General features: G+C 40.8%; 1 protein-coding gene across 2 annotated transcripts; it reads left to right on the top strand.

Annotated features, from left to right (window-relative positions):
* Positions 1-23,660: 23,660 nt before the first annotated feature.
* LOC126329181 (voltage-dependent anion-selective channel-like) lies at positions 23,661-83,868 on the top strand. Of its 2 annotated transcripts, none has more exons than XM_049996131.1 (7): positions 23,661-24,010; positions 73,558-73,759; positions 80,335-80,455; positions 80,529-80,647; positions 80,737-80,845; positions 81,374-81,582; positions 83,395-83,868. In XM_049996131.1, exons 1-7 carry the CDS (start codon positions 23,855-23,857, stop codon positions 83,484-83,486), a joined length of 1,008 nt encoding a protein of 335 aa, XP_049852088.1. In that variant the 5' UTR covers positions 23,661-23,854; the 3' UTR covers positions 83,487-83,868. The 2 variants fall into 2 exon arrangements, with proteins under 2 accessions (XP_049852088.1, XP_049852090.1); XM_049996133.1 differs by lacking the exon at positions 23,661-24,010 and adding an exon at positions 73,058-73,164.
* Positions 83,869-106,366: the final 22,498 nt, after the last annotated feature.

The raw sequence follows: 106,366 nt of genomic DNA, 5'->3' as shown, positions 1-106,366 counted from the left end.
TATTCTCCCATGGAGACGATCGTAGAGATGCTGGATGTAGTCCTGTGGAACGGCTTGCCATGCCATTTCCACCTGGCGCCTCAGTTGGACCAGCGTTCGTGCTGGACGTGCAGAACGCGTGAGACGACGCTTCATCCAGTCCCAAACATGCTCAATGGGGGACAGATCTGGACATCTTGCTGGCCAGGGTAGTTGACTTACACCTTCTAGAGCACGTTGGGTGGCACGGGATACATGCGGACGTGCATTGTCCTGTTGGAACAGCAAGTTCCCTTGCCGGTCTAGGAATGGTAGAACGATGGGTTCGATGACGGTTTGGATGTACCGTGCACTATTCAGTGTCCCCTCGACGATCACCAGAGGTGTACGGCCAGTGTAGGAGATCGCTCCCCACACCATTATGCCGGGTGTTGGCCCTGTGTGCCTCGGTCGTATGCAGTCCTGATTGTGGCGCTCACCTGCACGGCGCCAAACACGCATACCACCATCATTGGCACGAAGGCAGAAGCGACTCTCATCGCTGAAGACGACACGTCTCCATTCGTCCCTCCATTCACGCCTGTCGCGACACCACTGGAGGCGGGCTACACGATGTTGGGGCGCGAGCGGAAGACGGCCTAACGGTGTGCGGGACCGTAGCCCAGCTTCATGGAGACGGTTGCGAATGGTCCTCGCCGATACCCCAGGAGCAACAGTGTCGCTAATTTGCTGGAAGTGGCGGTGCGGTCCCCTACGGCACTGCGTAGGATCCTACGGTCTTGGCGTGCATCCGTGCGTCGCTCCGGTCCGGTCCCAGGTCGACGGGCACGTGCACCTTCCGCCGACCACTGGCGACGACATCGATGTACTGTGGAGACCTCACGCCCCACGTGTTGAGCAATTCGGCGGTACGTCCACCCGGCCTCCCGAATGCCCACTATACGCCCTCGCTCAAAGTCCGTCAACTGCACATACGGTTCACGTCCACGCTGTCGCGGCATGCTACCAGTGTTAAAGACTGCGATGGAGCTCCGTATGCCACGGCAAACTGGCTGACACTGACGGCGGCGGTGCACAAATGCTGCGCAGCTGGCGCCATTCGACGGCCAACTCCGCGGTTCCTGGTGTGTCCGCTGTGCCGTGAGTGTGATCATTGCTTGTACAGCCCTCTCGCAGTGTCCGGAGCAAGTATGGTGGGTCTGACACACCGGTGTCAATGTGTTCTTTTTTCCATTTCCAGGGGTATAGTTTGTTGCGTTTGGTCTGGGCGGACGCACAAGACATTCGTTCAAATTGATTGTTGAATGCTTGACTCAGTTTTAAGTTTATCCACTACACCAACCGTACAGCACGGATTCGAACTCGGGCTCTCGTGCTTACTACGCAGGGGCGATAACCAATGCGCCATGTGGGACACAGTCTTACTATCTCGGTACGCCTCACAGCCGACCTACACTCCCACCCAGCGTCACCTATCCGCAGCCCCTGTCCATTTCCTTCACGCTCGCTACCCTGAGATTCCAGAGGGAGGTAGGACGTAGTAGTGCATCCGCACTGAAGAAGGTGGATCCATTACCCATCTGGGCGAATCAGTTATGTGAATGCGTGGTGTCTGTTCTTTCGGACATGACCACGGCTGATTTCATGCAACAGCATCATCCAATTGAGCTTGTACTTCGTCTTCTACAGACAGGAGGGGACTGTGGGACTGTAGCACACTCCCCTCCCTCGCCCCACCGCTCCCCAGAATTACTCACGTCCATAAAGTCTTTGAAGCATAACTTTAGACTTAATAGTCCCGAAAGCCGTCTCGGAAATTTTCTCGCTAGTGTAGTTGGTATTTTGATAGATTAAGAAAACACCTTTGTTTAGACAATTTGGAGACGACCCGATAATACAAAATTTCTGTTAGCTCAGTCCCCATCGAAATCAAAATCCTGGATTCGACTCTGCTTAAGGTCATTAATAGTGTAGGTAATTCCGCCCTAAAATGCTAACCTTTTGACAGGATCTAAGATGACCTTGATTGTGTACTAATAAAAAGGTTGACTGGGCTTCGCTTAGTTTCCTGCGTGAGCTAAGTGTTCAAAAAAGTTAATCGAGCAGGAATCGAACCGATGTGTTCATGCAAAATAAAGACGGTCGCCTGTCTAAATTAGACAAAAATAATTTCAAACAAATGAAAAGCAAAAGTTGACACAATTACTGCATTAAGCTTTCCTTTACTAAGAATTTTGCTTAGTAATGCGACACAACAATACTAGCATGCACTCGCAAGGTGGTCATTCATGACTTAATATGCTTTCTGGTTAAGTATAATGGGCGCTAAACTACTTTCCACTAATGTACACTGATAACTGCAGTATGCCACATAACAGGGGAAAAATACTTATCAGTCTGACATGGGGTGACTCTAAAACTACTTTACTGATAAAGAATAATTTCAAGGCAATTACTGAGGTATGAACTAACTTGAGTACCAGTTATTTTTATTGACTATATATGAACTTCCGCATTGCAAGCATCATGATTTGTATGTGGAGACCCTGAAACTCTTATAGTTTAATTTAGTTGCTGCATCTCATTATTTTAATAACACCAATATCTGAAGAACAATTAACTGACCTTCACAGAAACTTTCTCTGTAGAATTACTAACACTGTAACACAGAGTGGAGTCCTCGAATTTTTCTGTCTCCTAGTTGGCTTTCTCACTAACAATCTTAAAAGTAAATAACAGCATCAGCGATACACGTAAATAAAAATACGTAAAAGCACTAGTTACAAACCTGTTGTACACACAGAAAATGTGTAGACCTTCAAACTGTACTGATCAGTACTCTACTTTACATTCACTGTTTATAATCAACATTTTTAAATTTTGTGAAATTATTTTAGTAATACTTTAAAACTATCTCTTTATATGTAGATTCAAGTAAATCGTCTTTTAGTGTTAACGGAAATAATGATCTTTATGTACCAGATGAAACATTTCAGCGAAAACCTACTTTCAAACTCAGATTACTTGCTCCATGCAATTTGACAGCTCTCTCAGTTGTTTTAAATATTAATTTCATGACTTTCACTTAGGTTTGGAGCTCGGACTTTTCCTACAATCAGAGTAGGAGACTCACAAGGTTAGTTGTAGTGGTCTTCAGTCCTGAGACTGGTTTGATGCAGCTCTCCATGCTAATCTATCCTGCGCAATCTCCTTCATCCTCCAGTACCTGCTGCAGCCTACATCCTTCTGAATCTGTTTAGTGTATTCATCTCTTGTCTCCCTCTATGATTTTTACCCTCCACGCTGCCCTCCAATGCTAAATTTGTGATCCCTTGATGCCTCAGGACATGTCCTACCAACCGTTCCCTTCTTCTAGTCAAGTTGTGCCACAAACTTCTCTTCTCCCCAATCCTATTCAATACCTCCTCATTAGTTACGTGATCTACCCACCTAATCTTCAACATTCTTCTGTAGCACCACATTTCGAAAGCTTCTATTCCCTTCTTGTAAAAACTATTTATTGTGCATGTTTCACTTTCATACATGGCTACACTCCATATTTCACTTTCATACATGGCTACACTCCATACAAATACTTTCAGAAACGACTTCCTGACACTTAAATCTATACTCGATGTTAACAAGTTTCTCTTCTTCAGAAACACTTTCCTTGCCATTGCCAGTCTACATTTTATATCCTCTCTACTTCGACCATCATCAGTTATTTTGCTCCCCAAATAGCAAAACTCCTTTACTACTTTAAGTGTCTCATTTCTTAATCTAATTCCCTCAGCATCACCCTACTTAATTCGACTACATTCCATTATCCTTGTTTTGCTTTTGTTGATGTTCATCTTATATCCTACTTTCAAGACACTGTCCATTCCATTCAACTGCTCTTACAAGTCCTTTGCTGTGTCTGACAGAACTACAATGTCATCGGCGAACCTCAAAGTATTTATTTCTTGTCCCTGGATTTTAATACCGAAACCAGAAATTTCTTTTGTTTCCTTTACTGCTTGCTCAATATACAGATTGAATAACATAGAGCAGAGGCTACAACCCTGTCTCACTCCCTTCCCAATCACTGCTTCCTTTTCATGCCCCTCGACTCTTATAACTGCCATCTGGTTTCTGTACAAATTGTAAATAGCCTTTCGCTCCCTGTATATTACTCCTGCCACCTTCATAATTTGAAAGAGAGTATTCCAGTCAACATTGTCAAAAGCTTTGTCTAAGTCTACAAATGCTAGAAACGTAGGTTTGACTTTTCTTAATCTAGCTTCTAAAATAAGTCGTAGGGTCAGTATTGCCTCACGTGTCCCCATATTTCTACGGAATCCAAACTGATCTTGCCCAAGGTCGGCTTCTACCAGTTTTCCATTCGTCTGTGAAGAAATCGCATTAGTATTTTGCAGCCGTAACTTATTCAACTGATAGTTCGGTAATTTTCACATCTGTCAACGCCTGCTTTCTTTGAGATTGGAATTATTATATTCTTCTTGAAGTCTGAAGGTATTTCGCCTGTCTCATACATCTTCCTCACCAGGTGGTAGAGCTTTGTCAGGACTGGCTCTCCCAAGGCTGTCAGTAGTTCTAATGGGATGTTGTCTACTCCCGGGGCCTTGTTTTGACTCAGGTCTGTCAGTGCTCTGTCAAACTCTTCACGCAGTATCGTACCTCCCATTTCATCTGCATCTACATACTCTTCCATTTCCATAATATTGTCCTCAAGTACATCTCCCTTGTATAGACCCTCTATATACTCTTTCCACATTTCTTCTTTCCCTTATTTGCATAGAACTGGGTTTCCATCTGAGCTCTTGAAATTCGTACAAGTGGCTCTCTTTTCTCCAAAGGTCTCTCTAATTTTCCTGTAGGCTGTATCTATCTTACCCTAGTGAGATGAGCCTCCACATCCTTACATTTGTCCTCTAGCCATGCCTGCTTAGCCATTTTGCACTTCCTGTCGATCTCATTTTTGATACGTTTGTATTCCTTTTTGCCTGCTTCATTTACTGCGTACTTTACAAGGTTAGTGACTCAGGACAAATCAAGGTTTGAGACTAGCAGTTGAGATTTAGCACTTACAATGTTAAAACTTCTTGAAATACTGGCCCCTGCAATAGAATACATAACTAAACATTACATTGTCTGAAGGCGGATGCAAAGACGATCGACTCTGGCGATAGAAAAATGCTGGATGATGCAACCATGCTCTTGACGTAAACTGCTTAGTATATTTCTTCTTGGCGTCTGAATTGCAAATTTCTGAGCAACAACAAATCAGGATACCGTAACTGATAATAGTTCACATGCACGGCATTTGTAATCTACTTTTTCAGAAATTCTGGCCTCATTGCAAATTCGGGATGTGTACTCTTCGAAGCGTATCCACAGACTGCTTGCCACAGAAAGACTTGGCGTGCTAAGTCACGCTTATCCATCTTTACATTCGCGCCTAAACCATTTCGTTACGAAGGGATTTATCTCCATCTTTTCTATTATATACAATACTATGGTCCCTAAGCATGAAATAGTTACTTTTATTACAGTTTAGTACATCGGGCGCCGGCCTCGGTGGGCGAGCGGTTCTAGGCGCTACAGTCCGGAACCGCGCGACTGCTGCGGTCGCAGGTTCGAATCCTTCTTCGGGCATGGATGTGTGTGATGTCCTTAGGTTAGACAGGTTTTTAGTAGTTCTAAGTTCTAGGGGACTGATGACCTCAGATGTTAAGTCCCATAGTGCTCAGAGACATTTGAACCACTTTTGTCACAGATTTTTAAAACTTTAGCCTGTTTAAACAGATAATCGCTATGAAATAAAAACCTCCGGGACAAAGGGTTTGTTACCCTCGTTCTTAAGGTGTGTAACTCTTCCACAGACCTCGACAACTGCTGCGATTCGTAAATTGGCCACACCGAGTGTATTCTGTCGCTTACGTTTTGGTACACAGTAGTTCCCGTCAGTCTTTGAAACATTCAGCTGAATTCGGAATAAGAGTCTTCGCGAGTCATTCCATACGTGTAATTGTTTCTAATTATTCCTGACGCCAAGTAACTAGAACTTCATTTTTTTGGGTATGTGGAGAAGAGACAACCATAACGCTATGGTTTTAAGTAAAACTACGGTCAAACGGCAAAAATGGCTGTCAGTAGGTCGATGTAGCAGTTCTGATTCCAGGAGCCTGTCACCTCAAATAAAGGACACACTGAATCATTCCAAGAGTAGTAAGTCAGAGCCCTTTCCAGCTTGCGCATTCCTCTTTCATAGAGTCCTCCCATACGTCTTGCTGAGGTATACAATATACATAATGCAGCAAATAATTCACATACACGCAACCCACGACTCACCATGCCAGATAACACGTTTCCGCTCTTCCACAGTCCACAGCTGTGTCTCTCCACTACCTGAAATCGGGCAGCTTTGTAGAGAGGAGACTTCCGTGCAGCTTGACACTCAGTTAACGCCTCCACCAATTACTGCCCTGTAGCGAATCGATCTTGAACCACGGGTCGCTGCGTATAACAGCACTCCAAATAGTAATAACTGTCTTTTGGCCACTACTCTGAGGGGAGTTCTTCGGAGACTGCGGTTACTGCCCATGACCACACAGTAACAGGCCTGTGAAATCCGCTACTTACTAAAAATAGGTGGTAGGTCTGGCAGGTGATCAAAAGTATCCAGATATCCCTATGTAAGGCGGAATTAACCACTAGGGCCCACAAGAGGCCGACACGTCAATGCAAGAACAGATGAGGAATAGTGTGCTGTCAGTAGAGAAGCAGTAACAGCAAAATGGCTCATTAAGGCTGCTCAGTGGCTTTGAATGTGAACTGGACATGGGCTGTCATCCCACAAACAAATCCAGCAGAGAAATATCAACTCTTCCTAAGCTATCCATGTCGACTGTTGGTGAAGTGATTATGAAGTGTAAACGTGAAGGAATAACTACACTACACCGGTAACAGGCAGACATTATGTACACTACTGGCCATTAAAATTGTTACACCACAAAGCTGACGTGCTATAGGCGCGAAATTTAACCGACAGGAAGAAGATGCTGTGATATGCAAATGATTAGTTTTTCAGAGCATTCACACAAGGTTGGCGCCGGTGGCGTCACCCACAACGTCCCGACATGAGGAAAGTTTCCAGCCGATTTCTCATACACAAACAGCAGCTGACCGGCGTTGTCTGGTGAAACGTTGTTGTGATGCCTCGTGTAAGGAGGACAAATGCGTACCATTACGTTTCCGACTTTGATAAAGGTCGGATTGCAGCCTATCGCGAGTGCGGTTTATCCTATCGCGACATTGCTGCTCGCGTTGGTCGAGATCCAATGACTGTTAGCAGAATATGGAATCTGTGGGTTCAGGAGGGTAATACGGAACGCCGTGCTGGATCCCAGCGACCTCGTATCACTAGCAGTCGATATGACAGGCATCTTATCCGTTTAGCTGTAACGGTTCGTGCAGCCACGTCTCGATCCCTGAGTCAACAAATGGGAACGTTTGCAAGACAACAACCATCTGCACGAACAGTTCGATGACGTTTGCAGCAGCATGGACTATCAGCTCGGAGACCACGGCTGCGGTTACCCTTGACGCTGCATCACAGACAGGAGCGCCCGCGATGGTGTACTCAACGACGAACCTGGGTGCACGAATGGCAAAACGTCATTTTTTCGGATGAATCCAGGTTCTGTTTACAGCATCATGATGGTCGCATCCGTGTTTGGCGACATCGCGGTGAACGCACATTGGAAGCGTGTATTCGTCATCGCCATACTGCCGTATCACCCGGCGTGATGATATGGGCTGGCATTGGTTACACGTTTCGGTCACCTATTGTTCGCATTGACGGCACTTTGAACAGTGGACGTTACATTTCAGATGTGTTACGACCCGTGGCTCTATCCTTCATTCGATCCCTGCTAAACCCTACATTCCAGGAGGATAATGCATGTTGCAGGTCCTGTACAGGCCTTTCTGGTACAGAAAAATGTTCGACTGCTGCCCTGGCCAGCACATTCTCCAGATCTCTCACCAATTGAAAACGACTGGTCAATGGTGGCCAAGCAACTCGCTCGTCACAATACGCCAGTCACTACTCTTGATGAACTGTGGTATCGTGTTGAATCTGCATGGGTAGCTGTGCCTGTACATACCATCCAAGCTCTGTTTGACTCAATGCTCAGGCGTACCAAGGCCGTTATTACGGCTAGAGGTGGTTGTTCTGGGTACGGATTTCTCAGCATCTATGCACCAAAATTGCATGAAAATGTTATCACATGTCAGTTCTAGTATAATATATTTGTCCAATGAATACCCGTTTACCATCTGCATTTCTTCTTGGTGTAGCAATTTTAATGGCCAGTAGTGTATTAACAGACAAGGACTGTCGTACACTGTGGAACATGGCTGTAAAAATGGCATGTAATCAGTTGGAGGAATGTCTCTTGAGTTTCTAAATACAATCTGCAGTCCAGTTAGTACAGTAACTGCATATATGGACATAAAAAAGAGGAGGTACAATTGTCGCGCAGCTCCTCAAAAGACACACATTTGTGCGGTGAATCACGCTCTACCCTGAGGCAATCACATCGAATGATTCGGGCTTGGCGAGTGCCTGGAGAGCGTAACCTGTCATCAGGTATAGAGCCAACAGTGAAGTAGGCAGCAGGTGGTGTTACGGTAAGGGAGCGTTTATCGTCGCAAGAGTGTCGTCTCCTTATTGCGCTTAAGAGATGGCTAAAAGCGGACGAAACTCAACACATTTTACAGTGGTGGACTACCTACAGTAGGAGAATAGTTCAGAGACAAACAGTCTTGGTATCAGGATGAGAGTGTTCCTCGTCATAAAGGTCTGTGAGTCAATAATCTGTAGACAGTAACATTCCTGAAATAGACTGCCCTGACCAGCTTCCCGACCTGAACCTAATGCGACACCTTTGGGATGAGCTCGAACGTCGACTTGTCTCGAGGCCCCAGCGTCTGTTTTCGGACACCTAATTGAAAGTGCCCCAATAAAATTCAAGCCGTCATAATGACCACTAATAAGTGTCCGGATACTTTTGATCAGATATTATAGACTTAGCTCAACCACCTCCATGGACTTGGCGGTGCACGACCCAAGTACAGTAGTTACCTGCCAGCTCCACCTTGCGCGGTAGAGAGACCTGGCGCAGAGCAAAGACGCGGGACACACATTAGCGTGGACGACGTTTTACTTTCCCTTCCGGCCGTCCGAATTTAGGTTTTCCGTGAATTTCCTGAATTGCTTACGGCAAACACCGGGATGGTACCTTCGAATAAAACACAATCCGAGCTTGTGCACCGTCTACAATGAGCTCGTCGTCGACAGAGCGTTAAGAACTGAACTCCTTTATCTTGTTCCGTGTCGTCTCTATTAGATACGATTAATTTCAAAACTATGGGTCATTACATTCTTATCTGTCAAGTTAGTAATGCGTGCAAATTATTCTCCGATGTGTTACGTGAAGATATCGCAAGGAAAGAATGAAAAAGTAAATGTAAAATCCCCCCACCCCCAAAGAAGAATGGATTTTGCGGCTCTGCAGTTGACTGCGTCCATCAACAGTTCACATAACCGTATCGAAGGTGCAACCACATCGGAAGGGTATTTGTGGAGAGGCCAGACTAACACGTTTTCTCAGGACCAATAGACTCCTCAGTAGCTACAAAGAAAAAAATCTCGGTGTGTCACTTATCCGGCCTTGTACCACTAGCCGACATGGTCGTCCTGTTGGCACTCCGGACAGCTGTCACCAAGAATAAATTACAGCCGTTATACTTCCCGAGGACTTACAGGTCTGCTTTCCACCTGGATAAAATATTCCAAATGTAAAATAGTCCCCCATTCGGATCTCCGGGAGGGGACCACTCACTGATAAAATACACGGTGCGCAAGGTTAACTACAAAGACAGAGAGCAATTGCAACAGTTGAAAGACATAATAGGGTCGCGGTAGGTGATAAGGGAGTGCGACAGGGCTACAACCAATCGCTCGTGTTATTCAATTTGTACATAGCGCAGGTAGCGAAAGAAATCAAGGGGACACTGAAAAAAGGGATTAAAGGTTTGGGAGGAAAACCAAGAACTTCAAAGACTGACGATGAAGTAATAATTCTGCCAGGACTTACAAAATCATCGAAACGGAATGGATAGTATCTTGGAAATAGGTTATCAGATGAATTTCAACAAAGTTGATACAAGGTTAATGGAATGTAGTAGAATTAAATCAGCCGGTGCTGAGGGAATGAGATTAAGAAATGGGACACTAAAAGTGGTAGATGAGTTTTACTCTTTAGACAGCAAAGTAACTGATGGTGACAAACGTGCAAGAATAGCGTGGCTATAAAACAAAGATCTGCTAGGATCGAATAAAAACTTAAGTGCAGAAATTTTTTCTGAAAGAATTTGTTTGGTGTGTAGTCTTATAAGGAAGTGCAATATGGACGATAAACAGTATACACAAGGTTTCTGAATGTGGTGTTATAGAAGAACGGTGGAGATTATGTGGGTAGTTAATAAAGTGATGCTGCATAGAAATGGGAACAAAAGTTCTGTTTGCATCAATTTTACTAAACAAAGAATTGGAGTGATTGGACACTTACTTCAGTATCGAGGAACAGTTAACTCGGTAATATAAGGAAGTTTGAGAGTTGTGAGAGTTGAATATGGCGTAGGAAGGCGAAAGCTAAAAACTGACGAAGGTTGCAGGAGTTACGCATAGATGAAAAGACCTGTATATGTTATAGTAGCGTCAAGATTAGTCTTTGAAGCCAAAACTACAACAGCAGACAAAACATCATCTTTCATTGTGAAACACCGTATACTAAGAATTCTTTTTCTGATGGTAAGAAGGCTTTTATACTCAGAAAAGTGAGAGAATTTTGTACGAGTTGGTTGCCTTGCACAAAACAAACCGAACTGAACAGGGGGCCAGCAGGTACGCTTGGTGACGAAGGAGTCCGATATAGCTGTTGATCCGTGCTGCGCCGCCTGTTGGCTGTGCCAGACGAGGCACCTGTGGGCTTGTTGCAGCTCCTCTGGCAGCTTCCCACTGACACCTCGTGAGGTTTTCGTTCTCCTTCTGTCCTTTGAAGATGCCGCCTGCCGCTGTGTAGGCCAGTTGGCGTTACGTAGTAACGGTAGGAAACCATTCTTGCTGTGTTCTTTAACAGTGTCAGCGAGCTCGTTTACTATCCCCGCCCTAGTGGGCTCGCAGGTCGGTATTTATCACTACGTACATAAAATCAGTAGCACAGTACTTAGCTCCAGTAGATCTGTTTATTATTATTTATGAATCCAAGTAACAATAAAGGATAGATGGGACAGTAATTAATATACACCAAATTGCCTTAGCATGTGGAGAAATGAAATCTACTGCGCTACATTATACGGAAATTATTCATAAGATCCTCCAGTACCTATCAAAGAGTGGAAAGACATTTTTGTAGCATTTTAGAATAACATCAGGGATCATCCAACACACTTGCTTTTCTCTTCGAATGACTTCCGACTAGTATCCGGAAAGATTTATACTCTGAAAGAAGGATACACGTTTTCTTTTTTTTAGTTTCAAGCGCTTATACTTTTGGAAAACCTTCAAGATGGTAACTGGACACTACCATGCACCGAGTTTCTTTTGAATATATAAAGAGACCGTTTGGTAGTATTCACTGAAGAACAACTAAACTAGACACGATCTGTCAGTTTGGGAAGATAACTCTGATGACACCTCGACAGATGAAATAATTACTTGTGATACAAGACCGTGGTGTCATCACATCGATAACTAACGGAAAGAAATGAAACGGGAAATCAAGAGGTATTTGACCGCGACGAGATGCTCAGGCTCAGACGCTTTTTCTTTCACATCCGAAGTCACGTAGACTAGAGACCCTGTATAGGGAGAGAGTGGCCAACCGGAAGATACGGCGGCCATTTTTCTGCCAAACTGCGGGCGGGGCTTTTGAATAGCCAGTAGTGGAGTAGTGGAGTATACACTCACCGAATCAAAAGCACAAGACAATATGGCGAAATCATTCGTCAAGGCTCCTGTTTGATTTACGTCAGCCCTGTTGACTGCGACTGCCCAGTGCTTTCGTCTTTCTTCATTGCGTGGAAATGCTAACATGCGGAATTCACCTTCGCCTCTATTGGAACAACCAAATGCAGCACAACCTGGCATCGTTTACGAACGTCTGCAGAACGAATTACAGATGTCAAAAACAATACTGTACAATTACTAACGTGTTTACTTCAAACATGTAGGCCTAGCGACTTCATCACAAAACGTTTCATTATTTCAACTCGTATTTAAGATCGCAAACGCTAATTACGTACTAAAAACTATATACAACTAATTCGAACATGCATGCACAGCGCATAACAAGTCTCTCAATAATTCAAATACTTTTTAATCGTTTCCAAAAGTCCTCTGAACTTCAATTCAACTCAAAAGCACGTCGAACGTAAGATTCAAATGGTTCAAATGGCTCTCAGCACTATGGGACTTAACATCTATGGTCATCAGTCCCCTAGAACTTAGAACTACTTAAACCTAACTAACCTAAGGACATCACACAACACCCAGTCATCACGAGGCAGAGAAAATCCCTGACCCCGCCGTGAATCGAACCCGGGAACCCGGGCGGGGGAAGCGAGAACGCTACCGAACGACCACGAGCTCCGGACGCGAACGTAGGAAGCGCGAGAGACGTTTGGCGCCATTTCTCTGCCAAAGCTAATCAACCAATCACGGGCAACTTCATCTATGGCCACACTCTCTCTCTAACGTAGACGTTGCGCTTTTCATTTGTCGCTGTGTCAAGGTGTGATGAGAGAAGTCCATCCAAGTTAACCATCTCATCACTGTCTATTATTGTTGTCAACATCTGAGTGACTTGTTGAATCGGCTGCGTCGGACTATAACGTTAAACATATTCGCCATAGAGAATAATCACCCTCCAATTTGTGCTCAGTCTGTGGCACCGCTTTTCTATGGAGAAGCCACCGTTCCGTAAGGCTATTTTTTGCTAAAAGCACGTTACAGACCACAACGACTAGCTCGGCTGCAGGGAAATCTTGGTTGAACACACTAAGTACGTGAAAATGTCGCCCGGCCTAATGGGTCGTTATAGCACTTGTTCACAGCCTGTTTTTGTTCGCGGCGCGCTATCCTATGCAGCAAGTTTCCCGTGTCACACTAATGTACGAGCTGGCAACAGTGAGAAGGGGCTAACATAAGAGTGGCGCGCGCATAGATCATCTTCACCAGCCAGTTGCTTGTAGAATCGCAGTCCTAACGTAGTATGTGTTTCCGCATCTATTGAGGTTAATGTTCAGTTACACACGCATATGCACTGTCCGGTTAATGTGTTAATTTTTCAGAATGGGTAAGTTTTTGATTAAAACGAAAAAAGTTGAAGATGACTCAGTGATAGTAACAACAAAAGCGCGAACGAACCGATTCCAAATGTAAGTTTCGTGAAAGCAGTATAGTCTACTGGACCATTTCGTTGGTACCAATAGAAATATTTAAACTTTGGATTTACGTACAGTGGATCTGAAAACTGTCCGTTAGCAGAATTTATTGTATGGGAAGGAAAATTAAACAATGACTCCATGGCCCCTAGTAAACTGAAAACATTTGAATAGCAGATATGGTAACGTGTCTGTGAAAAATAAGAACTATTTTGGAAGACTGATTTTATCAGCAATAAAGCAAAGCGAAGCTATGGTACGGAGGGTAACTAAACCTGAAATAGAGCAAGTGCTCAATTACAAAGTTGCTAAACAGAAGCGAAAAAAATGCAATCCCATACTATTACAGAAGACGTAATTTTTCCTGCGCATAAGGAAGTAATGAAACTGATGTTAGGTGATGGCGCTGACAAGGAAGTACCTTACGTTCATTGTCAAACGATACGATTTCCCGACGAACTGATGACATGTCTTAAGGCATCCAACACAATGTCATTGAAAAGCTAAGCAACCATCAAGTATTTTCACTACAGCTCGACGAGTAAATTGATCAAAGTAAGAGAAGTCAATTACTGAGTTACATAAGATTTGTTGACGAGGATTCGATTGGCCGGCCAGGGTAGCCAAGCGGTTCTAGGCGCTACAGTCTGGAACCGCGCGACCGCTACGGTCGCACGTTCGAATCCCGCCTCGGGCAAGGATGCTTGTGATATCCTTAAGTTAGTTAGGTTTAAGCAGTTCTAAGTTCTAGGGAACTGATGACCTTAGAAGTTAAGTCCCATAGTGCTCAGAGCCATTTGAACCATTTTTAGGATTCGATTGTTGAACACTTCCTTTCGTATTCTGAACTGCCCCCCTCGTCAGCTGTACAGATATGTACACTTTTATATCCAGCACCTTGGAACAAAACCGTCTTTCCTGGAAATGTCTTTCTCTTTGTACAGAAGGCGTGCCAACAATCGCTGGAAGATTCACAGGAACAATGAGACGATTTACCGAGCATAGGCTCAACACATTGCTTAATACATCTTGAGGCTTTCGTGGTGAAGACAACTTCAACAGAACGAAAGTGTTTTAGACTCAGTCATTAAAATGGTAAATTTCGTTAAGTCTAAGGCTCTTAAGACAAAATTCCTTCAACAATTGTGTCATGAAGCTGGACCTCGACATGACACTTTTGTTCCACATACTGAGATCCACTGGTTGTCAAAACGTAAAGTCCTGGTAAGATTTTCTGAATTGAAGAAAGAGCTATTACATATGTTTAGCGTAGAAAAGTCTGACTTTGCAGCTAAGTTAAATGACGAGGAGTGGTTTACAAAGGTAACTTAATTTGCTGAGATTTTCCGCTATTTAAATCACCAGAACTACAGCATGCAAAGAAAGGAAAAAATGTGTTGGCGTCAAGTGATAAATTCACCAGGTTCTTGAAAAAAACTTGACTATGGAAACCCAGTCGGGATAGAAAAATCTTAATATACTTCCTCCTACTTTCGAGGTTGATCCAGACGATGACATTACCTACGAACTCATCTTAAATCACCTCATGGTCTTGAGAGTAACATTGCGCAATATTTTCCCGCTATCCCTGTCGACAAATATGACTGTGAGCACATTCCTTATACTACGTCTCCAGAATCCACAGTCGACCTTGCTCTGGAGAAAGAGGAGCAGCTCATAAATTTCAGATAGACCGAACACTTCAACTGAAATATGGTGAACTACCACTTAACATGTTTTGGAAGTTAGCGAAGAAAGAGTACCCAATAATAGCAGTGAAAGCGGTTAATACCCTGTGGCATTTTTCAACTATCTATTTGTGCGACATGGAGTTTCCTCTCGGTATACAATACTTTTTTTTTTACAAATAACTTATTAAATAGTGTAATGCCACACTCTTCACTCATATCTCACTATCAGTCACTGCACACACTATACACATATTGTTTCATAACACTTCACTCACTACACACACAAACACAACCACACACTGGTGATCTCTGGGCCATTTTATTTAATACAACTTCCCACTTGTTGTCCTGAAAAACTGAGTCAGCATCCCTTTATAATAAGTGAGATGTTGAGCTGAGAAAGAGGAAGAGGTGTTAGTATTGTGCTATACATAGCTCGGAGGGTACGTTTTTCTAGAAAAGAAAAAAAGAAGGAAAAAATATAATGTGAAGGCTTTATATGGAATGTTGGATGTTTTATAATCATTATTATTATTTATTTCTATGACATTTTTTTACCAAACCCCTACTCTGTTCTATCTAAGTAATCCTTCAATGTAAAAATGTATTGCATAACAGTTGCTTTTTAGCTGCCTTTTTAAATAAGTGTATTTTTCTTTAATCTGTTTTAGTAATTTATTGCACGGTTTTATTCCTTGGTAGAAAATGCTTTTCTGAGTTTTATGCTTATTTTTTCGTGGTATATATATGTTGAGTCTAGCTCTTGTTCCATGGTCATGGACACAGTTGTTTGTGCAGTAATTACCAATGTTATTTTTCATGTGTACAACTGACTAGTAAATGTATCCACTCGGAACAGTTAAAATCCCCATTGTTTTGAACAGATATTTAGAATGAGCTCCACTACTATTTTTGGTTATTATTCTTATAGTCTTTACTGGAGTTTGAAAAATGTGTTCCTATTTTGTGCATTTGTTCCCCAAAAAAGAATGTCATAGCGAAGAACTGAGTGTACATATGAAAAGTAGGTAAATAAAAGACACTGCATGTTACACAGTGACGATACGATTCTAAGAGCATAACATGCTGATGACATTCTGTTTGCAAGTACCTTTGTGTGTTCACACCACTTCAACTGAGAACCAATATTCATTCCTAGAAATTCTTCATTTGTTACACAGTCTATAAAGGTACCATCTACATTTAATTTAACATAGTCATTTTCCCTCTTCAAACTGAAATTCATGGCATTAGTTTTCTTTATGTTCAATGTCACTTTATTGCTTACTGACCAATCGTAATCTTCCTTGAGAGTTTCATTTGCTTTCTTTGCAAGGAGTTCTCTTGTTTTCTCTGTGACTATAATATTGCTGTCATCAGCGAAGAGAATTTTTTCACCATGAGTAACACTACTGGGAAAGTCATTGATGTATATCAGGAATAGTATTGGTCCTAACATGCTACCTTGCAGAACCTCTGTATTAATGTATTTTGATTCTGATAAGTGTTTTACTACATGTTTCGATCTCTTTTAAGTATGTGTTATCTCTACTCTTTGTGCCCTATCTGCTAGCTATGATCAAAACCAGTCATTAGCTACCCCTTTTATTCTTAATGCTTTTAATTTGTTTAATAGAATCTTGTAGTCGACTGTACCAAAGGCCTTAGAAAGATCCAAAAATGTGCCTGTGACACACTCATCTTTGTCAAGAGCATTAATTACAACTTTTGTGAATTCTACTGTGACTGACTCCGTATTTTTGCCACTTTGGAAACCAAACTGGGATTCGCTTAAAACATTGTATTTATTCAGTAATTCATTAATGTGTCTTTCATAATTGCTTCTATTATTTTTGAGAATTGCAACAGCAGAAAAATAGGCTTGTAATTTTCTATGACTTCTGCAGTACCTTTCTTAAACAAAGGTACAACTCTCGCGTATTTTAACTGCTCTGAAAATGTCCCTGATGTGAAGGATTCATTTATTACATTTGTTAAGGGGCTTTGTATAATCTCTATGCATTGTTTCAGTACACACATTGGTACTTCATATAAGCCTACTGACGTTTTACTTTTTGAACAGTTTTATTGACTTCATTCTCTGTGGTTGGAAGTAACATCATTGTATTTTGTGCTACATTATTTTGGAGAATTTTTGCTGTAACTTCTCAGCAATACTTGAAAAATGCTCGTTTACATAGTTTGCTAAGTGTTGTGGCTCACTTATTACCTTGACCCCCCCCCCCCCCTAAGAAGCACCTTATTCTGTGTTTGTTTGCCTCTCGCCGTTTCCTTGCCAGAATACTTTGCATTAATTCTCTGCATTATATATTATTTTGTCATTAAATGACTTTTCTGCAGCAATCAGCAGCTTCCTATGGATCTTTTTGTATCTATGATAGAAATTAAAGAATTCTGGATCATTGCGACTCTTTATTTACGTAACTGAGGTATTTAAGTGCTTGGGAGGACTGCTTAATACCTGCTGTTATCCATCTGTTTTTGTGAGGTGTTGATACAGACATGCATACTTTTGGAAATGCCTTTTCAAAGTTCAATTTAAATAATGTGGAGAGTTTAGAGAATTTCATATTCATATTTATTTCCTTACACACTTCATCCCCGCTTTGTTTTGCTGGTTCTTTTGAAAAATCTTTTATTTTGATTTCTGATAGATGTCGTTTGTAGGCTTGTAGTTTAAAGAATGATTCCATGCCTGATTTTACTGTTGTTATTTGATAGTGAAGGTCTGATAGTTCGAGTTCTTATACAGCTACAACTCCTTTTTTCCTGTCCATATTTGTGGCCACATGGTCAACTACTGATGCAGTCATTGTAGTAACCCTTGTTGTTCTACTTACCAATTGGGACATGCCAAAACTTTGAAGGGTATTTATGAGGGCGCTGCTGGATTCATTTATGATATTAGTGTTGATGTTAATGTCCCCACTTAGAATTATGTTGACCTTTGTACTTGAGACTTTATCTAGAACTTCTATTAATGAATTGAAAAAAGTGTCCACACTACCACTGGGAGCTCTATACACACACAAAATGATTAATTTCTTGGTGATATCAGGCCCTGTTAATTCAATAGCTGATATTTCAAAGTGTTTGTCCTACAGAGGTAAACTATTTGATGTGTTTTATTCTCCAGTGTGAATTTGTCATCCATCTCTTAGTGATATCTATGGTTTTTATCCAACATTAAGCAAAATTCTTCAGAAACCAACATTGTGTGAGAGAGAAGCCATGGAGGTAGTTGAAGACACTAAAGAAAAATTGGAAATTCTGAGGTCTGATGCTACAAACGAGTTTCAGGATTATTTTTGAGAGAGCTACTGAAATCTGTCAACAGCTGGACATCTCAAGCTTGGTTTCCCAGGTGGTTAAGATCCAAAATAACAGACCAAACTACTTGATATGTAATCCTGTAAAGTACTACCAAGTGGTGTTCTTTAGATTGTTTTATAACCGATTTATGGTTCACAGATCATAATAATGTGATGACTGGATTTTCTTTGCTGTTGTCGATTTCGACCAGTAAAGTACTCTTAAATAGTGAAGAAGTAGAAGAGTTTAAGGTCTTAATTGAATTCTACGACGAAGATATGGACTATGGAATTGAAAACGATCTTACTAAATTGTGTTTATGGAGACGGGAATTTATGAAAGAAGATTCCAGACCTTCATCTAGCATTGAACCACTGCAGTTATGCAGAGAAAACATACAGCCAAATGTCCGCATGCTTCTGAAAATATTGGCTCCATTTCTTGTAACTACAGCTACAGCACAGAGGTCATTCTGCACTACAAACAGAATCAAGACATCTCTGTGAAATTCAGCCGGACAGGGAAGTTCTGCAGTTTGTTACTTCAGATAGCCATACAACAATTATTCGTTTCCGAATTATTAGTATTTACAAGTTCTAAAATAAATAATGTATGCTGCTGTATCAGTTCAGTTAAGTTAATTGTGTTTTTGTCCTTTCATAGGAGACTAAAGTCGATTAGACCTCTTATCCACTCATCGTTCAGCATCTATTATACCACTGCTGATGATTCCGCAGTGTTGGGAAGTTGACGCCGAAGAGTGTCTGTAGGCGGATACATGATTTAGACAAAATTTCTAGTTCGTCTGATGAATGGCAGCTAGCTATAAACGTGGAAAATGTAAGTGAAGCCGGCCGGGTTGGCCGAGCGGTTCTAGGGGCTACAGTCTGGAACCGCGCGACCGCTACGGTCGCAAGTTCGAATCCTGCCTCGGGCATGAATGTGTGTGATGTCCTTAGGTTAGTTAGGTTTAAGTAGTTCTAAGTTCTTGGGGACTGATGACCTCAGCAGTTAAGTCCCATAGCGCTCAGAGCCCTTTTTGTAAGTTAATGGAAATGAGAAGGAAAAACAAACCCGTAATGTTCGAATACAGCATTAGTTGTGTGCTGGTTGACAGAGTCACGTCGATTAAATATGTTGATGAAACACTGAACGCGAAATGAAATGGAACGAGCATGAAAAAACTGTAGTAGCGAAGGCGAATGGTGGTCTCTGGTTTATTGGGAGAACTTTAGAAAAGTGTGGTTCATCTCTAAAGGAGACCCTACGTAGGACACTGGAACGACCCATTATTGAGTACTGCTCGAGTGTTTGGTATCCTCACCAGGTCAGATTAAAGGGAAACCGTGAAAATAATTCAGAGGCGGCGTGCTATGTTCGTTACCGGTAGTTTCGATTGACACGCAAAAATTACCGAAATGCTTTGGGAACTGGAATGCGAATCCCTGGAGGGAAGGCGACGTTCTTTTCGAGGAACACTATCGAGAAACTTCAGAGAACCGACATTTGAAGCTGACTTCAGAAGGCTTCTACTCCCGCCAACGTACATTTCGCATAAGGACGACGAAGATAAGAGAAATTAGCGCTCGTATGGAGACATATAGATAGTCGTTTTTTCCTAGCTGTATCTGTGAGTGGAACAGGAAAGAAAGTGATTAGTAGTGGTGCAAGGTACCCACCATCATGCACCGTATGATGGCTTGAGGAGTATGTGTGTGGATGTAGAAGAGACATTCTCGGCAATAGAAAGAAGAAACATATTTGTCGCTATGGAGAAGATGCTTATTATTTTCTGGTACCTTTGTTTCACTTTTATCATGATTTATTTCTTAATTTAACTGTAGAACAATATACTTGAAATCATCAGTATTTCGTTCAATGTTTCTTTTTCTTAGTTCTAAACCGCTTTTAGGATCAACACTTCTTTAGAATCGCTAATTCTCAGACTGCCTAAGGCTTTGCCCTTTATTGAATGCATGCCATGTCTTGCAAGGTGCTTTCATTCTTGATCAACTATGCGGACAAAGAATGCATCTGAAACGGACTGTCGCATAACATACAGTTTATAGACACTAAATACTCACGATTTATAGAAGGATTTATCTCAGCATCAGTACGAGTTGCCATTATTGTACTACAGTGCGTTGATCTCCATTCATTTACCTTAGAATTTTCATTAGGTGCAACCTTTGTTCCAATCCTAAACGTTGAAACAGTTTATGACAGTTCAATACTGGTATTTTGGGGTACTGATCTGAATGAACATCAGTTACTTTAACAGCACTGAACTCCCCTCCCACAAGAAAAAAATATCTATGATCTTTCTGGAAATCAATAAGTTCAAGACAAAGTGACAATTCGTAAGCATTAGCTTTTTCTATAACTTCATTTACAAGTTATCTGTGCTCCGCCACTGTATCCTTGTTTCTGACAGTAACTTTTTCTTTGTCCTGACTAAATTTTTATGGTTTCTCTACAGTATCAGAGGAAATTTTAATAAATGTCTTCTACACCATTACGTGACTTACGGGCCTAAAGATCTTTACAACTAGTCTGTTCAAAAAATGGTTCAAATGGCTCTGAGCACTATGGAATTTAACTTCTGAGGTCTTCAGTCCCCTAGAACTTAAAACTACTTAAACCTAGCTAACCTAAGGACGTCACACACATCCATGCCCGAGGCAGGATTCGAACCTGCGATCGTAGCGGTCGCGCGGTTCCAGACTGTAGCGCCTAGAACCGCTCGGTCATGCCGGCAGGCCTATTCTGTTCCCTTGGATAATAAAGAAAAATCTGACAGCATTCTTCCCACTCTAATGTATACCAATATTATGTAGACATTCTGTAAATAATTCTACATGTTTTTCTTACACCACATTTTCCCTCTGTTTTTGTAATATTTATCATGTGCACACATACTGAAGAAATGATAGGTTGCATAGCGTTCATTGAAAAACAAAAGCTGTAATCAACGAACTAACTACTGGTTTACTTATGCGGCCTGGTGATCTGTGAAAACGTTTCAACAGTGCGTAAGCATCTGTGATAACCTAGAATGTCATGTGGAGTTACGGAAGAAAAAGTCAGTTTTAATTGTTACAAGTGAAAAGCTTTCGCTTCCCTGAGCAAACACCACTAAAAAGTTATCAGTCTTAATGAAATATTGACAGCGATGTACAGCCTCACATTAAAATGAGCAAACATTATGAAGCAATACACCACTGACAATAAATAACTTGGCGACGCTAAAATGCTAATATACAGATCAAGCTGCAGCTTCTCTGAGCTGAAGCCAAGTTACTTGAAGTTTTTGCAATCAATTAAATCGAAATCCTTCATCAGTCAGTAACATATATAGTAAATACTTACCCTCAATACGCAATAGAAAAGCAAAGACTGACACGACAATGAAGACTGTAGCGGCCACACTGATTTTGTTGTGATAAACGAGAAAAACTGAGGACCTGGGTTAAGGCGGTCACACACGTAACTGCATGCTTGACAAGGACGCTTGCGCAAGCGTACTTGAGCAAGCGTGAAGAAATTCCTAGCGCCTAGCCGCCTATACACTTGCTTGTACATGGATTAGTTTATTTATCACAAAATGTCGAGCTCCGACGACGATGCGGTGCCTTTGGCAACCTTTCTGCTTCTGTGACAAAAAAAGGTAAAATGTGACACGTGGAGTAGAGTGGTTAAAGAAACGAAAACATTATTCCTGTATTAACCATTTGTGCTAGGCACACTTATCTCACAGTACTGTTGATTTTCTTCTTTCTTTCTCCACGAAATATCGTGTTCTTTGACGTGAACTACAGTTACAGTACAGCTTTTGTGCAGAATATAATTTAATACAACCAAATGAAAATTAAATCAAGCCAGGTCACAGACAAATGCTTGCACAAGCCTCCCTATTCTTCGGACACACACTCGAGCATACACACTTTAAACGCTTGCACAAGCATGCATAATCGAAATTCGATCAAGCATCAAGCTGCTTGTACATCCTGATGCTTGCGCACATTTATCCTCACACTTTCATGCATGCTTGGGTAAGCACGCTGCGCAAGTGTGCTTGTCAAGCATGCAGTTAGGTGTGGGGCCATCTTTAGATTTTCTTCAGTTTCCATTTAGCAAGATCTCATTCATTGTCTATCGTTTAAAAGATCTGATCAAGTGCGAAATAATTCAGTTGTTTAATATGCCTAATAAGATACCAGTTACAAACGTAAGTTAAATGCGAATTAAATGGGATTCGAAAAACAAATACCTGTTTATTTCTGTCAATGACTGCTAAATCCCAGCTCTATGTATCAGAAGAAAGACTTTTTCTTACGTCATAAACAGGAAACTGTGTCTCGAAAATTTCTGCATTTGGTCTTCCATCCAAGAAAACAAATCGTGGCTTAACCATTTACTTCATAATGTGGGTACCGTGATATATACAGTGATAGTCATGGCGTTACTGGATAAACACCAAACTAACCGACAACTTGTAACCAGACATCACTTTTTCTACTAAGTTGCACATTATTACTGCCATTGGTGATGGTATCGTTCATGTTTACTCCTATTTTACTAGTAACACTGTTAATATACTCGTACTTCGAGTGTCCTCCTGGTTTCGTCAGACGTTAATCGAACAACATTTCGAGAAATGTGTTGTTCGGTATTTAGAATCGTATATCTAGAAACAACATTATATAAACGGAGCGCGCAAAGGTTTTTGAAACCAACATCCGAATGAAAACGTCAGTACTATGTTACCGTCTTCAAAACTATCTTTATCAAACGCCATAGGAACTGAAAACGAGGATTTAAATCATGATGTAGAATTTTCTGGACTACGTGAACTGAACAAATCTTTTCAAACTAATTGTCGGATAACATTTTCACAATAGGATAATTTTTCAGAAAGTAGTAGATTTGATAATCTAGGTCAAAGGTCACGCACGGTAAGCCACCAAAAAGGTTTGTTGTGAAGGAAGTATGACTGAATAGACAGCATTATTTCGTATCATGAAAGGAGGCGATAGTACATTTAAATCTAACGGTGAAAACACTCGCGTAACCATTAAAACACCATTTTCGCGTGTACTTTGCATAATGATAATTCCGTATACTGTCAACTTTGTACACATCACTGCGGTATCATCACTATTTTTACTGGTTCGTAATTAATCTTTGGTTGCCTAAGATCCATGTAGATAAACAATGGCCAAGTGCAGTCACCATTCAGCTGTTGCTAAAAAGAATTTGAGATTTCGTTTTTTGATTAAATTTACATAAGCCAGACGCCATACGATCATCGTGACAACAACTGATAATTTTATATTATGGCAGATTCAAATTTCCCTACAAAATCTGAAGTACGTTTCGTGTCAAAGCAACATGATTGCGCCCGCAGATCCCAGGCGTGGTACCAGAGCGCTGGAAGACGGACCTGCTGCCTGTTGTACAGGCTGTTCGGGGGCCCATGTTACGAAAGACTCGTAAGTGTATCATCGATATTTTTCGTTACTGTTTACTTTTCTTTAATCAGGACAACGTACGTAGTTTCATGATACTGCAACTATCAATGAGACGGACACGATGAACCAAGTAGCACAGTATAAAATGTTTAAATTTTGCGAAAGGTTTACCTATCGATGAGTTTGTCACGATATAAGAGGATTGACTGTCATTCTGCAAGTTGAGCTTCTGTGTGTATGAAGTGTCAACGCACGTCGTGAAACTGTATGGTTCACAATTTGATGTATACTTTTTTTCGTCCACCAGCGTATTTGACCTGATAAGATTGCTTTTCTGTGCCTATAGCATTATTGACAACAAAATCCTGTGTTAACTCAGAACGTTACGTGTAGATAGTATAACTAAAAAGCTTAGATTCGCCGTAAGGAATGTGCTTTACACTACGTCACATTTGAAGCGAATATTTAAAGTATCTTTTGTTAATTCAGATTTCTTATTGTCATTGGCGCACTCGTTAATACTCATGCGAATATGTCACTGTTAACACAATTTCTGTCATTACTAGAAATTTCAACAACGGTTTCATCACGTGCTTTTCTAGCGCCCATGGCACACTATGACCTTCCCTTCGTTAACTGAACATATCCTCCCACAATGACAATGCACTCGCTTTGTGTTTCAAATCCACGAATTTCAATTTCGATGCTTTGTTTTTCAGTTCTCACATTGGATTTAACCCTAGAACACTAAAGAAGGGGAAATGTAACGTTGTTACTAAACAATAGTAAATTTCACTGCTCCGTATTTTATTCAAAGGAAGTCATAATTTACCGTTTATGCTCTAACTAAAGACATATGTAAAGTCTCCAATATTATGTCATGTATAAAATTTCCTGTATTTCACCCTACATTGACAATACCAGATTGCCGGGAAACTCGAATGGGTACCAGCTGCAATCGTAAATTTTACAAGGGTTTAGTAATCTATGTTAAACGCGCTACTACTTCAGTAATGCAGGACATGTGCTCTAGGAAACACCAGAAAAATGATAGTATTGTCAATTCTATTGCGCACCCTTCTTTTTGTAAGCTAAAACGTCTGAAGACACTTACTAAATAGTGTTCGTGCGAATGATTCTATAACTTTCATTAATGCGATTTCCAATTATAAGCTGCTATCTACCCTAAATCATTCCCGTTGACAGATCATATATATTATTTCAACATCCGTTTTTGTCAACACATACTAATCGTACATGGATTAATGAGGTATCGTTACAAACGTTTTTCGACCGGCTTCTGACACTGCATGTCGATGCCGATTTTGCGCTAAAACTTACTATTTGTTGAAAATTTTAACATAAAATATGTTGTTAATTATCATAGACAAAAGGGCATCATGGATGATCAGCTTCATACCTATATTTTACGAAGTTAACTATTTAATCACGAACTACCATTTTCTCTGTTTCAAAGTTCTCATTGACTGAGCTGGTGTCCATCATAAACATCAGTATGATGTGTGATTCCCACGGATATGACGAAATTTTTTATTCATTGAAGCATCGAAGCAAACACTCTCCAGATCCAACCCTGAGGCACTTCTTGTCACACTTGAAATACACAAAGAATGCTGGTTGCAGGCTGATAAAGTTTTCGTCTTCCCATCACAGACGTCCTCTATGGGTGAAAACCCAGGGGTGTGGAAGGCTATTCAAGGCTCCGTTTAAGTCTCAGTGTGATTCTGGTGCGAAATGCTGAAATATCACATTTAGATATGGCATCAGAGTTACTATTCTTGCCACATACCGGCGAGCATTCAACATCCCTTCAGTAATTACCAAACCGCACTCCCAGAGACCACTACCTGGGTGTCAGCTGTTGTCATACAGCTACTCGTCAAAGCCAGTCTAACAATCCTACTATCTTCTCGTGGCGTAGTCCTTCCGGAAGAATTTATGTCTTCTCTTCCTGTCACACTACTGTCTTGAGTCCATCGCATCGCCACGCGTTCTCCAGTCATTGGACAACAGCCAACTGACTGTGTAACCTGTCTGTATGATACAAAATCACTGAGGCTTTCATGGCCTCTTGTTGACATATTAATTCTGTTTCGGATTTTATGGCAGACGTTTGTTTGACGATTTTTCTGACGCTTCGCCACCACGAGTGGCTAGCATTGTCAAAGCTTTACCTTCCATTGCTGGTGGCGGACTGTAGTCCAGCTCGCAATCGGAGATTTTATCTACTCTCCGGCCCAAAGTCTCAGGGTCTTTCTCTGGTCATTTGCTGTGTTTCCCCATGTATTACCTGCAGTGGTACTTCGCTGCAGCACGAGAATCCAAGGTCAGTTTAGCCTGAGGCTTTCAGCTTTCTTGCTGAAGCAGTCATCATGCTTGTGGATTTGTACGGCTATCCTGAACAAGAAGGTGTAGTAGCGCTTCTCCGCAACCAGAATTTCGTGTCAGCGAATTTTATTGTGTGGTCAGACTCACAGTGCGAGCTCCGTCACGGCCGGTTTCTTTACCTGTCCCAGCCTGCAATGCCGCTTACGTTCGGTGAGTCCAGTGCTGATGAATATTTCTATCATTCCCACATAGACCTTTCCAAATGCGGTATATTCTCGACATTGCCAGTTCGTTCCTTTTGTGGTTTGCTGATCTGAGACACTATTTATCTTCTTGGTTGGTTAGTGAATCGCCTTAACGCCGCTTTTGCGCAATATACGGCCGATTCTGTCCGTCACCCTGTGGATGTATGGCAGAAAGGTCGTAACCGACGTTTCTTCTTCCGACGTGTCTCTTCGACGCGTGTTAACTTTCGTGACACTTCCACGCACTGTTAGAGTATCCGTTGCTTTTCGGAACACTTTCCACGAGTTGTATCTCGTGTCACTTTTTCGTGTTGCGTGCATTACGAGCGTAATTAATCATTCTCTTTTTCTGGGTTGGTGATGGTTTGACAGTTTGTCCAGGTATTGGTCCGTGCCTGTAGGTTTTCGATACACACTGTGTCGGAATTCTCACCATTCCTCGTAACCTACACATCTAAAAAGGGCTTCTGTTGATCCTTTTCTACTTCCATAATAAACATTATGTTGGTATAGAGACTGTTCGGCTGTCTTAGGAAGTCACCAAGCTCTTACTCGCCTTGGTTTCACACTGCAAACGTATTGTTGATGTACCTGTACCACACATTAGGTTTACAAGGCGACATGTCCAGCCCCTGTCTTTCGAAATGCTCCATGAAGAAAGTGGCCACCAAGAATTGATGAAATACTTTGGTCATTTTCTGTCTATTACCTGGCAGAAGCATTGAGACGACCGTGATAAGATCGGCAGCATTCCTCTCAGGAGCATGAATTAAAAACTCGACAGATGCACCGAGCGACGTAAGGAAATTTTTGCAAATATGGAGAGCAGATCGACAAGTCGGTTCCTGGCGACAGTGGCCAATCTCAATGAATGATGAGTGACTGTAGAGGAACAGTCCATCCATCAAAAAGGAGCGAACTGCACCTATTATCCCAAGAACTTTTCCTACAGAGGATATCATTGCTAACAACAAAGTGGCTATCCGGACCCTCCGTTGTGAAAAAGTTGAGGAAATATGCAGTACACTGCCTGAGCAAAACCATAGGCATGCAACCCGCAAAAGGAAGAGTTACAAGCTACCGAAAGCCATAACACTGTCAAGAGTATATTGGTACTGCCTCCCGAAAAGATAAATTGTTATGAAGACCTAAGATTATAAGCAGAAGATTCGGAATCTAATAAACCTAAAGACATACCAAAAGTTAAGAACAGATCCGATGCAGTGAATCACATGAAATACGAATCGATTAATCAAGGCATCCTCTCTCAGTGTACGTACAGTGGAACCTGAGCAAATATGGAAGTCCTACCATCTCGACTGAATGAATTACCAAAAATCCATAAACATATTGTACCACAACGACCGATCGTATAAACTGACGGAACACTTGGCCTCTCTGGTTGAGCTGCACATGGGAAAGACTGACACATACGTAAAGGACTCGGGGCATTTTTTGTGAAGCTGAGGAAACAAACTTGGACCAAACGACATATTGATCAGCTTTGACGTTGGTTCTTTCTTCACTAAAGCGCCACTCAGTTATTCTCTGGAGCATATCAGCCCCATTTTCCAACATGACGTCACCAAACAGTTTCAAGAATGTCTTCCCAAGAGTAAATGATGTGGTACAGCGATTTCTACAAAAAGGTGGAAGTCATCACCAAGGTCAGTTCACTTAGTCCAGTGGTAATCAGTTTCTCCAGGGAGCATTTCAAAAGACAGGCGCTGGACATGTCACCTTGTGAACCTAAGCTGTGCTACAGGTGCATCAACAATACGCTTGTAGTGTGCAGCCGCGGTAACAGCTTGGTGACTTCCTAACTCAACTAACAGTCTCCACACCAACATTAAATTTTATTATGGAAGTAGAAAAGGATCAAAAGATATCCTTTCCAGATGTGTACCTGGACAAACTGTCAAATCGTCATCGACCCAGAAAAAGGAAACAATTAATTACATTCGTAATGCACGCAATATGAATAGTAAGCTGCAGCACCTCGGACACAAGATGGAACACATGGGAAGTGTCTAAGAAGTGATGGGCACTCCACCAGTTGTATAAGAAGTGTCACGGAACATAGCATGAGGCAGAGTAACACGTCAGAACAGGAAATGTCAGTTAAAGCCTTTCTTCCATACATCACCAGAGTGATGGACAGAATCGGCTATATATTGAGCAAACACAGCATAAAGATGATTTACAAACCAACCAAGAAGATCAAAGAGTGTCTCAGATCAGCAAAAGACAAAAGGGACCAACTTGCAATGTTGGGAATGTACTGAATGTGGAAAAGTCTTTGTGAGAATTATTGGAGAACCCATCAACACCAGGACCAATGGACGTAAACGGTACTGGAGGCAGGGACAGATTGAGAAATCTGTCGTGGCGGACCACGTAATAAAATTCGCCACACAGATGTTGTTGTGGAGAAGAGCTACATTGCCCGCTTGTCCAGGGAAACCATAGAAATTCCACAAGCATGACACTGATTCAACAAGAAAGAGGAAAGCCTCGACCTAAACGGATCTTTGATACCTGTGCTGCAGCGAACTACCGTTACATTTAACAAGGGGAGAACAACAGCGGAAATAACCGGAAGAAAGCCCTCAAACACTCGCGAGACAATTACATATAATCTCTGGCCGTAGGCTAGACTCCAGTCCGTCACCAGTAGTGGAGGGTGAAGCTTGGACCATGCCAGCCACTTGCACTAGCGAAGCGTCGGAAAAATTATGAAACAAATGTTGGCTGAAGAACCCGAGACAGAAGCCGACAGGCAATATGTCGCTAAGATGCTCCCATGTTCCTTACGACAATGATCCGACGTTGTCAAAGTCTGAAAGATGCCGATACGCTGCATATGGTCGTCCTCTTGGCATACTATGTTATGATCTGCGCCTGAAAAGTTTCATTTGCGTTAGATACATCCACAAGGCATTATGTACTCGCACTAATTTTCATATGTAGGAATGGCTTCTTTTCAGTATTGAAACTGTGTCCGTATAAGGATGACATTTTAATCAGTGTATCCCACAGGGATGGAAATACTGGTGTACCAGTTTCTTAGTGTTCGATTATATTCATGGTGCAACATTTTTCATTTCTGTCATGTATTTGTATACTTGTACCTAGTGAGGTGGCTCAGTGATTAAGATATGGCACCTGTATCCATGAGCAACTGGGTTCAAATTCCCATCTATGCATCCTGACTTACGTTTTCCTGGATTCCCCTAAATAACTTCACACAGTTGTCGACAGGATTCCTTCTACAAGCCCAAGCCAAATATATTTCTCCTTCTTTTCCCAAATAAACTAGTGTTCCGTTTTCAATACATTCTTCTTCCTATTTGTAAAAAAAATAATAGTAACTGCTAGCAGGCAGTGTTACAGAGGAAAGAAAGGAAGATCTGTGTTAATGTCTCGTCGGCAACAAGATCTTTACAGATGGACCACATCCTCAGATTGGACAATGAAAGGGATATTAAGCAAATCAACAACGACCTTTCCAAAGAAATTATCCAAGAATTCACTAAAAGTGATTTATAGAAAAGCACAAGAACCTAAATCGAGATGATGGGATTTGCGACCGAGCAGCTCAGTTCCTAACATCGCCTAGTTCCTTCTTCGGTAACGATTTGTTGTTTACCTAATTTTTTATGATCCAAGAAGTACTAGAGAGTCATCTTGAGCCACAACCATTCAAAAGCCCATGCTTTTCATCAGTGTCAGTCACAGTAGGGTCCTTGGACGCCCACCTGTCTCGATTGCTTCCCAGTTGACGTGGATTGTGGTAAGTACCTTTATGTGTGGGGAGTATTCTTTGAGCAAACTGATACAGTTCCGAAAGCGACAAGGAACAGAAATTCCATATTGGACATAGTTCAGAGAAGGTCATTGTATCAGTCGCCTTTGAGGGAAGACGTCAGATACACCATTCTAGCAAATAGAGCTACATTGTCCCTGCCGTAGCTGGCCGTTGTGACCGAGCGGTTCTAGGCGCTTCAGTCCGGAACCGCGCTGCTGCTACGGTCGCAGGTTCGAATCCTGCCTCGGGCATGGGTGTGTGTGATGTCCTTAGGTTCGTTAGGTTTAAGTAGTTTCTAAGTCTAGGGGACTGATGACCTCAGATGTTAAGTCCCATAGTGCTTAGAGCCATTTGAACCCTTTTTTTTCCTGCTGTAGACGGGCAGTCCAAAACATGCGCTTAAAGAGTTCCACGGCAGTCCTGTTGTCTTTATGCGAATCACCATTGCCGCATTATATGTGATTTTCAATAGTACTCTTAAGGAATAGTGGCTTGTGTATGCAACGACGACTTATCTAGAGAGATGATTCGGTTGCTTACACGATTTCTTATTGATTTGTTTTGTTATTATTGATTTCTTAGGCAGTATGCAGAGCTGTGGGCCAGTACTCTCGTCAAAACAGGCGTTAAATGACGACCGACCCTTTTACCCTCACTTTTTTCACCAGAGCAGTTCACTCCAACAGCTACAGTTAAACTCAGAATTAGGTACTCATGATATGTAAGTCCATTCCCAAATTGATTTTAGAGACAAGAGTTTTCCATGCACATGGCCACCGCGATTATACCTCACGCGCGACTCTCAGCCACGAGCCGGTACAAGGTCTGATGTCATCATTCTTACCTGCCAATCGAGCTTTATAATGCGTGAAACAACGTCATCACGACGTCTCCAAAATGAAACCTATCTGTAATTTATCTTATCATCGGTATCAACTGACAGTTTGTGCGTTCGGGTGCCAAGGGCTACGTAATCTTGGAAAAAACTTAAAAATAAAATTAACCGATGGTTCTTCAAATTTTTATTCACTTCTTCAGGATTAATACGTTTCGAGAAGTGGAAAGTAACGCTTGTCTTTCTTTTCATATCGGTAGAGATAGGAGACGAGAATGATTTTGAGTTAATTGAGAAGTGAATAATAAAATATTTAGGTGGAGGGCAATGTCCAATTTACAGAACCTAGGTTTCCTCCACTACTAACTACATTTAACAGGATTTTAATGTTCTTCTATGACACAGCAAAAATTTAAAGACGACTACATTCTTCCTTCATCAACCCACTGACTAACCTTTTTCCCCATAGTCGACCCCTATATTAACTATTTCAATTTATGAAAATAATCATATTTTGTCTTATACCCTTTCTCAAACTTATATGACTCTTGATAGGAATTCATTGAAGTGATGAAGAGTGATGACAATACTGTTTTAGATGTTTTTGTAAACCCGAAAAAATACCGGCATGTACAACGTCACTAGACATTTCTCACGCCTATACCGTGTATCACATTTCTTCTTCCTTGCTTTGTACACTGCACAATTTCTAAAGGGTGTTTTCTTAGCAAAACCTGAGAAACCACTAAACAGACCAACTTCTCAGCTTTCCAACGGTATATAACATGTCATGCCATCTATTACCAGAGAAGAAAGACGAAGAAGGGGCTATAGCTGCTCATCCCGTGTCGCAGCCTGCACTATAATAACAGACTTGAAAACTGTGGCTGCTGCGTGTTAAAATTTGGTAGAAGAAATGATTGGTACCAATAAGAACATGAAGAATACAAAAACTTGTAAACCGAGTAAGGCGTCGGGATTTTGGACACTTTACATGTCTGGTGCCTTAATTTGACGTGTCGTTTATAGTGTTGCAAGACACTCGTTTTGCAACATGGGATAGGTTTTTGTGTATATATTTCACTTGTTTGAGATTTAATACAAGTGGCATCGAGAGTGACGAGGACAACTCCCTTACGTAAATTTACATGTTAAAGTAAAGTAGAAACAGGGTAGAAACATCACTGGAGGGCAAGCCAGTTTTAGTTAGCCACGCTGTGACACAATGGCCTGCAGAGCTGCAGCCTAGTCAAGGTCAAGCGCAGGAGACGTACATGGCAGAGAACTGGGGGAAGAACGGTGTATCACGTGAATAGCGCTCAAGGACATAACTTACCAGTCTTGTGGATAATGGAATGTTAATAACGGGGGTATCAGACCTGGCTGTTCACTTGAAAGCCAGCCAATTATACGACACTGTACTTATTAAGCTTTATGCTGATTGGATGAAAGAGCGACTGCCATTGGCTGTTCCATCCAGTGTCCAACCCCACAGTAAAGAGAAGGGAAGCTAGGCTAAGGAGACGCGCAACTGACTAGAGCGACAGGCGCTTTCCCTTGTGACGTCGTCGAGTGTGGTTGGAGGGCATCCCTCTCTGACGTGACGACAGAGAAAGGAGATACATTGGTGTGAACACTTTGCTCACCCGGCCCCAAAATTCAGTCACGAGCTGGCTGAATTCTTTTCGTAAATCTCCTGAATGGAGAATGAAGAGAACCAATAAAGTTAAATCCTTGCGAGAACAGTGAGGGCAGAGTAACAGACGGCTCGCTAAGATTGCGCATGTGCTTGGCTACTAAAAGCAGACTAGGTAAAGAACACAGCACGCCATTTAATATAAATGTCGTATCACAAGCCAGTTTTTACTCCAGTGACACGAAGCTCAAAGTAGGAAGACCTGTCCCCCTTGTAGTATTTCCAGAAATTACTTATTTTCTTCGTGTGCTCGACGGTTACATTTGGTTAACATTTGTGGGGAAGAGTAAAATTTATTAGAGCCAGTAACATCGTTCAGCTCGACATTAGGATAGTCTTCCGCCAGAGAGTCTTTCTCTCACTTAAAATAATTAACTATCCCGAATTTTGTTATATTATTGATCTTTTTATATTTTATGTTATTTGAGAAATTTAATACCAGGCGATACCTGACATTGCTGCTGTGCATTTTAATGACCCAGTGATTCCAATAAATACAATTATAGGGATTAGTTGTTGTCTGTTCTAAGATAGAGGTACCCTTCCCACCTCATTGAATATATTAGGAACATTGATGGCAGTTATTCTTTGAAGTCTAAACCCTTGGTGAGTAATAGCACGTTTCCTTACGGGTCTGGTACTAACTGCGTTATGCATACTGAGTGGAATCGTGGACGCAATGAAAGCATAGGATTCACTTATTACCAACCAGAAGCGTGTTTAGAACTGATTCTTCCCGTGCCTTTACAATTATTATACAATTCACCCATGGGACATGTAACTAATTAACTAGTTAATGAAAATTATGTTGAGCAGACATTGCTTTTCATCAGTTAAGATGGCACCGATGAGATAAGTAGAGATGATATAAAACATACATACACTAATCCTTGTTCCACAGATCATGAATACGACATTTCGTAATGATTTGGAATGCAGACTGGTAAGAAAAGAATTTTTGAAAAAGAGAAATTTGTTAACTTCGGATACAAATTGAAGTTTTGTAGAAAGTCTTTTCTGAAGGTGTTTGTCTGGAATGCAGCCCTGTACAGAAATGAAACGCAGACGATGGACCGGCCAGACAAGAAGACAATAGCATATTTGAAATGTATTATTACAGAGGACTGATGAAGTTCAGATGAGAAGATCGAATAACTAATGAGGAGGTACAATACCGAACTAGGAAGAAAGAAAACCTATGCAAAAAATCGCTCAAATGGCTCTGAGCACTATGGGACTTAACATCTGAGGTCATCAGTCCCCTAGAACTTGGAACTACTGAAACCTAAGTAACTTAAGGGGGGTAGGACGTCAAACGGGCCGACTTGGAGCAGGAGAGGCACCACAGGACATTTTATTTTCTACTGTCTATACTTTTACACAGCCGGTCAGAGTGGCCGTGCGGTTCTAGGCGCTACAGTCTGGAACCGAGCGCCCGCTCCGGTCGCAGGTTCGAATCCTGCCTCGGGCATGGATGTGTGTGATGTCCTTAAGTTAGTTAGGTTTAATTAGTTCTGAGTTCTAGGCGACTGATGACCTCAGAAGTTGAGTCGCATAGTTCTCAAAGCCATTTTATACTTTTACAAATAAATTCATAAAACTTTGTCAGCATGACCAGGAAGGATTCACACTCATAGCAATGGAAGTGCAAAAACATAAGAAAATAATTTTTTTAGATATGAAATTTCATCATTTTTTCACTTGTTGCTATAGGTACATTTTTCTTCACAAGTAAGAGAGATTCTTTGATGAATTTTGCACGGCATACAAACCATACTTACAGGTGTATGAAACTGTAGAATTTTCCAAATCTATTAAAAACTGTGGTAAAAATTTAGATAATTAACTACAAAATTTGATTTTTTTCTAAACATAAAGTTTAAAACGTAACAGCTCATTCATTTTTTCATAAATTAAATAGATTCTAGAGTTTCAGACACCTGTAAGTATGGTTTGTATGCTGTGCAAAATTAATCGAAAGTCTTTCTTACTTATGAAGAGAAGTGTACCTATAGCAACAAATGTAGCCAATAGTAAGTGAAAAAAAAATGATGAAATTTCATATGTAAAAAATTATTATGTTATGGTTTTGAACTTCCGCTGCTACGAGTGTGAATCCTGAATCCTTCCTGGTCATGCTGACAAAATTTTATGAATTTACTTGTAAAAGTATAGACAGTGGAAATTAAAACGTCCTGTGGTGCCTCTCCTGCTCCAAGTCGGCCCGTTTGACGTTCTACCCCCCTTAAGAACATCACACACATCCATGCCCGAGGCAGGATTCGAACCTGCGACCGTAGAAAACCTATGACATAACTTGACTGAAAGTAGGGATCGGCTGATAGTACACACCCAGTGGCATCATTTTCAGTCTGGTAATAGAGAGAATCGTTGATGGTAAGAACTCTAGAGGGAGAACAAAGCTCGAACACAGTAAACAAATGAGTATAGATAGTAGTACTTACGGAGAGATGAAGAGACCTGCGTAGGATGGACTAGTGTGGAGCGGCACATTAAAAACCAATCTTCATACTGAAACCTGCAACAACGCAAGATGGCTAATGACATAGGAATCAACAACAGACAGAAGTTGTATCAGATTTCCAAGGACTTTTGCAATGATTTGAATGCCTAGTGCCCGTTCCTTCGAAAGAACAGACACCACGCAGATCCAACAGCTGTGAAACAGTACATGTAAAAACAAAAGCAACGAACATTAACGAGCAAAATGATATTACAAAAAAAATGGCGCAGTGGTTACCGCACCTGCCTAGTAAGCTGGAGATCCAGGGTTCGAATCCCGGTACAGTGCACATTTTCGCTCGTCGCTGTTGATTTTGCTTAATGTTCAGCTGCAGCTGATAGCAGCGATCCCCCTTCAGTTTACAATTCTTGAAATGGTTGCGTATTTCAAGAGGTGAATGAGGAATGTAGATACTTGGGTTGTTCAAAAAGTGAATGGCACTATAATTTTTTTATTTTCACAGGAACCATTTACTGAACAAACGAATTCTTGGGTCAACATTTGTAAAACTCTAATTCCTCTCTCCCAAACCCCACCCTATGGGGAGAGTTTTAGATTTAGCGAATCAAAATTTACGAAGTAAATAAGTATTTTTTATTTATCCGCAGCCATTTCCATGCAAAAATGAGGACATGGATTTTGTTTTTAATTACAGTGCCAACTACCAAGAATCAAAACAAATGTTTAAGACAAAATGTACGTAGTTTTTTATGTATGATCTGATTCTGCAATAAAAAATGGGGGTTCCCATTTGATATTTTAAAGGTACCTCCCACCCTACCCCCAGGGCGCTGGGTTGGTGGGCTAATTTTAGCACCAGCAGATGTCCCCCTAAAAAATAAACAACTTTGGATTCTAAACATTTTTTCGTGTGAAGCTTATTTTTCGATTTATTCTGGTTTCTCAACTTAAAATTTACATCCTTTGTATTACTGCAAAGGAGACTGGTTAGGTCAAGAAGCATACCTGGAACAATTTTTCGATTTAAAACAAACTATTGTGAATTTATGAAGGGAAGAAGGAGAGCAGGAACGAAAATTAGAACATCTGGAATAGACAGCAGACGTCGCATTTTAAGCAGACTTGACTACACACTGTCGACAGTAATACACTGCAAGGTGATAAAAAATTTATTTCTGGTTTGATGGGGATGCATTTAAAAAGAAAATCGCGTTGTGGAAGGGAGAAATCTTGACAAAAAAAAAAAACACCGTCAAATTTGTCCTGAGTTCCTTGGCGTTAGAGAAAATGCGAAGTCATTATGGCCATGAAAGAATTACAAGGATGGTTTCCTAAAAGTTTTGGCGACACTTCCAGTCTTACACCTGTTTTCGACGCCATTTGCCGTTTCAGTTGAAAGCGCCGATGTGCACGTGCAGATGGAACTAATTGATCTGCAACGTAACTCCCATTTAAAAGACAAATTCTTTCGCGATAAAACTATGCAGTTGGTCTATGTTGTTTCCCCTGGGAAGAGTTTCCACGTCTTCATAATGAGGTTGTAAACATGATAAAGTATTTCCATCAGCATATGTATGTGGAAGACTTTTTTCGATTATTGGAACTAAATAAGTCACGATTACGTGCAACCTGAGTGAGAAAACCCGTGAAACTGTCAGCGTCTGTCCATATGACGGCAGTGTGTACCAGATAAACATTATATTATGTCTTCAGCGCGCCAAATATATATATATATATATATATATATATATATATATATATATATATATATATATGGACATGTGTCCGGAAACGCTTAATTTCCATGCTAGAGCTCATTTTCGTTTCGTCAGTATGCACTGTACTTCCTCGATTCACCGCCATGATTTCATACAGCATTACCTGTGCTGCTAGAACATGTGCCTTTACAAGTGCGACACAACTTGTGGTTCATGCACGATGGAGCTCCTGCACATTTCAGTCGAAGTGTTCGTACGCTTCTCAACAACAGATTCGGTGACCGATGGGTTGGCAGAGGCGGACCAATTCCGTGGCCTCCACGCTCGCCTGACCTCAACCCTCTTGACTTTCATTTATGGGGGCAATGGAAAGCTCTTGTCTACGCAACCCCGGTACCAAATGTAGAGACTCTTGGTGCTCGTATCGTGGACGGCTGTGATACAATACGCCATTCTCCAGGGCTGCATCAGCGCATCAGGAATTCCATGCGACGGAGGGTGGATGCATGTATCCTCGCTAACGGAGGACATTTTGAACATTTCCTGTAAAAAAGTGTTTGAAGTCACGCTGGTACGTTCTGTTGCTGTGTGTTTCCATTCCATGATTAATGTGATTTGAAGAGAAGTAATAAAATGAGCTCTAACATGGAAAGCAAGCGTTTACGGACACATGTCCACACAACATATTCTCTTTCTTTGTGTGTGAGGAATGTTTCCTGAAAGTTTGGCCATGAAATCAAGTTGTATGGAATGCGACTACACTGCCATTTAAATGCGGCGCTTTCAGAGTTTCCCTCTCTTCCCCTTCTCATGCTCCAACAATGTGGCATGGCGGTGTGGGAAGTGTACAGCCAGGAGAGAGAGATACGGCTTACATGCCTAATTCTTAGTTGTCCCTATGGTAGATGATAGAGAGAATTGTAACCCCATTCCAAAACGTCTTTAAATCTTCATATACTTCACGAGATAAATACAGTCATTTAACAGTGAAAGTAACGGACACTGGAAACACTGTGTGGCGATGAGTATAAAGTCCTCGCTGCCTAGACTCTAGACAGTCTAGCTGAAAACTGCAACAAGCAAGAGTCCATGCAGCAAGCAGGAGTCATGCAGGAAGCACATAATAACACCAATACTTAGAGCACTTGTCTGTGTGATTTTTTAAAAGAAAGGATACTTTTACGTGATCTGTTAGCATTATTGAACTCTTGGACATCAAACAAACCGTTAGATCATTTCATGGTTGACACTCGAGAGCATTCCATAATAGTCTCTTTGGTAATGAATGGTTTTTGTCGACGGACCCGACGTTGGTGAAAATAATTATGGAATGCATTTTCTGGAACGGAATGCAACTGAACAATCGTGTTCTACACTACACCTTCCTCGGCTGTGGGATCCCTTTCGGCTGGTATTTTCAGCTGGAGGAATAGCAAACAATTTAAAAGAGCCCCTTGTGAGAGAGTAGGGGATCTTGAACCTGGGATGGAAAGCATATTTCTAATGTGTTCTGTCTAAACCAGCAGAGAAAAATTGCGTCTTAATAACGCACAATAAACCACTACACCTTATAAAAAGATTGGTCATATGACTATCGACAAGATAAGGGGTATATTAGTGTTTAGCGTTCCGTCGACGACGATTTCATTAGATACGGCTTACAAACTCAAATAAATTGGACAAGGATGGGAAAGGAAATCGGTCGTGTGATTTTCAAAGAAACCATCGGGGTGTTTGAATACAGCAGTTCAGGGAAATAACGCAAACGCGAAATCTGTCTGACTAGATGGGTGTTTGGACCGCCCTCCTAAAGGCCATTACAGGTTTTAACCACTGAGTCAACTCGCTCTGTCGGCCGGACACAAGCAATGAGCCGACATTAGACGGTTCAGTTTGGAAATTCAACCCTCAGCCTTATTTCACTTTGTGACAAATATGCTTCTCAGCGTTCATTCGCAGTATTAACTACAGCCTGAATGCAGAGTTACACCACGTAATGAGTAAGCGAGATTGGAAATTGGAAATTTGTGGTAAGGACTATGGGACCAAACTGCTGAGGACATCGGTCCCTAGGCTTACACACTAATTAAAGTAACTTAAGCTAAGGACAACACACACGCCCATGCCCGACGGAGGACTCGAACCTCCAACGGGGGCAGCCGCACGAACCGTGACAAGACGCCTCAGGCCGCACGGAGTAATCGAGATTCTTTACGCGGAAAATTTATGCGATGTTCAATACCTGAATTTTGTAAAGAAAACAGATAACTGTGAAGCAGTGTGAAGGAAAATATGCACAACGCCGGAATCAGGCACTGCCGTTTCTGTCGCATGAAGTAAAGCGGATCTTGTAGGCACGCCGGAAAAAACTGCACATCCTAGGCAGGAGAAAGGCAAAATCAGAGACCGTTTCTCAAGCCTTTCAGCTCGCAAAATTAGACACCGTCTCTCAAGCCTCCATCGTCGAAATAAACGACCATTCCTCAGTGCCTTTCAGCTCTTAAGCTAGGAAAAATTTCCAGTCATCACAACCAAAAGGCAGAAAATAATCGAGCAAGCATTTTGTCCTAATGTGTCTCTACAAGCACTATGCGATTCTAAAGAAATAGGCGAATAAACGAACATAGGCGTTATTAGAAACGTAGTCGGAGATTACGAGCGATCTAGTTCTTAATAAATTACGCAGCTGAAGTCTAATCGTATACGCAATTGTGAATGCAATTCTTTTTATCATTAATCCATCACACGGATAGGACGCAAATCGAAAAGTGATGTCAGAGGAAAGGGTGCAGTATATTTTACATAATTAAGAAACTGTGTGAAATCTTACAGTAAGATGGGTGTTGCATGTCTTAAATGGAGACCCAAAAGTTAATGTGAAAGTTAATTTTTTAGAGATACTTGGACCACTTGAAAATCAATCCAATTTATTTTGTGTACAGATATGTTACTGCGGAAGAGATTTTATTTCAGACCGATGCAGCAAACAAGCCAACAGCACCAAAAAAGGTGCACTCTGGTTCGTTTCCGAGAAAGATAGAGTTTTGGCAATGGGAAAACCGAGGGATCGAAGAACACTAACTGATCAAAAGTGTGCGCATACCTACTAGTAGACATTACTGTATTATGGGGTGTGTCAGCTCTTCTCCTTTATGACGGCTTAAACTCTGCAGGGGACACTTTCAGTGAGGAGGTGTCTGAAAGTCGTTGGACGAAAGGCAGATCATTCATCCTTAAGAGCTGAAACCATAGAAGGCAGTGATGTCGGACGCTCGGGTCTGGAGCGAAGTCGGTGTTCTAACTCATCCCCAAGGTGTTCCGTTGGGTGCAGATAGGGGCAGTGGGCAGATCAGTCCACTTCAGGAAAGTATTACCCACAAACCATTGCCTCTCACACGCTGCTTTATGACTGGCTGCCTTGTCACGCTGATACAAGCAATAATCGTCTCCGAACTGTTCCTCTATTCGTACACAGTATACAGTGCTGTAAAACATGTTTATATCCTTCTGTATTTAGCGTTTTCGTAAGTGCAACAAGAAAACTATACCACAACGACGAAAAGCGCTCCCATACCATAACGCTGCCTCCTCCATACGTCACTGTTGGCACTACGCATGATGTCAGGTAATGTTCTCAAGGCTTTCGCTAAACCCAAACCCCTTCCATCAGACTCACGCAGGGTACAGCGTGACTCATTACTCAGTGACACTCGTTTCTAGTCATTCACTGCCCAATGGTGTTGCTGTTTACTCCATCTCACGCGTCTCTTGGCAGTGACTGAAGAACGTGTGGCTCACGAGGAGATACTTGACCATAATTCTACATTCTTTTTTCTCCCTACGCACAGTCACTGTGCTAGCTGGACTGCTGGTAGCACTTTGGAACCCTCGAGTGATTCCTTCCGCTGATTTCACGCGATTTTTTATAATCACCCTCCGAAATGTTCGATGTCCCTGTTCATTAGTTCATCAGGCCTGTCTGATCTTGATTTATCTGTGATTGTTCCTTCGTATTTATAGTTCACAAACACATCCCCACATGGCCGGCTTTAAAGGGGTTGAAGCGTCACTAATTGAACTGTTACTGTGGTGAGCCTCTCCTGACATTTAGTGGTCAATTCCAAATTACATGGTGTTGTCCATATACTTTTGTTCATATAGTGTATGTAGGCTGTCCCTGGGGGAATGACCAACATTAAGGGACATAGGACATCAGTGGGCTTTCTGGATCAGATTGACCTCTGAACTCTGAGTTGCCTACATTCAGGGCGAGGGGTCCATGGCCTTTGATCTTGATCGACATCATTTGTCTGCCATGTAACTCTGAATGTCATCTGTGCTATCATCAGTAACATTCAACTAATGATGTCCTCAATCAATCAATTTAATAAACAAAAATTTTAAAAATACAGGATGGTGGAAGTAGCTCAATTGTGCTAACGGAAAATTAAAAATGCTCTCCCTCTCTCGTCCCACTCTATCCCTCAATAACTCCAGTCAGTCATAGCACAGTATTAAAAATCCAAAATGAAGTAAATAGTCTAATTGTGTTAGTGGAAAATTAAAAAACAAAAAAGACCTGTTCTCCTCCATCTCCAACATATCAAAGTGCAGTACTCCTTATCCAATGTGGCGGAAATAGCAAAATTGTATTAGGGGAAAATTGAAAATCATGTCCTCTTCCATTCTCTCACCAGCCAAACATAAGTAGTAAAAAATGAAATATGAGGGAAACAATTGTGTGCTGTATCCCCCTCCCCCTTTCCAAACAATCATAGTGCTGTATTCCCAGTGGAACACTGGGAATATTCTCTGCTGTATTCCCCCTCCTTCTCTGTCTTTCCAACCAATTTGGGTGCAGTACTCCCAGTGGGAAGTTAGAAACCCATTCTCCCTCTCCTTCCTCCTCCCATTATCTCTAGCAGTATTAAAAATCCTAGCAATGTTAATAGGACAGTTGTGCATTATATTCCATGCCCGTCCTCTCCGTCTCAAACTAGTAAAGTGTAGAATTTAAATGTTGTGGCAGTTATGTAACAAAAATACTTAACCTCCAAGGCAAATATATTCATTGTTTCTTAGAGAATCAAAGACATGAAAATGTAATCATGTTACATTATTTATGTACACACACACACACACACACACGCATGCATGCACACACAAAACTGTGTCAAAATGACTTATAATTATAATATATTAGCTGTAAAAGACCCACTTTACATTGCTTTTACTATCATGTGTTTTTGTGAACATTCCAGATCACTCGAGAGCACAGTAAAAATGAACATTCAAAATACCATAAAAATGTTTATATATACACAAAAAATACTCTCAAATGGTTAAAAGTATTCTCCATTATCCTAAAATCCATTGAAGTATTCAGTACCCTGATTTGAAATAAGTACTCTGCTGTCTCTTTTTTATATGACAACATTTTACACGGATATCAAAACATTTGAGAATGTTAACAAAAATTCTTGAACTTTCTAGAATCTAAAATATTTTAGAACATTCTTTAACATTCAAAATTATTCATTAAATCTCAATGACATAGATAAGTCTCGAACTATTTCCCTGAAAATATACATAAAAATGAACATTCAAAATATAATGTTTATATATACACAAAAAATACTCTCAAATGGTTAAAAGTATTCTCCATTACCCTAAAATCAATTGAAGTATTCAGTACCCTGATTTGAAATAAGTACTCTGCCTATCGCCTCTTTATACAACATTTTACACAGATATCAAAACATTTGAGAATGTTAAAAAAATTCATCAATTTTCTAGAATCTAGAATATTTTAGAACATTCTTTAGCATTCAAAATTATTCATAGAATCTCAATAACATAGATAAGTCTCGAACTATTCCCCTGAAAATATACATAAAAATGAACATTCAAAATATCATAAAAATTAAATGAAACAACAAGTTTACTGTTACCAGTCACCATTTTATTTATTTCCACAGCGTGTTTCAAAGGCGTCTATATTGTTTGTTTACAAATGTGACAGTATGCTTGTGATGTGTTACGACAGCATATAGGAACCCGTGACCGCTGGAGGCAGTGCCACAAGTTCCTCCAAAAATCGTAACATAACACACACTCAAATGTCATACTAAATAATTCAAATCCACCCAATGATAAAAGGTTTAAACCTTTGAAACGCGTCGTGAAAATAAATAAAATGGCGACTAGTGACAGTACACTTGTTGTTTCATTTAATGTCAATAACAGTCACGGTAAAGCCTAACCTAAAATGCTCACACTTAAAATATCATAAAAATGATTATATATACACAAAAAATACTCTCAAATTGTTAAAAGTATTCTCCATTACCCTTAAATCCATTGAAGTATTCAGTACCCTGATTTGAAATAAGTACTCTGCCTATCTCTTCTTTATACAACATTTTACATGGATATCAAAATATTTGAGAATGTTAACAGAAATTCATGAACTTCCGAGACTCAGGAATACTTTAGAACATTATTTAACATTCAAAATTATTCATAAAATCTCAGTGACATAGATAAAGCTCATACTATTCCCCAGAAAATATATATATATATATATATATATATATATATATATATATATATATATATATACTCTCAATAGTCTTGTATTTAATTCAGTGAAAGAAAACTTTGCCACATTTGTCATATTTATATTTGGTTTTCCATTCCTAGAGCAAGATTCATGTAACTAACTATGAGAAAAGCATTATTCTTTCACATTAATACTGCAACATCTTAATGTTTGTCTTTGAGCCTAACTTAGATTCATGTAACTAACTATGAGAAAAGCATTATTCTTTCACTTTATACTGCAACATTTTAATGTTTGTCTTTGTGCCTAACTTATAATGACACTAAATGCTAATCTTATTGTAAATTGCACTCTTTTAAACTGAAACAGTAGTTCAGTAGATGTGAGAGGAATCAGCAAAGTAAGTATTGTTTTTTTACCTTTGCCTGATATTATGTTTGCTTCAATTATATTGTTTGATAACTGTTCAAAGCCATTTCTAGTTTAGAAATTTTAAATTAATATTGTCGATTACTTCATTTCTTAATACTCAAATGGCTCTTTCAGTTAACCAACTTGAATAATTTTGAACAATTTTCAGAATAACTGCATCTATTAATTCATTTGGGTTGTTCACACTGTTGCAAAAAACATTTCCAAGTCCAGTTACAGAAGCAGTTGGGTGAGTACCTTCACTAACTCGAAGAAGTTTCTCAACAGACTCTTTTGCTTCTTCATCATTGGAAAATTGAAATCTCATATTTGTTCTTAAATGTACTTTTTTCACTTGAGACCAGAGAAATTATTTCTTCAAACTTGCAAAGTTTTCATTAGCTGGAACTGATTTTGGAATAACTGGAAATGTTTACAGAAAATGCCCATAATGTGTAAGTTATACTCCACCCATTAATTCTGGATTACCTCTGAGGTCTACATTCCCGAACATTCTAGAAAGAACATTCTGGCCAGTCTCAGCCACTTTGACACTCAATTCCAAGTTGCTTCGCCATCTTCCCATAAGAACTCCATTAATGTGACGCCCTCTTTTGACATCCATATCTCAGAAACCAATCCCTGCAGTTCCAAACCAAATCTTCTTCATGGGTGGGGGCTGAAGGGCTACCATACCATGCAATCCCCATAGGGCTGTAGGAGTGTGCGACAGAGTTATAGTGGCATGCACGGACTAACCACATTTACGTTTATTATGTCGTCACGAGCAAATGCCCTCTTTAGACACCCATATCTTCATAACTACTCCCCGTAAGTCCAAAACAAAGCCTTCCTTCTTCATGGATCTGGGATGGAAGGTTACCACACCACACAGCTCCCATGTAGGTGCGAAATTTGCTTGCTACATTTTAGCGGCTCTCACAGACACACTACTCTTACTTTCATGATATATATTGATTACTGTGGAAATGAAAGGAAAAACAATAAGTATATAAAAATCTTTCAAAAAAGTCTTAGAATCAATATGTGCCGGCGATTCAGTGCAGACTGTCTATCAATAGAACACTTCAAGCGCATTTTCGTTCTCTCTGTTAGCGATATTTATGTCATTATCTCTCACTATTAATTGATCAGTTTTATTTAATGCTGGCTTAACGATCTGAGTCAATTTATAACCTCAGATTGAATTTGGCGATTTCTGAGAGAGGTAGATTTGCAGCCTTGTGTATGTTACCATAATTTTGAAGATTGTGTGCTGTGTGACTCGTTTTAGGAGCTCTAATTTTGAACGCTACGTTATATAATCTTCTCGTTACCAGGCATCTTATATTGTGAATTATTAAATCATCTTCTTGCGAATTACCATTCATCCACACTCTTGCTGTTGGATCAAATCTGGTGCTATATCCAGTATCAAGTATTCTGTTTATTGGTTTACTAAAAAATTATGTTGACAGTTCAACCCAGGCCATCTCTATCATGATCAGCATCAGCACAATCATCTTCATCTTATTCTTTAACCCATCTCTTTCTTCTAGGTATGTCTTATTCTCATGTCAGACTAGTTCTCCCAACTTCTCTAGCGGTTGAGAAGTGGGTCTAAGTGCTCTTTCCAGTACGAGTCAGCTTCAGCTTGTCTTTTATTTTTTTGCATCAAGGCGAGTTTCGTATGAATATTTCGTCGAGATTACAACAACTCACTTTTAAAACTAATCTTTTATTAAACTGAATTGAGAGACATGTTGACAACTGCAGCATTTGATCATAATTGAAAGGATTACAAGCAAAAGTTTCAATTTATACTACTGTTCACATTGGCACATGATCTCAAATAAAATGTAGTTATCGAAATTAACATGATATCGCCCATTATTTAAATCATCATCTTTGCTTATAACCGGAAAATTATATGCATTCTTTCTCCACACTAGTTTACACATTTCGAGGAAGGCATTAAAAGTCATACCTGGGTTAATATAAATGCTGAATGCATATGTCGAATTATGTTCATCTTGTTTGAACAGAATAATTACATTACCATTGTCTTTAACTAATTATTTCAGAATTTTGCAGTATATCTGGCACAGTTAAAATCTGTCTTTTCCATAATGATGACCCATAGAAAAGTATGCTTTCATATGATCTTGCTTATAACAAGCAATATTGCTAACAATAAAAATCGAAACAGGCACCACTTCACCAGGTGATATTTTATCCTTTGTGACCCACAAATTTGTAATATTCAATATTATTCAAGTTTTTAAACACGTGTGTTAGAAATTTATAGTTATATTACTGAAGCGATTTGGAATACACATAGACATTCTAAAATTTGAGGCCATTTTCATGAAGGAGAAGATTAATAATCACATTCCTTTTTCCATAGTCGGAAGGACCCAATTGATGTGTCTAATTGTATCTGGAAATAGATCACCATGTTTGCGATTCTTTGGTCGCAAATGACTCTCGTCAGTAACGGGACTGACGAGCAGTTAAAGTTGAAGTGCTTGCTTCTTAAATCGCGTCTCGAAACACATCGAGGATTTATCTGCCGTGCACAAACTAATATACAGGGTGAGTCACCTAACGTTACCGCTGGATATATTTCGTAAACCACATCAAATACTGACGAACCGATTCCACAGACCGAACTTGAGGAGAGGGGCTAGTGTAATAGTTTAATACAAACCATACAAAAATGTACGGAAGTATGTTTTTTAACACAAACCTAGGTTTTTTTTTAATGGAACCACGTTAGTTTTGTTAGCACATCTGAACATATAAACAAATACGTAATCAGTGCCGTTTGTTTGCATTGTAAAATGTTAATTACATCCGGAGATATTGTAACCTAAAGTTGACGCTTGAAACCACCGACGTTCAGTTGCGTGTTGTAACAAACACGGGCCACGGTCAGGGAGCAGCATCTGGAGGGACATGTTTACGATGACGACCGTGTTTACGAGTGTGGCTGTAGTACACACTGATGTGGTTTGGTCTAGCTGTCGCAGTGTACGCATGTAGCGCTTGCTGCTATTGTTATTCTGCATTCGTCTCCGCACGCAGACCATCTGTAGCACACCGTGTTACCAGACGTCTGTGATAGTGTAGTGTTGTAGGAACTGTGACCATGGTGTATTCGAACTCTGAAAAGGAGGAGATGATACTCAGCTATGGCGAGTGTCGACGAAATGCAGCTGAAGCCTGCGGGGTGTATGCAGAACGGTACCCGTACAGAGAGCATCCAACGTCCCGCACATTGCAGAACATCTACCGCCAACTGTATGCAACAGGTATGGTCGTAGCACGCAAACGGGTCCGCAACAGGCCCGTCACAGGAGAAGCGGTTGCAGTTGGTGAGTTGGCTGCTGTTACCTTGAACCCACACATGAGTACACGGGACATTGCGAGAGCCGGTGGACTGAGTCAAAGTAGTTTCATGTGCATACTGCATCGTCACCGCTTTCACCCGTTTCATGTGTCGAAAATCAGCAATTACATGGTGATGACTTTAATCATCGAGTGCAATTCTGTCAATGAGCATTAACAGAGAATGAGTTGCAGTTCTACCTGTTTACCGATGAAGCGGGTTTCACAAACCACGGGGCAGTGAATCTACGGAACATGCATTACTGGTCCGTGGACAATCCTAGGTGGCTGAGACAGGTAGAGCGACAGCGAACGTGGACTGTAAATGTATGGTGCGGAATCATTGGCGACCACCTCATTGGTCCACACTTCATTGCAAGGGCCCAAACAGCTGCAACATATATCGCGTTTCTACAGAATGATCTGCCAACGTTGCTCGAAAATGTCCCACTGGAAACGCGTCGACGTATGTGTTATCAGCATGATGGTGCACCTGCACATTCCGCAATTAACACTAGGCTGACCCTTGACAGAATGTTCGACGGGCGTTTCATAGGACAGCCTGTTCTCCTGATCTTACACCTATGGACTTCTTTCTGTGGGGTACGTCAAAGGAGAATGTGTACCGTGATGTGCCTACAACCACAGAGGATATGAAACAACGTATTGTGGCAGCCTGCGGCGACATTACACCAGATGTACTGCGGCGTGTACGACATTCATTACGCCAGAGATTGCAATTGTGTGCAGTAAATGATGACCACCACATTGAACATCTATTGGCCTGACATGTCGGGACACACTCTATTTCACTCCCTAATTGAAAACGGAAACCACGTGTGTACGTGTACCTCACCCCTCATGGTAATGTACATGCGCGTCAGTGAAAAAGACCAATAAAAAGGTAGCATGTGGACGTAATGTGCTGTTCCAGTCTCTTCTGTACCTAAGGTCCATCACCGTTCCCTATGGACCCCTACGTGATTCGGTGCTCTCCGATACACACGATCGAACAGCGGAGGAGTGGTACTCAAGCGTCAACTTTAGGTTACAATATCTCCGGATGTAATTAACATTTTACAATGCAACAAACGGCACTGATTACGTATTGTTTATATGTTCAGATGTGCTAACAAAACTATCGATGTTCCATTTTTTTAAAAATTTAGGTTTGTGTTAAAAAACATACTTCCGTGCATTTTTTTATGGTTTGTATTAACCAATTACACTAGCCCCTCTCCTCACGTTCGGTCTGAGGAATCGATTCGTCAGTATTTGATGTGGTTTACGAAATACATCCAGCGGTAATGTTAGGTGACTCACCACGTATACATGAATATTGGAGAGATTGTAGAAGGCGTCTTCTGCCTTGTCTGTACTACTATACAGGGTGGGGAAAAATTGTCACGAAATTTTAACCCTGGACAGCTGATGCCAGTAGGAACCAAAATTACTAATGTTGTGTATGTCGACAACACACAGTTTTTAAACTATGGAAACTTGGCGTCACGCGCTCCGGTTGGCCACGGGGTTACACTGTTGCCGGATGCTCTGGAGATTGCATGACCGCAAATTCTTTGCCTGCCGGAGACCCCGATGTATATAAGGCGGCCCACACGCTCGGTGGTAGCGCACTCTGTGGGCCTGGGGTCGAATCCGCTGCGGTCCCGTCTCATCCATTGTAGTTTCGTGATAAGACGTACCAGGGACAAACCCATCAACACTGTTAGTTCGTGTACAGAGACTCTTTTACAAATTGTGTTGGCCCTGAAAAAGACCTTTTTTGTAGCTAGGGCATCGTTTACTTAAAGCAGGTACTCGAACTGGCGACCCTCTGACGCGACACACGCTTGGTAACTCGAACTGTGTTTTGACGATATCTTTCAAAGATTCCTGGCATTGGCCTAATGTGATTGGCGGCATGTTGAATGCGATCCATTAATTCCCCTTCGTTTCTAGGCGGTTCTCATCCGGATGGGTGAACTAGAACCTCGAACAATCCCCACAGAAAAAAGTCCGGTGGTGTAAGGTCTGGTGATCGCGGGGGCCATGTCCTACGAGCACCTCTGCCAATTACCCGACCGTCGATGATTTTATGTAAATATCCACGCACAGCACGACTATTGTGTGCGGGCGCCCCTTCATGCTGCAACCACATGTGAAGCCGTATGTCCAGGGGAACATCTTCCAGCAGGCCGGGTAGAGTAACTTGCAAAAAGTGAAGGTAATTTGCCCCGGTAAGTCGAGGAGGTAGACGGACCGGCCCAATGAAATAGTCACCCACAATGCCTGCCATATGTTGAGCGAAAATGGTTTCTGGTGTCCTGTGGACGTACGTAACATGAGGATTTCCCCTTGCCCAGTAATGAACGTTTCGAGTGTTGTAAAGAGCATCCTGATGGAAGATGCACTCGTCGGTAAGCAACACAATGGCGGGGAACCCGGGATCTCGTGCAACACGTCACAAACCACCGGCAAAACCCTAGCCTGTGTTCATAGTCCGCCACAGGATTTAGGTCTTGGACTGGGTGGAAATTAAATGGATGCTGGCCGTCTTCCCTCAAATCCTCCCAGGCTAACCAATGAGTCATGTCCAAACGCTCGAGTACTTGTCGCAGGTGCTTTCTCGAAGCGCCCGAGAACGGTCTCTACAGATGCTGCATCCCGTCGTGTTCGAGGTCTTCCAGCATCACCATGATATCCCACTAACGAGCCTGTTTCGCCAAGTCACTGGGGAATTGCTGTAAACGACTGCGGGTGTAGGTGGCGTCATGCTGGGTACCGTTCCTCATACAACCGTCAACCGTAAAACACATTACGGTCGGCTAGTCCATAAACAAATGCTATATCTCGTTGTTCTTCAAATGAATACTGTGCCGCCATGCTTACTGTATGACTAAATCGCAGGTGACGCGTGTGTGCTCTGAACCGAAGCTTACATGTGAATGCCTCTGATGTGAGGTGGAGACAAACAGCAAGACCTTATTCGACACACGTGCATATCTCAATGGGGCAGTGACGGGGCGAGCGACGTTTGTATGTTTGGATTGACAACCATAGCGCTGCCCGTCAACCGACGAACAGCAACAGGGCAATCCCACGACCAATCGGAGCGCGTGGCGCCAAGTTTCCGTAGTTTAAAAATGGTGCGTTGTCGACCAACACAACATCAGCAATTTTGGATCCTACAGGAATCAGCTATCCAGAGTTAAAAATTCGTGACACAATTTTTCTCAACCCCGTATAGACACAAATCATTGTTTAACACTGTTATCAAAAACGTGGAAAAGTTCTTGACTGATTTACTTCAGATGTTTACATGATACTCTAATAAACATTCGGACAGGCATAGTGTACACAGACACACACACACACACACACACACACACACACACACACACACACACACGCACACACATTTTTCTTTTACATGAAACGCTAATAAAAATTTGGACAGACATAAGTTATAATTTTTTAATATAAATGGTATATAAATATCCATGCAGTAATACATAAATATGAAATGTTGTTAGTGAAAATCCAGAACAGTTCTTGATCAATTTACTTCAAATTTTTGTATAATACTCCAAAAACATTTGGGCTAACATAGTCTACATTTTAGAAAAAATTTAATATATGAGTATGTACTGAGTGTCTTTCCTAAGATTCCTGTGGCGCATTTTCTCTGCTGTTTCGGCAGACATTTGCAATTTTGTTTTTGTAACGTGTAGCCGGAGTCAGCCCAAACAAATTCTGCTCATCACACCTCTCATACGAAGACAAGCATCGATGGAAAGCGTCGGTTTGTTTCCTGTTACAACCAAAATCATTTTTAAAGTGGAATTTTACATGCCCATTTGATAGAGTGGTCCAAATTAGTCTAGTGCGATATTCGTTTTACCAGTAAGTAATAACAAGGACGATGAAACACGAGAAATAACGAGTACTCCACTGCCCTGGCCCGCACTGACAACTTCCGCCATGCAGAAGAATTATGCTAAGTCGCTGCTGAAGTACTGGTTAATCTACGTGTTTTATTGTTCCTGTTAACACATGTCAGTAAAACGAACATCCGTTTGGACTAATCTGATAGCACTCCGTCGAATGGGCACATAAAATTCCGATTTAAAAATAATTTTGGTTAAAACAGGAAACAAACCAACGCAATTCGTCTATACTAGAAGTTGCATGAAACATGTGATGAGCAGTATGGGTTTGGGCTCACACAGCTGCACATTGCAAAAACGAAACGAAACATCAGGGACAATGCGGCAGACGACTCTTAGGAGAGATACCCATCATGTATAAAGTGATAGTGAAACACTGAGTGGTGTACCTTAAATTTTTACATGGTATTCTAATAAACGTTCACACAGACATAGGCTAAGTATGTTTTTAATTTATATATGAAGGGAAACGTTGTCAGTAAAAATCTTGGAAAGTTCGTGACTGATTTACTTCAAAACAGTTGGACAGCCATGGGATACATATATATACAGTATAAACGAGAAGAATTGATAGCAATAATCTTGGAAATTCTAGACCGATTTACTTGGAGTTGTTACAGGATACTCTAATGAATATTCAGACAGACTTAGGCTATATATCTTTTTAAAAAACGTTGCACCGGTTTTCTGTTAAAACGGACTGGGAGTAAGACAATGTTGTGCTGCCTGCTGTGAAAGTGTGCGGTTTCATTTTCCTTCTTGCAGTCAGTTTTAACTACAACAATAGGGCATTTAAACCATTAGACAAACTGCTTCTCCTGTATACATTATTCCTCTCATATATTATTTTAAACAAAAATATATGCACAGCAGTAAGCTCATTTGTTTTTTTGTTTTTTTTTTACTTGTGATAGATTTTAACAGCAAACAGGAAAGTTGCATTTATGGCTCATCGGCTTATGATTAGAAAACTACTACAGAATCTGAATTGTTTGAAACATTGCAATCGTCCATTTGCAGATTAAAACTATGCGAAATAATGCCTTTGAAGCTACTACCCTCACAGATCCAGCAGCAGGAGAGGCCTCTTATACACTGTATGCAAAGATTCCAAACGATTTACTCATCATTTTAAGCGATTTCAATTCCCAATGATGGATTCGTTGGAAATAACAATAAACGAGGCTCAAGGCCAGAGAGAGGGGGAAGAGGAGTTGAACGGAGAGTTGGGGGAGAAAATAGACATGGAGATGGGGAAGAAGAGACAGGCAGAGGGAGCAGTGGAGAGAGATTTTTTTTTGGGGGGGGGGGTGGAGGATATGGACACAACAGGAGTAGGGAGGAGGTGCTGGAAAGAGAAAGGGGGAGGAGGATGAGATGGACAAGGAGAAGGGGAAGGAAGCGATGAACACGCAGATGGGGGGGGGGGGGGGGAGGGGTGAAGGAAATCAGGAAGTCTATCCAATCCCCTTAAAAAGTTAGCAATTGCGAAGCATCGCTAGGTTCGCTAGTAAGCACTGCATAGATTCTAGCATGTCAGTCATGAGGTGGAATTCGAGCAGTGAACAACAAGAAAAGGAAGAAGAAGCAAGGTAGATCTCTTCTTAACCGTATTATTCAAAAATTGTCCACAAAACTACATATATCCGGCTGGCTGTGAGCTGGGCACAGAGCAGATGGAATGACCAAACATTTTGTCAGAAAGATAACGAGCAGGCCAAATTGTGGCAGAAAGAGCATCGAGTAGAAAGAAGGCAAAAGATGCTAAGACTAGTGACAAATTGGCTGTTTTAGCAGTTAGTGATCATTGAAAGATGAAGCTAAAATGGGTATGGGTATGAGAAAGAGGAAGAAGAATAAAAAGAAGAATCCAGAGAATGCATGGACAGAATATTTAAAACAGTCTGAAATAGTTTAAAGTGTCTGAAGCCAGCCAGTAATCTCATAACAGCCGCGAAAATAGCTCGTAAAATCCTTCACAAGTTGCTCCAAAAATTAAATCACTCGACCAGACAGTGTATAATACCCCTTCCCACAATATGTGAAGTATTCTCTAATTTCAATATTTGTTGCCTTATCGTCGCAAGGAGGATTAGCTGGTGGAGCGGCAGGCATTGCTAAGGCAGTTACTACAGAAAAAGCGATTCACAAACAATTGGCTGAGATGCAAAGACATAATCGTATAATCGAAACGATAGCACTTCGTGAAAGGAAGGGCTTGTACTTAGGACCACACAGGAAGAATGGACTTGGCCTGTATTTGGTGGGAAAAAAATTCTCCTTAAATAGCCTTCCAGCAAGAGCGCTTACTAATACTGACTTAGAATATTATCCCAAAAACTCGGAATACCAAATTTTCGAGGTATGGTTATGAGAGATTATTTACCCAAATTGTCGGAAAGATATGAGAGCATGATTGTTAACGTCCAGACGGAAAATGAACTGCGTTCACATTGAGCATCTCACAAGAAGAAGGATCATCTTTTATACCACTTTGATAGCTTTAGAAGTTTGCTGCCTCTCCGGATGTAGTAAGATATTTCAAAAATTATTGAATAAAGTACTAACTGCAGTAAGTTTCAATAGTCTCAAAGTCAAAGGTGTGGTCATCATTGTTTAAAATTTCTGAACTGTAGATAAATTAACAAGTCTTTTAGCACATTATGTCATTATCCCAATGGATGTCATCGAGCTTGGTCTAATGTTTAGCCTTTTTGGAAAAAAACTATATTATAACTGCTATATTTAAACTTGCAGTAAATTTGTCTCATCATGCGTGTGGAACTGCCTTATTCAGCTTATTTACCTACAGTTTCATATCGAATATTACATCGAGAAATAATAACTCCCATAAATCAAACAAGCGATGTGGAAATTCATAGTTATACTTTTCCGCTCTGGTGATAGAAACAGTGTCATGCAACATCAATAACGAGCGAGGAGATTATGAGGAGGAAAACAAAATTGTCAAACTGAATATCAGTTACAGTAAAACTTTCAAGCAATACGAGATACAGAGTAATGTTGATTTTAAGCTGGATTATTCTTGAGAGAAATGTAATTGTATGACGAGAGATGATACAATGGAATGTTCGTCTCTATAAGTTGTGTCCCATTAATGTGAACAGTGGACGACAAATTTTTCAACAATTCAACTGAAGATAGCGATTTAATTTCACTGAAACTAGTAATCACAGTGTATTTTTGTGCGATCCGAGCGAATAAACTTTTGCAATAAGGATAACCGTGTTGAGAAGGAAAACTTAAAGACAGCAGACCATTCAGTAAGTATTCAGAATATTAACGTCCTATGCATTAACTGTTTAACATGTCTGTGAGTTCATTCCAAACCGTTGCTCGTAAACATCAGTTCTGCCTGCAGTATCGCCTGTGTACAAGATTGTGGAATCACCAAATCCGCTCATTTTCGTGGCAGTCGTTGTAAGGTACGTATCAGAGTTAGGAATGACAGTTAGAGATCAAGGAGGATATTTGTGTATACCGATGGAGAAGAAACAACTGTTCGATTACTCTTAAGAAAACACAGTGGGCACTGCATTCAGGCAAAGTGTTCTGTTAACTGTAACATTTCTGTGGGTTCATTCCAAAATGCTGCTCCTACACATCAGTTCTGGCGTTCTGTATCGCCTGCATACAGGATTGTCATTAGCTTTCTGTGGTCCTGACTCGCCGACAAGTCTTCATTTAATGTACAGACGGCTCTCGCATGGCGATACGTAAGTGTTTTCATTTTATATTGTAATTGATAAGAAACCATTATGAGCAAAAACTGATTGATTGAAAGGCTTATACGTGTAATATTTGAAATGAGTAATAGAGTCGTCAACAACAATTTTTCTCTCACATTCAGTATTTAATTCATGTTGTTCTTCTTCTCCATCCTTTATGTACCCCAGCACAATGCTGAATGAGAGCTCACAGAGAATAGTGGTCATACTTATAGACAGTCTTATAGTACTGTGCATCCTAGTGCTGACAGTTATCTGTCGATTGTAAGGAGTCAAGACATTCTCCACTTCCTTATTCTTTTTCGTCCAGGTCATCTTCTTCATATGGCATCGGCCTTGCCGCAGTGAATACACCGGTTCCCGTGAGATCACCGAAGTTAAGTGCTGTTGGGTGTGGCCGGCACTTGGATGGGTGACCATCCGGCTGCCATGCGCTGTTGCCATTTTTCGGGGTGCACTAAGCCTCGTGATGCCAATTGAGGAGCTACTCGACCGAATAGTAGCGGCTCCAGTCAAAGAAAACCATCATAACGACTGGGAGAGCAGTGTGCTGACCACACGCCCCTCCTATCCGTAACCCCAAATGAGGATGACACGGCGGTCGGATGGTCCCGATGGGCCACTTGTGGTCTGAAGACGGAGTGCTGTATCTTCTTCATATCCATTTTATTACCTGGAAGATGTCTTGACTCCTTCAATCGACATATAACTGTTATAAGTATTAGGGTCCACAGTACTATAAATAAGACAACTATTCCTTGCTAGCTCTCATTCAACATTGTGCTCTCACAACAGTTCCATAACGATTATAATATAAAATGAAAACATTTACCTATCGCCATGCGAGAGCCGTCGGTACATTGACGGAAGACTTGTCGATGAGTCAGGACCTAACAAATTACTGATCATGTGCACTATCGAGGAACTGCAACACTAATGGAAGGATATAGATCTCTTACGCCAAATGACGCAATCACATTACAGAATGCTTATTGAGGAACGAGAAATGAGCTAAAGGAATTTGTTGCTGACAATTTAACTTTCTGTTTCTATATCGTATTTTTTTCCAGTTGATGCCTGGGTTTGCAGAAGATTACAGAAAGATTATTTTAAATGCTCGCCAGGAACTTGTACTGATTCGCAGCAGAGAATACACTAAATGTATTATCTCAGGTAATGCAGACATGTCGTCGAAAATTGTATGGAAAAAATTTAGTACGGAATTCCAGAAATACGAGTGTCCGAGAAAGAGCAAATATCATTACGGAACATCTTAAAAATGATCTAAGTCTCACTTTACCATTCCGTCATTGGAATTTAATTGAACGTGTTGCACCAGAAATTAGTACATGGACATGGCTAGTTAAATTCAGTACATCGCTAGAAAAAATGATATACGTAATTATAGCTTCTAAGCCAACAATAATTCCAATAGCATATGCGCAGTTATTCCACCTTAGTCGTTTGTCTACATGAAGGGGGTTGGATAAAGTGAACCACTTCACTTTATCCAACCCCCTTCGTGTAGACACACGACTCAGGTGGAATAACTGCTCATATGCTACTTAGCACAGTTTCCAACAGCTGAACCCATACTGTGATGTGATTTTTCATCAACCACTTCGCAGAAGTTACGTCCACTTGTAGTAGGACGTGGCCCACTGTAGAATGAAGTCACTAGACGCAACCATGCTACTTTGAGCACCATCCAGCCACTGAAATGCAAGTTCCTTAGGAGTAAATCGGTTGCATGTGGTGTAGAATACTTGGCAGTCAAAGAAGACGACGTCGTATGTTCCCCCCCCTTACTCAGAGTAAGATATCTGCCTCCTGTGCACTCCACTGGGAATTGACTCACAGCTTCCAGATGCGCTCACAATTGAATAGTGTCTTATCAGTTTATTGCTTGCCAGGCAAAGATCTGTTATTGGAATACAGAGTGCATTAAAACACTGATCCAAACGCGTCCCTCACTTTCTGTACTCCGATCGAAAATACGTGCCGACAAACATGAAGCAGTGACTGGAGAATTAAGTGTCAAATTTTTAGAACAGTGGTGGTGTGATTCTCACTTGCGAGATTTTCTACATGACGCCAATTAACGGAGCGGGCCTCGCTTAACTGAGAAAGAAATGGTTCTGAACAGTGAAATAAAGATACAGTAAAAAAATTATATCCTGTTGTTGAAAAGTGAAGAGGTGTTTTTTTAAACAATGAAAGAACTATAAAATTTTGCAATAAAATTTATATTTATAGGAATTCTAATTTGTTTTTGAATGTTCATCCTCTTTACCATTTTATATAAGGAAATAGTTCATTTTTGATAACTCATTCTGATGAGAGAGCTTGCTCTTGTTACAGATTGACATAGTAATCAGCATGAAAGCTGCTACTGATGAACGACTGAATCGCTCAGCATTCAAAGCTTATCCGACGAGAGCAGTTATCATGAAAGGAACTGAATACAGTTCATGCTATAAATACTTATTAACCATAATGATGTGTATTCCAAATATGGATGGGTTGCCACTCTTGAGATTAAAACTGGCACAGAGATTTAGATGCAGTGTGAAAAATTTGCAGAAAGAATAATAGGGTTATAAATCATTTAAAACAGACTCAGGTAAGGGATTTTACAACAGCTATTTCAAGAAGCTGATGTAAAAACGTAAAGTTAATCACTGATCATCGTATTTCAGTTTGAAATGTTCAGTTGTTGCACAATTGGTAGAACTGTTACAGAAAAGATGTTTAAACGGTTCGCTGCTCAGGGTTCTTTGAAGTGTATTGATATGGAAGAAGAACTAGTAAGTCAGTAAAATCACACAAAACACAGAAAAATTAATATGACACATGCTGATGTGAAGGATAAGAGCCTTTTATCTACAGTGTATAATAAGATCAAGACGATGGATTTAGTTAAAACTAAAATCAAAGACAGTGATTGTGTTAGAATTAGTAAAACAGAGCAGTTTCTGCGAAAGGCTACAATGCCAACTTGTCTACTTAGATTCAAAATTCGAGCAGTTCAGGAAACTAACCCAAGAATCAATCTGCTGCAAGACTGCCTGTCACAACCTATAGCAGGAGGTTTCTAAAGCACAAGAACGAGATATCGATTCACATATCTATCTGAAAAGGCCATATGAAGGAAAGAAAACAAACCTTTCGCAAGTCGGCTTGGTTCTGATGAAACACATAATTCCTGGTTACTTTGGAAGAAAGAGAAAGAGAGAATGAGAGGTCACATGTTTGTAAGGAGTATAGAATGTGATGTATTACATACACAGATACTTCTGTATGTTCACACAGTTCTAGCTGAGGCCTTGGAGTCATTTTAATTATTACATAACTTTGACCATTACGTCATTGTATTACATCAGAGGCGTGTGTAAGTGTGTGTACGTAAATAATCTAACATGACACCAGTTTTATGCCAGAAATATTTCATATCTTTGAATTTCAAGGAAATAATGACTATTTTCGACTTTCAAGTGGAGGTTACTTAATTTTTACTTCGTATCTGGCACATCATTTAAATACTAAACTCCGATTGGTTGGAAAAAGAAGAGGGAAGATGGTTTAAAGCACATAATTGGTCTTTTTTCAACATCTTGATTTGCTGGAAGTAAGGAGAGAGAGAGGGAGAAGGGGCAGGACGTTATGTGTACATCAGAAATAATGTAATTTGACATCATTTTACACGTCATTTCAATATTACATTCTAATTGATTGGAGTTAGAGAAGGTGGTATAAAGCACACAAGTGGTCTGTTTCCATCATTTGCATTTTTAATATTGCACTATGATCAGCTGGAAAGACGAAGAAGGACAAAATGGTTTTTAATTTTAATACAGTTCCACTATTTCTACCATCTCGGATTTTTTAGTACTGTACTGCGATTTGCTAGAGATAAATAGTACTGCACTGTGATTGGAGATAGGAGGAGGAGAAGGATTTTCTTTAAATTTTCCCCTAACACAATTGGATTATTTCCACTGTTTTGGATTTCTAATTATGTGCTACAATTGGCTGGAGATACGGAAGGAGAGAAGGGGAAAAGAGAGGGAGAGAGTTATTAATTCTCCATAAGCACAGCTGGGCTATTTAGTCATCTTGAACTGTATACATTTTATTTTATTTATTGATTGATGTCATGAGTCACACGACAGTCATATGATGAAACTGAAGGTAGAGGTCAAATGTCATTGACCCCTGCCCCTAAATGTAGGCATCCCAAAGGTCAAAGGTCAATTTGTTTCAAGAAGCCCACTGAAATGCTACTCAGGGATACGACAGCAATGATCACCCAAAGCAAAATAAGTCTACATCCACATCTATAATCTGAAAACCACTGTGAGGTGCATGGCAGAGTGTTCGGCCCATTGTTCCAGTTCTTAGGCTTTCTTCCTCTTCCATGAACATATGGAGTGCAATGCTTCTGTGCGCGCAGAAGTTATTCTAATTTTATTCTTACGATCCCTATAAGAGTGATACTTAGGGAATTGTACTATATTCCTAGAGTCACCACTTAAAGCTAGTTCTTGGAACTTCGTTCATAGGATAGTTTACATCGATCTTCAAGAGTCTTCCAGTTCAGTCATGTCAGTATCTCTGTGACACTCTCCCACAGATTAAGCAAACCTGCCGCCGTTCGTGCTGCCCTTCTCTGTATGCTTCCAATACCCACTATTAGTCCTATTTGGTACAGGTCCCACACACTTCAGCAGTATTCTAGGATGGGTCACATGAGTGATTTGTAAGTAATCTCCTTTGTAGACTGGTGGTACTTCCCTAGTATTGTACCAACAAACCTAAGGCTACTACCTGCTTTACCACGCCGGCAGTGGTGGCCGGGCCGTCCTAGGCACCGCGCTGCTGCTACGGTCACAGGTTGGAATCCTGCCTCGGACATGTGTGTGTGTGATGTCCTTAGGTTAGTTGAATTTAAGTAGTTCTAAGTCTAGGGGACAGATCATCTCAGATGTTAAGTCCCATAGTGCTTAGAGCCATTTTTGAACGTGCTTTACCACAACTGAGCCTATTTGATCATTCCATTTCATATCCTTACAAAGTATTAGACCCAGGTATTTTTACGAGTTGGGTCATTTCAACAGTGACTCATAGTCATAGAATACTGCGTTTTTTTCATTTTGTGAAGTGTACAATTTTACATTTAGGAACATTTAGAGCAAGTTGCCAATCTCCGTACCATGTTGAAATCTTATCAAGATCTAACTGAATATTTATGCAGTTTCTCTCAGATAGTACTTAACTATAAATAACTGCTTCATCTGCCAAAAGCCTGACTTTTATTAATATTGTCTGCAAGGTCATTAATATACACAATGAACAGCAAGGGTCACAACACACTTCCCTGGGGCACCCCCGAAGTTACTTCTACGTCTAATCATGACTCCATCCACAACATACTTTGTCCGCCCCACCAAAAAGTCTTCAGTCCAGTCATAGATTTCACTTGATACCCATATGCTCGTGCTTTCGACAATAAGCGTATGTGTGGTGCTGAACCAAACGCTTTTTGGAAATCAGGAAATACTGCATCTACCTGATTGCTTGACTCAAAATATTTAGTATGTTATGTGAGAAAAGTGCCAGTTAGGTTTGAAATGATCGATGTTTTTGGAATCCATGCTGGTTGACGTTGAGGTGCTTATTCTGTTTAAGATATTTCATTACGTTTGAGTTCAGAATATGATGTAGGATTCTACAACAAATCGATGTCAATTATATATTGGACAGTAGTTCTGTGGACCACTTCTACTGGTCTTCTTGTAGGTGGGTGTTATCTGTGCTTTCTTTCAAAGAAATGGGCACAGTTTTGTTCAAGGGATCTACAATAAATTATAGTTAGAAGAGGAGCTAACTTAGCGGCAATTACTTAAGTATAGAATCTGACAGGGATTCCATCAGGCCCTGGAACTTTGTTCAATTTTAACGATTTCAGCTGTTTCTCAACAACACTGACACTAATACTTATTTCATTTAGTGGCACAAGGATTAAATTGCGCAATTCTTCTGGGATTTTCTTTGTAAAGTAACATTTGAAAACGGAGTTAAGCATTTCAGATTTTGCTTTGCTATCCTCAATTTCAGTTCCTACCTCATTCTCTAGGCACTGGACACTAACAAACTTTACAAACCACCAGAATTTCTTTGGGTTCTGTTAAAGAACATTTGACAATATTCTGCTATTGTAGTCCTTGAAGGCATCATGCATTGCTCTCTTGACAGCCAAACACGTTTCGTTCAGCATCTCTCTGTCTATAGTCCTACGCTTTGTTTTGTGCCTATTGTGCAGTAATCTCTGTTTATTTAGAAGTTTCTTTACAGTGACTGTTTACCATACAGGTTCCCTCTAATTATGGACTGTTCTACTGGGTACATATCTACACTCCTGGAAATTGAAATAAGAACACCGTGAATTCATTGTCCCAGGAAGGGGAAACTTTATTGACACATTCCTGGGTCAGATACATCACATGATCACACTGACAGAACCACAGGCACATAGGCACAGGCAACAGAGCATGCACAATGTCGGCACTAGTACAGTGTATACCTACCTTTAGCAGCAATGCAGGCTGCTATTCTCCCATGGAGACGATCGTAGAGATGCTGGATGTAGTCCTGTGGAACGGCTTTCCATGCCATTTCCACCTGGCGCCTCAGTTGGACCAGCGTTCGTGCTGGACGTGCAGACCGCGTGAGATGACGCTTCATCCAGTCCCAAACATGCTCAATGGGGGACAGATCCGGAGATCTTGCTGGCCAGGGTAGTTGACTTACACCTTCTAGAGCACGTTGGGTGGCACGGAATACATGCGGACGTGCATTGTCCTGTTGGAACAGCAAGTTCCCTTGGCGGTCTAGGAATGGTAGAACGATGGGTTCGATGACGGTTTGGATGTACCGTGCACTATTCAGTGTCCCCTCGACGATCACCAGAGGTGTACGGCCAGTGTAGGAGATCGCTCCCCACACCATGATGCCGGGTGTTGGCCCTGTGTGCCTCGGTCGTATGCAGTCCTGATTGTGGCGCTCACCTGCACAGCGCCAAACACGCATACGACCATCATTGACACCAAGGCAGAAGCGACTCTCATCGCTGAAGACGACACGTCTCCATTCGTCCCTCCATTCACGCCTGTCGCGACACCACTGGAGGCAGGCTCCACTGTGTTGGGGCGTGAGCGGAAGACGGCCTAACGATGTGCGGGACCGTAGCCCAGCTTCATGGAGACGGTTGCGAATGGTCCTCGCTGATACCCCAGGAGCAACAGTGTCTCTAATTTGCTGGGAAGTGGCGATGCGGTCCCCTACGGCACTGCGTAGGATCCTACGGTCTTGGCATGCATCCGTGCGTCGCTGTGGTCCGGTCCCAGGTCGACGGGCACGTGCACCTTCCGCCGACCACTGGCGACAACATCGATGTACTGTGGAGACCTCACGCCCCACGTGTTGAGCAATTCGGCGGTACGTCCACCCGGCCTCCCGCATGCCCACTATACGCCCTCGCTCAAAGTCCGTCAACTGTACATACGGTTCTCGTCCACGCTGTCGCGGCATGCTACCAGTGTTATAGACTGCGATGGAGCTCCGTATGCCACGGCAAACTGGCTGACACTGACGGCAGCGGTGCACAAATGCTGAACAGCTAGCGCCATTCGACGGCCAACACCGCGGTTCCTGGTGTGTCCGCTGTGCCGTGCGTGTGATCATTGCTTGTACAGCCCTCTCGCAGTGTCTGGAGTAAGTATGGTGGGTCGGACACACCGGTTTCAATGTGTTCTTTTTTCCATTTCCAGGAGTGTATTTAGTGCATGGTCAACTTTTCTTTTAAGCTCTACATCCTCCTACACTATGCTAACAGTTTCAAGTTCATCACTGAGATATGACACTAATGATTTTTTATATATGTTACTGAACATACTTATTTTTCTTCTTGGTTTAGTTATCCTTTGTACTTTGGTAATCATAGTTGCCACAGCCGCATCAAGGCCACTGACACCAGTTTCGATGTGGACACTCTCAAAGAGCTCAGGTCTGTTTGTTGCCATTACATTCAGCACGTTTCCATCATGATTGGGGCTCCTATCTATCTATTCTAAGTAATTTTCAGGTAAGGCATTTAGCACAGTTCCACAGGATGTCTTATCATGCCCTTCACTAACAAAACTGTAATTTTCCCTATTAGTTGTTGGATGATTTTTAAGTCTCCACCAATGATCACAGCGTGACTAGAGAACTTACTTACAAGTGAACTTTGGTTTTCTCTTAAGTTTCCAGTTCCATCAGGAGATGAGTGTGGTGGGCAACAGAAGGATCCAGTTATCATCTTATACCCATCCCTGATACGGAGTCTTGCCCAAGCAGTATCACATGCAGCTTCAGTTTCTATCTTGGTGGATCTGAGTTTCTTGTCTACTGCGACAAACACACCACTTCCATTTCCCATTTGCCTGTCCTTTCGATATACACTTAAATTTTCCCCAAAAATCTGTGCTATCAATTTCAGGTTTCAGCCAGATTTCTATACCTAGTACTATGTGAACTTCAGCGCTTTTCATGAGCTCTTCAAACTATGGTACTTTGTCTCGAATATTTTGGCAGTTTACCATTAGGATTTTAATGCTCTCACCTGTGAGAGGCATTTATTTCGGTCTTGTGCTGATACTTCCGAGTTTCCTATAGCTACCGATATCTTGGTTGGAAGGAGAGTTGCCTAATCTAAGAAATCTTTATGTGCACCTCACAGACAGTCAGCCACCTGTGTAGCAGCCTGTGATATGTAGTGCACACCTGACCCATTTAGGGGGACCCTACAATTCTCAACCCAATAGCGTAAGTCCATGAAGTCACCGCCTAGCTTGTCACAGAACCTTCTAAGTCTTTGGTTCAGTCCTTCTACTTGACTCAGAACCAAAGGCCCACAATCAGTTCTTAGGGCAATGGTGCAAATTCTCAGTGTCGGTGAAGCTCCATGCTGATCTTCTCAACCTTCTCTGCTCGTCGCTGAATGACCCAAGTATGACCTCAGACCCCAGACCAAAGGTATCATTTGTTGAAACGTGTGTCACGATCTCCAGTTGGTTGTACCCTGTTCTTTCAAAGGCAGCTGGGATAGCCTCCTCAAGATGTTGAAGGCCCCCACACGTACACACTGAGTGCATCAGGTGTCCTTTCCTGTCCCTAGCTGCCGTTTACCTAAGGGGCACCATCATTTGACACACGTTTCAAATGCCGACGATTAATAGACCCTTACCCTTTTGTGACTGCCTAGTCCTGACACCGGACTAACAGGGTTCCCCAAGAGAGGTGAAGTGAGTCCCACTGGCTCAGTTTCAGTTTCATTGAAAGACAGCACCTCAGACTTGTTCGTTAGGGAGATCGTTACAACACCCTGAGTCCTCCGTGGTCGTAGTCCACCCTGTGCAGGACACGTAGATTTACCATTGACACGCTATTCGCAGTGAAGTGGACAAGTAATGACAGATCGTGTACTTCCTGCAGAGGAGACAGGAGCCACAGGAGAGGATAGTACTTGAGATACCTCTGGTACCATTATGACTCTCAGGAGTTCTTCCGACACACCGATTCTCAGCAGTAGCCAATCGTTAGACGGTAGTCAGGTCGATTTCTAGCTGCTTACAAATATCAATCAATTCATCCTGTGTTCGAGAACATCATTCACAGAGGGGCTGGATTTTGGCTGATGTAATGTATTACAAGGCAATGAAAAAACTTTAAATGAATAGCGTTGATTATCTTTTAATTAGCTGAGCCAAAAAGTTTTAATTTCTTATAAGAATTGAAGCAAATACACAAAATGAGATTTCTATTAAGGCAACACAAAAACTTGTAGTAAAAATTACTAGTTTCCTAAAACGTTTTGAGATTAATTATAATTGTTTGCAAACTCGAATACAGTGTTATTTACAACTGATTCGGATAATATATAAGGTTACTCCTCTATCAGGAAAAACTAGGTGTAACCCAATATGTTAGAATATCTGCTACAGTAACTAGATCACAAACGTCGGTTTACCAGAGATTGCTCGTGGATTATGAAAAGGACCGTGGTAGCTTCCAAAAATACACAAAAACGCACGTTTAATTGCGTTGATATACGATGAAATTCAGGGGTGATGTATTCTTGGCAGAACTGTAAACCACAAACGCTGATCTGCTATGAAATAAATTACCTATCGAAGACATTCGTAGTAGTAACTATCTTAAAGATGAGCTTTAAAACGCATACCTTAAGAGCTATGAGCACTTCTTCTTCGATACAGTGAAACTGTTCTCTTCTACTGCAAGCTCTCTGTTTTCCATATTTTGGGAGGTGGTATGGATCAAATAAAGAAAATTATTGTCTAGTAATCATGGGCTCTAAAAGTGTGTACCTAGAGAACAATGAGCACTGGTTCAGTAGAACAGATGTGTTTCACAGTAGCAAAGACAATCAAGAGCTCATAGCTCTTAAGGCATGTATCTTAGAGCCCGTGTGTACTGTACTATTTTGATTCAGTGGTCGTTCCTGTTAATGTTCCTAAATGTTGACCATTCCTCCTCGGATACCATGGATATTATCACATTCGGCACCCTATGACAGCCATTTGCCCATACATTTAAAGAAATTTGCGGCTAGAAAACGTTTTGAGTCAGATGGAGTGGACATGGATATAAGTTTCAGAATCGCAGTTCAGGGATGGAATCTAGAGAGGGATCCAAAAAAATATATCCACTGTTTAAAAGTCAATAACTTGCAAAATAATTGACGGATTTGTCTCATTTTTGGTGAAAGTGTCGCATAAAGTCCAACTTAAAGATATCACTGTGGGTGTTCGAAATGGTCACCATAAACATCCACACACAAACGATGCCGCCGAACTGCAGCACGAACTACTGACTTCAACGTGCTCAGTTGGATATTTGCACATGAATGTACGATGGATTCTCGAAGTTCAACCAATGTGCGTGGCTTTTGTCGATAAACGACGTCCTTTAGTGTTTCCCACAGGTAAAAGTCCAGAGGAGTTACGTCTGGGTAAAGTGGTGGATACCCCGCAGTACCTCTACGGCCTATCCAGCTTTCTTATAGAGTTTCGTCGAGATACGCCCTAACACGATTTTGGTAGCGGGCTGGGGCACCATCTTGTTGAAAGTAAACTCTTCCTTCTAGCCTTGGATGGCAGGTAAAATGGATGTCTGAAGCTCCTGAAGGTACACCTCAGCTGAAACTGTGCCGGTGGAAGATGGATGGCCCGTAGGGGTGCTGTGGAGTATCCACAAATAAACAATAAAATTTGTTTCATGGACATGGACCTGGAAACGCTATTTCCATGTTTCATTTTATTACAGTTTTATTGATTAATCTGACGACTGTGAGTACTATCGACAGTTTCCCAGGTCAAAATTAAACTGCAGTATATTTCCTACAAAAAATGTCCTATCCATTTTTTTCTCTAGAACAAATATTTTCCTCAGTTCAGAGGATGATAAAATCACAGATTATTAAAAATCATGTTTTAATGGTGTAAAATTAATGTTTATTGTTAAATGAAATGAATTACGAACAAATATTAGACAATGCACCACATTTAAATGCACCAGCGTCAAGTAATAAATTGTGTTCTAGTGGTGTAAGCGTGGAACGGGCAGGGGTGGAGGGTAGAAGTGCGAAGGAAAGTAGGTCGCCAGATAGTGATCATACACTTCTCTCCTTGATACGTCTGCAAAATGAAGAGCGAATAGGAGATTCCCCACACTTTCTAAGAAGTAACACAAGAAGTAATGGAACCTTTTGCGGCTAGCCTTATGAATCACTGGCACCCCAGCGGAGAGAAATGTCTGTAGAGGTTTGTTTCCTGCAGAGTATATTAACACTACATGGAATGCATACATGAGTTACTAATAATACTAACGCAAGAAACGCATAAAGAAAAATTGTACATAAACCTTTGCACGTTGTTTTAGACTGCTAGAGGGGGAATTGATTCTTATTCATCCTGAAAGACAGTTGTAGCATTTTTCTGGGAAAGACGACATACCCCACCAGGAGTGCGGTTTGCTTTTCAGTTTATAGAGAGTGTACCACTTCAACATTTCTTGTCCAGTTCTCTTGTGTGAACAGGCGAAGACTTCATTGGGCTGGTATTTTTATGGTGGAGCTATTTCCAGTCTATTAAGTGAGTACTTATTTGCTATTGTTATATAAGATATTACGCGAAATAGCTCAATAGCTGGAGCTGTCAGCCGTTTACCACAATGAATAGCCTTCCCAAGTGTAACAGGCTGTCAGTATGTATTCAACAATGTCGATTTCATTGTCTCCACTGTCAATGGCTGAAATGCTTCTCACAGCATGAGAAGTATGGGACGTTTCATCTCAGCCTCAGCTCTCGCAACATCTGAAGAGGCCCAGAGACTTAAATTGGCTTCCTTTGCAACCCACGCAGGTCTCGTAAGTGTTATGAAATTTCATATACACTCCTGGAAATTGAAATAAGAACACCGTGAATTCATTGTCCCAGGAAGGGGAAACTTTATTGACACATTCCTGGGGTCAGATACATCACATGATCACACTGACAGAACCACAGGCACATAGACACAGGCAACAGAGCATGCACAATGTCGGCACTAGTACAGTGTATACCTACCTTTAGCAGCAATGCAGGCTGCTATTCTCCCATGGAGACGATCGTAGAGATGCTGGATGTAGCCCTGTGGAACGGCTTGCCATGCCATTTCCACCTGGCGCCTAAGTTGGACCAGCGTTCGTGCTGGACGTGCAGACCGCGTGAGATGACGCTTCATCCAGTCCCAAACATGCTCAATGGGGGACAGATCCGGAGATCTTGCTGGCCAGGGTAGTTGACTTACACCTTCTAGAGCACGTTGGGTGGCACGGGATACATGCGGACGTGCATTGTCCTGTTGGAACAGCAAGTTCCCTTGGCGGTCTAGGAATGGTAGAACGATGGGTTCGATGACGGTTTGGATGTACCGTGCACTATTCAGTGTCCCTCGACGATCACCAGAGGTGTACGGCCAGTGTAGGAGATCGCTTCCCACACCATGATGCCGGGTGTTGGCCCTGTGTGCCTCGGTCGTATGCAGTCCTGATTGTGGCGCTCACCTGCACGGCGCCAAACACGCATACGACCATCATTGGCACCAAGGCAGAAGCGACTCTCATCGCTGAAGACGACACGTCTCCATTCGTCCCTCCATTTACGCCTGTCGCGACACCACTGGAGGCGGGCTGCACTGTGTTGGGGCGTGAGCGGAAGACGGCCTAACGGTGTGCGGGACCGTAGCCCAGCTTCATGGAGACGGTTGCGAATGGTCCTCGCCGATACCCCAGGAGCAACAGTGTCTCTAATTTGCTGGGAAGTGGCGGTGCGGTCCCCTACGGCACTGCGTAGGATCCTACGGTCTTGGCGTGCATCCGTGCGTCGCTGCGGTCCGGTCCCAGGTCGACGGGCACGTGCACCTTCCGCCGACCACTGGCGACAACATCGATGTACTGTGGAGACCTCACGCCCCACGTGTTGAGCAATTCGGCGGTACGTCCACCCGGCCTCCCGCATGCCCACTATACGCCCTCGCTCAAAGTCCGTCAACTGCACATACGGTTCACGTCCACGCTGTCGCGGCATGCTACCAGTGTTAAAGACTGCGATGGAGCTCCGTATGCCACGGCAAACTGGCTGACACTGATGGCGGCGGTGCACAAATGCTGCGCAGCTAGCGCCATTCGACGGCCAACACCGCGGTTCCTGGTGTGTCCGCTGTGCCGTGCGTGTGATCATTGCTTGTACAGCCCTCTCGCAGTGTCTGGAGCAAGTATGGTGGGTCTGACACACCGGTGTCAATGAGTTCTTTTTTCCATTTCCAGGAGTGTATTTCAGCACAAATCCAGCAATGCAGTACAACAGATTACTGTTCTAGACTTCAACACTATTCCTCCTTTTCGATCATACGTATTCACAGCCATCTTACAACGTATACTACATTCACTGCAGCCCTCTCTACAAGTGCCAGCAGTTTATAGATGGAAGAGACTTGTGCAATATACCAGTGAAGGAAACCAGTATCTTTGTGATGATTCATTAATTCATCACGAAGTGACTACAACACAGTTACACAGTTTTGCAATATGCTCTCACAAACAGGCAGTAGGGATGCATATTTACTAATCACAACCCTTTCCCACGAACACTAAATACAGGACGTTCGGGAATTCTTATTACAATCTTAAGGCTTGTAGAGAGAAGTGAGTACATAATATTTTGAGTAGGAACACCCGTCCGGAAACGTCATCCAGTGACGCTTCAGAGGGTCAAAGCTATAGGCGCTGGCGACTGTAAATGTATGTATGTACAGAGTGATTCTGTTATCTTACAAACTTTCAAGGATGATGGAAAAGTATAAATTTATCACTTTGACGAAGGGGTCCTTGTACCGGAAACGATCGAGTCGAGAGTTATAAGCGGAAACCGTTCTGAGTCATGAGCACCTGTTCAATATAAGAGATGTGTTTCACACTAGCGAAAATGTGTAACCTCTGACAGCTCCTCAGGTATGCATTTTAGAGCCCATGTTTCCTGGACATTTCTTCTTGTTTAGGTCCATACTACCACCTCTGAAAGCTGCATACCCTACATTCTTAGCAACAACAGTATTGGTACATGTATTCCACTGTCAGAGGTATTAGGAAGATCTTCGCATGTAACTGTCGACTCGTTCGTTTCCGAACTATGGAGCCTTACCTCAAATTGATACATTTATCCGTCTTCATCATCCATGAAAGTTTGTATCTTTATCACGGTATCGCCCTGTACGTACATAAATTTACAAGCGCCGGCGCCTATAGCTTTGACGCTCTGTAGCGATGTTGGGTAACATTTCCGGGTATGGGCTCCTATCCAAAATATTATGTACTCACTTCCCCCCAACGAGCCCTAGAAGTTTGTAGCGGTAATTTCTGAACACCTGCAGCTCACTAAGAACATTTCCTATAGCCCATAGGAACGTATTTTGCGTAAAAGCTCACTTAACAACTAGAAATAAGTAGCCACTAAACAAACTGAAAACATCTCCACTACATAAACGGAGCTCAGTGAAGTTATTTTTTCTATTCACACGAGAGAAATGGACGGGAAGTGTTCGGGAGATGTAGTCTAAACTGAAAAGCCAATAGCACTCATGCAGTGGGGGGGGGGGGGGGGGGGGGGGGGGTCGCCTTTCCGGAAGTGCGCTGCAACTGCTGTACAGAATAGCAAAGAATCAATGTCCCCTCTAGCAATATACAAAACAGTGTGCAGAGATTTACGTAGAATCTGTTCATATGCGTTTCATGCTAGTGACTCTCATCCCGGGCAGGTATATGCACTGTGTCGCCAGTGAGTCACAAGGCGAGCTGTGACAGGGGCAGTGTAACTTATGTGAGACACCCTGTAGTGGCTTTTTGTGACGCAGTGAGTGTGTGGGCAATCTCCTATACGCTCTTCAGGTTGGACACCTACAAAGGAAGGAAATGCTTGACTACAATCCGGCGACCTGGTTATCCTCACGGGTCTATTGTAAATACCCTCAGAACACAATTTAGGCCTATCGCTTAGGAGTGATACATGTGGTACACGCATCCTATATTTATTCTTAACCACTTCATTTAACAATAAACATTAACTTCTTACCGGCAAAACAATGTTGTTAAAATCTACGGTTGTTCCATCTCCTGCAACACGGAAACTGTTAGTTCTAGAGTAAAAATGAATAGGAATTTTCTGTAGTAAATGTAATTTAAATTTATAAGTAGGAATATTTTCGCTAGAAGCCGCGGTTTTCGAATTATTCAAGAAAAATGAAATGAAGTACTTTTGAACGCCCCTCGTTCACACCCCATAACACTCGCTCCGACCAATAAACAAAAATTTGCGACTAGACTAATTTTTCCCCAGTTCGGCGTTTTTTTTTTTTTTTTTTTTGTCTTCGTTGAGTGGGCTATCTGCTAAAGATGTATTAATGAAAAATATAAAGTTTCACCGTAGGTCAGAGTCCATATTAAACTGTCCTGCAGGTCCAACTCCCTTTCTAGCTAAGTCAGTTCAGAGGTCGGAGGGAAGCAGTAGCACACCACCCCCCTCCAATAGCACCATGTGTGGTATTTATGAGTGGTGTTCCTACCAATCTTCTCGTTGAAGAAAGTTTCTTTCTTTTCTTTTTTTTTTTTTTTTTTAGACTGTCACAGGACTTATTAAGAAATAGAACAATTATGAAAATGGTACACTGTAGAATTGCCTAATGTCTCTCTAAAAATATGCTGACGCACATTACTCGTATATCTCTAAATCAGTTTAGCGACTTTTCTTCACATTTCATGAGTATCAGGACATGTGTATTTGTACAGACCATGCACGACTTTCACGTAATACTGTCTTCACGAAGTTGGCCATTATAAGAACCGTGGCTGTAGTATAGTTACAATGTTCATAATTCAACCAACCTAAAGTATGTTTTTAAAACGATAATTTCAATCAGACCATTACCGATTTTGGACTTATTTTGTAATAAATCTTCAGATGGCAGGAGCGCACCGAGACAGCCCACTAAGCCGATTGTACATAATGAGTGAAAAATGAAGTTCTACACCTCGCAATTAGTATGGGTTCAATTTCTGTTTATTAAATATCACCGCCTGAAAATTTCGTTATACCGTATTTTCTGGAAAGTCTGAGTTTAAATCCTCGTCTTCCTTCTCCCTGCCAGTTCTCTTCAACTAATTTATTCCAAGAACGCGAAACATTTTTAATCCACAGAGTGGCAAGTGGAAATCGCATTGTATTTCCCTGAAAAAAATGCATCGCACTATACGATCATTGACTGTAAAACAATAATTTAAATGCTTTTATATGTGATTACATCGTACAAATAAAAAATAGAATAAATATCACGCCATTTTTTCGCTGTTGTCCAATACAAGACGCTTGTGATAACTAACACGATCCCAGATTATGAGAAATCATATCTGAATAATGCATACAAATTGTTGCACTTATTACGTCATAAACACGAATTTCAGGATAAAATTGCTTTTTTAAGTCGACACTTGTACATTCGGAGCGTCAAGAAATACGTTTGATAGCTCATATATACGGAAATTTATAATTGACTTTTCAGTCTAATATTTTTAGTTTCTTAGAAAAAACAAACATGACTCATTGCAAGTATCTCTCTCAGCACTGCACAGCCACCCAAAGTAAAAATAAGATTAATATTTTCGAATCTGCTAAACACGTTTACGCTCATTTAGAGTTACGTATTTTGTTTCGTAATTTGCAAGAAAGGTGAAAATAAAGAATATGAAAACGTGCTGGCACAATCAGAGAAGTCACAGCAGTAAGCAAGCTATGTCTTAAACTCCAAACGAAACATGCATGCACATACTGAAGGAAAGGGAAAAGGAGAAGACAGTTTAACAGTGTGAGTAACATATATAAATATAGTGCACGATCAGGAACTTTTCTGTTGTTACCTCGTAACAAAATGTTACTTTACCTTAAGCGTATGGTATACTAATTAGTAAATAATAGTTATAGATACTAAAGACGCTTAATTTTCCCGCCACATAATCATTCCACACACGCAAAAAATGGCGTCATGTAATCTCTCCCAGGTCAACTTTGGGGTAGAGGCTACGAAAAGCTACGTTTTTCAATATCAGTTTAATTTAATAGATTCTGCCTCACATTATAATTAATTAAAATTAATTAACTCTTTTTTTTACATATTTTGTCCTCCTAACATATTTATTTGTAATTAGCACTCTCGACATCACTTGCTTTTCTGAATACTTGCGCAGTGCACTTCCCTTTCCCCAAGTTCACGGTGGTGCTCTGCCTGTGGATAGAAGTTTTCTGATTGTGCAACTGAATTATTTATAATAGTCGTAAGTACACATTATGCGTATACTGGCACTCTCAGACACTGTCTTAATTTTCATCCGTGGACTAACGTTTTATTTCAGTGCAACGACTTGTATCAGTTGCGGTGTGGCGTGACCTACCGGTATAGCCTTTTCATCTCATTTCTTGAACAGTGCTAAAATATTAAGAAATAAACAAAGGAAAGGCTTTTATGTATACTTGACAGACTCATTAGACATAAATGTTAAATAAATTCTCATACGTGTTTAATCTTTTAACGGCCACGAGGGCCGCAGTAGCTAACGTTTGCTTTTGAACTAGTGACGATTACATTTGATCTCGCTAATCAGTAGCTGTATATGAGCTTATGGAGCAGACCAAACTTTAGTATTTAAAAAAATGTTTCTGTTTCACAGATAATGGCACCACCATCCTACTCCGATTTGGGCAAAGACGCTCGCAATGTGTTTGGAAAGGGTTATCATTTCGGCTTAATTAAGCTTGATTGTAAAACAAAGTCAGCCTCTGGAGTTGAATTTTCAATGGGAGGTTTTTCCAATCAAGATACAGGAAAACTGTTCGGTTCATTGGAAACTAAGTACGGAATCAAAGAGTATGGTAAGTGTAACTTGCAATTCTTAGTTGTGGCAGTAACAAGAATAATACAGTATACGACTGCATTTTTCCATCATAGACTTCACATACTTACCAAGAATTTTATGCTGCTCTTACAGTACCATAAAGTTGTCAGGTACAGCTTGTTCGCTGTGATTTGTATGCATGAAATTACGTAGTTATGTTCAGTGTTGGGTTTGCAGAAGAACTGCATTTATATTAACTGTGTGACCTACTATTAAAAAATGTCCTGTAGTAAACGACGGAAATTTTGAACGTCAGAAGATGTTGTCTCATGAGTTTTGTTGTATGTCAGTATGGTGGAGAAACGAGGCAAAATAACTGAGACATCAACTGCTTCCGATTGTAACGTACTAATCGAAATTACATGTTGATGCCTTAGTCTACAGTGGTGTCTTTACAATGTGCAACTTGACACACAAATGTACCCTGTCAAGCTGTCAGTGTCACTATGCAAGCTAAATAATGGGCACTTAGGTAATGTGTAAGAGTGCATTGTGAGTGTACATATTCCTCAGCTCTTAAGTTTAGTTTCTTTGAAGATTGAACAATTTTAGGTTTCCTGCACTTGCTTGCAACCTTTGAATTCTTGCAGTACTGTACTGTTGTGTGTTAGCTATTAATGAGTTTTTCATTTTACTATGCTATAATCAAAACATTTGTGCTGTGCTGTATTTGTTAATCAATTGTAGGCAGTGCCTTCCTGTCAAGTTTTACTTGTAGACACCTGAACACAAGCCTAGGTATGAAGGCAGCAAATAAGTACTGAGCTTGCTCACTCCACATCACCCTCTAAAACTTATAGTGGTTGTGGGCATTTTCAGTTGGTTTGAATTGTGTGTATGCTGAACAGGAATAGAAAACTGTGGTACCTGTGGAAATCTGCTTTACTTAAAAGATGTATTATGCTATCCTTATTGACTCAAAGTAATTTTGTGAATGACATTTCAGTAAGTCGATTAGTAGGTACCAGCTGTCACCCACTTGGGGCTGTTCATAAAGTGCCATATTCTACATTGCAAGCACATGCAGAACCTTGTCAAATGTGGCTGGCTACATGTCGGCGGCACTGCTACCAGCACCTGTCAACAATTATTAAATCTCGGTTATTTGGTTTAGTCTGACTTTGAGTACTTCTGCCATTTGGTCTTGGTTGATGTATTTGTAACACACACTCGATCTTTCTTTTTCTCCCCCCTCCCTTGTTATTAACTTTATTGACCACATTGTACCACTTGAGTTGTTAAACCTTCTCCTCCTCATTGATGGTTGTACTGTTTAGCTCTTGAGATCCACCCAATTCTGTTTCATTCTTTCCAGTTGTAATTTTCTCACTTTAATTTGAGTCTCAGTAGTATGTATCATTTCTGCTGAAAATTTGTAGGTCTTTAAGAATATAAATTTCATTTTCGTTTTCTGGATCTGTTGTGAAGTGAAGCTGCTTTAAGAACTTGCTGAATTTCTCAGATAAATTGTCCTTTCTTCTAAGATTTCTCATTACAAGTTGTAAAATCCTGTTTCCTTGCATTTGTAAGATATGGGAAAATGATTATTTTCTTCATTACATTGGTGATTGGCTCAGTCTCCATGGGGAGTTTCATTGCCAGTCTTAAAAGATGTAATCAGGGCATACATTGTACAGCAGTGGGATAATGTATTTACTTGATACATGGTTTGATGTGACATTTAGTGTACATATATCAGGTCTGAATAATGATGCAAAGCTGTAATAATCCTGAGAGTAACAGAAAGGAAGAATCTGAAGTAAATGGTTGGTTGAGCCCATAGACATGATGCTATCTTAAACTATTTACTTAGCGTGCAGCATCCTGTGTGTCAAACAGTGCACTGATAATATAAAGGTTTGCTATAAATGAGGCATTTGTTTTCAGAGTTTTATATTTTCCCAAGTATTAAATGTACAAATGTGATTCATAAGTGAATAAAATTGCAAATTCATTGTTTAAATTTTGCCAAACAATGGGCATTAAGAGTGCAGTGCAGTGACAAAATACCAATAAAACGAAGTTTTGTGTGTTGAAATATGTGCAATGTTTCTGCTGCTACGGTGTAGCATGCATTCAAAAGGAATTACAGAAAAAACCACCATGTAAATAGAGCATTGTGTTTGTATCGACAGTTTATACACGCAGATTCTCTGTAAACAGAAAAGTATGGGACATTTTGCAACAGTGGTTCTATTTCAAACTGTAAAGTTTGCAGCATATGCTAAAATTAAAACGATGATTATGGGTATGCGTTCACTTTTGCATCACAATGTAGTATGTGCGTGGGGGCATTGAACAGTCTCATTAATTGTAGTGTATGAATGAGGTTTGCTGAACGTTAATGCTTTCTGTCCAGTGTTGCAGAAGAAGCTGTATGAACTATGGACTGTTTTCCTTCTGTCAAAGACTATGATGGGCTACCTCTTACCTCGGTAAGATTTCATCTTCCAACAATACAGGACACACCCTTATTTGAGCATTGATATTCATTACTACCTAAATGTTCTTCCTCATCGTTGGATTGGGCGAAGTGGTGAAGATGATGTGGCCCTGTTCCCTTTCTTCCCCCCAACTCACATGTCGTAATGCATTGTGGTTTTTTCCCATGTTGGGAATAGATAAGGATTGTATGTACATGTGTAGTACTCCTGCAACCAAGAACACTGTAACTCCTCAGAGAACACATCAGTGTTCCTCTGATGACCATTGACAGGCTATTGTTACCTAAGGCATGGAACTAACTTTTGCTTGGATGTTTCGTGTGACTAGAGGATCACTAGTGGAACACTTGTAGAGTGTAAAATACAAACTTGGCGCGTGTTTTCCTCGGTCATATTTGTACTTGTAATAATATGCATGATACAGGGCTTTGAAATTGGATTGATAATTTGTTAGACTGTGATGTCATGAGAATAGCAATAGTTCTGCTATAGCACATATTTTACATGTATTCAGGTTTAGTGAGTGGTTATGTCTGGTGTTGTATTCGTAAAAGTCAGTTTTGATTGCATAGACTAGGCAGAGAAAGTTGCCAGTTTTAGCTTACTGCCATAATCAGATCACCATTCTGATACTTGTTGCAGTTCATGTCTTCAGTGATTGATGATGGCAGCAAGCTGAAACTGGTCATTGTGAACTTAATAGTATACATTCTCACTTTTATAAATACCTGCCATGGTCTTAAATGGAGAAGTCTGCCATTCTGCTATCAAGGGTCAAAGCAGATGGCTGGTATTGATAGTTTCAGCATTTATGTAGTTATTAGCAGATAATTACTTGTACAATGTAGTCATAGTTTTGAGTAGTAATTAGTGGCTCCGTGATAGTGCCCCAATTTTGAACTAAATGTCACTTTATTTTACTGTACCTGTAATGTGGATAACTGTTCTGATGCATTTCAGAATGCTTTGTCCTAAGACATTAGTTTGATGTAAAATGCCTAAGCTTGTTGTATCTCTCCCATTTGATAACTACTCAATTGTTTGAAAGTTGATTACTCCACTGCCAAAAAGAAAATATTTTTTTATATTAGTATGAACAGGGGAGCAGTCTTAGCTTTAAAAGTCTGAAATGAATTCTCATGTCATTAAATCTAGTATATCTAACAAATTAGGAAATAAAGCTAGAAAATATTCACAAAAGTTACATTTATTCGTACATCAGTAACATTAGGTTAATACTGAAAATTTAAAATCTTAATGAAGGTTAAATAAACAATTAAGTCCTCAAATTGGTTGGTAAAACTTTAATAAACAGCTTAAGTCAGAAATATGAGAGTCCTAGTGGTCTTTAGTTTGACACATTGTTGTGCAGAGATATTAAGTGGACTGAAGAATTCACAACTTAGATGCATGTTGAACCACAATAAGTTTTGAGTTGGTTTCAACTTCTGGAGGTAATCTTTCCTACCTTTCTCCTCTTTTAGAATTGAAAATTCTATTTCCTTCTTTTTGACTGTTGCATTCTGTTCTGCGGATGAAATGTAGACAAACATGCCGACACATTCCATGGCCGCATTTTCTCAGTCTGCAGCAATCACTTAATACTCTTCAAATGGTATGTAATCACAGCAAACCTTGACAGGTCTTTGTCTGTAAGTTAGCAGTGGACTGCTGTGACTACATTGTGCAACCAGGAAACGTGTTTTGGGTAGTGGCTGGTTACTGGAGCTACGTTTCTTGTGCTCAGTTTTTTTTTATTTTTTATTTTTTTTTTTTTTAGTTCAACAAGAGCTGTATGATGAACTGATGGAGGAAAGATAGGGGACTTTGTGCTGGCAATTTATTTTATGTAAAGATTCACTACTGCCATGAGTGCAAAGCAGCAGTGAAACTTCCACTGAGAAATCATTTTGGAATTGCTATCACAATGACAGCAAATAAACAAATGCACAATAATGTATGTATAATCGTAAAGAAATGCAGAAACTAAGCATTTGAAGACAGAAATCTTGAAAAAAAATATGGTACATAGTTTACAAAATAAGTAATAACTTCTCACTCTGTCTTACAAAAATAATGATGCAAAAGTTGACCAATATTTATAGTTTTTCACTCAAGATCTCCGGCGACAATGGCGCACATCCAGCCAGCTTCCTATCGTCACTGTAGTTGGAATTGGGGCCATACTCATTTTCTTGATTGTATCACACACAGATCGAATAAATGTCTTCACCCACAGTTTTGTGCAAGAATATGCTTAGAGCCATAACAGTAAATACCTTTTCTAACAGGACTTTGTCTACCACTTTTTAACAGAAAGCCATACTTTCCACCACAGCTTTTAGTAGCAATAGTAATTGCTGAAAAGGTCACTTTCCAATAACAATGCTAGTAACTTTGCTACTGTAGGATTCTCTTTCCTGGGGCAGTAAGCATAAATATACCAGTGAGTTGCACCAGTCTTAAGAAAAGCTGTCAGTGACAGGTTGAAGCTGCTTTTTCTTATTTCCAGGAGTTACTTGATCTATGTTATCTGATCAAGGCATCCCAGAATTTTTACACCTCGCATCTACATCTTTCAACTTTTGCAGAAATACACCCATGCTTGCCACTGTTCTTGCACTAATTCCAAGAACTTCTGATGTTCGTTCCACAACTTTATCGGCAGAAACTTACAGCTGTCCGTTAGTATTATTTCTACTGTTTATGTAGACAAACATACCTATGCCATTGTATAAGCCACAGTGGAACAAAGCAGAGCGCAACGCAAGCACGTGGTCAAAACGATCACAATGCATGTTGTTTATGTTCACACCAGACAAAGCCAGCAATGTAGAAGCTTTTGACACCACGACTGACATCGGTTACTAGGGTGAGATTGGTTCATGTCCCACATCCAGTGCCTCATGCTTCTTGTTCTTCACTTATCAACCTGTTTCACTGCAAACTTGAAACCCATATGTCACATGCAAAGTTTCAGCAGCCTGGATATAGTGTTAGTAGCATCACAGAACAAAAGAACAGTTGCTTGTCTCTTGTGGACATCTGAGACTTGTAAAAGTTCATTAGTGTGGTTTATTTTCAGTGCAACTCTGTTGTTGTTACAAATGAATGTGCTTAGGACTTGATGTAGAGTATACTCACCATGTTGGTTATGCTCATTTAACTACCTTAATAACCAATCTGTGAAGATGAGTCATTGACATCAAGGTGACACAAACAAGAAAATGAGTTTCTTAAAACAGCATTTCACTAATGATGCTTGTTTGTTTAGTTCAATGTCACAATGAAACATACCTGCAGGTATCATAATGATTCCACTGTTAGTAAGAGCTTCTCTTCATACCTAAGTCTGGCAATAAAATTTTGTCATTAATCTCATTATTCTGTTACAAAACTTCATTTTCTTGTACTCTCCTGCCATGAAATTGTTGTTCAGAGGACTCTGATATTTTCTGTTGATTAGTGTGAATTTTAGTTTCTGTAGTGGTCAGTGTTAAGCACTATTATACTTCATGGCAGGCAGTGTACAAGAAAGTTTGCTGTAGACTGTTGTCATTCCTGTATGCTGGACAAATTGTACAGCTGACACCAAATATGTCGAAGATAGTTCACCATCTTCTATCTAATCTACACACTGCTGCAACATTGGTTCATTTTATTGAACTTTGTTGTTTCCTTGTGTTACTGAAAGGGACATTAGTTTCATTGGTAGTGCTGCAGTATTTGTGGGTTGCCTGTGTAACAGCACGAGTGGATTTGTAACAAAACTGTCATTATACATTTCTGCGTAAAAGTTTTTAGTTAAATGCAACCTGTTTTAAGTGTGAACAATCAGTCGTTCAATTAAAGAAAATGAAATGAAGTAATATTATAAAGGTTGTAATTAGCTTCCTCCTGTTAAATTTTGGAGCAGGAGCAGAGGCAAGGTCAAAGAATTATAACTAAAGTTCTTAAATTCATCATAGCTGTTGTAACATAATAGGAATCCCTTGTGAAGATTTATCTTGATGCAATAAAAGAATAAGAAAGATGTACACAAATTGAGCCATCATGTATGCCTCAGTTGATGCATTGTGAACTAATAAATGATTAACTTGCTTTCCAGGACTGGTATTTTCTGAGAAATGGAACACAGATAATACATTGGGCATGGAAGTGAGTGTTGACAATTACCTTGCCAAAGGACTGAAAATTTCATTAGACTCAACATTTGCACCACAAACTGGGTAAGGAAAGCTTTTTTAAAGCTAATATCATAGTGTATTGTTGCACTTTCTCATACTTCTGTTTTTGTTTCAGGAGCAAGTCAGGCTGCCTAAAAACTGAATTTAAGAACGATATGTGTGCAGTTAACATGGATGTTGATTTGATTTTGGCAGGTCCTAATGTTAAAGTAGCAACTGTTCTTGGTTATAATGGTAAGAGTTTGCATAAAAGAAAGTTAGTGAAATTAGTTGTTTATATTTTGAATATTTCATTATATCACAGCTAACTTTTAAATTTTCAGGATGGCTAGTAGGTTACCAGACTGCCTTTGACAGTCAGAAATCCAAACTAACTAAAAACAATATTTCCCTTGGATACTCGGCTAGTGATTTCATTCTCCATACCAATGTGTAAGTACTTGAGCTATAAGCTAATACTATAAAAGTAGAGGAATTACCTGTTTTTGAAACAGGATGACACTTAATGTTGGTCAGAGAACTTAAACTTCTGGTAATTTTTACCTTAATTTTTTGATAAATAAATGTAGTCAGTCATCAGTGTGCTCTATGTACAGTGGCCTTTTGCTGATGGTGTATGTGATTCAGTGCTCCCAGAGAGGTGTTTTAATGTACGATTAAACTATCGTCTAATTGTAACATTGTTTGGATGTAACACAATTTCTTCCTCTTGCGCTACTGTAAAGATTAGGTGATAACAGAACGCCAAAAAATGCTATGGGAAAGCATGCTGCTGTGTTGATTGGATTGTCATTTTTTGGAACATTCAAACAATTCTTTGGCTTACTGGTAGTCACATCATAGGCATTGTGGTTTACTTCCCTGAACAGTTGAAATATTTGTTGTATGTAGTAGTAAGCACATTGTGAAAAAAAGCTCTTGGAATGCATTGTAACATTTTAAAGCATCTTCAATTTACAGGAATGATGGGCAGGAATTTGGTGGATCGATTTATCAGAAAGTGAACTCCCAGCTAGAAGCGGGAGCCCAACTAGCATGGTTTGCAGGCACAAATGAAACCAATTTTGGAATTGGATGCAAATATTCTATTGACAGAGAATCCTCTATTAGAGCAAAAGTTAACAATGCCAGCCAGATAGGGATAGGTTACTCACAGAAAATCCGTGAAGGTAAGTGTTAAAATTGCCTCGTTTTTGAAAGTAACAATGACTAATATTTGTGTGTTCATTTGGGGGGGGGGGGGGGCTGCTTGTCATGTCAATGAAATTAAGGCCGATCTAAATGAAGCTAAACAAAATAAGGCAGGATGATCATTCCAGGCATTAGCATACTTTAAGAAACTGAGAGTTGCGTAAGATTACAAGCTTCATAGGAATTTCTTCTTGGTTAGTTTGGAAATGAGGAAAATTTAGGATGATAATGATAATTTCTGATAAAAATAATAAATTTTAGGAAGGTGGAGTGTGAATTGAAATAAACAAATACAGTGAGAAGTGGATGGTACTGTAAAGATGACATTTCCTTTGGAGAAGCAAAGCAAAGTGGTGAAATGCTGAGTTGTACCTTCTGCTGTGAAATACATGTTTGTTTCAACTTGTAGAATCTTCTCTGTACTGTAATTTTGTCTCTTTAACATGTAAAAGTGCAACAAATTGTAGCTCTTATTGGCTGTGTCACCACTGCTGTGCACTCTTGCCCAGAATTGGGAGACTTGTGGCAGCTATGAAACTTACTGCTGGTTCATATTGTGGTAAAAACGATGTATATGAAATTTTATTCAGGATTGTAAGAAATGTTAACTTCCATACCTGGCAACTTTATAACAGTTCAGGGTGAATACGCAGCAACAGTTTGAGAGTGGACTTGTACATACTGACAGGCAGAATGGTGTAGCAGGAAAATATATTGGAAAACTTCATTTGATTACATCTTACATTTGGTGTAGAATCTTTAATTTCCTCGCCACAGCTGGGTAGTTCAGTTGTTTGCCTAATATGAAAGCTATTGTAGTTCATACAAAGTGTTAACTGTGTGCACAGCTTTTCAGAGAAACATTCTGATGTAACTTAAAAAGTGCTTTCATAGTGAATACAGACGAGTGCTTTTCTTTCATGAAGACCTGATTGATTAAATAAGGGTGATGGGCTCATGAGAAAAGTATTTAATACAGTAAACCCTACAATAAATTTATGAAAAGTGTACACATGTCTAACAGAATGCAGAGTGCAAATTTTTTGTGCAAATTGCTTGCACCCCTGGATTACACTAGTGCTTACAAATTGGGCACTAGTTCGCACAGGGGTTAGACGAACATTTGATGGATGTCAGTGACATAACAGTAAACAGTTGTTGTCACATCGCTGCAATCATACAGTGCAATGAGCCATGGAAGCTGAGAAATTTCTGAATTTGGCTAGGTGGTTACAATTTTGTAAATGAATGTAAGAATTTAATGCAGTGATATTTAATGTTAGCTCTGAGTTTGTTGTGTTTTCCAGATATGAAATTTGTGTTGGTTTTTACTTAACTGCATATCAAATTTTTATTGTTTGTAACTAGGAAATATGTAGTTGTAACAATATTAGAGAAGGAAAGTTGCTACTCACCATATAGTGGATATGCTGAGTCACATAGGCACAACAAAAATATTCACACAATTATAGCTTTGAGCCGTTACGGCCTTTGTCAAAACAAACACGCTCGCACTCGTGTGCACACTCACACAAGCACTACTTTGCGTGCGTGCACGTGTTTGTGTGTCTATTGTTGACAAAGGCTTTAATGGCCGAAAGCTATAATTGTGTGAATCTTTTTGTTGTGCATATCAGGACTCTGCATATCTGCTATACGGTGAGAAGCAACTTTCCTTCTCTAATATTGTTACATTCCATCCTGAATTTTCCATTGTTCGAAATATGTAGTTAAATTGTTATGTAAATGAGTGTTCGTATATTGTGTGTAACCAATTTTCTTGCATCCAGGTATTACGGTTAGTTTGTCAGCGCTAATTGATGGCAAGAATTTCAACCAGGGTGGACACAAGATAGGTGTAGCTCTCGAGATGGAGGCCTAGAAGTGTCACAAAGTACAGTGATAACATGGTGAAGCTTGAAGAAAAGTGTTATTGGTAGAAGTATGCCGGTGATGGAATGGACTGCACATGGAATATGTGCCCAGACTTTGTTCACATTTTACCAGCATTATTTATTTTTACAGCTAGCAGCACAAAATTGTGCTTCGTGATCCTTTGAATAATTATACAGCATGGTGAAACCAAACTTGAGGATGTTAATATTTTAGATGTCACTATTGGAGACACCTATGTATTTACTGTATTGTTGGCTGAATTAAAACACAATTGTATAAGAACTACTGTACAGTATAAGTGCTGAAATTTTCTTCAAGCCTCACATTTGTAAATTACAAAATGAAACCATTTTTGAAGGTGCAATGAACTGACAGTGTGTAAACCTGGATTTATTCTACCCATATTCACAAATTTTATCCACAAGACCTTAGTATTATTTTGAAACATCTGCTTCACACGGTAAATTGGTGCTTTTCATATTGAAATTTGCACATTTCATTTTAGCATCTTGCTTAATTAATAGCAGTGTGGAGTATAGTTTCCCAAAAAGACTTTTGCCTGTGTAATGCAATTTGTACATGTTGTGTTGGAGGTCATAGAAATGAATTTTGTAGATAATTGTTTAAGAATAAAGGTGGATGTCCACTTCAGTAGAATAAAAGCTTTTTACTTAAAAACATCAGGTCTGAACTATAGGATCTTTGCCATTCTTCAAGAGTCAGTTGTAGCACATGGAAAACCTTCAAGAGGTGTCAGCTGAACAATGAAAGTTGGCACTGTCAAGAAGATATTTGTACATTAAAACAATTTTGTTGACAGTGTGTGTGGGGGGGGGGGGCAGTTGAAACACCAAAATGGCGACCTAATTTTAGCTATGTATTAAACGGTCAGTGAAAGTAGCTTATTTTAGTCATCAACATTTTGAATAGAAAGTTGGCAATTTATCAGGCATAAATGCAAAAATTGTGGCAGCTGCTTCATGTGGTGTTGAGCTGTATTACGAACAGTCAGCATTAAAACTGTAGCAAGTATGTCATTTTCATATTTCTGGTGTTAAAAAATGTTAGTTTGCAAACTTTTCACTTTAATGCTGCAAGTGCAAGAATTCCTTAATACTGTTGGCATCCTAAATAATTTGCTGGTTACGAAGGTATAGGTGATGTTGAGGAGCCTGGGTCACTGTAAAACGTACTGAAGTAATATTTGCGCAAAGAAAATTGACACTGTGTGTGGTGCTTGATGACAGTGATTTTAAGTGAGAAAAATGCCTTTACGGTCGCTCTCATTAGCCATTACACAAAGTGGCAATTTGCTTGTGTGTATATTACAGTGCAGCATTGCAAAGTTCACCCAGTAAACATATGTATTATTGTTACTATTTGTATTGTGATAATTTCAACAAATGTTTAATTCCAGATAACTGTAGGTACTGACATAATGGAATAACTATTTACTGAGAGACCATCTTGCAAAGTAAGAGTTTAACACTATCAGTGACTGAAATAATAGTTAAAGACCAGTGGTTGTTAACTGAAATTTCTTGAACAGTAAATATTAGTTTTTATTTTAGGTCATTCCCGTGAATTGTTTGACTCCTATTCTAAATACTAAATCAGTTCTAATGTTCCAATATTGGTACTCCACAATAGGTTGTAAGTGTTGCTCTTTTCATTTTCTAAATAATATTGCTAAAAAGTCCAATCGTTTCCAATGCATGAAACCAGAAGTGGCGAAAGATCCTTGGATCATGACAGTGTATTCAACAAAGACTTGACAGGCCTCTGGAGGTAAGTGGCATCAGGTGTTACACGCACATAGAGCAATTGCTGTAAATTATGGACTGGTGGTTTTTTGTAGTGGAACTGTTGTCCAATAGTTCATAGTTCCATTGTCTTCATATAAGTAGATTTTGGTGGCAGATATAAACAGGAGTTCACTGTCATACTTCCACTGTAGCATGATTCTGTCTTTCAGTTATCCTGCTTGAAGATCCGATTTCACTTTCCGTCAAACCCTTTCTGTAGATCACAAGAGTAGCATGTGCTATACAATTTCAAAAATTCTTGTTCCCACTCTTTGGGCTGCAACATTGTACCTTTTGTTATCACTTATGTCAGTGGATTTCGCCATTTTCAGTCCTCACTCTCGGTAGATTGATACCCCCATTTGTGTGCTCCATTTACACTTTCTGTACCATGCCACATGCTCTGAACACTACCAGGCGAGATTGTCCCACGGTGGACAGTGGGGATAATGCTTGGATTAATCAGTGTTTCTGAACTATAATATGTGAAATATATTTCATTTGAAAGTAATTAATGTAATGACACCACAACAAAAATAAGGACTGCACAATTAGTTCCAGGGCTGCATTAGTTCAAAGATTACTTAAAGCATGCTTTATATAATACACTGCTGTATATATTCAGTACTAAGTTCTGTCATCTTCAGTCTGAAGACTGGTTTAATGTTCTCCACATCAGCCAAACCTGTACTCACCTCATTTCTGAACAACTGCTGCTACCTACATCTACTTAAACCTCCTTACTTATTCATGCCTGGATCTCCCATAACTACTGTACACGTGACTCATTCATTACCAATTTGACCAGTTGCCTCAGAATAGGTCCTGTCAGCTGCCCCTTCTTTAAGTCAAGTAGTGCCGTAATTTTTATCTTCAGTTCAGTATCTCATCAGTTATTTAGTCTATCCATCTGATTTGCAGTCTTCTATAGCATCTCGTTTCAAAAGTGTATTCTTTTCTTGTCTGGACCAGTTATTGTCCATGTTTCATATCTGTACAAAGCTACCCTCATTACAAATGGCTTCAGAAAAGACTTCTTAAAACGTGCTTTTATGTTAGGTGTTAACAAGTTTTGATTTCTTGGAAATGATTTTCTTACTTATACTAGTATGACTTCTATATCTTTTCTACTTTGGCCATTCAGTTATTTTTCTGTCCCAGGCAGTAAACTCATCCAGTACTTTGTGTGCCTTATTTCTTAATATAATTACCTTAGCATCACTTGATTTAATTCACCTATATTCCACTACCTCTATTTCACTTGTTCGTCTTATAACCTCTGTCCCTTCCATTCAACTACTCATCCAGTTTCTTTGCCATCTGACAAAATTTAAATCCTACAGCAAACCTCAGTTTGTATTTTTTTTTTTTTTTTTCCTCCCAGAATTTTAATTCTATTTCCAAATTTCTTCTCAGTATTCATGACTGCTTGGGCAGTGTACAGATTGGATGGCATGGGAATTGGCTACAACCCTGTCTCTTTCCCTCCTTACTGACCACTTCCCATTCACATCCTTAGATGCTTAAAATTTCAGATTGGTTTCTGTACAAATTGTAGAAAACTATTCACACTCTGCATTTTATTCCTGCTAGCTTCATAAATTCAAGGGATATAGACCAGTCGACCTAGTCAAAAGGTTTATGTAATCTGCAGATAGTTTGTATTGCTCTGTGTGTTCCTACATTTCTTCAGAACTCAAATTAATCCTCTCCGAGGTGGGGTGCTACCAGTTCATTCTCCCATAAATAGTTCATGTCAGTATTTTGCAATTCATTGTTCAATAGTATTTGCACCTGCTTTCTTTGGAATTGGAATCATTACTGTCTTCTGAAAGTCCGGCAGTATTTCCCCCTCATATACCATGCACGACAGGTGAAGCAGTTGGGTCATGGCTGACTCTCAAGAATCTCAGAAATTCTGAGTGAATGTCAAGAACTCCTGTGGCCTTGTTCCCAGTTAAATCTTTCAGTGCTCTTTCAGATTCTTATTGCAGTATCATGTACCCCCATCTGATCCTCACCTAAGGAAGTGTCTTTTTGCTGGGTGCCAGGACACATGGGTATTGCAGGGAATGAAAGAGCAGATGTAGCAGCAGAGGAGGCATGTGGCGATGCTTGGTTAGCATGATGTACCACCCCATGCATGCTGTCACCTTGCTTCTTAGATACAGTGTCTTACGTCAATGGGATGATGAATGGCTGGAAATGACATATAAGAAGCCCCATCTAAAAAAAGTGCACAACCCAGCTACGATGTACATTCTTTGTCAGATCATCAGGATGAGGTCGTCTTTGCATAGGGCACAGCCCTATGATGCATTGCTTCTTGCTCCGGCAAGAGGACCCTGCGTGGTGCACATAGCGTACAGATCACTGTGTCACATTTTGTTACTGTGTTTTATTTTCTGACCCACAGGCATAGGTGGATTTGCCAACAAATTTGCCTTCTATTTTAAATGAAGTTCAAACTAATGTGGTTAGAGTTTCAAGGTTTTGTGATTTGTACCACATTTTCAAAAAAAAGACTGGCTCAGCCATGTAAGTGTTCATCCAGTCACATTCCCCTGTGGCTTTCTTTTGGCTCGTGTCATTTTATTTGTTTCAATTACGTATATAGCACATTTTACTCTTCCACCATTGCCTAGGGTGTGTGAGATAATCATTCTATGGTCATTATGGATCTGCTGTGTACTCATGCTCTTGTTCTGCAGGTATTGGATTACCATACACTTGCTCTCTTTATCCACTTTTCAAAATGTGGAAGTCTTGTACACATCAAACTCCAATACATAAAACAAAAAAATATTTTAATGGATAATTTGGCTTGTAACCCCACAAAGAAATGTACTATTGGATGCTAAACTGTTATTACCTAGGAAAAGTATTTCATAGGCAGGCCAAGAACTGACGTCGCACCCATAGATTCTTGTGTATTCATTTCAGCTTACCTGTCCTTTCTGTGTACTGGTTCCCCATCAAAGCTCGTGATATTCGCATAGCTGCTTCTTGTCTCGCCAAAAACCTCTTTAATCCTTTTAAAGGCAGCACCTATCATTCATGTAGTCATGCATGCTTTTACAGCCTTGCATTTGTCCTGTAGATGTTCCTGCCTAACCATTGTAAATTTCCTTTCACTCATTTTTAAATATCTGTATTCCCATTAATTTGTGGCATTTTTATGTTTTCTACTTTCATCAATTAAATTCAGTATCTCTTGTATCATTTAGCGATTTCTACTAGGCCTTGTTTTTCTGCTTGTATGATGTACCATCTTCACTATTGTCCCTGAGCCATCAGTTCATCTTTTGTTCTATTCCTTTCCCTGTTTCAGTTGTTGCCTGATGCTGTCTTTAAAACTATGCACTTACTCTTGTTAAGTTTATTCAAGCCTTACCTTACTAAATTCCTACCTTTTTGCAATTTCTGCAGTTTTAATATGCTGTTCCTGACAAGTAAATTAGTCAGTCCATATCTGCCCTCCCCTGGAAATGTGTTAAAAGTTTAAAATGTGGTTTTGAAATCTGGCTTACCATTATACAGGGTGTCCCAGGAGAGAAGAGGGAAAAAAAAGTATTCCGTAATATGATGGGAACAGTCATTCAGAGCCATAAAATTGTAAATATGGGCTCTAATAAGATATATACTGTACAAGGTAAGAGCACTTAATCTGAAACACCTCTTCTGCAGAAAAAAATGCTTATCTCTAATAAATTTACTAGATATGTTCTGTTTCACATGATTGTTCCTGTCATATCCGTGAATGCTGACCATTTCTCCTGGGATGTCTTGTAGAATCACCTTGGAAGCTTGGTGTCTACAGCTCTGTTCCACACACGCAATAGTCTGTCAAGATTCTTAAACTAAATGTTTGTTACATATTCCATAGGCCATTTGAGTCTCTAATGGGAATGGCTTGGTTAACATGTTATAGGATGCCAGTTGTAAATAAAAATTCATCTATGGAAAAGTTGTACAGAAGAAAAAAGAATATTTAAAAATTATTTTTCTGTTTGGCAGACATCAGACTTTTGTTGCTGCATATATAACTCCTTTTCTAAACCATTGACAGCTTCAGCAATGGGTAACAAAGGTATTTTTTCCTATTGTCTTTTTGGAAATGCACATCACTGTTCTTATTAAATTGTGATGAATTATTTATGATTAATTTTGGTAGTGAATGTGTGTTATGGTATGGTTGTAGTGCAGAACTGCCTTGAACACACATTAAGAATAATGTTTGCAGTTGACACTGTGATGAGTTACTCCAAAAAATTACTCAGTGCGACAGTATTAAATGGAAATGTATCATGAGGTTGATTTGTTTGTTTCCAAGATTAGCAATTGTGTGAGACACAAAAGTAGCTCAATTATTGAGAAGTTCAGTAATATGCTTCTTCCAGTTCATTTTCACCATTGTGTACACCCACAACTTACAAGCTGCTCTGTGTGCTACTACAGAACTGACTGGTACTTTTTCTCAAAAATCAAGGGAGAGTCCATTTTTCAGAGAACCATTTAATAATAAAACTCCAAAAAACATTCTCTCCTGTTGCTTTGTAGTGGGAGTTATTCTAGCACTAGTATTATTTACAGAGTATACCAATTCTGCTCATTGAATGTTAAATGGAAGGTCATTCACTCACATAATGATTAGTTGTTGGCCTATTGCACTCCCTTTGTGCTTCCTCTCCACTCATTAAAATTTTCTCTTTCCAACATTGTTTGAATTGCTCAGTGTTACTTGAATGTGAAGTGGTTGATTCCATAAGTTTTCTAAGAGTAACATGGTGTGCAGAAACACCTTGGAAAGATCACAAAATACCAACTGGTGATTTTACTAAATAACATGTTGACTGCAGTGTGGCTGCCTCCGACCCCAGCAGACCCTCAAACTTAATGCCATGTGCCTGGTCTGGTCTGGGGGTGAAACGTACTCAACTAAGTATGCATCTGTCAGTGTCCTAAGGTTTGTAATGCATGGTGAGTTGAGCAACCCTTCTAGAACCCAGACTGTGGTGTTCTAAGTAATTTGTTTTCTACTTAAATGTAAGACTAAGCTTCAGTAAATTACATTTTCAAATATTTTGGAAAAAGAGGTCAGTAAAGAAACTGGACAATAATTGTTGAAGTCTTTGTCGTCACATTTCTTCTGAAAGGTTTAACTATTGCATATTTTACACCTCCCAGAAAAATTCCCTGTACCAGTGAGGCACTCATATATTATTAACAATATTACACATTAAGTTAGAACAACTTCTGAAAATTTCTAGGAGGACAGGGATTCCAGTTTGACTATAAAACCATTGCTCTTCATTTAACACCTCAAGGTCAGGTTTGGGGAAATGGCAGCTTTTCCAAGAATTAAAAAATTAATGTAAATGTCGTGTGACTAGGGCCTCTTGTTGGGTAGACCGTTCGCAAGTCTTTTGATTTGACGCCACTTCAGCAACGGGGATGAAATGATGATTAGGTCAACACAACACCCAGTCCCGGAGCAGAGAAAATGTCTGGCCCAGCCAGAAATCGAACCCGGGCCCTTAAGATTAACATTCTGTTGCGCTGACCAGTCAGCTACCGGGGGTGGGCATTTCAAGAATTAAAAGTAGTTCCATTCTGTTTAAAATAGCCTCCCCTGCTCATTCACTGGTGTTGCTTGCCTCCAACAAGTTGCTGACATTCCTACGGCAACCACTTCCATAAAACTCTGAATATGGTTAGGGTATCATTTTCCATTGAGAGCTCATTTTAGACTGATGAGTTGTGTGTTAATTTGGAGTGACAAGTTGTGCATTTTATCTGTTGCATTTTGTGGGTACCAGGAGATAACAGATTAGATACTGGAGCCTTCGTCTAGGCATTTAAAGATAAACATTGCCTGAGAAGGTCAGGGGGTGTGGGTGTGGGTGTGGGTGTGGGGGTGTGGGGGTGTGGGTGTGTGTGTGTGTGTGTGTGTGTGTGTGTGGGTGTGTGTTATTTATTGTGCCTATCTACTGGCGCTTTCCTGCTTGGTAAGTCTTGGAATCTTTGGTATATATATATTAAAAAAACAGACTCGTCAGGTGGCCCTGAGGTGTGAGGTACCTCCTTGATTACCCTCACAATTCATCAGGATACTGACAGCATGAGCCAGCAGTTTTTTCTGCCATTTGGCTGAGCTATGACATCTTGTCTGTTTCCCCTGTTATTTGCACTGCCCTCCAGGAAATATGTTTTCCAGCAATGTGGAACTCCATCCTATTGGGGCTATTTGAAGAATTACGGAATTACGCTGACTATGAGAGTGCATAGGGTGGTGGTTGAGAGTATGTTCTGAACTGTATCTAGAACACACATGGCTCTCAGTATGACTTTGGAGACTGGATGTTCATGTGAAGACATCTCTGGAATTTACCATCTGTAATGCATGTCTTCCTCCTGATAACGAAGTTTTGCAGGCTGCATAGTCTGCACTGTTTTCACCCCCCACCCTTTCAAATATTGGGTGATTCAATGCCCCCAACTTTTCGTGGAGTGGAATTAAGATCAGTGGCCGCAATGAGGGTGTCAAAAACTTGCTCGCAGGGCTCAGTCTTTTCCTCTTGCATACTGGTGTTCTCATACTCTACAGTGTGGCACATGGTTCTTAATCAGCCATTAGTCTTTCCATTTGCAGCCCAGGTCTTCTCCCATCCATCCACTGGAGAGTGCAAGACGCCTCTGCAACAGTGATCATTTTGACTGCCCCTCAGTGTCCCTTGCATGGGCATCCACTCATATGGGCTCTCTACAAAGCTAACGGGAATGCTGTTGCCCTTCGCACTCCATCAAATGGAGGTATCGACGCAGTCTTTCTTCGGCACCTGGCTAAGCGATACTCTCTTGGGATCACCCTGTCGGAAGACAATACTTCGGTGGACCTCCAAAATCGCCTTAGCCATTAGTTTGTAGGCAGGCTCTCCAAGCTGTAAATGATACCCATCAATCGAGGACCTCATTGCATTTAAATGGCTCTGGACCTCCAAAATTGCCTTAACGATAAGAGCCCACAGCTGGGCTCTCCAAGCCATAAGTGATACCTGTTGGAGTGCCTCATTGCATTTAAATGGCTTGTGGACCAGGGCTGGCACTTCATAAAACAACAAACAAGAATGCTGGGAGCAATACATTGCTACCATTGACCCACATAAACCACCTCCGCAGGTTTGGGTGAAGATTCAATGCTTCTCTGGATACCAGTACCCCACAGGTGTTCCTGTTATCTGCACTTACACTGATACAGATGCTGTTGCTTGATATTTTGCTTTTCATTACACTTGAGCCTCTGCATATAGTGCCCTTGTACAGCGGGTAGAGTAACTGTGTAATGTCACCTTGATTCTTGTAATGTTCTGTTCGATGAATGGGCATTCGTCGGTGCCCTAGCCCTTTGCCCAGGCACTGCTCCAGTACCAGCCAGCATCCAGTCATATACTCAATCAGTGGGTTGCCAGTGTCACATCCTTGCAATTTTTAACCGTATCTGGATCAACAAGTGAGTTCCTATCTCAGTGGTGAGAAAGTATGACCACCCCAGTACTGAAACCAGGTAAACACCCCTTTGAGATGCACAGCTATCTTCCAATTACCCTCACTAATGCACTCTGCAAGTTGCTTGTAATATGTGGTGAGCTGTTGGCTGTGTTGGTCGAGTCTTGGGCTCTTTTGGCCCCATCCCAGGGCTTTTCTGCCAAGGACATTCTACTGCTGACAATTTGGTCTGCCTAGAGTCTGCTATTGGTCAGCTTTTGCCTGATATCACCATTTTATGATTGTCTTCTTTGACTTTCTTAGGACTTATGACAGCATATGGTGTTACCACATCATTGTTACCATCTATAGGAGGGTCTTCATGGTTATCCCTGTTTTTTCCTTATCTTGTCATACTTTCCTCCATGTGTACAAGAAAATCTGCTTCCACAGGGCTGTGCTCTTGAGTGTGCTCACTTTTTTAGTGGGTATCTACAATCTTGGTGCTGCTGTGGGGCCTACAGTATCACCATTCATGTATGCTTATGACTTTTGAATCTACTATTGCTCCTCAATTGTGGGTGTTGCTGAACACTGACTGCAGTTCTGGGCTTTCACTCGTAGCTCCCAGTTTCCTGCCATCAAGACGTTTTGCACTTTGGTCGCCATCGTACTGTTGATAACCAACCAGAACTCTACCTCAGTGATCAAATTCTCATTGTGGCAGAAGATTATCATTTTTGGAACTTATCTTTGACACCCAGTTTATGTAGTTTTCACATCTTTGCCAGCTGGCCGTACCTTCATACTGCTTGTTGTCTCTAGTAACACCAGCTGGGGTGTATTGTGCTCTTCATTTTTTTGCTGCTCTTCAAAACTCTGATTCTGTGGCAACCTTGATTACAGGAGCCTGGCATATGGCCCAGCATTGCAAATGTTTGACCTGATACACCATTATTGGGTCTGATTAAAACACAGGTGCCTTTTTAAACCAGTCCTGAGAACAGCCCACTCATGGAGGCTGGTAGATATCCCATACAAGCAGGCACTAAACACTATTTTGAAATTATGCAGTAAAGATTTGCAGTTTCTCTGAGCATTCAAACTACCATGTTCTCTCTCTCACAACAGAGACCAAGGTCTGGAGTCAGAGCGTAGTCTGTATACATGGCATCTGCTCTGAACTCCATCTTTCCCTGTTGTTGCCTCTTGTCAGGGAGAAATCGCATGTGCCCCTATGGTGTATACCCCATCCTTGCACCTGTTCGACCTCTCCTTGAAACCAAAAGACCCTTTGGTTTCTCACTGCCTGTTCCTGGGCTGGAGCATTATATACACTGATGACTATGCTTGATGGACGGACCAGTTTTGCCTATACATTTCAAAGATGCTGTGAACTACACTCCCAGCTGAATCATCAGTGGCTATTGCTCAAGCCCTCAGCCGCTTTTGTTTTTGCACTGGTGAATCATTAGTGATTAGCACAGACTCCTTGAATAGTGTTCAGGCTGTCGACTGGTGCTATCTTCAACACCCATTGGTAGTGACTACCCAGGATCTCCTGCACGTTTTGTGGAAAGACGTTTTTAATGTGTTTCCTTGCTTCAACAGAATCATGTAATCCTGTTGTTGCTGCTACATTTACAAAGTGATTGTTCAAAATAATCGCAACTTGTGACTTGTCACAATATTCGTTTAGCTTAAATGTTAGAGTGCGTTGTAAATTGTCTAGTTGTGGTGTGCATTGTTACTTTGTTGGGTCTTGCATCTCAGTGGACATTTTAATGGTGTTCCTTAAAATTTTACAGAATATTTTGTAGAATGGAAGTATTATTGGATGTCGAATAATTCTGGTCTTCAAATTTAAATTTTCGTGTTAAATGCTAGCAATAATTAACTTACACTCAATGCAAAATTCTACCAGGCACCTTCCTCTGTCATTCCTTTCCCACAGTCCTCCCCCCTATTTTCATTTTAATTTTTGTTTATAATAAAATTCCAGCCACCCATACCAATTAAATTTTCGTCTCCTTTAACTGTGTGAATAGTTTCCTTTATCTTATCACACATTCTCTCTCTTCATCTGTAGGATGAGTCTGCATATAAATTTGTACTGCAGTAGTTGGTGCTGGTTTTGTATCTGTTTTGGCTATAATGTGTTCACTATGCTGTTTAATCATTTACCAGCATTCCTGTTTCCTTAAACATTAGGCCTACTCCTGCCCTATTTAATTTGACATATAACTTTTCATTTACCTATTCACAAGTCCTGTTCTGCTGCCATTGCACTTCATCGAGTCTCACTAAATCTAACTTCAAACCTATCCATAATCCTTTTTCAAGCCTGACAATATTATGAAAAGGATACTTACTACTCCCTGACAGTGGAGATGCTGAATCTCAGATAGGCACAACAAAGACCTTTGGCCAAATTTGCCTTCATCAGAATTAAAAAGAAACAAATTTTCTCTCTACCTGTTTGTCAAAAGCTTTGTCTGACAGTCCTTCCCCCCCCCCCCCTCCCCCCTATCTGCAACTCAACATCTCCACAATATGGTGTTTGGCAACTGTCCTTTCCATAATATTGTCATTAAAAAGGAAAATCCATGATGGAATGAAGTCTCTAACCTGCCTCTCCAATTAAAGTACATAACTTTCCACCCCACAACCTGTAGCATGCTTGTTTTGTTTTTCCTAATGGCAATGTTCTTCTGAGTAGACCCAGCAAAGACATGCAAAGGGAGACTATTTTACTTTACAGGTTGTTGTTATTAAGCCACAAAGAGCTGCATGTCCTCTGGAAATATAATGGCTGTATTTTCCTCTAGCTTTCAGTTGTCTGCAGTCACAGCAGGAGGTCATATTGGCTAATGTTAAAACAGATGAGTCACTCATCCAGACTGTTACCCCTCTTCAAGAACCATGGATTAGTCTGACCTTTCAACAGATAAACCCACTTATGATACAGCTATCTGTATTGTTGAAGTACAGAAGCTGCCCCCCTCCCCCTTTGTTCAAGATTGAACATTGCTGTATGTCTTTAAAAATTGAAAGTGTGCACTGTAGAGGAAATTTGTAAGCTACATTTACTGTATAATGGTACATACTTCACCAGTCATTTGCTGCTGTCTTGTGGATCTATGACGATATGTTTCACAACAGCCAGAGGCATTACCACTAGATGTTGATGCCATGTTATTTTCATCGTTGGTCTGTTAATGGCTTTAGGAAGAAATTTATGTTTGTTCTTGTATCTCTTTACTGTGAGTGGAGAGATAAGGATTGCTGTCAGGTGGTGTGTCCAAATTTTCCATATCCTTACTTGTACATTCACTGATGTCATTGACTTCCACTTATTTGCTGGGAATGTCAGGATTTGGTTGTCAGATTCTTTACCTTTAGTGAGCCAGTGGCAAACATTCCCAATTGAGTCTTCTGTTCTTTAATGATCAAACACTGCTTCTTTGTTGCACAAGATTAAGCTATTCATTTTGAAGGATCATAGTTTCAACTTCACTCCATGTACTAGCCTACTTAAAAGGAGCATTGTCGAATATCAATAACACTTCCATATCTTCAGGATCGAATTTTAACTTCAAGTTGGAATTTTTAAACTTTAAAAACCTAAACTTCAGGGATGAAGTTGTTTGTGAACCAGTCAGTGAATAATAGTGTGGTAAACACAGCTATGAGCACTACTTGTTCCTTGTAGCTACTGTGGAACACACAGTTTCTATTGAACATGTGTTCATAGCTCTTAATGTCTGCATTTTAGAGAACATGTATACTTGCTTCTTTCCCCTTGCTTTGGTGTAGGAAACCCAATGAAAAGTCAGTAAAAGTATTTTTGAAACACCCTGAATATAGATTGGGACACATTTGTACTTTTTATTGCTGTTAGCTCGTGTATTGTCGCGATGAGTTTAGAGAATAAGCAAGTTTCACTTGCATTGTAGGCTTGTGGCATAAACAGATTGTCCACTTACAAAACAAGTTACAAAATGGTTCAATCTCCAGTTTACTGGATGCTGGCAATAGGCCTCTTCTAAATCTTGTAGAGCTCTTCTCTCGTGAACCACTTTTGTCGCTGTCATTAACTATATGTATCCATCATCTCCTTGGCCCTCAAACCTGTTGTTCCCCATTTAAAGTCATTTCAAGGAATTTCATGCCTATCCTCATTTCTTTCACCTGCTTCGCATGACCATACCATCCGAGTCTACATTGTTGGAGTTCTTCCAGTAGACTGAATTTTACACTTGCATCAGTGCTAGTGTGTTTGTGGAAAGGAGGCATTATATTATATTATATATGTATTATGACACACAAACACATTATGTAGTGAAATCTATCTATTAAGATACTCTGATACAGAGTTGTAATTCACTAATAGTCACAACAGCAAGAGAAAAGAGACTGAGTGAAAGATGATAGCATTGATTTCACAACACTTTAGACAGACTCTTAATAGTTGCTACAGAACTCCCTATCCTTCTGGCACTGTGGAACACAGGGAAGTAAATGAAGGGCTGGGACTGCAGTCGAAGGGTGGTGTGGCAGGTGAGACAATGTGCAACAGTGCATGACCAGTCATGTCATAGCAGGCCTGTGAGGGAGACACAACTAGATCATTTCTTGAAGCCGGAAGATGTGTCAAGTCATGGATCCCAGAGATGATGAAGTCCCATAGACATGAGGATAACGAGTAGGTCAGCCTGCTCGAGAAAGGGGGAATCATTTGGTTCCACACTGTAGAGAGGGGGTGTGCAGTAAGAGGGACAATTATAGAGGCGATTGTTCTCAACAGGAGTTGTGGTGTTGTCATCATGCAGCAGAGAAGAGAGATGTGGGCAGTTGCTAAATCGATGAGCATACATGGAGAAGCTTGGAAAAGAAGAGAGCATGTCGTCCAGCAGGGAGTCATCACATGAAACACTGGTATCAGTGGATACACTGTGAGAGGTGAACTTCGAAGACAATTGGTCAGTGCACACAGAGGAAAGCATGTCCATGGATCATATCTCAGATTCAAATACCAACACAGGGTCCTTGTCAAAGGTCCAAGCAGGTTTAACTCTGTTAAGCGATATGGTCTGTTGTTCCATGTTGAGGCAAACATCTGAAGTGTTATTCATGTGTCAAAGGAACCTAAACAGGCCGGAATAAGGAGGTTTTAATGCTGCCACAACTGTGTCATCTCTGAGAAAACAAATTCAATTTTCTTTGTCTTTACATACAAACACTCATAGTACAGTGTAAGTGCACAGAGGCAGAGTGCAGATGTTGGCAATGTGCACGTGGATGTACTCAACTAAGGTGGGAAGCTTAGCAGGGTAAAGGAGCTGGGAGTCTTTGACATATTCAGCAGGAAATATAAATATCAAAGGCAAAGTTTGTGCAACAAGACAGCTGCTTTAACTGTGTGGTGTCAATGCTCAACCAGTCACTTGCTCTGGGCACGGTATGCACTCATGTGGAATTTGTTAAAATCACATAGGGCATGTGACCTTGCAAAAAGGAGTAACTGTAATTGTCATGATAGAACAGGGATAACAGAAGCTGGAGAGCCCTATAATTGCATAGACTAGTGTGACTGGATTGGGAGATTTGGTCTCCACCCATCTGCATGATGACTGATGGTAAGTAATTAAAACTTGAAAGGGGAAGAGGATCGACAAAGTTGGTGTGTACATGAAAGAACCGTCCTGGATTTTTTGGATCACCCTAGTGGGGGTTGAGCATGACTACTAACTTTATGATGGCAAGGTGAAGCAAGGATGTGTCAGAAGGCTGGGACCTGGGGACGGAGAGTACCCACAAAGATATCACATAGCACTGGCCGTGAAGAGCTGGAAAGGCAGCAGTATTCCACTGCCAATGCAGAGGTAATGTGTTACTGCAGATTTTGAGGGTGTACATCATCCATCTGCAGGTGCGCTAGTTTATCCAAGTCTATGGGAGAACAACTAGTGTGCACACACGGCACGTAATAGGTGGCAACATTATGAGTCCCCTAATGTTGGAGACGTCTGTGTATTGACTAATGAGGTCCATATGACAAATACCATGAGGAAACGTCATTGGCAGAGTTGCGGAGTGCATCTATGAGCAGTTTCGGTGTCGATCCTGACTTCACATCCTTAAATGGTCTAGTGGATGTATTGCACAGCCTCATAGATCAAAAAAGAGTTCCCACTTAAATGCTGACCACTTGCGTTGAGAACAAGCGTGTTTCTTTGAGAAAAATGGAGGTGTTGGGTCATATCATGTGAGTGTTGTTGAAGAATGGTGTCAATGATTTACATGTATTTGTTCTGAGGGCATCAAACAAGTGGATCATGTTGGACCACTGCGTTTTATTGCCCACCAAGGCATCTATCAATGGGGACTGGAGAGAAGTTGTCTGAGGAACATGGCACCAGAAAAAATCTACCTGCCTGAGGGATTATTGCAGATCACGGTAGGTCTCTAGTAATGGCAGGTCATGGATGGATTCCCTCAGCAGTGACGGTGTGACAGAGAAAGATTACTCTAGTGTGGTGCACTTGTTTTTGTTTTTTGTTTATCTCCACACCATGGTCAGAGTGCTTTAAGGTCCTGTTTTCAGTGTTGCTCATGTTTCTCAGTGGAGGTGGAGTAGACAGGAGAGGACATATGGTTCTTGCCATAAGATTCAAGAGGAATAATATTAACAATGAAATTTTTACGCTTTCTCATGTAGTTGGTGCCGGTTCTTGATAAAAGGTCTGCTTCTTGAAGCTGAAATTTTCACATTTTAGGTTATGATGTTCCAATCGATGTAAACATATCTGAAGATCGTCTGTGCAGACTGTTTCTTTTTACATTTGTTTATGCCAAATTTCACAATATCACAGTGACATAGCTGAAATTACATTGTTCGTCTAAACTCCGGTCATGTCACAGGCTTGCCCACCACCACCACCACCACCACCACCACCACCACCACCACCACCACCACCACCACCACCACCACCACCACCTCACTCCGCAGAAATAACATTACTGGAAAGGGTTTACAATTATTCTTGATGTATAAATTTCTAATAGTGTATTTTATAAATGAATCTAGAAATAAACATTACCAGATTGCGTAATTAATAACTGAAATTTTAAGTCTGCCAAATATTTTAAATGTTTCCAAAAAACTTAACTGTACATTCAGGGCTAGTATGTATCAATTATAACAAAAAAGAATTTCACACCATAAATTTTAGCTGAAATATAACACTGTGTATAAAATCATGCCAGCCGCGGTGGTCTAGCGGTTCAGGCGCTCAGTCCGGAACTGCGCGACTACTACGGTCGCAGGTTCGAATCCTGCCTCAGGCATGGATGTGTGTGATGTCCTTAGGTTAGTTAGGTTTAAGTAGTTCTAAGTTCTAGGGGACTGATGACCACAGATGTTAAATCCCATAGTGCTCAGAGCCATTTGAACCATTTTTATAAAATCATACGAAATTTTTTTTTTTTTTAGAGAAACAGCTTAGATAATACTGGTCTATCTAAAATTCAAAAAAAATAGTTCTGGTATCAACTACTCCTGTTGAGGGAAAGGGATGTAAGTTTTCAATATCCTCTCACAATATTTTTACATTATTTTGTGACCTATGTGGTTTACCAGGCATTATCCAAAACGATGCCTAAAGATAGAATAGATGTATAGAAGTATCTAATACACACCGTATTACAGAAAACATTAGGTAAATTATCTGCAAGACAAGTCATGATTTGTACATATATTAGGACATGGAATTCATATTTTCAAATATTGGAACATTCTGTCACAAGACAAATAACACAAAGTTAAAACAACACTAAACTATAGAAATAAGTAGACAAAATGTAAATTACTAGAATTACAAATTGCAAGTTTACGCCTATATGTCACATCTTCAAAAGAGAAAAAAATCAGAGCTTAAGTGTAGGACGAGTGAGCTGACTCAAAAAATTCACGAAGGGTGCAGACCAGAAGAATATACTCAATCACAGTACGAATATAACAAAATAAATTGGCCACATAAACATTATTTAAGGATATGGTGTCTCATGAAAGGACAAAATATTTGGGCCTAAGCTTGTGGGGACTGACCCATGAATCCAAACCACACTGGGTACACACCACCAAGGTGAAGTCAGAAATGTATAAATCTTGTTATACTTTCTAGACTCGTAAACATCTTCCACACTATTTGCTAATTGTTCATAAAAACAAACCTATGAACGTAGACACCTAGAAGATTTACTTTCAAATTGATAAAAATTACATGCTGATTTCAAGTTACATAATATTTTTGGAAGTTTATCCCCTTAAGTGAGAAAACATGCATTGATGTAAATTAACACTGTCCATAGCAGTAACTGTTTTTCTAAACAAATACTTCTATGAAGTCTTCATGTAGAATAATTTCTTGGTTAACAATTTATACACTCCTGGAAATGGAAAAAAAGAACACATTGACACCGGTGTGTCAGACCCACCATACTTGCTCCGGACACTGCGAGAGGGCTGTACAAGCAATGATCACACGCACGGCACAGCGGACACACCAGGAACCGCGGTGTTGGCCGTCGAATGGCGCTAGCTGCGCAGCATTTGTGCACCGCCGCCGGCAGTGTCAGCCAGTTTGCCGTGGCATACGGAGCTCCATCACAGTCTTTAACACTGGTAGCATGCCGCAACAGCGTGGACGTGAAACGTATGTGCAGTTGACGGACTTTGAGCAAGGGCGTATAGTGGGCATGCGGGAGACCGGGTGGATGTACCGCCGAATTGCTCAACACGTGGGGCGTGAGGCCTCCACAGTACATCGATGTTGTCGCCAGTGCTGGGCGGAAGGTGCACGTGACCGTCGACCTGGGACCGGACCGCAGCGACGCACGGATGCACGCCAAGACCGTAGGATCCTACGCAGTGCCGTAGGGGACCGCGCCGCCACTTCCCAGCAAATTAGGGACACTGTTGCTCCTGGGGTATCGGCGAGGACCATTCGCAACCGTCTCCATGAAGCTGGGCTACGGTCCCGCACACCGTTAGACCGTCTTCCGCTCACGCCCCAACATCGTGCAGCCCGCCTCCAGTGGTGTCGCAACAGGCGTGAATGGAGGGACGAATGGAGACGTGTCATCTTCAGCGATGAGTCGCTTCTGCCTTGGTGCCAATGATGGTCGTATGCGTGTTTGGCGCCGTGCAGGTGAGCGCCACAATCAGGACTGCATACGACCGAGGCACACAGGGCCAACACCCGGCATAATGGTGTGGGGAGCGATCTCCTACACTGGCCGTACACCTCTGGTGATCGTCGAGGGGACACTGAATAGTGCACGGTACATCCAAACCGTCATCGAACCCATCGTTCTACCATTCCTAGACGGGCTAGGGAACTTGCTGTTCCAACAGGACAATGCACGTCCGCATGTATCCCGTGCCACCCAACGTGCTCTAGAAGGTGTAAGTCAACTACCCTGGCCAGCAAGATCTCCGGATATGTCCCCCATTGAGCATGTTTGGGACTGGATGAAGCGTCGTCTCAACGGTCTGCACGTCCAGCACGAACGCTGGTCCAACTGAGGCGCCAGGTGGAAATGACATGGCAAGCCGTTCCACAGGACTACATCCAGCATCTCTACGATCGTCTCCATGGGAGAATAGCAGCCTGCGTTGCTGCGAAAGGTGGATATACACTGTACTAGTGCTGACATTGTGCATGCTCTGTTGCCTGTGTCTATGTGCCTGTGGTTCTGTCAGTGTGATCATGTGATGTATCTGACCCCAGGAAGGTGTCAATAAAGTTTCCCCTTCCCGGGACAATGAATTCACGGTGCTCTTATTTCAATTTCCAGGAGTGTAAATTTCAGGTCACAACACTGATGTAGCTGACAGATACTACTGGGCCAGCAAGGGTTCGGCCATACAGCAGTGGGAGAAGGGGAGTGGATCCATCCACATCTTTGTTTCCTCCCTAGGTTTCTTATCACACGTTCCAATAGATAGGTAACTTTCAGTCTAGCATTCAAATCAAATCCTGCAACACTGGATTGTGTAATAAGTAATCTGTTGAATAGTTCCCTCACATCACATGGCATACGCACTACCTATTTATATTGAAAAAATAAATAAACATTACAGTGTTTGTGTGTGAAACTTTAATAAACAGAGTGTAATGCAACGAAAAGTGAACTAGTAAGGTGATACAGATATAATAAGATATTATTCCTAATTTTTATAGTACAAGATATGAAAATTTATTACTGCATATTTAATGGCATAGCCCATTTCAAAATTGTAGAAGGACCTACTCATTGACTATCTTGGAATGTATCAAATTCTAAATCACAAATCTAATACAAAACAAACAGGGTGTTTCAAAAATGACCGGTATATTTGAAATGGCAATAAAAACTAAAGGAGCAGCGATAGAAATACACCGTTTGTTGCCATATGCTTGGTACAACAGTACGTTTTCAGGTGTACAAACTTTCGTAATTACAGTAGTTACAATTTTCAACAACAGATGGCGCTGCAAGAGATGTGAAAGATATAGAAGACAACGCAGTCTGTGGGTGCGCCATTCTGTACGTCGTCTTTCTGCTGTAAGCATGTGCTGTTCACAACGTGCAAGTGTGCTGTGGACAACATGGTTTATTCCGTAGAACAGAGGATTTTTCTGGTGTTGGAATTCCACCGCCCAGAACACAGTGTTGTTGCAACAAGACGAAGTTTTCAACGGAGGTTTAATGTAACCAAAGGACCGAAAAGCGATACAATAAAGGATCTGTTTGAAAAATTTCAACGGACTGGGAATGTGACGGATGAACGTGCTGGAAAGGTAGGGTGACCGCGTACGGCAACCGCAGAGGGCAACACGCAGCTAGTGCAGCAGGTGATCCAACAGCGGCCTCGAGTTTCCGTTTGCCGTGTTGCAGCTGCGGTCCAAATGACGCCAATGTCCACGTATCGTCTCATGCGCCAGAGTTTACACCTCTGTCCATACAAAATTCAAACTCGGCAACCCCTCAGCGCCGCTACCATTGCTGCACTAGAGACATTCGCTAACGATATAGTGCACAGGATTGATGATGGCGATATGCATGTGGGCAGCATTTGGTTTACTGACGAATCTTATTTTTACCTGGACGGCTTCGTCAATAAACAGAACTGGCGCATATGGGGAACCGAAAAGCCCCATGTTGCAGTCCCATCGTCCCTGCATCCTCAAAAAGTACTGGTCTGGGCCGCCATTTCTTCCAAAGGAATCATTGGCCCATTTTTCAGATCTGAAACGATTACTGCATCACGCTATCTGGACATTCTTCGTGAATTTGTGGCGGTACAAACTGCCTTAGAAGACACTGCGAACACCTCGTGGTTTATGCAAGATGGTGCCCGGCCACATCGCACGGCCGACGTCTTTAATTTCCTGAATGAGTATTTCGATGATCGTGTGATTGCTTTGGGCTATCCGAAACATACAGGAGGCGGCGTGGATTGGCCTCCCTATTCGCCAGACATGAACCCCTGTGACTTCTTTCTGTGGGGACACTTGGAAGACCAGGTGTACCGCCAGAATCCAGAAACAATTGAACAGCTGAAGCAGTACATCTCATCTGCATGTGAAGCCATTCCGCCAGACACGTTGTCAAAGGTTTCGGGTAATTTCATTCAGAGACTACGCTATATTATTGCTACGCATGGTGGATGTGTGGAAAATATCGTACAATAGAGTTTCCCAGAGCGCAGCGCCATCTGTTGTTGACAATTGTAACTACTGTAATTTCGAAAGTTTGTCTGCCTGAAAATGTACTGTTGTCCCAAGCATATTGCAAGAAATGGTGTATTTCTATCGTTGCTCGTTCAGTTTGTATTGCCGTTTCAAATATACCGATCATTTTTGAAACACCCTGTAATTATATCATATGAATCTGTAAATGTAGAGTGACATAGATTTTAACTCAGTTAACTTTAGAAATCACGTCATCTTACAAACTACATTCCTTACAAACAAAACAGTCACATGAACCTGCAAACATAGTGTATATTATCTTCCAGACTAGAGATTACAAAGCATCCATGTTCAAAGTTTTGTCTTCTATATTAAAAGTAACTGAGATTTTACTGATTTGCTTTGCTTACATGTAGCTCCTCTTATCTTTACACCTACAATGGGCATTTTCACAAAATTCTTACTATACTTGATCTTGTCTCTAAATTGTTCAGCTTTACCACCAATTGGGCTACCTGTATCAATCAAACCTTTACCTTCCCACAGATTAATCTTAATTTCAATGTAAGGCCAACCAAAATCTGAATCATCCTCTCTGTTGTCAGACACTTTATGCAAAAGATCACTTTCATTTTCATCAATGCTCCATCCACATCGTCTTCATGAGGATTTATGAGCTATACAGGTATTGTAGCATTACTTTGGTCACTCATGTTGTCAGGTAAAGATTGAACACAATGAATGGATTCCATGCCACAATTAACATCATTTGTTACTGGAGGAACATAAAATATTACTGGGAAATTACATTTCCTGCTTAGATCCTCTTGCACTTCGTTCCACCAATTTGGATACAAATTCTGGCTAACCACAACTAACTTAATCGAGAATGCACATTTATCTATGTTATCATCAAGCTGGTCCCAAACAAACTTCAAAAAGTTTTCACCTTGATTCTCCAGGCTCACTTTCACTGTTTGGATCACCACAGTGCATGACGTTAATGAAAAGCTATTCTGACTGGACTGATATTTCATGACTCTCACTTACATCATCATGTATGTCAGTTACCTTACCTGTCTTGTCAACATCATTTACAAATAACTCTGGAACTTCATTATTTTTAAACTCCACAAATACCTGCTACTCATCAGGACGTTGTTATCAGGAGAAAGAAAACTGGAGTTCTACGGATCGGAGTGTGGAATGTCGGATCCCTTAATCGGGCAGGTAGGTTAGAAAATTTAAAAAGGGAAATGGATAGGTTAAAGTTAGGTATAATGGGAATTAGTGAAGTTCGGTGGCAGGAGGAACAAGACTTCTTGTCAGGTGAATACTGGGTTATAAATATAAAATCCAATAGGGGTAATGTGGGAGTAGGTTTAATAATGAATAGGAATGCGGGTAAGCTACTACAAACAGTATAGTGAACGCACTATTGTGGGCAAGACAGATATGAAGCCCACGCCTACCACAGTAGTACAAGTTTATATGCCAACTAGCTCCACAGATGAAGAAGAGATTGATGAAATGTATGATGAGATAAAAGAAATTATTCAGATAGTGAAGGGAGATGGATTTCAATAGTCATGGGTGGCTGAAATTCGATAGTAGGTAAAGGGAGAGAAGGAAACGTAGTAGGTGAATATGGATTGGGGGAGAGAAATGAAAGAGGAAGCCGCCTGGTAGAATTTTGCACAGAGCATAACTTAATCATAGCTAACACTTGATTCAAGAATCATGAAAGAAGGTTGTATACATGGAAGAACCCTAGAAACACTAGAAGGTTTCAGATAGATTATATATGGTATGTCAGAGACTCAGGAACCAGGTTT

This window comes from Schistocerca gregaria, chromosome 2 (assembly GCF_023897955.1).
Source record: "Schistocerca gregaria isolate iqSchGreg1 chromosome 2, iqSchGreg1.2, whole genome shotgun sequence".
Taxonomy (NCBI): domain Eukaryota; kingdom Metazoa; phylum Arthropoda; class Insecta; order Orthoptera; family Acrididae; genus Schistocerca; species Schistocerca gregaria.
This window is presented reverse-complemented; position numbering and strand designations above follow the sequence as displayed.

Coding starts and splice junctions, on each gene's coding strand:
- LOC126329181 (XM_049996131.1), top strand. CDS start 23,855: ATGGCAGATTCAAATTTCCCTACAAAATCTGAAGTACGTTTCGTGTCA. Junction 80,648..80,736: donor AACTGTTCTTGGTTATAATG/GTAAGAGTTTGC, acceptor TTAAATTTTCAG/GATGGCTAGTAGGTTACCAG. Junction 81,583..83,394: donor CTCACAGAAAATCCGTGAAG/GTAAGTGTTAAA, acceptor TCTTGCATCCAG/GTATTACGGTTAGTTTGTCA.